This window comes from Tachysurus fulvidraco, chromosome 1, assembly GCF_022655615.1.
Source record: "Tachysurus fulvidraco isolate hzauxx_2018 chromosome 1, HZAU_PFXX_2.0, whole genome shotgun sequence".
NCBI lineage: Eukaryota > Metazoa > Chordata > Actinopteri > Siluriformes > Bagridae > Tachysurus > Tachysurus fulvidraco.
Window position 1 is genome coordinate 14,994,173 of NC_062518.1, and position 142,304 is coordinate 15,136,476.

The window sequence follows — 142,304 nt, forward strand, 5'->3', positions numbered from 1 at the left end:
TTTTCGAGACGGATATAAATCCGATCGCACAAACCCCTTCAGGAGGTGGTCTGGGACGCGTTTCAGATGAAACTGGACAGGTGTAAATGCATGTGGTTGTTCAAGCCACATACGTCAGCGCTATACTCCTCCCAAACGGAAGTACGTCACTCGCAGGTGATCTTTCACCCAGGCGTCTCGTCGGGCCTTAAAAATGCACGAAAATGCAGCAAACAGTAAACGCTGTTTTTTGTAGCGTAAACGTCGTAACAAATTTTTTTGTCTTCTTTTTGATCGCATTCTGAAAACCGGAAATGAGGTAAAATATATTAGCATTTTGGGCGGGAGTAGAAAGATCGGATCGATATCCGATTCGCCGAGACGCGTTTATGTGGCCTAATGTAAATGGAACAGTTTTAACAAATCAGATAGCTATCGGATCAGAGAAAACACACGAAGTGACCAGGTGTAAAAAGGCCCTAATATAAAGGTTTATATTTTCCTTTCTCAGAGTTGCTCTGAGTTTGGTTCTGAATTACTCTTAAGATAAAGATCCTAGGAAATTTTAAGCTAAATTAAGAACTCTCTGAGATCATTCTTAGAATCTTTATGAATACAGGCCCTGGTGTTTTGAAGCAGACACACTACAGAACCACTGTGGCTTGTTTATGGTATGTATTTCGCTCGCATATATGTAACTATAGGTAGAGATCAGATCAGCGGCAGCATCACTCAGTCCGCTAATAAGAAACTTGACATCGTGTTGAGAAGCATAATGTTTCCAGTAAATATATTTTTTCTTAGATCTGATTTTTTTTTTAAATCTGTGTACGTGTATTTAAGTTAAAGAGCAAAAAAAAAAAAACGGCGAGAAAGAGACCACTTCAAGCCGCCGCTTCGTGCCCAAGTCTGTTGACTACCGAACAGCGCAGCAATAAAAGCTCGTGAGAAAGGCACTTGAACTGGTTACTGAACCATATGATGATGTTGGAGGTAATGAAAAAGATTGTGCAAAACGAATCAGGAGCTGGTCGTTCATGGACCGTCGTCTATCCTTATTACATCGGCTCTCACACTGCCTTTGTCGAAGTTACCTGTTGGGAAAAAAACCCTAACAGCAGGAAGGAATGATAAAATCAGCAATGACATACAGTATTAAACCATCTCTACTGTACATTTCCTCAACACTGGATGTGTTTCGTCTGAAGGGGGAATGGGTGGGGGGGGGATTCGAGCGAAGTGATTTGTTTAGGGTGGTCAGTGTCGAGTAAACAACGCCGTCCTCTTGGGGTTTGCAGTCTCAACCTGTCTGTGTGTTTTAAATAGTTTTGTGTATGGGTTTATGAGCAGGATGTTGCACACGTGTTAAAGACTATGTTCCTGCACTCCAGCTTCAGATTGTCATCATTCGTGTTCTCAGTTGCGTGTTGACAATCAATTCCATGTCAACTGTCGCAATCTGACCGATTCGGGTTTAAAATACACACACACTGTATTTGTAATCTTATCTCATGCTCCAAGTAGCGTGTTAACTCAGGAGTTTCTTCCTGCTGGGAAAGGTGATTTGCATGAAGCACACTCATGTTTGATTAAAGCATTTGGTTTGTGCATGAGCTGTTGTTGTTATTAAATAATGGAATAATGGATTGTACTTTAATCCCAGTGAGGATTAAGATACATGTCTGAAGGACTGTTATTATACTTACAGTGAGGGGAAAAGAAATACTGAATGTTTCTTACGGTTTCTGCCCAGAATACAGCGTTGTATTAGAATATGCTTCGAAAACTCAAAGCGCGTCAAGTAATAAGATTTAAGACCTTTTTTTTTTAAAGAAGCTAAAATAGTAGGAATCATTGGTGGATTTGGGTTGTACCGTTTTTTGCTTTGTTTTTTTTTTTTTGTTTTGTTTTGTTTTTTACATGTCACGTGACACATGACGATCTAGCTGACCACAGCCTGCTTGAGCATCATCATACCAGGTGGGACGAACACCCAGGACAAAGTGCTGCGTCCTTCTTCGACCTCCCTGTTATCGTGATCCTCATCATCACGGTGCTGCTCCTTCAAGACCCTTTGCTTAGTCTCCAGCCCAAAAGATGGAAGCATGAAAGGGTCGAATCGAGGCGTCTTGCCTAGCCCTGGAGCCACGTTGTTATGGCGGAGCATAGCTTCCGCCCCCATGTGCCCTGCAGACATGGAGAGATCGAGTGGAGAAGCTCCTAGAGCCATGAGAGGCCCGGAGAAGGCATGCAGCAGAGCCAGCGCAGCCCCAGGCAGCACCAAATGAGCTCTGGACGAAGTGGGCAATGTTGAAGTGTCGTTGCTGGCAACTGCGGTCTCTGTACCTGTGGAGACGGAGTGGCCGTGGGCCTTGATGTGTTTACGGAGTGAACTGGGGTCCGTGTAGCGCTTGGGGCAGCCGGCCATCTTGCAGCAGTAGGGTCTGTCCTCGTAGTGTGTTCGCGTGTGCTTAAAGCGGTCGCTGGAATTGGAGTAACGCTTTCCACATCCCTCGTATGGACACGCGTATGGTTTCTCTCCTGAAGCAAAAAAAAAAAAAGTGAGAAGATGATCGATCGGCGGTGGAAGAAAGTAAGTGTTATATAAACATTATGATGATTATTTTATCAATGTTATGGATGTTTTGACCTGAAAAAGGAAATACAGGTTTTGCCATTAATAATCGCCATTGTTCTGGGTGGAATTCGTTCATTCTGTCCATTCTGGCTACAAATCAGAGGAAGAAACACGGAGGCCATCTAACAATGATAATGTTGATCTTATATCATGTGCTGAAGTCAGGGTTCAGGAAACCATCTAAACTTTTACTTCATCTCGGTCTAAATCATGTCCCTGACTTGCTTCATGTCATCTTTAACTTGTTGCCGCGTGTCAGAGCGTATGTACCAACACGACACTGCAACTTGCCAGGATGTACTGTAGTAATTGTGGTGAATGTAGTCTGTGAGTGTGTTTGACTCACCTGTGTGTGATCGGGTGTGTATTTTAAGGTTCTCCAGGCGGGAAAAGCTTTTGCTACAGATGGGACACTGGTGTGGTTTCTCGTTGGTGTGCGTGCGGATATGGATCAGCATCTTGTACCTAACCAACAGACATGTGGCGTTATCACCTTGCATATGCAAAACAAACACATACAATAGTCATTATGACCACTAACAAGTGAAATGAATAACACAAAGAACATTTTGTTCAAAGATGACGTGTTAAAAGCAGGATAAATGTGCAAGCATAAGGATTGGCATGAGTTTGACATTTTGATGGCTAGATGACTGAGTCAGAGCATCTCCAAAACTGCCGGCCTTGTGAGGTGTTCCCAGTCTGCAGTGGTCAGTACCTATCAATAGTGGTCCAAGGAATGAACAGTGTTAAACCGGTGACCGGGTCATGGGCGATCAAGGCTCATTGGTCCGATCCTACAGACGAGTTACTTTAGCTCAGATTGCCAAAGAAGTTCATGCTGGTTCACACAGTGCATCGCAGTTTGTTGCGTATGGGGCTTCATAGCCGTGGATCAGTCGTGGTGCCCATGTTGACCCCTGTCCACTGTTGAAAGCGCCAACAATGGGCATGTGAGCATCAGAACTGGACCACGAAGCAATGGAAGAAGGTGGCCAGGTCTGATGTATCACGTTTTATTTTACTTCACGTGGATGGCTCTCACCTGGGGAACAAAAGGCACTATGGGAAAAAGGCATGTTGGTGGAGGTGGTGTGATGTTTTGGGTGATTTTCTGCTGGGAAACTTTGGGTCCTAAGATCCATGTGGAATTTACCTTGACTTGTACCACCTACTTTTCATAGAAACAGTATATTCCCTGATTGCTGTGGCCATTTACACGAGGATAATGCAAAAAAAGGTTCAGGAATGATTTGAGGAGCACAACAACGAGTTTGAGGTGTTGGCTTGTCCTCCAAATTCCCCAGATCTCAGTCCAATCGAGCATCTGTGGGATGTGCTGAACAAACAAGTCCGATCCATAGAGGCACCAACTCGCAACTTGCAAGACATAAAGGATCTGCTGCTAACATCTTGGTGCCAGATACAGTACCACAGCACACCTTCAGGAGTCTAGAGGAGACCATGCTTCGATGGGTCAGGGCTGTTATGGCAGCAAAAGGGAGACCAACTTTTTTGAGTAGTGTTTGTAGTCATGTAGTCATGTGTCAGATCATCATAAACTCCATGTTTGAGTCGTACACAGCTCAGTGGTTCGGTTCCTGTTAAAAATCATGCTGTACTAAAATTTCTGGTACACGTTGAACAAATTCTCAGGACAGATCAAGCTGCATTGCTTATGAGAAGTTATTAAATCCTGCTCTAAGGTAATTAATCATTTTACCTTTAATTAATGATCAAATAAAAAGCAGAAAGTGTTGTGTAACGGTGCAGATTGCCGATTAATTCTGGTGTCATTGAAAAAATAATCAATTCCAGGGTGGGACCGCACCGCGTCATTATCAGGTGTTTTATTGCTTGCTTAGTCACTACATATTAAGCAGCGAGTAGTAGGGGATATGAATCTGTCAGCCTTTGATAGCTTACTCATTTGCACTTGTAATTTTGCTGAGTAGACACAAAACATTGAGGTGAGGAGACAATTTTTTATTTTCATGGATCAGAGTAAATTTTCATGTTGGTGTTGTTTTTGTGTTGAGAGCTTGTAGGATATTAGTCATTTAAAAACAAAACACTCATTAAAAAGCCAGAAGTAGTAGCTTTATTTTGAGTCATATTTTAGCTATCAAGTAAAAGCCATGTGGCAGCTAGCTTAGCATGTTTTTCAAGAAGTCAGTTGGGGATGGTTGTCTCATAGCTCGCGGGGTTGGTTGTCACATGTGACAACCAACCCCTCAAGTATTAGAATTTGTTTTTTTTTTCAACTGAGAATGTGCAGACAGTGATATATTGTGTCTTTGTGTGTAAGTCCAGGGAAGTATGGCTCAGATGTGTTCGCTGCCAAATGTGGGCACACAAAGATTGTACCCCTGGCAATCCAGGGGCATACATTTGTCACAACTGTGATCCTTGTGACTCTCAATGAAGCACAGCCTATGCTTTGCAGTGTTTCCTACTTTAGTTCAGTAGATTGTTAAAAATATTGTACATGTAGACCTTTTAAAGGGATAGTTCACCCAAAAATGAAAATTCTGTCATTATTTACTCACCCTCTTGTTGTTAGGAACCTGTATAAATTTTGTTGCTCTAATGAACACAAAGGAAGATATTTTGAGAAATGTTTGTAACCAAACCGTTCGTGGACCCCATTCACTTCTATAGTAGGAAAAAAGAATACTATAGAAGTGAATGGGGTCCACGAACGGTTTGGTTACAAACATTTCTTAAAATATCTTCCTTTGTGTTCATTAGAACAAAGAAATGTATACGGGTTTGTAACAACATGAGTGAGTGAATGATGACAGAATTTTCATTTTTGGGTGAATTATCCCTTTAAGACTGTTGTTCTGTTTGTTTTTGTTTGCTGTTGTTTGCAGGGGAGTACATTTGTCACAACTGTGATTCTTGTGACTCTGAATGAGGCACAGCCAGTGCTGTGCAGGGTTTCCTACTTTAGTTCAAATTGTTAAGAGTATTGGACATGTGGACCTTTTAAGACTGTTGGTCTGTTTGGTTTTGTTTGCTGTTAGGCAATAATGAATTGATAATAAAGAGGTTTTAGCACTAAAAATTATTTCATTTTACCTCTCAACACAGTAGACAATTCAAGTAACTGATTACCCACTTTAATCCCATTGTTTAAACATAAGAGGCATTGATGACAACTATCATAGGGGTGGTATTCATATTAAAACTTATTTGCAATTTCTAGCTTAAAAAACTAAAAGGTTACACATTATCTTTTTAGATCCCAATTTATCACTGAAATCCTATTGAACCTCTATAGGGACAACCAACCCCATACCTCATGACAACCAACCCCGTAATGGGGTTGGTTGTCACATTGTGTCAGAGTGTCTTTGATGGTTAATTACTTCATGTTACAATACATTCTAAAAGTAAGTATACACATTTAAAGCCAAGACCCCAAGTTTTCATTTCCTGTAGGAATTACTGCTGAAAGATTTTTTGAAGATGAGCAATTCATGCATGAGTAAAAATTGTGACAACCAACCCTGGTCTCCACCTAAACATTTTAGATAAACTTTAGAGTATAAACTACAGCTGCTACTTCTGTATGGTACTTTCTTTTAAAGTTTGAATCACGTGATGAAGGGATTTGTATTTTGTTTCGGTTCAGATTAATGACGAGGTAGTGATTTAAACGGCAGTCATATTTATATTCCAAAATCAGTTGAACAACAGCATTAAAACCACCATTGAAGATGAGCACACCAGTTATTAATTCCAAAGCAAACTGCACCCTTTATTTGCCCTCAGGGTGCAACTTTTAATCTTTACTCTTCCTCCTCCTTCTTTTACCTTTTAAAATAAGTAAATAAGTCTTTTAGATCTCCGGCTCCACGTCCTATACACGTAAACCATGTTACACGTGACTAAAGAGGCACGACATGATGTTCACAAATAACTTAAATGGTGTACTAATTTCACTACACACAGTGTGTGTGTGTGTGTGTGTGTGTGTGTGTGAGAGAGAGAGATGCTGACTGTTGTCAGTCATTGTAAACGTAGATGGAGTATCATGTTATCAATATCATTTGTTTTTTTATCTTTTAGTCACTATTATGCATCATATATATAGTGATGAAGTCAATACTGAAATGAAACCGTACAGACAGAGCAAGTAAAACTTCCCGGTGTTGTGCCATGTCTGAATCAAGGTGCATAACATCCTCTTCCACCTAATATTTAAATGTTGTGTAGCTGAGGGTTTTTTTTTTCATTATCGGAGTTATTATTAATTCTAAAGACACCAGAAGACGTGCTTGTAATCCTGGTCACCTGGCATTGAAGCCGCGGCCCTTGCGTGCGCAGCCCTCCCAGTGGCAGCAGTAACCCGAACTCCTCTCCGGCTTGACGTGAGACTCCGTCACATGATCCACTAAATCCTGCAGGCACTCAAACAGCAGGTGGCACTGCAGAGCCGTGCAGAGAGAGAAAAAAGTGGATTAAAACGGACACCAGGGGGCAGTGGAACTCTGATTAGGAGGATTTTTAAAGTAACAGGTACTGAAGGACTGAGTTTTGGGGGAAAAAAAACCCTATGATGTTCTGGTAGCTTTTCGTTTCTTTTTTTTTTTTACACTTTAGATGTTTGTGTTTTGTATTTTAAACAGATCTACGAGTCACCAGTTCATTGTTGCCTTGAGAAATCCCTCAAAACATCAAGTGCTTCATTGAGGCTCTGCTGTTCTCGGTTCTCAGCACGGTCGGCTTGCTCACCCGTAGCCATCGGCAGGCGAGCTGTTCCTCCACCGGTTCTGGGGAATCCCGTCTGTCCCGGCGCTGAGCAGTCAGTACAGAGCTGGGGGGAAGGAGGCTGCCCCCTGCCCCGATCGGTAGGAAAAACTGGAAACCTACAGACTCTGAATCCTGTGTGAGAGGCAGGTTGGTGTTGGTTTGTGTGTATAGACAGCGAAAGAAAGAGAGATACGTAGACACAGCACACGAGTTTGAATCTCAGATAACATCTATAAAAATTTCTATCTTGCCCACATCAAGATAACAATCCAAATCTTCACATACTAAATATTAAGAAATAAGAATCGCACCCCACACCCACAATATACATTCATGTCTACAGATCCACCTAGATCATATTGTTTACATGCTGTTACGTTTTTTTTCTATCTTGCCAATTCAATCAATAGCTGTTTTGCACACCACATTTTAGTACCTCGTCTAACTGCTGCAATTACATAAGTGTAAATAGGTTTAAATAGAACCGTATGAGGCACATGGCATGAGTGCCTAGGACTAACTCTGTTTTGTTCTACATATGTAGCACTGTCTTTGTTCTATGTTGCACCGTGGTCCTGGAGAGACGTTTATACCAGACAGTATAAAAAAAACGAGAGGAACCTAAAGCTGCTCGTTGTGTACGATAGAGGTAATGATGAATAGAAAAAGAAGCATGGGGGGTGATAGCACCGGCACCCTGCTGTCTGTGTTTGGAGGAGGATTTCATCAGCAGCTTATCACTGAGGGCGGGATGGACAGAACCGTACTCAGATAAATCCTAGAAGAAAGCCTAAGAGACTCGACTCGGCTGTGGCAGAGTTACGGTATATCTTTTAACCAAACCCTCCAGACTTAATCTGTTCTTTCTATCCAGTCCGACAGAACTGGAGACATTTTGCAAAGAAGAACGGGTAAAACATGACTTTCCCTTGACAAGGAGTGAAGAGGAATTCATATTCCACAGCAGAAAGAACAAAGTATTTATGGTCGAATCCATGGTGATTTAGCTTATCTCCCTAGCTAAATAAAATGTAATGTTTTATATCCATTTTTTTTTCCAAGACATTCATCATTTTATCATTCCTGCTTTGCTAAAATCCCATCTTTTATTCTTCTGTCTTCTTCTATCTTATTGTCTCTGTTGCTGATTTAAAAAGGAAATCGCAACTCACTTAGCCACGAGGAACTGCTCTCTTACTGAATAAGTTCTCTTACTGAAATCGACACTGATGATTCAGTCCCTCAGGCATCCGTGAAACTTGTCTAACAAACTTCCTTTCAGCTGGGTAAGTACGGGGTCTGTCTAAAACATGATGGCGACGGCGATTCAAGAGCAAATTAAACCAATCCTGGAACATAGCCTGAGATGGAGTGTGTTTAATTTCCCTCTGTTCTCTGTATGTGTTTGTGTGTTGAAGCTCACCCTGGCCTGCGGGGGCGACAGAGGACCGCAGCTGGAAGAGGAGTGTTGAGGAGAGGGAGGAGACGAGGGACACACACTGAGGTCTGGCTTTGAGGATGTGGGAGAGTCGGCGATATCTGCAAACACAACCAGCAGGAATCAAACCACAGCTCTGTGTAACGTTTGTGTATTAAAATTACTCAAACTCCTATTTGAATATTCTTTACACATTCAAAGGTGTTTTGCCTGTGACTAAAGGGCTCTGAATAAACATGTTTTTTTTAACCCAGTACAGAATTGTAGAATCCAAACATAAATAAGTTACTACTTCAAGCAAAACCTATTATTTTTTCGGTGGCACAGATGACGTTATCACGCAACATGACCTGAAGTTATTTTTGTGCCGTTCCTGCCATTTTTTTTTCTTACAATAAAGTTGCCCGTTTAAACTGATTTTAAACAACTGGGATAATGATAATGCGGTTACTGAAGAAGGAGAGCGGTTAATATGTCGTTTCCATGGTAACAAGTTTCATGTTAAACTCACTCTACCGCTTACCCGAACTTCTCGGGTCACGGGGAGCCTGCGCCTATCTCAGGCGTCATCGGGCATCGAGGCAGGATACACCCTGGACGGAGTGCCAACCCATCGCAGGGCGCACACACACTCTCATTCACTCACACAATCACACACTACGGACAATTTTCCGGAGATGCCAATCAACCTACCATGTATGTCTTTAGACCGGGGGAGGAAACCAGAGTACCCGGGTACCAACATCTCAGACCTTACTTAGCTCGTTAGAGCTATGGCCTGTTCGTGATCATCATGAAGAAAGGCTAGATGATTTAAATTTCAGCTTTATACAGTAAATACTCTGACTCTTTATACTTTGTCCCAGCGATCGGCAGCCATGGTGATAATGGATGCCCACGGATTAGGAGCAGGCTACAAGAAGATAGCAAAGTGTTTTCAGGTACGGTTTCCTCAGATCTTACCCTTAGCTGCTGTTTTTTTTTAATTACAGAAACAGTGGAGGTCAAACTGAGGTCTGGAGGAACCTTTCAGAAAGAACCACTAGCGAGATTTTGCTAGAAAGGCTAATCAAAGCATCCTGATGGTCTGGAAAATACATGTAGATGGATGGAGTCATCAGAAGAAATCACAAGTTTTCTGGATGAAAAGTTTGCAAATGAATATCGAATCAAATGGAAGTTTACAGGACTTGATTCCAAAAGGGATCAGACTTGTTTGGTGAAATAAAGGGAAAGAACACTTCCATCTCTCCAACTGTTTAAGCATGGGGTGGATCCATCATGCTTTGGGTTTGTGTTGCAGCCAGTAGCACGGGTAGGATTTCGCTGGTCGAGGGAAGAATGGATTCAATTAAATACCAGCAAATTCTGGAAGCAAACTTCACAAAGCCTGTAAAGAGGCTGGAGATGAAGAGGATAGGATAATGAGCTTAAACAATGGACTACCTCAGGAGGCACAAGCTGAAAGTTTTGGCCATACAGTCCCCGACCTAAACATCCTCAAAAATGTGGATAAACCTCAAAAGAACAAAATGGCCTAAGTCTGAGTGAAAGGACAAATGGGTGAAAATCCTCCAAAGAAGAATTAAGACTGGCTACAAAAGGCATTGTGATGCTTTCCAAAGTGGGTGTCACTGCAGGGTGCGCAAACTTTTTCCTCAGGAACCTTTTTTTTTAATACGAAGCTCATCTGCTTGCAATATACAGTAGGGCTTCTGGTATGTTGAGTTACGAACTCGTTCTTATTTAAATCTATTGTCTTCATCCAAATGCTGTCTGACATCCATAATGTGTGTGTGTGTGTGTGTGCTGACCTGTGTCAGAGCTGCGTGTCGGGCGTGGTACCCTGGTCCGGGCAAATCGGAGCGGGGCGCAGATGGATGTCCTGTGTCCCCTCTCCCGGCTTGAGGAAACCTTCAGGTCCAGAGGCTCGTCTAAGGAGAGCATGGCGTGTCTGTGGACATTAAAAAAAAACCTGAAGTAAGTAAAGTAAGTAGGAGAAGATTAGAAATGTTTCTGTAAGAACGTTTCTTTCACACACACACACCCACATACACACGCATGTATGCAAAACGTCCCTCCCTCCCTCCCTCGCTCGCTCGCTCACGGGCCGCACGCACACAGCTGGAAAAAGACGACGTACTAAATTTACTTCAGGCGACTGTAAGTGATTTACATTTCTTACTGCTAGACGAGTACCAGCTACACACACGCACAATTACATCCTCCATCACGCATGCTGACGAGGTACAGTTGTCTCGGCATCTGGCCTATATCCACAGGCAGCGGCCGCGCGTGTGTGCGTGTGTGTGTGTGTGTGTGTGCGCGTGCGCGTGTGTGTGTTAGTAAAACCGGTCACTAAGTGCATTATCCCCACCACACTGTCATACAGTTGTGCTTCGCTGTGTTTTTATACTGTTTTGCTTCCACTCAGTGGCATTGCTAGAAGATTTCGTTCCCAACGGTATCACATGACTCAATCATTAAGCAACACACACACACATACACACATCACTGAGGCCTTTTCCCTCTCCAAGGAAACTCCCTTCAGTTTAGGAACGCAGACTTTCATGGTCTTGCAAGCCACTCCCTGGAAACACACACTCTCACTCCTCTCACATTTTCTCCCCTTTCCTTTCCTTTTCTTTCTTTCTTTCTTTTCTACGCACCAGAAATACATACACACACACACACACACACGCACACACAGTCTCTCTCCTCCCTGCACTTTTCTTCTCCTCCCTCGTCATTCCTGTGTTTTTGCCAGCTACTTTTCCCCTCCTTTACTTTGCCTCCCTGCTTTCTTACACCCGAGCTCTCTCTCACTCTCTCTCTCTTGCGCGCACACACACACACACACACACACACACACACACACACACACACACACACACACACCCTGAAGTAACTGATCCTTCAGTGCTCACTGTTCTCTTACACAGTCTCAGCTCTAAACAATACAACTTTGACTACTGCTGAAAATGTAATAGAATATTAAAATGGTGTGATATGACACCCGACTGAGAAAGAGAAGAAGAAATGAAGTGAGTTCACGAGCACACGGGTCACTGTAACCCTAAAGTATGTCTCTGAATCTTGTCTTCTTCACTACCGAGATGTATTTTATTTATTTATTTATTTATTTAAATCTAACTCAAACCGCTTTATTAAAAGCAGAATCATGTTGTCCTTCTCTTCTCTTCTCTCTTCACTCCTACATCAATTGTCACCACCGTTCTCTTCCTTTCTCCGTCTTCTGTTAGCTATGACTCCGAGTTACACCACTGTTCTCTCTGTCATCCTCTACTCTGCATCTTCCCCCTTCACTACCCCTACAGTACGTTTACCCCTCCACCTTCGCCTTTCTTTTTCTTTCACCCTCTGCCTTTTTCTTTACTCGGCTCAGCCTCTCTTTTCGTTTCTCCGTGCTTCTTGCCATTTTTTTATTTTTTTTTCTTCTCGCTCCGGACTCTTCCAGCGGCTCAGCTCGTCTTTTTCCGCCACCTCGGCTTTTTTCTGTAACTTTCTATAACGATTTCTATAATCACTTTTCTGTTCCCTTTCTCTTACACTGCGGGGTTTTTGTAAATGTTTATCTTTTCTACTTGTGATGTCTCATATTTAACATTCTCCTGTTTTCTCCCTCCCTCCCTCGGTCTCTCTTACCGGCAGTGACTCCTTCCTTCCAAAGCTCTGATGCACTGCCCATATTCAGTCCACACACACACACACACACACACACACACACACACACACACACACACACACACACACACAGTCTGTATGCCACATGCAATCCAAGTGTCTCCTATTATAAAGGAGTGGTTCGCTCACGCAAATATCCACACACACACACACACATTTATGCATAACAGGATGAGGTCTGAGCACAAAGCAGAGCTGACTAATGAGCCGCTGATGAGAGAGACACGACAGCTTCCAAAAAAAGAGATGAAAATTCACCCCTCCTTCTTTGGTTTTTGCTTGTGGTTTTAATTTTCAGTCCAAACTCTGGTGATGTTTCTCTGGAAGAAGGACCAGACATTCCTCCAGTCTAAGTGGTGGCCAGCTTTACTAAAGCAGATTCCACCCTAAATATTGCAGTCTGTTGCATCGCGTCCATCTTTCTGAAGGCATCGCAGGCATTGTTAGCGCGTCGCCTTCAGTATTTACATTTACAGCATTTGGCAGACGCTCTTATCCAGAGCGACTTACTGTACATTATCTCATTTTTGTACAACTGAGCAATTGAGGGTTAAGGGCCTTGCTCAGGGGCCCAACAGTGGCAGCTGGTGGACCTCTTATTGAACTCACAACCTTACGATCGGTTGCCCAACACCTTAACCACTAAGCTACCACATGCTCCCGTATATAGGAGTCGAAATGAAAGATGTATAATGTATTAATAAGTGCTGCTCAGCTGTTATTCCTCCGTCATGTGAAGGCCAAGGAGCTGCCAGTGCAGGTGAAGCGAGCCCTGGTTAGGGTGGAAAATCAAAACAAACCCATCACACTAACATTAGGTACGGCCAAATAAACCATTTGGTTTACTCTTAAAAAAAAAAAAAAAAGAATGCCTTGGTGAGCTCATGAACACGAAAAATCTTCGGTGGATGATGAGAATTCTATCCCTGGTGAAGAAGAACCAGAGAAGACTTGGTACGCCCGGAAATCAGTTTAGTTTAAAAAAAGCTTTGCTTAAACGAATCCTGAACAGGTCTGGAACAATATCCTATGGAGAGATGAGGTGAAGTTTAACTTGAAGCAGATTGAAGGGAGAAGAAGGGTATGGAGAAGGGAAGGAACTGCTCATGATCTAAATCATACCACCTTAGTTGTGTGGGTGTGGAACTGGTTCCTTCTGTTTTTCTGAAGATGTGACTGCTGATGGAAAGCAGCAGGATGAATTCTCAAGCGTACACACGAGACCTGTATTATCTGCTCACGTTCACCCAAACGCTTCAAAACGCATCAGACTACACCCGCAGTCCGACGAGGAACGGAAGCAAACTGCGAGAAACCCTTCCGGTTGTCAGGCAGTCAGTGAGCACCAAAGCTTTAACACAAAAGAATTCATTTATCGCGATGGATCGTCTAATTACTTTTGGTCCCTTAAAGCTGAAAATTAGCACTTAGGTTTATTATGGGATTCAAATTTCAATATAGTGTTGTAGACAGACAGGAAGTCCAAAAAGTTGTGAACCTGATTGTATATCGGATATAAACATGTCCTGTGTGTTTAAAAATAAACTAATAAATAAATAAATAAACAAATAAATAAAAAGAAATAAACAGTACTTGCTTTGACGCGATATTCTGCTTGTCTCGGGTCCTAGGCTACCGATTTGTCCACCACCGTGAGGTTCTCTTGCGAGAGCGAGACAGGGAACGGATTTAAATTGGGAATCGATATGGAAGTGAAGGGAGAGGAATGGAAAGTGAACTGAAAATGAAGGAACCGTACAATATCAGGACCGAGTATAAGCCATGTGGCTCAATTTTGCTTCTTCGGTGTCTGTCTTTTTTTTTCCTTCTTCTTCTTCTTCTTCTTCTTCTTCTTTCCTGTCTGTCCTCCAAATCTGAACACACAGTCTGAACACACACACACACACACACACACACACACACACATACACACATTTATATACATTCCTCAGTGTGCAGCAGATTCACTCAATTTGTTTTCAATGTGCTTTTGTGTGTGGAACAGAAATGCAGGGAAATGCGCCAAGCTCATAAACAATAACAAAAACCAGCTGCTGGCCTGACATGCCGAGAGAAAGTAAGTGTGTGTGTGTGTGTGTGTGTGTGTGTGTGTGTGTGTGTGTGTGTGTGTGTGTGTGTGTGAGAGAGAGAGAGAGAGAGAGATTGGTGCTGCCTTTACTTTGCGAGGTAAAACAATATAGCTTTATGTGACAGAAATCAACTGTCTTCACTTCCTCTCTCTCTCTCTTTCTGTCCTGAGAAGGTCTTCACTAGACTTTTCTCTCTCTCTCTCTCTCTTTCTCTCACTCAGGTTATATTTTCCATCCCCTTTCTTCCCCCCTTACACAGAGGGGGAGAGGAATTCTCAGCGTGTTTGTTTTGGAAATACATCACCCTGCAGGGACCACAACGTGAAAGTGTGTGTGTGTGTGTGTGTGTGTGTGTGTGTGTGTGTGTGTGTGTGTGTGTGTGTGTGTGTGTGTGTGTGTGTGTGTAAAAGAAAGAGAGAGAAACAGAGGCAGACACACACACACACACACACACACACACACACACACACACACACACAGGAGCTGAGTCGGTTTGATGTCTCACAAGAAAAGAATGTCTTTCTATGATGCTTTACCAAACCGCTAAACCTGATGACCTTCCTAACATTACTGACAGAGTTGTCACAAAGACTCACACACGCATACATACACACTCCCACACACTCTTACGGTCATATAGGCATGTCAAACATCTCGCCTTCGTCTCTCTTTCCCCCTTCCCCGGCTGCTGTTTTTGCACACACTAGCTTCGCTCTTACACTGAGTTGCATCATTACCGCTTTGCAGTTTTGGCTTATTTTCAGGCCAAGACATGTTGCTAAGGAACCAGCTCTGTCCTGGCGACTGGAAAAACTAAGCTACATACTATCACATCTCATTCTCCTGTACTAAATACGAAGTCAAACCGCTTCCTACGTTTAGACTAAAAGGTAGATCCCTTTTGCTCAACACTATACTACTGCACATCACCAAGCTCACTGAATACGAACTATAAAGTGTCGAAACGTATCCATACTGTCATACTCCATAACGTAACTTCATACTTCTGCACTAATAAGAGTGTCCTTTACTTACAGATCCCCGTACTAATCTGTAACATCCTAAAGAATATGCTAAAATAGCAAGCTACCTCCTTTAACCTGTATTTAACATATATCACTATGGGATACTACCTCATTGGACGATATGTTACCAAAATAATGCATTAGCATACTGCCTGTGCCTCGGTACAAAGCACGACTGTAATGCCTTTCTTCTAATACTGCCAGAAATAAACAGTATTTAGTATAACAGTAAATATAATACTTTCGTATCGTGAGTGTGCACTAAATACAGTTAGTATGTCAAGCCACCACAGGGGTTGTCAAGTGGTTAAGTATATTAAGAGTTCACCACCTTACCTTGCACTACAATGTGCCTACAAAATGATACAAAGCTAAATAGTACATCGGATCGTCGCATGATACCAAATTAAACGCTATACTCGTTAAATGAGTATGCTATGAGTACGCCACTTCGCCTCACACTACAACGCACACGGCACATCAAAAAAGAAAGCTGCGTCAACAAACCCCTGTTTGTACAACTACATAGTACGTTGCCTTCGATACTCCAGAGAAGGTGTATCATGCAGTCGTACTAATAAAGTCCCCATAACGTAGCTCGGGAGTCGTGATTTGTTAGTATCCTGTCTTGTTGAGTTTCTTGACTCAACAGCCAATTAGCTGTCGCAAGTAGCTTTGTGAACTAGCATGAGAACCAGATCGATTTACCATCTTCACAGTATTACTGTACACGTTTAGACCGAGCGGCGCCGATGGTAACCAAGCGCCGTTTGGTAAATAAAATGACGTTTATTTTAATAACAGAGGCGAAAAACTGGCGGCGTTTAAACCCGAAATCGTGTTCTCGCTAAGTCTGAGGAAGAGTCGTTCAAAGTAACCACCATATTACAACGTTCCACAAGCTTCAAAATGAATTACCTTCAACCATGCAAGGGCTATCTAGTAAAATATATACATAACAAACGTTTGGTGCTCACTTTTAATCAAGACACGCCCCCTGGGGGTGGGACAAAAACCTTTCAGAAAGCATTTCATTGGACGAAGACAAGACTAGTACAGGATGACGCCTATGTATATATTTATATTGTTCTCACTTTTATCATGTCTCTAGACGTGCTGTGGCAATAAACCCCTCTTTAAACACTCTGAAGAGGCTTAAAGTACTATGTGATGTGGGACGTTAGCTTGTAGCCGTTTTTATTGCGCGCCCGCGCGCGCCCACGGTACCGGTGTAAAAACGTTACACTCGAACTGCGTCCGTTCCACCTGTAGATGCATCATGTCACGCGCACAACCCGGTCCACTGTATGTAGGTATTGTGTACGTATGTATGTGTGTATGGTGTATGTATGCATGCATGTATGGTGTATGCATGTATGGTGTGTGTATGTGTGTATGGTGTATGTATGTATGGTGTGTGTGTGTGTGTGTGTGTGTGTGTGTGTGTGTGTGTGTGTGTGTGTGTGTGTGTGTGTGTGTGTGTGTGTGTGTACCAGCAGCCTGAGAGTCCAGTTATACAGCTAGCACAGGGACGTTGGGGCTTTAGCCTCAATGTCAGTCAGCTGGCCAGATGTTTCTGTTAAAAAAACAATAATTCCCAGATGACTAAAATGTTTTGTGCGAGATTGCAGCCTACCTTTTTTGTTGTTGTTGTTGTTTTTTGTTACCTTTGTGGATGGGTTTAGTCGATCAGGTCGCTCCGTTTTTCCTCTAGAGGATTTCGGACACTTGATGATAACGATGAAGATGACGATGATGATGATGATGTTGCGTCTTGATGTTAATTCCTTCTGAAAGGAACAAAAAACCAAAAAAAAAAAAAAAACTCCAGCGATGAAAGAATAAGACGACGAAGAGCCAGAAAAGCGGTTGTGCTCCTCTGTAAATGATTTGTCTTGGACACTTGTAGCCTTCTGGTGAACTTGTCGGATTTGTCTAATCTAGAGTCACAATCAAGTTGCTTATAGAAAAAAGACACAGAATTTTGCTTTGTTTTATAGAATAACAGAGTAGCATCGCTCGTGCACGACGCCTGTCAAGTGTGTGTGTGACCGTGTGTGTGTGTATGGCGCTCTCTCTCTCTCTCTCTCTCTCTCTCTCTCTCTCTCTCTCGCCCGCTCTCTCTCGCGTGCACGCACGCGCGCGGTCGCCGTCTGGCTCTCCTCCCTCCGCGTCCCCGTGTGGCTGCGCGCGCCCTGTGCCAGACTGCGCATACTAAACTGACTACATAGGCTGCTATTTATCGGCCTGTACACTATTAAATTCTACACAATTTAATGCAGTAGTGTATGGCTTTAAGACGTAGCCTCAAAGTGCTCACATAAGTGGTTTAAGTTTTTTTAGAGGATATATGGTTTGTGATAATTGTAAAGTGTTTTTATTAATGTATGCTTTAAAACGTGTTTAATTGTTCCGCGTAAACGCGCGACACCTGGCGGTTAGAGTACGAAACGCGTGATGAAAAATGAGGCGCGTGAAACCAATCGACCAATCAGAGCTGTTCTACGGTGACATCAGGTGGCCACATGTGGTTATGACTTGTACACATGTACGTACAAGTGTTGGGAGTATCAATGGTTACAAAAACTTTTTAAACCATCTGGATGTGAACACAATATTGTTACATCCATAGTAGTAGACCTTAATGCTCATCCTGAAGATCTTTGGTGCTGCTTGATGCTATAATATTTACGGTATACGGTTGTAAATGAGTAATTATTGTCACACGGACTAGGGCAGGTTTCATTTTGAGTCTGGTTCCTCACAAGGCTTCTTCCTCCCGTCGTACCAGGGAGTGTTTCCGCACCGCCATTGCATCTCGCTTGCTTTATGGGTATTAATCTATATCCAGATATATGTTCTAACCTCTTTTATGTTAGCTCTCTGTTCTTTCATAGACTGTCCTGAATCCAGTTCAAGTTTAGTGAGTTAAAGGTCTCTAATGGTTAATTAGATAGGATTTAATAATGTTAATAAAATGATTTTGTTTGTTTATCTGATGGCGGTAGAGTAGATGGGAAAAGGCCAAAGTAAACAAGCATTCTGTACAGTAACACAGATTACAAACCAACCACATAATGCTAGATTTCGTATATGAAACTTTTATATGAAAGTTGATGCAACATTTATTGTCCAGGTTTCTGTCCTGAACTTTTGGCATGTTCTTTTCTCTGGCTTTCGTCCAAGATCTCCAGTTTCCTCTCATCTCCAAAAAACATTCCAGTCGGTGCATCACCTAAATCGCAGTGTGAACATGCGTGCACTGATGGTGCATTCCCTCCGTGTTATGTTTTGTTATCATGGCTGGTTCGCAGATCAAGTTCACAGATCATCAGTCTACTGGTCCTCTATGTCCTATCTGCCTTCTTTTTTATTTTTATTCTTAAATCTGTTTGAATTGATCAGAAACAATCTTAAAGCTACAGCATTATCTCAGAAAATTACATGAATGCTGACACTGGAGACTCCTTTCATAAATGCAGTCTCCAGTGTTAGCATTCATGTAATTTTCTGAGGTAATGCTGTAGCTTTAAGATTTCAGCCACTGAAAGGCTTCCATGTCAGATGAGTTTGCACTTTTCAGCCTTTCGGTAACATTCCAAACTTTGAACTTCAAGAGAAAGAAAAAAGTGAGAGACTGATTACTTAGGTATGATGTTGTTCCACTACATTACATAGTGTTGTCCATTCCCAAATTCTGGATAGATTTGTGTAAGATTAAAGATTGTGTACGAAATAACACTGTGTGGTACTACAGTACCATGCTGGAACCTTCTCTAAAATGAATCTCATCTATGCCACATCTACCCAATAAAATATTACCCCCAGACAAGGGAACAATCTAGACCAATGAACTGGCCTGTTGTTGGGATTTGTCGCCTGTGTCAGATTTCCTCTCTGATATATTCCTTTCTCTCTCTTTCACCTTTTTCCCCGGCTTTGTGATTGGCCCAAGCAGCTGCTGCCAATCATGGCAGTTGTCATATTCGTTCCCCCCCCCACCCCACCCCCCGTTCCCTAAATGCCCTCTGCCCTTCGTAGGGGGTATATATAGCTTGCAGGAGAGGTTTGTCACCCCCGGCAGTCGAAAATGAAGCTTGCACTGTCCTGCCTGCTTGCCCTGCTGGCCCTCGCCACCTCCGGTAAGAACAAGTTCCAGTTAAATAGGCAAAAAAGGCATGAACTGGAATCTGTCACTGTGTGACTTCTTCACACTCATTGTGATATGTTATCATATCTTTAGTAACAGCTTGTTCACAGGGACTTTTGTGTGTTTGTGTGTGTATATATATATATATATATATATATATATATATATATAAATATATATATATATATATATATATATATATATATATTTGCTTTCTCCAAGAAAAAGTCTTCAGGACAGACAAGGTTGCACTTTCTGGAGTTTTGTTAACATGACAGGCTTACTGTATGTAGGTGAATGTAAAATTGTAACAGTCGACAAATCGGTGTGATATTAGAGGATTCTGTTTTAAGGAAGTGCTGTTATTGGAGAGAGAGAAAAAAAACTTCAGGGTGAGATGAATAACTACACTTCACTCTAGGAGCTTCTCACAACACAGCGAGGAAATTGTGTGCAAATTGTTAGCTATTCCTTTATTTATTGACATTTATTGATTGACATGTTAAAAATGTACATATAAGATGCAATCCAATTCTACAGCCTAAGTACTGTAGCTACAAAAAAGCATTATGTTCAGAAAGATGAAATATTACTATAAACCACCGAGTATGTCCTGGACAAGGCCACAAGTGATAAAATTCAGGAATAAAAAAATGTTTTTTTTGAAAAGAACATACAAACATAATTATTTATTTAATTTAATATAATTCTCATAAAGGCTCCTAAATGCCCAGGGAATCTTCCATAGAACGTGAATATGAAGTGTTGAATGTTGTATTCTTCAGGATCAAGCGCAGCTCATTAGTGAGTGTTGTGTTGAGTGCAGGTGAATGTCAGATGGCTCATGTTCACCAGACTTTTCCCCTCCTATCTGCCAAAATACACACATGTACATTTGCATCAGTGGCACACTTTAGTATTTTATGTAATAAGAACACTAATTTCATTTCCTCTCTATCTTTATATTCACTTTATTTTATTTTAATTTTTTTTTACCGTCAACTGACAGACTCACTTGTGTAATTTTCAGTCAGACACCTACAGTTATTTTGGTTAGCTAGCTTGTTTTCGTCTCGGCATCCAACAACACCGGACTGTGTTTCATGAACTGTAAATAATTATCTCATGCTAGCAGATGCTAATATTTGGCTAGGTATTCGAGGTGTCTGTAAAGCTCCAGATCATTTTTTTTACCTGGTTTATATTCCATGATTTAACAGTAAAATTGCTAGTTAGCCAAGCTATAATAGTGTCATCTGTGTTAGCTAAATTGGTTAGCTGACTAACTATGGGACTGTCCTATCACACACAAAACAAAAGTATTAGGTTTTATTTATATCTGCACTTTAAAGTAAGGTGTATACTTATAGTCAGCTGCTTTGAATTGTAACACGAGTTGATAGTCTGAACACACACAACACACAAGTGTAGTGTTTTAGTAAGTTTGTAATGATATATAATGATCTAACTTGATCACTTCTAATATACAAAACTGGCTTGAGATGTAAACATAAATAGCTCAGATCTTTTTACTATAGATATAGTTTCCAGAAAATTGAAACCGTTTGACATATTTTGTGTCCAGTCAGTCACATCTTGTTACTTTGGCTAGTTTGTCTTTATCTCAGTAGCTTGCACTTGTTTTTAGAAAGTATGTTAATCCTGTGAGGTTCATTACACCAGTTGTTAGTTAATGGTAAGTTATATATTATTATAACAACAAAGGGAGCATGTCTGAACATACTTGTACATACATGTATGCATTTAAGCGATGACTGATGCTGATTGGCTAAGATTTTTTAACACTGCAGTACACCAAATTTCAGCTGAATCGGACTTGCACTTCCTGAGAAACAAGTATTTTAATTTAACCCCATCCCTTATGACAAAATACTATATAATAGTGTCCATGTTTATTAATATGGAATTACATTTTAAAGCAAGACTAACATTGTATTTTACCTTAGGATCTGAACATTTTAGGAAACCAATTCCAGGTTTTATGCCAAATCCAAATCTAAAGTTGGAGCTGCAAATATCTTTAACTATGATAACCATTTTAGACTGTTAAATTGGAGTTATAAATTGGAGTATAGCATATTTTATATATAGTATAGTATATTCCCCATGTTGCTCCAGGTATGGGTGATCGACATGAAATTAGAGTTAGCTTTAGGATCACTAGGTCACTCCGAAATGTTAGCATTCTCATTAGTATTGATGCACATTTTGATCTATTTATGACCTCTGACCTCTCAGGATGGGATTGTTTTTGCCAGGGTTAAAATCTGTCCTTGGGCTTGTGCATGTGGTGAAACAATGTTTTGGGAGAAAAGATGACGTAAGGTGGCCATCCCTTTAACATTCTCACACACGTGTCAGACATTTACAATCTTGAACCAACCTCCACCTGACACACACACACACACTGTGCACCGTCTGTGCAGCTGCCATCACTTCAGCACTGTTTATTTCCATCTGACTGACCTTGTAGGGACATACTTTACAGGAACAGTGGAGCTAGCGCTGCTACAGTAGGAGCCTGTTTTAGCACTCCGGGTTTTCCCAATACACACACACTCACTCCCGGTTACAGATTTGCTTCAGAAATTGGATTGTCACCAGCCCAGGGTTTCTTAGTTTTGGTAAATTGCACCATTTCATCTCAACAGCTAAAAGCCCCAGCTTACATCAAAAGCATTAGCTATTGATGCATGAGTTATTGCTTTCTGTTTCTGCTTGCAGTGTTAATAGCAAATATAATGTTTAAATATCTATAAATATAAACATAACTCACTACTGAGGTGATTCTGAATTTAAACAGACACCAGCATGCACAAGGTTACAAAAGACTGATATAACCTCAATGAGCATGCTAAACCATTCAGTTTAGGGACAGAGAAGAATTCTAGAATTTGTGGCTAGCTTCCTCTAGACAGACACATGAGAGAAGACGACCACCGCCTACATACGAATTTAACACTTTCCACACAGAACATTTTTAAAAAATGTATCAAAAACATGCTTTAATTTTATTCATTTTTAAATTTTATTTAATTGCATTCAGCAATGATTAACTTGTCTGATTGTGTACAATTAGTTAAAGCTAGGATAATGTAGCTAACAATGATGAAAGATAGCATCATGCAGATGTAATTTCCAGCGCTTTCTCACACTGTCCCTGTTCTCTATGAAAAAACACAACAGTGGTGTCAAAGAGCTTTCAGCCTACACATCTTTGGAAGCAAGTGTGACGGATTCTGTTACATTAGTGTCATACTGTAGCTACAAAATACAAAAACAATATGTCTTTTTTTTATACAAAAAGAGAGAGACAAACTTCATAGACAACACACATCTCAGACAGGGGAAGTCAGGCATTCTACAGGTCGTCTCAAATTAATCACTGCATTTTTATGTAGTTATGTTTTGACTGGCTCGATACACGTACATCAGTTTAACATGTAAACATGGACGTATTCTGTCTCGCTTTCTCACATAAACATACAGTAAACTGCAGCTCACACACATGCAGCTTACACACTGCACTAGCTACTCACTCACTCTCTACAGAAAAACTACAACAGTAGTATAGAAATTATTGTTCTGATACTTTGTTCAAAAAATACAGCTAGCCCAAGGCTATCAGTGAAAAGTCTTTCCCAATTTTATAATTTTCTAAAAGGATCATTTATTCATCTTAAAATACTTTGCTAATGAGTTTGCAGCCATTATGAACATATCTTTAAAGTTTAATCTCGAAAAAACTGAAGTGAAAAAACTTTATGAATAAGAGTGGTGAGAACACCCATGTTTATGTTTGTTTGTTTGTTTGTTTGTTGTGATCAGGGACTAATTTTCCCGAAGGGTTCTGCCTCAAAGAACTGAATTAGCATTTCATGCTAAAATGACACACAACACACACTGCTACAGAACGCCTCCATCTCCACATGTCCTCACATCCTCTCTAAGTCAAGCTAAACCTTTGGGTTATGTGGAAGCTACCTCCATAAATCTCTCTGAGGATTCCCTCGTTCCCTAACCACATTAACTGTAATTTAATTTTTCATCACATGCTGTCTCTGGTGATTCTGTGAAGGTTAACCTGCGCTACTTCACAGTTCCTGCAGGGAACACGGTCCCCAAATCCCAAGAGCCTCCTCACTTCGCTAGCAAATAATTATTAAAAAGGAAGGATGAATATTTGCACAGAACTTTCTCACTCTTAGCTCTCATTAGCCTAATGCTTGCTAGCTATTGGTTTTAATTACATGATAGCCTACGATTAGCTAGCATCTGATCAAGTATGGCTAATTATTTTATTTACTCTATATTTTAGCCTAATCTTTTGAATCTTGGTGAATTGGCTAGTTAGCTAACTAGCTTAGTCTTGTGATTTACTGTAAATTGAAATGTTATATTTGAATTGAGATCACACACTGACATTTTATTTATTCCATCTTTAACCCAGAAAGATGAGTAGCACTTGGTAATATGAACATATCTACTGCTATCAAGCTCTCTCCAGAATCTAGCTAGCATACATTTAGCTAAAACTATTTCATGAAAAATATATATATCGATGCATTGTAATTTTTTTTGTTTATTTTTTTAATTGCTAATATTTTAAGTAACAGTGCTCTGTTCCTTCAACACTTTCGAAACTGTGAGTGAGCGTATGTGAAAAATAATGTCGATCTACTCCAACCTAGCTTGTAGAAGATTAACCGATGCCCACTGATGGATAAAAAAATCCCCACATTTCTTGGGGAGCATTAGCATAGATTAGCTGTATCCATCTTTCAAATTCCCCTGCACATATGCTAATCAGACTGGAAGAAGTTATCAGACAAGATATTTTGCACTGAGGCTATGAGGCTAAATTTGATAAGTAAAGGAAGTCTGATTGCTAACAGTCTAAAAAGTACAACCTATGTTTAAAGCTACTTAAAAAAATATTTAAAATAATAATTATTTAAATTAAATATTTTTTAACGTATTTATAGATGTACAATAAAATCCTAGAAGCAACACTAAATAATAATAATAACAATTAAAAAAACTGTTTTTACCTCACGTATGCTACATTACACAGCAAAGGGTCATTTTGTGCAGTTCTTTCATTCAGTAACAACTAATTAAATCAAAATTTTAACAAATCAAGTTTGGGTTTATGCAGTTCACAATTTGAGGGGGCATTATGTTAGCATTGTAGCTTCAGTGAAAAAGGAATGCCTTTGCTGATTATGTTTAGGTTTAGATTCTTACTTCTACAAGTCCATGTTTCAGGGTAGTAGATTAACTGACTGTGTGGCGACAGTGTTAGTGTTTTGTAAAGCCATTGTGGGCAGGATCTGATTCTCTATGCTAATCATTGTTCGCAAGGAAACTATTAAAGCATTAGTGTAACTATGTACGCCTGTAAGACTGGTATCAACATGTTGCATGTGTGTGTAATGATGGGGCTAAACCTTGCTCTGGTTACGCGAACACACAAACAGTACCCGCTGTCCTTGCGCTGCTATTTTGGGAGCTGATTCATACCAAGGTCAATTTGGTGCCCATGACAGAGCTCATCATTAGAGCTGAATCACCGAGGCAGGCCAGCACCTCGTATAGAAGCATTTAAAATCAAAGCTGCTCTGCCTATAAAGGGCGCACCGCTTTTCTTTTGCAGGGCCGCTGCTAAGACGGGAAGCAAAACGAAAACAATTTTACAGTCTGCCTCCAGTCAACAACTTTGATCTTGCGGCATGTCCGGAGAAGAAATTAAATATTCTACCGCTGACAATAATGGGTCAATCTTGTGTCAACCCAGGATACCATATGTGTAAGAAATAAATCCCTTCAGGGTATGCTGTTAGAGGAAAATAATCAATAACATGATGTAGACTTAACGGTAAAACCCTGCAGTTGTATATTTTCTCTTAAATTACACATGCAGTCTTGAACTATGTTATCTTTTTATAATATAATAGTAGCTAATATAATAGTATATAATATTTTGTCAACAAATACATTTTTGAAAAGAATTCACTTTATATGTTTCTGCTTGTTGCTATGTGTCAAATTGTGGACCTTTAACAAAACTAAAAAAATAAGGTAGTTCCTCTGATTACTGTCTAACAATAAACATTCATTCCTCCGACTATTAAAAAAAAAAGTTTTTCACGTTACTAAGGAGAAACTGCAAAGCACAAACTCCTCTCTACTCATAATAGAACGTTACAGCATCAGACTGTTACAAAGCACTGACACTGGAGACTCCTTCCACAAATGCTAATAAACATTACATGGCAGAAAGTGTTATCATACGAATGATTGCACACATCTTTAAAATCCATTTTAGAAATACTCTTTTGTCAGCAGTGCGTTGGCAATGGAATCTCCAAAATACATTCTATATAGAACTAGTCTGCTAGCATCTCCACGTTTGGCTGTGAAGTTACTCACACAGAGAGAATCAGACTGTCGCTATGCAGTGTTGTCCTTTTTATAACACTGGGGTGAAACTCTAGACGGTCACACAAGAGAGATCAAGGTCTGTGATCCGGGCATAGCTTGAACGCACACACAGTGCATCATTCCCTGCTGTCTATCAGAGAGTCTTGGGGTCAATACATGGTTCCCTGCAGGGTTGTTGTATGTCATGGCATTTAGGAACTGTACTGTATCGTTTTACTGTGTTTGTGTACTGTAAAGCATTGCTTAAAGACTAGCACCTTAAAATGTTTCCAAAGTAGCAATTGGATTTATCTTGGTTGAACTATGGTCTATTGCCTTTGACCAGTATCAATATCTGGTGCTTTGATTACCCAAGTTAATTTGACAGATCATATTTTGCAATCCTGGTACTGTGATGCCAAATGACTTATCGCCCCAGACCTGTGGAATGATTTGGTACGTTCTTTTTCATACTGTGAGGAAAATCACATTCTGGCCTGCACACATCCCATCTGTTTTGATACAGTCAGATACAAAGACGTCATTGACACAAATGCCAGTAGTCAGGTGATGGATCATACTCAAGGGATTTGACATTGGCACATTTAAGCTCGTCTTTCAGCTAGCGTGAACGCGCAGACAGACATTCAAAAGTCAGGGAACTGTTCTTAATATCATTTACAGCATGGTAACTGAAAATAATTCGCTTTCTTTCTTGATTTTATTCGATGGTCACATTGTTCTCGTTGGTAACCCAAACAAAACTTCCATATTTATTTATATTCTGTAACTATCCTGTTCATATAGATATCCATCACATACACATTTACACCAAAGGGGAATTTTGGTTTGCCAATCTGTGTAGCAGCTTGTTTATAGGAGTTTGGAGGAAAGCTGTGCAAAACAGCTGTAGCTATTTCCTGTGAGATAGCTGTGTGATACCAACACCTACCAGTTAGAGAAAGCAAAACCAAGACGTAACGCTAACATCTGCTCCGTCAAGTTAATGCAATAGAACAGCTTTGTATGCTTAATAAAGAGTGCTCCAATGCCAATGTATCTGACCGGTTAACAGAGAGGTTCAATTACCTTGGTTAAGGACCCTGCTGTTGCAGCTTGATAGAGCTGGGGCATGTACCCAGTCCTTCTGGTCACTAACTTGGAGCCACTGATCCACCACTGCCCAATGGCTAGAGTAGATTCTTTAGGCTCCAGTAGCATTAATACGGCATTAATAATATCCCATTTGTTTTTCAAGATACTGGGTTGATATGAGGGATCACATTCTCATTCTCCTACCTCCTTTGTGAGTTGTCATTTTAGGCTTGTTTCCAGACTATATTAGTTTGTGGAATACAGATTTAGCAGTCTCTTATCCCTAGAGTCAGTTACTTGAGGTGAGGAATCAGTACTCCTTGACCTTAATTGATTTCAAGGTTTTCAGGATTCCCTGTATTAAAATTTCAATAGATTTTTTAATTTTAATGCAAATCCAGCATGTTCCTGTCTGTAGGCTTGTATCTCTTCATATATCTTTAGGTACCAAGCCATTGATCTCATTCTTTTATAGATTCGGTGAGTGAGGTGCCTGAAGATGAGGCTCTGATGCGTCTGCAGCTGCAGCCGGAAGGTGACCTGTTCCCTTGCTGCGATGGCACTGAGGAGATCAGCCAGAGTTCCTCAAATGACACACCTGCACCTGAGCGAACCGTTTGCCAGCCCTGCAGCACTGGTTCTCAGTTGGTCCCCCCCAATAGAGGCAATGTAGCCAGGGAGGAGCGGCCAAGTGAAGAAGAGTCAGAGCAGGAGGAAGAAAGCCAGGAGGAGGAGTTGGAAGATGAGGAGCAGGTGGAGAACAAGGAACAGGAGGGAGCAGATGAAGTGGACGTGGCTGTGGAGGAGGAGGATGAAGAAGATCCCACAGTTAATCCTACTGGGGTGGGGGAAGAGGTGACCAAGGGAGAACCTTTGAAGGAGAAAGCTTTGGGAAGTGACACCATCTCTGCAACATTTATGGCAGATGCGGCACCTGTAGAAAAATCCAAAGTTGACACTGCACAGACTAAGAAGTCTGTAGAAGTGAAGAAGGATGTAGCAGAGATTGTACAAGAATCAGGAGAGGAAGCATCAACTGATCCTCCTACTGAGGCTGTCAAGGAGTCTGTGTTAAAGGAGGCAGCACGCAAAAGCTCAGGCAAAGGTACACAAGGTTGATTATCAGAAGGCTCAGAAATTTTTGTTGCACACAGATTTTAGTGCATTAATGTTTAGGGTCGCAGAAAAAGTACATATTTTTTGGAGCAAGGTGTATAAACTAATGCAGTTAGCTAATTGCAATTAGCCCAGTTTTAGTGTTGGAATTAGCTTTTGCACTAAATTTCACCATAGATTTCAAATGTTTCCCTGTTCCATGTACAAAACCTTCTATTTTCTGCTATTGATTTGGCATAAGGATTTGGTTTAAGTTATAGTGGGTAATAGAGCACATCAACTACACAGGTTTTTGAAAAGATTTGTTTTCCACAAGGGTGAGACCGGTAGTGAGACAAGTAATGCTAAAATGTTTGTAGTCTGTGTCTCACCGAAGTAATATAACAAAACGACTCCACAATACTTCTGTGCTGACTTTGCTGTATAGTTTTACCACAGAGTCTGAAAGTGTTAACGATGCTATAAAAGGGAGAAGCCTTGCCCTTTCTGTTCTCCATGCTCTCGAACCTGACACCACAGAGCTCAGGAATAACCCCGCTAACATAAATAGCTCTATGGACTCGATCTATAACACCATGTTCCGGCGCCAGCTGCTGCTGGGGAATGGCTTAACGTTCTTGCAGTCATGGTTTTAAAATGTGGGCATGAGGAAATGTAGTGAAATTGGAACTTCAGTTCAGATTCAAAGGACTGGCAGATTTTAAGGGAGGATAAACCCCTGCAGGGGGTGCTGTTAAATTAAATCCATCAGTGGCATGGTCGAGAATTGACTTTCTGGGTTTTCAATAAAGGTTTTTTAAGTTTTCAAGTCATTATTACAATAGAGCCACTGATGACACTGTGGTCACTTTCCTCTTTGCTTGGCACTAGGGAAGACCTCTCTGGGAGGCTCTGAGATGAGGGACAGGTCTCACATTGACAACACGCTACGTCTGGCTATGACTGACCCTGCTCAGCGCTTTTCAGGTTGGGCGAACACACACGCACACACACACTCATACAATTCAGGCCTTCTTTGTAATTTTGTGCAGTTATATCCATTGCTGAAACTATATCTCCATAAGTGTGAATGATATTAATGCTTTATTAAAAGAGGTGAGTAATAAATTAGCCACATAATTTAATTGCAAAATCTTAATCTTAATCTTAATTCACCAAAATACACAATCAGATGCTTGATTTATTTCTCTTCAGCCTTTTTATCTTTGCGCTATTTTTCACTCTTGCTTGTTTTTTGTCTCTGGTTTTCGCTAGCCATCGTCAAGAAGCTGCAACACATTTACCACACAGCCATCAAGCCTTTGGAGGAGGCATACAAGTACAAGGAGCTCAGACAGCATGAGGTCTCAGGTGAACATCTCCTGGCCCCATTTTTGCAATTATAACAAAAGTGTCCACATAAAGTAATTAGGGATGGGGATAGGAATTTTGTATTCATTAAGAAACACACACACACACACACACACACACACACACACACACACACACACACACATATATATATATATATATATATATATATATATATATATATATATATATATATATATATATATATATTATTATTTATTTGTTTATTTATTTTAGTTTTATAGATAACATGGCCAAGAACCAGAAGCCATTTGAATGACATTGCAGCTGTCCAACTACAGACTGCTGCTTTTGCATGTCATGTAGGTGTGGAACTTGCTTAAGGCTAGATAAATGTGTTGGTTTTTGACCAATGTACAAAACTACAGTGGGTCTCGCATGTAAAGATTGAGAGGTTGGCTATAATAAACCAGGTTTTTGTGTTTTTACAGCAATAAGGATCCAACATGATCAGGGAATGTTAAAATGCAGTACTGGTTAATAACACTAAGTTGGTAGAAATGTTCTTACTTCCAACTAAGATACTTTCTAAAATGGAAGTTAGAACTGTCGCCCTCTTCTGGTGAACGGTTTTCTTTGCTGTTACTGTTTCTCTCTGGGTTCTAGATGCCGAGATCGCCTCCAAACCCATGGTGCTGTTTCTGGGCCCCTGGAGCGTCGGCAAGTCCACCATGATAAACTACCTCCTGGATCTGCACAACAAACCACAGGAGCTTTACACAGGTAATCCCGGGAATAATCAATGTTGTTTTATTTCTCTACAATCCACCAGCTTTTGCATTTGCAAATTAGAAAAGCTAAACACCAGAAATTCTAATTATTCTAAAACGGTTCAAATATCGGTGGATCACTGGCACTCGTATACCAAAAGTGGTGTTTAATTTATTACGTGGTTTCCATGATGTCCCCCCCTTCAGGTGCGGAGCCCACTACATCTGAGTACACTGTAATTATGCACGGCGAGAAAGTACGCACCATTGAGGGCATTGTCATGGCGACTGATACCGCCCGCTCATTCTCAACCTTGGAGAAATTTGGCCAGGGTTTCCTGGAGAGGCTGGTGGGCATTGAGATGCCACACAAACTGCTGGAGAGAGTCACGCTGGTAGATACACCAGGGATCATCGAGAACCGCAAGCAGCAAGAGAGAGGTAGCTTATTACACTAGAGATTCCTTCCAAAATCTTAATTAAATTTCTGTTTAAAGAAATGCCAACAGTTGTACTTTTATCTTTGTTATATACTGTTTTAACTAGCCACAGTTTATTGGAGAATCCAAGTCCCTGTGTAAGTTGTTACTTAGGTTATATTGTCAGAGCTGCTGCTTCTGAGCAATCAGATTGAAGAATTCATCAGTGCTGGGATTTACATTATGTTATATGACATATGGTTGCTGATTTTAACCAAATACTGCAATTTGCATTTCTGCATCATAATTATGCACATGCAGCTTAAAATAATCCTTACAGTGGTTCTAAATGTTCTTCCATTTTACACTGAGTGTATTTCTTCCTGTAGGATATCCCTATAATGAAGTGTGCCAGTGGTTCATCGATCGTGCAGATCTGATCTTCCTGGTTTTCGATCCGACTAAGTTGGATGTGGGCCTGGAGCTGGAGACGCTTTTCAGACAAATGAAAGGGCGCGAGTCGCAAATCCGCATCATCCTGAACAAAGCTGACAGCCTGGTACCTCAGGAGCTGATGCGTGTGTATGGTGCTCTCTTTTGGAGCCTGGCACCACTGATCAACGTGACGGAGCCGCCACGTGTCTATGTCGGCTCATTCAGGCCTCAGGACTTCACACTCGATGCTGCCCAAAAACTCTTCATTCATGAAGAGGTCTCTCTCATGGAGGACTTAAAACAGGCCATTGAGAACCAGCTGGAGAACAAGATCGCCTTTCTGCGGCGCCATGCCATCCGTGTTCGCGTTCATGCTCTCCTTGTTGACCGTTACCTCCAAACCTACCACGAGAAGCTTGGCTGGTTTGGCGACTCACATGAGGTGATGAAGGAGATCGTGGCTGATCCTGACCGGTTCTACATCTACAAATCAGTGCTGGCCAAAACCAACGTGAGTAAGTTCGATCTACCAGGACCAGAGTTGTACCAGGACTTTTTCAATGTGAATGCACTGGGAGAATTCAAACTGTTGCAGAAGCACTGTGGCTGGAGGGGTGGGTGCTTGTTGGAGAAGATTGAGAGTGCCATCACACAGGAGCTGCCTACTTTGCTGGCCAGCCTTGGGAAAACTGAGGAAGCACCAAAGGTGGAGAAGCCCAAGGAAGTGGAGAAGCCCAAGGTAGTGGAGAAGCCCAAGGTAGTGGAGAGGCCAAAGGCTGAGGAAAAGCCCAAGGTAGAGGAGAAACCCAAAAACCCCTGGAGAAGGCAGTGAAGAAGGTTCTTTGAAAGGACAGGGTGGGGCTTAATATTTTTGGGTTGCACAACAGCATTCATACATACTGGACTCAGGGCAGCGAACATATCAATGTGTCGATACATGAAAAAAGCAGTAAATAAAGGCTTTAATTGTGAAATGGAAATTGAATAAAGGAATGAATAATCAATGAATGGATGAATAAATGGATGAGTGGATGAATGGATGATCAGTGGATGTATGGATGACTAAATGGATGTTGGGCTAAAAAAGCCACGATCAGTCAATTGAAAATTAAAGGCTTCATTTTCAGATTTTAGTGGACAGAAATATACCAAAAGATCATGTTCCCTGTACACAACATAGGGCGTCCAATACATAAGTCTCCATTCATAGGGAAAATTAACACCCCTCTCTACCAAATGTTACTTTATTTAAAAAATATCCTTTTAAAAAATACATTCTTAAAAATAACTGGAAAAAAATTTAATATAAACAAAGTATAAAAAAAAAAAAAATTTAGACACTGTGTTAAAAATTCATTTCCCGTATGTATGGAGACTTTTGGGACGTGCATGTGTACACTTTTGTTTTCTTTTCGATTTTACTTCTTACGCCTCACACAATTTCTGTTGTTGTTGCCGTTTTTTTTTAGTGTCAGTTAATATATTCTGAGAACATCTCAGTTTTCTAACTTCACAATACGTTTGCCTCCTGAATATTTCTGAGTAATTCATTTTGATGAATGTATGTAGCGCTGCATGTGAAATGTAATTTCCGATTAAAGCTTTCCTATTTTACAGTGTGCCTTAATTCCGCAGTACACAATTATTGTGTATGGGTGATAAAAATAATGGTATATTTACATATTTTATTGGTGAAATTGGCAGATTTCCCAGTTATGATTAACATTCCAAAGATGCTATGGCACGGAATGTACACTAGGGGAAGCCATGTAGCACTTAAAGTAATTGGTGGTGTTCTTTTTGGCTTCTACCTGTCTGGGGTCACCAAAGCGACTCATCTTTGATTTTACACGTTTTGCACCGGATGCCCTCCCTGATGAAACACTCACATTTTTATCTGGGCTTGGGACCAGCACTGAGAGTTAACGCTTCAGGGGCTGGATTTGCTCCTTACCCGGGATTTGAGGACAGGCAATAGCAATGAGAGCACCAGGGGACACTTAAAGTAATTGGTGTAATCGGGGGAAAAATAAAACGTACATATTTGTAGCCTGTACACACACACACACACACACACACACACACACACCATTTTGGGAGGCTGTGCTACATTTAAATTTAAACCTAACATCAATCTCAAGTTACAAATAAGATTAAAAAAAGACTATTTCTTTTTGGGGAGAGCAAAATGTCTCCACAGGATTAAAATATCAAATATTCCTATTTTGTTTGGTCACTGACACTTTGACACCATTCTTAGGAAGACCATCCTAAGACATCAGAGTCCTCGATTTGCTCTCAGAACAGACTCCAGGTCTTCATAGCCAGGATTCCTCTAGGTCCATCTAGGCTGCATCACATAATTGCTGCAGATTTGTCAGATGTTCCTAAAGGCCCTCTAATGGATTCAGAACTATTGACAGAGAGTACCCTGAACTCATGATCAGCAACAGTACTCGGAAAGGCTGTGGGATTAAAACAATGTTTGATTAGAAGTAAAGAGGCCACCGTGAGCCAGGAAAAAGTCACCACATTACACCAACTCCAACAGCTTGAATATATGATGCAAGGCTGGTCATGGATTTATCATAAATGAGTCATTTCTGCCTCAAAAACTGCTTTTTACTGTATGTTGGGTTTTCCCCCCACACAATTCTGAGTAACCTCTACAGACTGAAGTGTGAAAATCCTTTGAGATCAGCAATTTTTTAAATATTACAAACGTGATGTTTGATACAAACATTAACTGAAGCATTTTGACTTCAGCATGGAAATGGCACGGCAGTACAAAACAAAATCGAATGAACGAACAATCAAAAAGATCAAGTGTCCTGCCTTAAATACATTTAAGATAAATTAAGTATTTTTGTCAGTTTAATTTGTTCTCAAATTCTAGGACCCAGGACAAATCTGGGGGAAAAAACTAAAGCTAAATATATATTTTTATTTTTCAGTGGTGTAGCAGAAAGCCTTGTTTGCTGCCTTACTTTTTTAGGCCAGTGGTGTCCTATCTTATTAGGAAAGGGCCGGTGTGGGTGCAGGTTTTCATTCCAACCAAGCAGAAACCATACCTGATTCCACCTGTTTAATCGGTTGTTCTTGGCTTTTAGTAGACTGTGGTGTGGCTTCTTCTTGGTTGAAATGAAAACCTGCACCCACACCGGCCCTTTGTGGATAAGATTGGACACTGCTGGTTTAGGCCTTGGGTCTGCATGTGTTTCCTCCTACATGACAGAAGACTTGATGGGTTACTTTCAGTTGTAGCTGCGTATGTGCATGTGTGATACCTTATGACAAACTGGGTCCCATCTAAGGTGGGTTCCCAGGTTCTGGATCCATCACAATGATAATGTAAACTGTAAACTAACAGTGGCCTGGAAGAACTATTTTGGATCCTTAAAGCATGCTTGAAAAAGACTGGAAGATTTATAAACATTATTTTGGAGACGTGTCCCTAAAGAACCTTTTAGTGCATTTTTATGTAATCACGTTTCTGGTTGTGGAAATTAGCATTCCTCTGCTTGCCGCCATTTGATGTCTGACGTGACGTGAAGTGACGTGACGTAACAGGACGTGAGCGCCCCCTGATGGAAGTTTTTGCATGACGTCTCTGCTTGCTTTAATGTAGTCTAGTCTGAGCTAGTAAGTGATTTTTTTTTGTTGTTGTTGCTGTTGCTTTCGTTTTTTTTTTAAATGACAACAACAAAAAAAAACTTTATTTGATTACATCCCTACTACAGCGGGAGTGACCAGGGGGATTGGTTTGTCAGTTGAATCTGGCAACCCGACAAATACATACATTATATATATATATATATATATATATATATATATATATATATATATATATATATATATATATATATACACACATACACACACACTGAAACTCACACTCACTCCGCCCTCCTCCTCTAAAATAAGTCGTGCACTCAACTTCCACACCATGTCTATTATAGACACCTATTTTCAGTTATTACAATTTTCTTTTCTCTCGCGTTCAAACTATTAGGACGGACTCTGAAAACGACGTCGTGTTCGTTTCTTACGTAGTCAATGGACGAGAAGACACCACAAACGCCGACGCCGTGTAAGACTCCCTCAACAGGGAGGAAGAAACCCCTGAGCGAGCAGAAGAGGAGTCCCTGGTTGCCAGATTGTCAAATTCCCCGAGATCCCCGAGTTATTCGAGCTAATTTGAACACGCAAGAGGGAATTACTACACCAGCTCTCATTATGAAACCATATACTGTTATCGCTGGAACGTATTTTTAGTTAAAATTATGGAACGAAGGAGCTGAAAGAGAGTTTAGAGAGTTGCTTAGTATCTGGCAACCCTGATGAAGACGAAGTAGCAGCTCTGTGTTGTCTGGCATTCATGAGCATGCCAACGAAAAAAACCCCGGACTTGCCCAGCAGCTGAAGGAGCATATGAGGGTTTACAAACAGAGCCTTATATGCACGAATATGTCACGTATCTTGATGGCATTCTGCAAAGGAAGAAACGCGGTTATGAAGAACCATACTGGTTTGATTTTGTGCTTTTTTTGGTGCCGCGTTGAAGTGAAACTACGGGCCTGAGGAAAACTTTCCATCCTACAGCGCGGACACGTTATTATTGAACATGGCTTTGACGTCTGGCTCCGTCATGTTTTTTCTTGACTCAAAAAAAGTCTAACGGGCATAAATTCGAGCGAGGCTCGTTAACCGAGAAGAGCAGAGGGCGGAAAGACAACGCTGTAGCATTAGTTAGGAGCGTAAAAATAAGTTTGTCGGTGTGTTTGGGTCGGTGTCGTGTAGGCTAACGCGCTTCAGTTTACCTCAGTATTTTTGTCGCGTGCCAGATGTGCGCGAGACCGCGATTAGCCTACATGCTAAACCAACTGTCGTTTTTTTCTCTTTAAACCGTCGTCTGACTTATTATTATTATTATTATTATTATTATTATTATTATTTATACACGTCGGTTTTGTTTATTTTTTTATATTCTTTGTCTTCCAGTCCAGTTTAAGAGAGGGTCTTGAGGATTCTTGTTTTTTTTTTTTTTTTTTAATTTATTTATTTGTTTTTGTTTTTTTAGAAAGCGGGAATATTAACGGCTGATACACGGAGTGTGAGTTCAGGAAAGGACGCGGCTCCTGGGTGGGAAACAAGGCCCCTCTGCCTTCAACCCCAGCAGCTATGGCTAAAACAGTCTCAGCCTTGGATACCAGAGAAACAGGCAGTCAGAAATGCCTCCATGTTCAGCTTGTGCTCGGCTTTTTACTGCGCTGTTCTGTTTAAAACCCCGCCGTCACCACGGAGACGTGATACGTGATCAGGTCGGCTAACGTTTCTTCAATAAACTTAAAGGGAAAAAAAAACATTTATACGATTCTACTTAGATATTCTCTCCAAAATCCGTTTTTCTTCCAGCAATGCAACAAATTACAACCTATTTTACATCCAAACTGAGATAAACGTTAAATATGAGAAAGGACATGAATTTTACGGCGTTTCACACGGAAAGTGGAACGTGAAATTCCGATATACGTTGACCGGAATACACTGACAACCGGATCAAATAAGAAAGGACAGATTAAAAAGGGGTTTTTTTTGACATTTTGATCGTATGGATTTAACACTCGGACGATGTGTTTTGATGCGAAGGCCAGAGTGGATTCACGGCGCTCGAGCTTTGCGGAGGAAAAGTGCACGCGAAGTGTCTCAGCGCCACCGAGCCTGATGGGATCCGAGTGCTGACGTCATCCACGCTTGGATAATGGACTGCTCAAGAGTCTGAGACGGTCCATCTCACACACACACACACACACACACGAGAGAGAGAGAGAACGAGCACGGAAAGACGTCTGCTCTTTGGCTAAATTTGCTCAGATAATTTTGGATCTGTTTTCCTTTTCATCGTCATTAGAGCCCTTTTCCCACCCACCTTCTCTTTCGTTTTTTCTTTTTTTTTTGGATTATGTGACAGCTTTGTCAGCGAGCACTTGTTGTCATGGCATCCCCACAACAGCAGCATCAGCAGCAGCGGTCAGTGAAAAATACAGAGGTTAGTTGTGACAGCGGAGGAGGAGGTGTGAATGTCCACATTAGCAACGCTCACTTGCAGAAGCGGGTTTCCGTGGAACAAGAGCCTTCGAGCTGGGGCGAAAGCATTAGCGAGCAGGGCCCGACAGGAAGTGCCAAGCCCTCCAAATACAGCATCTCATCCAGCTGCAGCTCGGGCGAGTCCGGGATACCCAGGACGGTGATGAGCAGCCTGCGTGGACACCGGATGGTTCCGCAGCTCTTTGAGAGGTCAGCGGCGCAGTGCTGGGACCCCAAGTTTGACTCCGCCACACTAGAGGAGGCTTGCAGGGAGCGGTGCTTCCCACAAACGCAGCGGCGTTTCCGATATGTGCTTTTTTACTTGGCCATAGTCGCACTGCTCTGGGGCTTGTACTTTGGAGTCAACGGTTCCAGATGCGAGGCTGCTAGCTTCTTGCTTCCAACAGCAATCTTTTTCATCCTGTGTCTCCTCCTCCTCCTGTTCACCTTCTCACGGCCCTACATGTGGCTTTATAACCAGGCCTCCCTGCTTCTCATTGTCATCACCATTTGTATCACTCTGGCACCGCAAATGCAGGCTTCTGGTTTCGCTCACTTTGAGTGGCAGAGAGGAGACAATCGGACGCTACTTGAGCATTCTCGGGTAGCTCCATGTATCTCTCCTGTAGGGACATTTTCTCTGTGCATGGAAGTGCTGCTGTTGCTCTACAGCATGCTCCATCTGCGCCTTTATGCCTCAGTGCTACTAGGGCTCCTGTACTCTGTACTTTTTGAGACGCTTGGGTGGCTACACCTGGCCCAGGTGGATAGTCAAGACATGGGAAAGTGGTCTGACGGTGAAGCTCAGAGGTCGAGCAAAGAAGCGTCTTTGCTGTGGTTAGCACCTGGAAAAGTACTTCTTCACCTGTGTGCTCATGCAATTGGCATACATCTATTCATCATGTCAGAGGTGCGTTCACGGAGCACCTTCCTGAAAGTGGGACAGGCTATCATGCATGGGAAGGAGCTGGAGGTGGAGAAGGCACTGAAGGAGCGCATGATCCACTCTGTCATGCCAAGCCGGGTGGCCGATGAGCTGCTGAAGCAGGGTGATGAGGAGAGTGAGAGCTCCGGCAAGCGATACAGTGCCGGGACTTGCTCGGCTTCGGTGTCTGGTGCCGGTGCCTCGTCCTCCAGCCCCAAGAGCAACAAGCGCAAGAAGACTTCAATCCCGCGTGGCCAGATCATCTTCCGGCCCTTCAACATGAAGCGTATGGAGCCTGTTAGTATCCTTTTCGCTGACATTGTAGGCTTCACGAAGATGAGTGCAAACAAATCTGCGCCTGCCCTGGTGGGTCTGCTGAACGATCTGTTTGGTCGTTTTGACCGGCTTTGTGAGCTGACTTGCTGCGAGAAGATCAGCACGCTGGGAGACTGCTATTACTGTGTGGCAGGATGTCCTGAGCCACGCGAGGACCATGCCTACTGCTGTGTGGAGATGGGACTCGGTATGATCCAGGCCATTGAACAATTTTGCCAGGAGACGACAGAGACGGTGGACATGCGTGTAGGGGTGCACACGGGCACTGTTCTCTGTGGCATCCTGGGAATGGAGCGCTTTAAATTTGATGTCTGGTCCAATGATGTTAACCTGGCTAACCTCATGGAGCAGCTCGGTGTGGCTGGAAAGGTTCACCTGTCCGAGGTTACGGCAAGCTTTCTCGACGACCGCTACGAGAGAGAGGATGGCAGAGTGACGGAACGTGCCGGACAGAGCGTCACCGATCAAATGAAAGGTAATGCGTGCTTGTAGATTTATTAAGCTTGTTGAAATGAAGGGGTGTGTTTTTGTTTAATTAAATTTCAGCTTGCTTTGCTTATCAACTATTTAATCAGATATTGTAAACACATACTTTGCAAAAACATTTTTAGTGATTAAACATCTGAGTTTTCTTAACGTGTAGGTCTCGGGTGACAAAAGGTTGGACATTATCTTTCATGTTTGTTAGGGCTTGCCCTTTTTTGTGAATGATCAACAAACCTGGACAGCTTTGGCAGCTCACCTTGCATCCGTGCCCTCTATGTTTGCATAGTTTGTTACGATTAGGCTGAGCATATTTGTACGTGATAGCAGCTGATAAAAAGGGAACCTAGACTCACTTTCACCTGGGAGTTTACATTGCTGAAGCTCGCCCCATCCAGGGTTGGTTTTAAGGCCACGTTGAGCTAAATTTGGCTCTGGCTAAGCTAGGACTACGATGAATAGGTTTAATGATGTGTGTAAACAGCTCTATTGTTAGTTGTGATCGCATCGTGCAGTGTGTCAGTCTGTACTCCCGGTTGGCTTTCTTAGTATCATCAGCTGCTATATAAAGAGCAGAGGACATTTCGGTTTGATTTAAAGTCAAAGAAACTAACTTAAATAGCATGAGAATGCAGATAAACTAGAACTATACCTTTTTTTTTGTTATTGCTTGCTCACTTACCATGAACTAACTTTACAGATCTGTCTTTCTCATGTTACTCAGGTCAGCACAGTGGATTATGCAATAAGAATTTATGGCGGTGATCAACCAGCAGTTTTCACAGCACGATTTTCAAACCTTAACTCCTGTCCTTTGGTTCAATGCATGCTCAGATTACACCAGGGCGACTGGAGCGATTCGTTGAGAATCAGGCAGTGTGTGTTTGTGTGTGGCATGAGGCGATCAGTACTTTGCCCGGCTGTTTCCCCTCAGTGATGACTCACCACTCCATCTCCCAGCACGATGGCTTGAAGCTGTTCCCTCTTAGGGACGAACAGAACTTTGGGACGCCATTTAAGGGGAAATTTTGGACACTGTTCGCACCAGTACTTTATTTTTCCGATAAATTGTTTAGTTATATATTAAACTCCAAATAATATTTATTTGCAATAGAGTGACTTAATGCACTGCAATATTAGTGACGTTCCATTGATTTAAGAAAGTGGCACAGTTTTCACCCTCTATGTTTAAAGTGATGTAAACACAAAGCCCCGGATTTACTAAAGATTTGCATGTGCAAAGCATGTGCAAAACGTAATCACGTGGACATCAGGATTTCTTCCTGTTTTCTTTTAGAAGACATCCTGGAAATGTTTATCTTGCAGATGAATACTCCTTTGTCTATTGTTGTTTTCACTTAATTTGCATTTTACATCAAATATACCTGCAGTGCTCGTAGTTTCTTATTACAGATGCAAATTAGTGCTTGTTATTTCAGATCTCCGTAAATCAGCACTGAAGCGAAGGCTCTACTAGTGTTTATTCCATAAAATTGGGTAATGAATGAATTTGACATCCAAATATGTTAAATTGTAAATGCTGTACTGTATTTAAAGTTGTCCCAATCGTGCATCTTTAAGGTACATTATGTAATCATCAAATGCAATGGTTCATTTAGCACAGATCTGGTTTATTATCAGTTTCCTAATACCTGCATGTTGTGCTTTTAAAGGTGCTGAACTGACCATGTTAAAGGTGTAAAAAGCTGTTTATAGGAATAAACAGTTTTTCTGATGTTCCACAACCACTAAACCCTAATAAAACTTAGGATGTGTTTCAATAAATAACTAAATAAAACACTGCCTTTGCCTTCCACCTGACCCTGAGCTTCAGGAAAATTACATGCATGCTGTTTTTAATTGTCAATCGAAAAAAGACACCACTGTATGGGATAGACAGTAGAATTTGGATGCTTTTTAATGCTGGTTTTGTCAGAACATTTACAGGCTGAAAGGTTGACAACCTCAGTCAGATTCTGACCCAGAGTGTATTTTGTGTTGTGTGTGTGTGTGTGCGGGGGGGAGACACCACTTTCCTACAAATGGCCTTCAGCATGCTGCCAACCCGCTCTATTCACACAACTATCTCACTCTGGAGGGTGTGAACGGTGGACATTATACACACACAGTGTGGCTGCTTGTAACCCAGTTGTGAGGTGGATTATGTCACCGTCTGCCTCTCTGCTGCGAGGCTATTTCTGGCATTTTCCTCGGACACTACTTAAAAAGAATGTGTGGAGGGAACGACAGCTGTGCATGTGTGTGTGGTGTAGTTGATCAGTAGGCCACCTGTAGGAACAGCAATATGTAACTTGCTTAGAACATAAAAGTGAGGTATTCAGATTTCCTTGGCCAGTCGTCTTTACAATATTCAAACAGCTATAGCTACGTTTATGTTTTCTTGTTTGGTTTTCTAAACATTTTGATATAAGCATGCCAAACATTCAAGTGCGTTGGAACATTGTTTTCTCTGCATCACACAGAGCTTGTGAATTACTCGGATTTGCAGTTAGGAACTAATCTCATCAGCGCTTGTTTCCTTCCTGCCTGTTTTGCTGTAACTCGCCTCTGCTGCTGCGTTAATATTCTGTCTGCTCCCAAGTGCGTCTCGCCATCACAGATGAGTACGCACTGAGACTTACTGCATATACACATACAGACAAGCATACACACAGGGCAGTGAACAATCATTTATCAAAAACAGTGTTTTTATGACAAAGCCATGATGAAGCCAGCAGCAGTGGGAACTGCAGTATAAGCGTTCAAAACGATGATTATGAATAAATATGCATGCTGCTTTTGTGTAAAGGGTGGAAATAATTAACTAAATTATTGCAGAAATAATGATGATATAAATGAACAGTAAGGAGGAGTGAAGGAGGTTTGGCCTCTGTATCCGCCATTTCCTCCAAAGGAGGTGTGGTTTCTGTAGATGTCAGTGAATGGGGCGTGGCCTCTCTCAAACATTAAATGTGTTTTTCATCCGTTAGGTCACATGTTTTCTTCGCTAAAACGGAACCCATGTCCAGTATATTTCAATGTTTTTCTTTCACACACACATGCAAACAAAACTGCTGTTATTTATCTGATTATTTGACTCACCCCTGAATGGGTACATAGATATGACAAAACACAGAGAAACTCCTTTTACAGTGTCAGTAAAGTAAGTGGTGGACATCTTGATTTTTTTTCTAAAAATATCATTTTTCTAGTATTTTTATAAAGTATTTTTCTAAAGTAAATATCTGAGTGTGCTTTCTGCAGAAGGATATGCACGCAATTTCTCTCCATCTCAGTTACAGTGCACATAATCACTCCAGGGTGTTTCTGCAGATAAGGAGCTACCCTTCCCTAGACACACACACACACACACAGACACACAAATGACAGACAGCAGCTTCTCAATTCGCAGTCAGCTCACTAATTTGCAATTTGTGTCCTTGCAAAATAGATATGACCCATCCTATTGATGGAAATGATGCCTCAGAAAGTGAAGGACAAGGAATATGATAGTGAAAAAAGTCTTGATTCTTCTTAATCACAGAAATTCCCCTGCAAAAATGGTTATTATTCTCTGATGCATTCTCCTCACTGACTGACTACACAGTACATGTTTGTGTAATTATATTCAGATCAGATAGTACAGTATAAAACCTCATGCTTGTGTGCTTCTAAAATTAGCCTTCATTGTGAATGGTGTGCAGTGTAGCGTGAAAGAGCTCTCCAGAGGTCAGCGCAGTTCCAAAGTGCCATGAGTTTGTGTTTCAAAGTTCATCAGGGTTTGAAATTTTTTCAAATCAATGGAGGTCGCGATGGAGGAAAAAACATTGATTGTTGCAAATTCCACTAAAATGATTACTTTTTTTCTCCACATTTGTAGTATGGTACATAGTCCTCAGTAAACACATGCAGAAAGTTGTGTTGGAAGTATTTTTAATGAATGCACAGTGTTTAAATATATGGAAATTCTTAGACAATTTGTTTCTGTTCTATGAGCTATTCTAGTAATCATGACTGACATGAAGTGCAAGAACTCCTTCACATGCTTGGGAATCCACCTGATGGCAGGTGTGTGTGGAGGGCAGGTGGGGGTGTAAACAGGAGATAGATTTGGGGGACTGGGGATTTTTATTTCTATTTAAGATTTTTATTTAAACCGAGATGTAACAACATACAAGTTAGCGCTATTATCTTTAATCTGGCTCATGATTAGAGAGCACGACACTGCATTGGACTGGTTTGTTTGGTAAAAGAGTGTGTGTGCATGTTTGCACACATCATTCTGCTATTTTAGTCTGTCTTGTCATAACCAATAACTAGCAGAGCCAGGGCAGGGCTAAATTAAGCACCATAAAGGTGTGCGATGTGTTGTGTAAATACCGAAGTCCACTGGTGTGGAACATGACCTCCGATACACCCGTACACACACGTGTGCACTAATAGTTCTCCATAGTTGCCGCCCTCTAGTGCATTGTAATCCACACATACAACCATGTATACTATATCACTTCTTGTACACTGGGTTCAAGAGTCCACCGCTGACTTATGGAATGGTCAGCAGGGTTTAATTTAATTCACCGATTCCAACCTTCTATCGTTTCTTTAGTTACAGCTAACTTTTAAGTTTCTGTGTAGAACAGCTTTATTAACATATGTTGTGTCATTTAAAAAAAAATTATGTAAATGATGTGCTTTTTTCTGCGCAAACAATACACAATTGGCCATCAGGGCATTTTTACGTTACTGAAGAGAAAGCACACACAGAAGACATGATCGTTATTAAGTTATAATAGTAATTCCCTCTGTTTAGTTTCCTCCTTTCTCGAGTATGAGAGCACAGCTCCATTTTTTATTTTCTATCCGTCATATCTGATGCGTTCAAGTTCACCGCGATTAACCTTTCTTTTTTACCTGTTTAGACTTGATTACCTCTAGCTCTGTTGCAAGCAAATTTAATAGCCGGTGTGCTTCGAGATGAATCAGCCGAAGTTCAAGGATGACTTACTTTTACTTGCAGAATCCTGAGGTATGAAGAAGTGACAGCAACGTTAAACACCGTGTTAGTGTTTTGTTACATTCTCCACTGAAGTTCTGCAGGTTTTGGGGCTGTGATCTCAAGGGCTAGAAGTTATCACTAGAAGTTATCTCTGACCGATCGACAGTCATTTTTAAAATAAATTCACACTTCCTACTTGTGAAAACCTTCATAACACACACAGAGGAAAATGACTGTTAAGTGAGAGTAAACGTAGCAGTAAACGTTCATTTTTACACAGCATTTATAACTTGGTACCTTTTACGAGTTATTAATATTTCTGACATTTTTCCGCATTAGTAGGATTGACACAATGGAGGCCTGTATCGCACAGGAATCACCAACTGTGCATAAACACCATTAAACAGGCAATTGTTGATGTAACAAAACAAGTTTAATGGTGTGTATTGGTAGTCTGTGTGTTAGACACAAAACATTTAAGAAAAAAATAACAGTATTATAACTATCTTAATTTATTACATAGCTGAAACATTATTTAAAAAGCGCTAAATTTATTAAAAAGCGTCAGATTAAACATTGTGGAACTGAAAGGCAAAAACGCATGAACAGATCGCATCTTGTCTATTTTGTGCGTGCTTGTGGCCTGTGTTCACAATGATTAATAAAGTTGTTAATGTTATCTGTGAGTGAATGCTCAGGTATTTGGCCTCTTCCTTGTGTGAATCTCTCTTCGACGTCCTTGGACACTGTACAGACTTTGGCCACGTTTCTTTCAACACACACACTCGCACAGTGACCTTCATTCTTATGGCTTACCAGGAGTATTGTCATGCATGTTGATGAAACACAAAAAGCAACAATATGAGGTGGAATTTTCTGATCTCTCTCTCTCCCTCCCTCTCTCTCTCTCTCTCTCTCTCTCTCTCTCTCTCTCTCTCTCTCTCTTTCTGTGTTTGTGTATACATGTAAGTGGGCACACCAAGAAATCCTTTATACTCAGCATTCATATTTGTACTGACACATACACAGGAAATTGGTTTTGATGGTAATATTTCAGGGCTGTTGAATTCTCAAAACTGATCCGAGGTACTGAATTTACAAAACTGATCCTTTTTTCCCCACTTCATCTCACCACCACGTTGTTGATTACTTTTTTAGAGCAGCATGCTAAGTGTTATTTTGTTTGTGGTTTATTATGCGGGTTGCAGCTATGCTTTCCTGTTGCTACCCACATGCAATGTAAAACCACCTGACGAACAGTACATCGTGTTTGTAATTTTCTTTCATTTGTGTAAACGTTCTATGCAGAGGGTTACTTTTCTAACAGTGTTTATTACCCAGGGTTTGTCTTGCTTCTCTCCTGACTGTCCGTTCATGGTTCATTTTAATCCTGAACACAGCACTATCAGATGGTACGAGCAAAATATCAGAGAAGGAATGACGGACAGAGAGCAGCAGAAGGACAGAATGGGAGGACAAACAGTTCAGAAGGAGGGGAGAACTTTCTCTGGCTCATCGTCGTCTCCTTCGGCTCATCACCGTGCCCTAATATGGAGGCGTCAGGAAAATCCAGGGAGGGCTAGCAGCATAGGCGGAAAGGAAGCCGGAGAAGAGAGTGAGAGAGAAAGATTAAATGAAACCAGGGAGGAAGTTCAAAAGGGCAAAAGAAATCATGCATGAGTGCTGAGTGTTTGATTAGCATCTTATCAGATTAGCACCTTATCTGGTTCTTTTCTTTCTTTTTAACCCCACCTCATCCTTTCTCTTTTTTGGATTGTGTCTCTTCGACTCTCTCTCTGTTTCTTACAGCCTTTATCTTTTTCCAGTTGTGCCTTTCTCACTCTCTGTCTTTCTCTCGTGCCCACACACACATGCACACATGAGCACACACACACACACACACACACACACACACACACACACACACACACACTCTTAAACACACTGTCAACCTCATGTGAGGTACATTTTCTCTCTTACTCCCTCTCTCTCTTTCACTGAAGTCTCTGTCCCAGTAGCCCCCAAACCACCCCCTCCCCCTTTTAGTGAGTTGGCAGACTAAATGGAAACACGATGATTAGTTGGGAGAAGAGCAGAACTAAAAGATACAGTAGCCCATTGCTGTTTATACACACATATGTGGTAATCGAGGCATCATGTGCACAAACCATTAATCCTTTCCAGAGAAGTGAAAAGCTGCAACATGCTAACCACAAGACAAAGCTACTACAGGTCAAGGGGTCATGTGACAGGAAATGGTGCTTGCTCAGTCAAGAGGGGCTAGATGTATATGTTTAAGCAGTAGTCAAATTCTTTGACAGCCAATGGAGGCCTGATTTGCTACTTTTTAGGGTTCCTGGGGAATTCATGGGAAAGAAGCTGTGTGTGAGTGATGCTCAGCTACGGATAAGTATGGTGTAACGAGCAGATTGACACACACATGCCAGTCACTCAACGTGATTGAGGAAATCACACACACACATAGCCGTCCAGCGGGTGTGTAGGACACAAATATATCCCTCTTTGGGTGTGTTCACCTTGTTATGGTGTTCATAAAGACAATCTCACCATGGATGGGGGTGTGGTATGTGTATGTAAAATGTTTGCCAGGTTCGTTTGGATGTCTTTGTGATGACAAAGGTAGGAACATTAGGATGAGTAAATAGCTTTGTATCTCAGAATAGATGAAATTCATGAGTCATATGACCACGGTTTGCTCATTGACTAAACAACAAATGAAAAAAAAATGTACAAAACGCAACAATATATTAAGCTATGTTAAAAGATGTTGTCTGTGCGTGTTTGCATGCAGGCTTAAAGACATATCTAATCTCTGGGAAGAAGATGGGTTCACAATGCGGCTGTTCTCAGAACAGTCTGGGACGAGACTACACTGAAACACCAAGACCCTCCCCCCACACACATACTTCTGAACTCTCACACACTGCTATGGCTGACCACACTAAGGTAGGTCTTAATCGGATACATGCAAAATCGCACACACCCGTGTCTACTCTGATCCACACCCACACACATCTCCATGTCACATGTATGAATAGCCATTTACAGGCCTCTAATTCTCTATTTCTCTTATGATCTCTCCATTTAGACTCCCTTCGTGTCATGTACTGTAGTAGTGGAGAGCCCTGGGAATTTACTGGCTGATGAGACAACTCAAAATGGCTGCCAGGATGAATACAAAGCCAACAGCAGCAAGGTGAACACCTCAACATAAAGCTATAAACTAAACCTCCATCTAACCATTTAGTCATGAAGCCTTCATGTCCCCTCAAGCCCCCAGTCCACACTTTTTTTTTGTTGCCTCAATAGACAGCATTTCCTAGACTGAATTAATTGAATATTCTACTCAGTCCAAACATAATCTGAATTGACAGTCTAGAAAAATCAACTCGAGCACCTGCATAACTGTGAATATGAGAGCATGTGTAAATATTGACTTATCGTTTGATGCGTGTGTTTTTCTGTTGTTCTTTTGATGATGTCACCCGGAATAATCCACACAACAGTGGCTGATGAAAACACACAATGCTGAATTTCCAGTTCTTTTGATGCTCTCGATATTTACAGAATCTTTGAATGAAAGTGTCTATATGGTGCTGCAGCTCACTAACAATCAGATCAAGTGCTTTGATATAAACAGGAAATTAACTTGTGACCTTATTGACAGATTTGCTGGCTGCTGTGCTGTTTTCAAACCAAACACCTGGTGTTCAGTGTATATTAGCGAAGAGCCATGATTTCAGCTCATTTTAGTCCAGTCTGAGATGTTTATTTTATATATATATATATATATATATATATATATATATATATATATATATATTATAATAAAACACACACATTCTGATCACCCAAAGATGCAACAGACAGGTGCATAACTACATGCATTAAATACAATGGCCCAACTAGAGTTTTTTTTTCTCCCAAATGCTTTATGTAATGCGATTTTTCATACTGTTCTGCCATTTACACACACACACACACACATTTACATTGGTTGCTATAGTAACAAAGCTGGTGTGTGGACCCTGAATAGCGTATAGCAGCTGAAATTAATATTACAACAGTGATTGTGACCCGCAACGTTACAGTACTATGACAGCATACACAAAATGACACGAGGCATTTAACCAAAACATTTAATTAATCCTCTGTCCTGTTCAGTTCCCAAAAGCAGTAAACGGACTTCTCAGCCCGCTGTGCGAGGAGGCTGTCCGAGCGAGCCAGGCATCCCTGTGCGAGATGCTCCAGAAGGAGAGGAGTCTTGGGACGGGGTCAACAGGAGGAGCTGGGACCGGAGGGGGTGGAGCCATGGACCACTCTGCTTTAATTCCGCTCCGCAGCAAAGGGTTCAGAGAGAAGAGCGACGTGCACTTTGTGGAAGTCATTAAGGAGGACAGGTGAGAAGAGGGACATATGGGAAGTCAAACTCCATTCAGACATGGAGCGATTTTAGCACTGACATTCACTTTACTGTTAAGTCGGCAGGAGACATTCCTTCTATTGGTTGCCATAGCAAAAATCTTTTATCAGTGGGTGTCACAATTAGCCTTCCACGTTTTGCAACGTCATTTTTCTTTTTGTTAAAAGGAAACATTCTGAAGGGAGAGCAATACAATATCAAAATAAAATTCAGCAGTATATATATATATATATGTGTGTGTGTGTGTGTGTGTGTGTGTGTGTGTGTGTGTGTATATACACACACACACACACACACACACACACACACACACACACACACACACACACACACACACACATATATATATATATATATATATATATATATATATATATATATATATATATATATATATATATATATGCATAATAATATGAGAGAGGGAGTATTACAGTCTCCACACTCTCCAGTCTCCACACCCACTGGAAATCAACGTACAAAGTCATTTCATATTTGCAGAAAGTTCAACTTTCCTCAGCTTTGTCGTGAAGTCTCTCCTTGAAATTTAATGGTCTCTGGTTGTTTTGATGCCGAGATTCGCTGCATGTGGGTTTTTTTTGTGTAACTTGTTTCTTTTCCTTCTTCTCTGCTCTTTCTTCCTCTCTCAGCTTGATGAAGGATTATTTCTTTAAGCCGCCAATCAACAAACTGAGTCTGAACTTCCTAGAGAAATCCTTGGAGTCTGCTTATCGTAAAAACTACCAGCAGGAGGTACACACACACACACACACACAAACACACACAAACACACACACACACACACACACACACACAGAGTTACATTTGCTTTTCTTTGGTGTATGCCTTGTTGTTTGCAATGGTTCATCATTATGCAACAATACACCCTATTGAAATGCACAACAGTTTGTAGTGTATAATTGCTCAGGTGATGCACATTAATACACTAAGATCCAAAACGGTCAGTGGCGGACTTAGAATCCCACCTTCTGTATGGAATAAAAACACTGTGTTTACACACACAACGCATGTTTTCACAACACCTCTTTTTCACACACGAAAACGGTCTGCGAAACAACTGTCAAAAATACGTCATCACGTTCACAGGCATTACTATCCGAGGGAAGATGAATCGATTCCACGAAGTGCGCATGCGCTCCGCCCTCTTCTAAACCACTGGCGCCGAAATGGCGGATCAGCAGCCAAGCGCTCACTCATCATCTCAGGTAAGTTGGTTTTTCCTTCCAAATTCGGACATGTTTAAGGGTTAGTTATCACTAATAACAGAGAGGAGTAATATTACAGAGATAGGTTAACTATAGTAAGTTATATACAGCTAAAAGTTATAATACAGCTGTTTAGGAGGTCATCACTGCAGTCTGTAGCGTGATGAGATAGGCCTACATAAAAGACACACACACCTCACTCCTAGCCATTTCCTGCTGCACTGACTGCCCATTTGACTTGGACCTTCTTTCTTGTGCTTACTGTCCACTGATATTGGACTGGTTCCCCATTTTCTGTTGTCCAACACTTAAGGTGTTGGTCAACATCGACACCAGATTCTTGGCTGAGTGCAAGATGTCACCTAATGGAACCTGATAAACAATAGAATTTGACTTTAACACTTAAGCGGTGAACACATATTGCATGACCTGTGTATTCCAGTGCATGTACACAGCTGTTAGTAAGTTAACATTTAAAATTGCTAATTCTTTTATATTCTTTTATATCTCATCGTGCTACAGACTGCAGTGATGACCTCCTAAACAGCTGTATTCTTTAAGCACCTAATGTAACCTTACTCTGAGAGCTAATCTATCTCACTATAGTTAACCTATCTCTGTAATATTATTCCTCTCTGTTATTAGTGATAACTAACCCTTAAACATGTTCGAATTTGGAAGGAAAAACCAACTTACCTGAGACGATGAGCTGTGTTGTAATGTAACGGAGTAAAAATACTTTGTTACTGTACTTAAGTAGAAATGTCACGTATCTGTACTATACTTCGCTATTTAAGTTTATGTCAACTTTCACTTTTACTCCACTACATTTCCTAGATAAAATGTAAACTTTTACTCCGTTATATTTCCACTAAGCATCTTCGTTACTCGTTACTACAAAATAAAATCAGAAGAAATGTGTGACTGCAATAAGGGAGGTTTGGTGAATCACTGCTCCTAGATTGCATTACGCTCCGCACGCTGTACGGAGAAGCACAGGTACGTGCAGCGTGCACGCGTAGTCAGAGCTGGAGGCGTTAATGTATAACGTTAATCGGAAAGCTGCAAATACAGCAACGAAAAGCAGTGAAATTTCACTATTCTTATTACCAGAGTTGTAGCACAAACAAAATATCAATGCAAACAAACCATTCAATACTAAATAAAAATAACATTTATTGATTTGGTCTTTGTGAATATTAGTTTATTAATGACTGCATTCATTGGACACACTGTTTGTAGAGAATACACACATACATGAACTGATTTGAATTAAGACTGGCATCATTACATCATGCATAAAATTTTGGTGTCCACTTTTGCCATTTAATAATACCATAACTTTTGGCTTACTATGTAGTTATATAATATAAAATATTCTTGTTTTAAATTCTCACTGAGGTCTAAAACCAATAAAGATGAAACCCTAGAACCGTCCCTGATCTTATGCCTACCGAAAATCACTGAAATTTTACTTTTTACTTTTACTTCAAATACTTAAGTACATTAAATATCAGAAAATGACTTTTGATACTTAAGTACAGTATACTGTATATCAGATACTTTAAAACTTTTACTTGAGTAATATTCTAAAAGGTGACTTTCACTTCTACCAAAGTCTTTTTCTAGTATGATACTTGTACTTCTACTCAAGTATTGCTTTCTAATACTTCCTACAACACTGACGATGAGTGAGCGCTTGGCTGCTGATCCGCCATTTCGGCGCCAGTGGTTTAAAAGAGGGCGGGGCGCATGCACACTTCATGGAATCGATTCATCTTCCCTCAGATAGTAATGCCTGTGAACGTGATGACGTATTTTTGACAGTTGTTTCGCAGACCGTTTTCGTGTGTGAAAAAGAGGTGTTGTGAAAACATGCGTTTTGTGTGTAATCTGTCATAGTCGTCACATTTTGGAGTTGTATTTGAACAAACACACAAATTCTCGTATCTGTAAACTGTCGTGGCCGTAAATTTTGGGATCCAACTCCGCACAAAATTAAAATTTACACACAAATGCTTTGAATTACGTACGATTATTATTGACAGTGTTTTTATTCCATACTTCTGCAGCACACCGGCACTGTAGGTGTGTCTAAACCCACAGCCTATTTCCTGTATAGGTGACTTAAGGATCAACAGAAATGCTTCCCTACCCATTATTCCAATGTAGATGTGTACCAAACCAGACACTTTACTATACAGGCTATAAACCCATTCATAAATTCCCTTTTGTGACTGTATGCCCTTATGTGGCTGTGTCCTCATGGATTGTGAAGTATTCATTTCCCATAACAATTTCTGTAGACCCATTCACACACACTGTGCTTTATGTGATGTGCAAGTCAACTGGCAGTATGTAGAGTCAGTCTCTCTCTTTCTCAGGTGATAAGCCACACCCCTGTACAGACGTTTGCCAGTCCAGTGTTTAGCTCTCTGCTGGACGTGTTACTGTCATGTGCTGTCTTCTTCGCCCTCACTCTCGCCTGCTTCCTGTACTCGATGGTTACCAGGGAGATGCCTCTTGCCACCACGATTGGCCTGGCGGTGACCGCCGCTGTGCTTGAGCTTGTTTCTCTCATTTTGTCCATTCGGTGAGTCAACAACAGAGCAGCGAGTTAAAATTCACAAAATATACATCAACTCTAAATATTTTCATTGTCTATCAGTTATTGCAAACGACATTCTTTGTATGTAATTTTTACCTTTCTGACAATCTGAGGCTTTTGTTATTTTTCTGCCTAATGCAGATTTTTTTCATTGACGTCTTTGATGAAAGCTACTTTTATCGTATTATCTGAAAAAGCAACGATAAATTCTTAGATTTTTTTTCCAAATCTAGTTTGGTAACTTGCAAATGCTTATGTGCAAGTAGCATGTGCTGTGATTTAAATTGTAAATAAGAGTAGGTGTACCTAACAAGTTTCTAGACCAATATTGAGTATTTTACATGTGAGTCTGAATGAAAGCAACATTAGGAGTCTGACTCCTAACCCTACGGTTGGGGGTTCGAATCTCGGGCCGGCCACGACTGAGGTACGCTTGAGCAAAGCACCGAACCCCCCCAAACTGCTCCCTGGGCACAGCAGCATAAATGGCTGCCCACTGCTCCGACTGCTCCCCGGGCACAGCAGCATAAATGGCTGCCCACTGCTCTGGGTGTGTGCTCACAGAGTGTGTGTGTTCACTGCTTTGTGTATGTGCACTGGATGGGTTAAACGCAGAGAACAAATTCTGAGTATGGGTCACCATACTTAGCCGTATGTCACGTCACTTTCACTTTGGGTTATGTATGCAGCTCTACATGCATTAATGATAGTGGTATACAGCTCTACTTCATGGAAGAGATGCCTCTTGTATTGGGCCTGAAAATATGTATGCAATGCATTCAGTTGTTCTTATTAGTACAGAGGTCATGTCTCCTTTAATCAGACTGACCATAACAGAAGCTTGTAGCCTCTCTGAAAGTTTAAGACTTTAAAAACGGAGCACTGTGCCAAGGGAAATCATTATCAAACACCAGTGCGCCAATGTGATATAGTGTATTTTTCACACCACTAATTAAGCCTCACTTTCATCTCCACAGTATGACCTTTTACCTGGACAATGTTTTAAGCTGTACTCAGTCACTCCTGAAGCTTGTGTCAGGCTGGGTGCCCCGTCATGTGGTCGGTGCTGTACTGGTGTCACTTCCTGCCATCTCAGTTTTCTCACACCTGGCCTGTAGCCTCCACCTGCCCATTCAGGTAAGAGAAAATGAGAGGCAATGAGGTATTAATAATAGTATTTTTTTTAAATTGTAGTTTAATTCATCTTATAGTTAAAGTGTATAATTACTAGTTATTAAACACTGTGGTATTCTTTAAGGAGACCTTTTTATAGTATTTTTGAAAGTTTCCCAGTACTTTCTAACAGTCCGAGATAAACTGTAAGCTTTTTGACACCAAAAAGTCTCAGGAGTGCTCTATTTACACCCTCTTTCTATTTTTCTTTTAAATTTAACACGATTGACTTTAATGTAACACTGACTGATGATCTGAATTTTAAAGCAAATTCTAAGTTCAAAGTTCAGCTGTTTGTGGCACAGACTGATAAACAATAATTTAAAAATAGTTTTTGATGAAAATCATCACAGTACAGTAATGCAAAGTAGTAATTTCTATTGAATGTGATATTTTCTGATGGATAGAAATGAACAGGACTTTGTAGGCTTGCTCTATGAAGGTCTCATACATTAATTGACTATTTACTTTTCTTGTGTCTTTCTCTTGTTGTGGTAGGTAACGATGTTCCTGTGCAGTGCCATCATCATTTCTATTATCCAGTACTGTAATTTCTGCCAGCTGAGTTTCTGGATGCGCTCAGTTCTGGCCACGGCCACTGGAGTGTCTCTGCTAGCTGTACTTTACAGTGCTCTCAACAGGCCAAGGTATGAAACGACACAACTTTTAGTTTTTTTCTGGTCCATGCCAGAGGTAAACTTTAGCTCAGGTTTAAACCAACCCCATGCTTAACAATGGCATTAGATTAGTGATTTCAAGCGGGGTTAAAGTTTACTATGTGCATGTATTCTCAAGGTTGAGCTTAGATGAAATAGCAATATGCTAGTCCTGCATTTACTGATGGTAACTCCTTGTCTTCCAGCACCAGCATTGGCTTTCCAGTTACAGGGTAAGTGTTATACTCTTTCTACAAGATACTAGTGTCTCTGATGTAGTGTACACCAATTTTGGCTCTATTTGGAAGATAGCCTTCAATTATGCATGCTAATTAGCGTCACATACCAAAATATGAACTTGGGCTGATGGTTTTCATTCTTAAAGTAGTATGATTTAGATATTCTGCAATCATATATAAGAATTAAGCAAAACAGCTAGCAATACAGTTTTTGTAACTGTGTTTGGCATTTTGTCAACTAAGTCTGAGTCCCCTTGCTTGTTTTCCAACCACCCATACAGGAACTTGAGTAACAACAGTTTTGACACGACTTGGCCAAGTAAATTGAATCCTACAGCTCTAGACCTCTTGGTTCCAGAGGCGCTCTTGTCGTTCTTCCTCCTGCTTCTCCTTGTGTGGTTCCTCAATCGTGAGTTTGAAGTCAGTTACCGTCTGCACTACCATGGCAACGTTGAGGCTGACAAGCACCGCATAAAGATCCAGAACATGCGCGACCAGGCCGACTGGCTGCTGCGCAACATCATCCCCATCCACGTGGCCGAACAGCTGAAAGTAACACAGAGCTACTCCAAGGACCACGATAACGTTGGCGTGATCTTTGCCAGCATTGTGAATTTCAGTGAGTTCTACGAGGAGAGCTTTGAGGGTGGTAAAGAGTGTTACCGTGTGCTGAACGAGCTCATCGGTGACTTTGATGAGTTGCTGCGTAAACAGGCATTCTCCAGCGTGGAGAAGATCAAGACCATCGGTGCAACCTACATGGCAGCGTCCGGGCTTAATGGTCGGCAGTGCCGCAATCAGATGCACCCACACGCTCACCTACGTGCCCTTTTTGAATTTGCGTTGGAGATGATGCGCGTAGTGGATGACTTCAACAAAAACATGCTCGGCTTCCAGTTCAAGCTGCGCATTGGCTTTAATCATGGAGCTTTGACTGCCGGCGTCATTGGCACCACCAAGCTGCTATACGACATCTGGGGCGATACAGTGAACATTGCCAGCCGAATGGACAGTACTGGTGTTGAGTGCCGAATTCAGGTGAGTGAAGAGAGCCATGTTGTGCTTAGTGCAATGGAGTACAACTTTGATTACCGTGGCACAGTTAATGTCAAAGGGAAGGGGCAGATGAGGACCTATCTTTACCCCAAACTTAACGAGAACGGGTCCAAACAATCCTCAGAGCCCATGAGCAAGGAAGAGAATACCAACAAATTGCCCAACAAGGCACTCACCATTGCACCCAATTCAACACCCACATCATCATCATCTGTGGCCAATCACAGTTGTTCCTCTTCTATCCTTGGTGCCTGTCAAAACAGCTGCGGGGTGTCACAGGGACCTAGTGTAGACCCGTCTAAATTGTCTGAAGAATGGCACAAAGACACTTTCAGAGACCCTTTGCTCACAGGCAAGTCTTCGGAGAGTTCTCCTCCTGCACCAACATTTGGTGGCACACAGCCACCGTCAATAGCACATATTAGCACTCCGCTAGCCAGACGAGATACACCTTTACAAGTTGCGGAAGAGGTGGAGGAAGAAGAAGAGGCAAATGAATGCTCAAGGCTCAGAGTGGGAGAGAGGCTTTAATCTGCCCCTGACGCTGCTGATCTTCACTGTCTATCTGCCTCATTTCTTTGTTTTTTGGGGCATGAGGGTATATATATTTCACCGAGGTTCACCTCCTGAGGTGCCTTAATAATCAACATTAGATGTAAGAGACCAAGCTGTTTGGGCTTCTGCTTAAAGAACTCTATAACATAAAGGTTATAGTGAGGAAGGTTTTTTAGAGGGGGCGATTCTGTGTGGATCACAGTCTGGCACAAAATGAAAGACAAGAAAAAGTTTAGCGGCGGGTTTTTACGTTTCCAAGGTTCTTATTCTTTCAGTGGCGTGCTTTTTTTTGTTTGTTTGTTTGTTTGTTAAAGTGCCTTTGGTAAAGATAAATACGCGCACATGATCAGATGCCGTGAACAAATCGGAGATGATGGAACAATGCTAGCATGCCGTTTTTAAAGACTTTATATGACAACGGACAATTCTGTGGTTTTTCGATTTATTTTCCTAATACAGTTTTGTTAATATATTTCATTTATTTTTTGCTGTACTTGTTTCTTAATTTCAGAATATTGACATGTGAGCTTAAGGATAAAAAAGTGCCAGTGGCCAGAAAATAAGCAAAAGTATTGAATCATAGATCAGGGGAATTTAATTTTATTAGGTTAGATTGTTGCTCTTTCTTTTACAAAAAGTTGTATGGAGTGTAAAATTTCAAACTCTTATTTTTTGTTGCTAGGAGCAAGTCAGCACAGCTGTTGAACCAAGTTTGCAGAATGCACATGAAACAAATTTGAGGTGTTGAGGTTACTGTCTGCTGTCTAACAATAATCATAGAGATCCCAATGGATAGAGTTTGTGGGTTACAGCTCTGTTCATAGGGCCTGTGCTAGTGTTGAGATAATTGCTAGTAAGGGAATATAAGTATCGCACAATGCAACAGTACCTGAAATACAGCCAAACGTTTTCTAAATGGTATGTGCTGATGAAAATTTAAATATTCCTATCACACTTTGCAATAATATTTCCATACTGTTTTTCAGTTCACTACAAAAAAACAGGAGCACCAGTTCCTTTTTTTTTTTAAACGTTAAAAAATCTAATTTTGTCACATATACCGATCAGAGAATATACATTAATTAAGCAGTAAGTATATTAAGTCAAGTAAATCCGGAGTGGTCCAGCTGTTTCACATTGATATGAAGAGATTTCAATTAAAATATTTCAATTACAATTGGTCAAGTTTTCAAAAGATGTTAGGAAAATCACTGGGCCTCATTTGTCTTTTTTTTTGTGTGTGTAAACTTGTTTGTAAATATTTTTCTAGGCCAAACCGAACAAAATGAACGTTGAAAAGGCAAAAAAAAAGGGTGAAAGTATGCATCTTAAATACGGCGGTGCACTGACTACCATAGACTACACATTAACACTCCCCCTCCTTTTATATATATAAATACATGGTGCCATTACTTTTGCCCTAATTGCGTACATTTTTGTTGGGTACAAAATGTTTTCGAACATTGTGTGATCCCGCAAATGATCTACAAATTAATTCGTTTGTTTTCAGTTTTATAAGCGAGGGATGTAATGGTGCGATTTCTTTTTTTAATTTTATTTATTTATTTTTTGCCTACATGAAACCGTATTTTAGCACCTGCATACCTTTTTGTATCTCATTCACACAATGGAGTGCAGACATATTTTTGTTATTACCCTTTCAGTGACTTCTCCACGTTTCGGCGGAGTTTCCCATAGCCTTACACTTTACACTGTGCAGTGCTTTGCAGCAATACAGTAAAAACCTCGAATTCATGACCTTTCAGCCCAACAGCACAAAATATCATTTAAGAGAATACAGTTAAGGAATCATAAGGGATATTTTTTTTAAACAGTGAAGCATTTAGCCCAGTTATTACTGTGAATGATTTGTATTTGTTCTCAGAAGAATTTTCTATCCATTGTTTTTGTTAATCTTTCTGAAGTAGGTCAAAAGTATTCTCTGAAACACTTCAGATGATGACAAAACGCTTTGTCAGATATAGGACGTGTGCTGTACAATATGAATGGGATTGATTTCTTGGATTGTGCCAGTAGCTTTTGGTGTCCGCACTCTCCCGTGGCCTTGGGTGGAACCTTTCTGCTGTATCTGTGTGTTTCCAGTCGTGCCATGTTATTAAACGTTGCTCTCTTTGGTGGAGTTAATTTTTTTTTTTTTTTTGTAGTGCCTTTTGTTTTTCTTTTCCTTTTTTTTCCCCCCTCAGAGTGTGAGAAAGCAATGCTATTCTCTTCAAGTCTCTCTCTTTTTTTTTTCCAAACAGATCTTGCTGTAGTCTTTCGGCCTCCCAAACATCCCCGCGATCTACGAGGGAATTTTAATGGCATTACATTTCAATGATGTAGCAGATTTAAGAGCCGAGGAAGTCATGTATCTGTGCCGATTGTTCGTTCTTTATCACAGCTTCTTACTGGTGAACAAGAATCCTGTCCAAGCTTGAGATGTTGAAAGTCGAAGGACTTGCTCAAGGGCTAATTGTGAGGGTTAGGGTAAGAAGGGTTCTGCTATAAATCCGCTAGTCTGGAAACAGGAACGTACGAATTTGATTGCTGCCGAGAACCCAGTCGCTAACCATGATTTGAAAATTGTGAAAAATGTGACAAATGCACAGGGACACAGAAGATTATTTGTAAATTATTCATTTAAATTACGAATAAAAAACAATGCGTATCTGTGAGGCGAGTTACAATTTAGTTCCCGTTCACACTTGTTAGAGTAGCTGTAAACACGTTCCATCACTTTCTCGTGTGAAAAGAAACGCTTTCATAAATGTCTCCTTACAGAACACCACTTCGCTATACCAGTAATTATATATTTTTACACCTTTGTTAAGTGAAAGCAGTGTCTAAACCTCTAGCAATCTCGCTTCACGTCTCCAATCAGTGGTCCTTATGGAGTTGAGGGTGTTCCTCGGTCCAGCAGCAGATCCATGTTGGGGGAAAAAGTGATGCTTGTTAACTTTAGCTCTCTGGCAGTCCTGGGCTTTGAACCCATAGCCTTTTGGTGACGAGCACTGCATTATGACAGTAAACTCACTATATTTGCTGCTCACTTGATGCAAAAGGTCCTGAGAATTTCCCGTTTTTTTTTTCTTCTTCAGAAAAACAATCCAGTGCCTTTTTTCTTTTTTCCTCTAGCACTTTCTTATAAATGAAACAAATCATCTCCTGTATCACAAGACCTTTTATTTCATGTTTATATTCCAGCTACATGGAAAAGAAAAAAAAACCATCAACACTGTGTAACTCGATATGGAAATAATTCGGGATGGATAAGGGATTGTTTTTTTTTTTTTTTTTTTTGATTTGTTGTATGGTGCACTGCTTTTTGATCACGCCACACTCAAGTCTGAGTCACTGCAGATGTTATGTATCACACCATCAGCAAGGAAATGTATAAAAAAATTAAAAAAGGGGGAAAAAAATGCAAGCTGACAGTATTTAAACTTAATTACTTACTCATGCCTAGCTATGTGTGTTAGATTTTTATTTATATATTTTTTTGAAGTACCAAAATATGATTTTTTTTTTTTTATGTTGAATTGAGATGAGTGAGACACTTTAGAATGTTTGGGGTGCCTTTTTTTTTTTTACTCCAGTTCTCCACTACCCATGAGGACTTGCTACAGATCCAATAGCCTGTTGAGAGTAAAGGGAATAGACTTGAGGTTGTGTCTCAATACTGGTTTTATCACACTGCAGGAATCCACTCTTTTTAGATTTTGAAAAGCAGTCACTCAGAGTACAGGTTATAAACAAACATGCCTACGATTGCAACTTCAAATGCTAGGCTACTTCCTCTGTCTGAGTTCGATGCTAATGTGGAGAGACGACATATGTGTTAAAGAGCTTTATTGTTTTTGGTTCTGTGACTTGACGTCTATTTCTTTTAAAAGATAAGTGAAATTATATAAGAAATTATGTTTTTCTGTCATTTTGAGGCCCAAGGGCTTTTATTCCAGCTCGATTCTTAATGACGAGACGGTCAATTTTACATGCTAACAAAAATATGCTGTCACACTTTATTTGAATGAACACCGTGGCTTTTTCTTATTGGCACACTACGGTCAGCTATGAAAGTTGAGCTTTGTAGAAAACTGCATTACCGTGTGGTAATTATGACATCATAATTGCTTTTTTAACTAGATAAAGACAAATTCAGAAACTGTATTGGAGCACAGCATTCGTATAAAATTGTAATTGTAACTTTTAAGATGAGATAAAGCTAGTATGCTAGCCAGGAAACCAGCTAGCAAACCAAGTTAGAAAATATTTCTATAAACTAACGAGTTCTGCAAGTTTTTTGATGGTTGTTGAAGCCCTGAGGCACAAATTCAACATGAATTTTTTTACTTTGTTTAATCCGGAGAGGAGAGATGTGTAGAAAAGTCGTGCCTTTATGCTGGGAGCTGATTAAATATCTTAAATGATGAATTTATGTGCAAAAAAAATATGAATTTGGTTTTTGTGGGGTACCAAAGGTGAAATAAATGTGCCATCAAATCTACCTTTTTAAATGAGTATTATATATTTGCCATATGGGAGGAGGTTTTTATGTGAACCAAAGAGATCTGAAATTTATTTTGCCTTTTTTTGTGTGTGTGTAGTATGTCACATGCTTGACTATGATTTTATTATTATTTTTCTGTGCACATTATACATTTAATCCCTACATGAGCATAATCTGTATACATTTGCACAATTCACTTTGTATGTACATATCCATATGTATTTTTTTTTATTTCAAGATTGAAAGTATATGTGCATGTGCCAGATTTGGAGAGCAGGAAAAAAAAACAATGAAAAAAAAAGGCTATTGTCACTGGTGTATTGGTGTGTGGTTGTAATTTCTTTGAACGTGTGAGATGATGTTAGCTGTTAGAAAAAATATATATGGAAAAGGGTGTATTTCTTTTTTTTTTTTTTTTTAGCTTGTTTTATTACTTAAAAATTAGCTTGACGTTTTCTCACTGTCCTGCTGTTGTATATCACTGCTTTTTATTCTGTTACGCAAAGACTAACGATGGCAATATAACTCACAAGGCGTATTTAAATATATTGAATACATTCATAGAGCAGTAAATCTTGTACATTTAGATTTTTACTGCAGTTCAGAAATGCTTGAAGATATCATGCATTCACTACATTCATCTGTTTGAGAATCTTTTAGTATTTCAGGCTTAGTAATTGCTAATCTGCAGGAAAATAATTAGGGGGCCAAGCATCAAAGGTGCTTAGACTCAAAGTTGGGGCTGTATATTTTTTTATATTAAAAATAATGATCCTTTAGACACAGAAGGAGAAATGTGGCGTGACAGCCTGGGTTTATAATGTAGGAATTTGAATTCTCATGCTTTTATTTTAATTTGTAAAAGGTGTTGTTACATTTTAGAAATGAAACTCCGTTTTATAATTATCAGGTGGACCAGTTTCAAATTCAAATAGTCGGTGGAACAAAGATATTTAAAATTATGTTCGAAGAAAGCAAATGAGCAGTGATTCGAGAAAAGGGATGTGGTAGCCTAGTGGTTAAGGTATGTTGGGCTACCAATCAGAAGGTTTTGAGTTCGATCCCAGGTCCACCAAGCTGCCACTGCTGGGCCCCTGAGCAAGGCCCTTAACCCTCAATTGCTCGGTTGTATGAAAATAAGATAAAATGTAAGTCGCTCTGGATAAGGAGCGTCTGCTATATGCTGTAAATGTAAAAGCTGAATTGCTAACGTCCAAAAAAAATTTCATATTCTGACACAAATTCAAGCAACACGTTGTGATTTGATGCAATTCAACTAAAATGATTAAGAATTACCAGCGATAATTAATTACAATTTACGCATTTCTATGTGGCCGGGCCCTGATTTAATGATGAACCAAATTTCAATGATTTTAAACTGAGATACTTATTTGATTTCTTCTGTGATGAGAAGAAAGGGGAAAGATACAGAAAATCCAGGAAATAAAATTTTATTTAAAAAAATCAGTGCATTACAGAAAGTGTCTGCAAGCTGCCCTGAAAAATTAAATGTACAGTTTGTTCATAGAGTGTCGTCTAAAAATATTACCTTTTTTATTTTGTTTATCATTTTAATTAAATTTATTAGCAAATAAGGAGATTCCTAACCAGGTGCACTAACTCATTGTTTTACTTTTAACAGCGTTTTAAAAACAAAACAAAACGGGGCGTTATTTTACACCCGAAGTGTATTTGTGATGTTTGGTCTCCCCCTGTCGGTCGAGACGTGCACACGCACGCAAGCACGCGAACGCTTTTGCGTGACGCCGGCCTCATTACGTAAGCACGTTCATTCGCGTTCGAGCCCCTCCCCCTTCTAGCTGGAAAAAAAAAGTTTTTTTTTTGTATCGAAGGAATCAACAGCCGCCATCTTGTCGCGGCTTGGAAATCAGGATTTCGATACGGCGCTATTTTTTAATTTCGATACAGCGCGTCAGAGTCGACGTTTAACGACAACTTTTGTCCCAATACACCGCTGTTGAATCGCGACGAAGCTTATTTTGGCGAAAAATACTGGATTTCATCGGCATTTCGACGGCCACGAAGCCCCCTTTTCGCCTTATTACCTTTGATTTCCCCGTTCGGTCCGTGTCGTTTAAACCGAGAGAGGGGGAGCCGTCGGACGGCAGACAGCACCGAACGGACGTTTGCACAAAATAACAAGTAACATTACGATGCATTTGTGCATTTTTAAATCGGTTTCGGATGTTTTTTTGCACGTATTTTTTGACGTCAGAGGAGAGGTTTTGATGAGGATGCACATTTAAGAACGTCGTGACGAAGGAGATTCCCTCTGGAATATAAACATTTACACACACAACACAACACAAAAAAAAACATTTAAACCCTATTTTTCTTGAAAGGATCTATTTTTTTTTCTCCGAAGCTAATTTAACGACGATAATGTGGGTGTTGGGTGTTGGATTATCATGGGGTAAATGGCGGTGGCGCTGTTGGTACTTTTTTGAGAATTCCTCCTCCTCCTCCTCCTCGCTGCTAGCTTAGCTAATTAGCAACAGCCTGAAACGTATAAACAAAGTGAATTACGTGGTGCGTTCCTATTATTCGCGCCTCGAAAGGATTCCCAGAGTGATTATTTTGCTACGTTTAATCTGTAAGAAATGGCTGAAAACCTCCTTGATACCGGACCTCCGAACGCGAAGAGGCCGAAGATGACAGCACCTGCCTCAGACGGGCCAGGTAAGGCTTTAGCTTAAAGTAACTTGAACGTCAAAGAAAGAAAAGAAAAAAGTTTTCTGTCTGTGTTTTCTTTTCTCTCACGCACACGGATACACTGTAAACCTCACGACCGAGCTGCGTGTTTTTTGAGTGTTTTATTGCAGTTAAACAGACGTGTTTACCTTTGTACTGACACTAAGGCTAGCTTCATACTCCGCTAGCTAGCGGCTAACAACGCAGCGTAGTTTATCCTCAGATCAGAGACACGCCGATGTGTCTGTTTATGCACGTATTGGATAGGAAAGAAGGTTTTAGGGTTTTATTTAGGGTTCATAAAGTCATTTATGTCTTAAACGTGCAGAAAAAGATGCCGTTTGACGTCCAGGAATGAAAGAAAACGCCTTAAACCTTCTAGCGCACTTAATAGTATATGTGAAAACCCAACAACAGTCATGCAGAGACACTCAGTAGGAGGCGAGTGTGAAGAAAAATCTTAGCAAACTCAACATCTGCGGGTCGGACAAGGTGAGAGAATTAACTAACGAGTTCATTGATTAAGTCTTTAATATGAATTAAATGCTGCTACTCGTTTGTTTTCTCGGTCTTTACATCATACATTTTTTTAAACGCAGCTTAAAATGTGATGACTTCAAAATTTGTTTTTTTTTTCCCCCAAATAAATATTTAGTGTTTATTCAACTACTTTATTCAAAGGCAAGCTTCAGGAAATTTTGAGGAAACTTTTAGATTTAAAAAAAAAGGAGGAAAAAAGGAAACGTTTAGCAAAATACTGAATTTACAGACTAATAAAACAATCTTCGGGTGTTGCTGCAATGGGAAAATACTCAACAGAGGTGACTGTGAGATGACATGAAGCAGAAGCAGGCTGTATATTTCCATTATATTTACCATAAAGTGTTTTATTCCTCGCACACCGTTTAAAATTTACTGACGAACTTGACACTGTACTTTTGTATCTCGTTACATCAATCTTTTTAACCACAAAACAAGTTTGATCTTATCTTTCACGTTATTGCAGCTACAAACGTACATTCCGTCACCTATAGTCCATACAGAAGATTTTACTTGCTGCCAGACACGAAGCTCTGACACTGGAGACTCCTTCCGTTAACACAGAATAATCAGTCATGAATATTAGTCATCAGGCTGGCAGTTATGTGTTTCTTTAACAAGGCTACTTTATAAACCTGATGAATATCGGCATAACATTAATATCCGAGCTGTTACTAAGGAAACGATAGCGTATTAGATTTTAAGGCAGAGCTGTTGTGCTAGAAAGGTAATCAGCTCCTCGCTTCCTGACTGTTCAAGTACACGAGCAGAGAAATGTCAGGGGGAATAATGTCAGGTGTTTAAACTGCAATTGAATCAGCCAAACCCGCTTATCTCCACGAGCAGAGCTGATATTGGTGCTTAACGCTAGCGACAGAGACGTAACGGGGAGATTGCGTCATTTTTCTCACAGCACGTTTCATCGCACAGTACATGCGGACTTTGTGTTTCTAAACTAACCCCAGCTTTCACATATAAACCTTTTATTTTTAGATGCAGCCAAATTAATCCCAAAATAAGAGTAATGTCTACGGAAATATTTTTCAATCTCTGGAAAATACTTTATTTATGGAAGTCGAAGATACGTCGATGGTCAAGAACGATCAGGGTGACGGTTTTAACGTCCACTATTTGCAGTTATCTTGTAATTGTCATTTTTTTACTATATATATTTAAATTCTGTGATATCAGCAAAGCACAACGTGAGTTAACATCGACATTATAGCGGATTTAGACGGTTTCGGATTTATCTAAGTTTCACACGTCTCGATTATTCCATCAATTAAGCAGATAAGAAGTACCTTTTCTTTATTAAAGAGAAATACTAAATATGCAAGAGAAAACAAGATGGGTCTCTTAAAATTAACAATTAATTTGTTTACTTTTTAGAAAAATGGACATTTTTATTGCTGCAATTTCACACATTAATAACCGTGAAAACTAAACCCACTTAGTGCATTTAATTGGCATTAGTTACATTCTCTGGTGGAATGTTGGATTTGGCAATAACGTCTTTAAGCCACGTCTTTATGCAATATTTGCAGCTGTGTCTCTTTTCAAGGGGCATCGTGGTTAGATCGTGTGTGTGAATGAGTGGGAGTGAGACCTATGAACATGAATGACACTTAGGCTTTCACAAACTTAGCTAATTTAGGGACATCATAACTAACCACCATGTTGATTTACGGTCTTACATAGTCACTACATATAGCCACAATCAACAAACATTTTACAGGCTTTGATATCAACTAGCAATCATAAAGATTTTGGCTAAATGCGAACGCTAAAGTTACCTTGTGTCGACTTTTCTCAGTGGACTTTATTTGAGGACTGTGTGTTTTTTTATGAGATTTTGAAGCATTGAACTTCTGTTGTTCCGCCAGTTCAGTCTTACAAAAAACACACTTCGAGACTTAGTTTAGGAGACTTAGTTTGAAATTAGTGCAAACTTTGGTAACTTTCTGCTGTTTTCTTTCACCTGAATTTTCTCCTTGTCAATTTCTCGCCATTCCTCTTTTTTATTTTGCAGCGTGGACTAAATGAAGCTTTGAGGCAAATTATGTTTTTGATGATATTTTTCTTTTTGTATTCGAGTTTCATAGTTTCAGACCTACAAGTGTCCATGTATACACATTAAAAGAATAAAATAACTTGTGTACATGTTACGTGGAATCAGTTTTTACATACACACGTTAATCCAATTCTAAACATTCATGTGTATGCATCATTAGGAATAAAAAATTAGAAAGCACAATGTAACCCAAATTAATACGTTCAATTAGACAAATCCAATCAAAATGAAAGCTCTGATGTTTACGTGTACATCTCAAGTCAGATTAAAGACGTGTACGTGTACATCTCAAATCAGATTAAAAATGTTTGTGTGTACATCTCAAGTCAGATTAAAAACGTTTGCGTGTACATCTCAAGTCAGATTAAAAACATGTACGTGTACATCTCAAGTCAGATTAAATACGCTTACGTGTACATCTCAAGTCAGATTAAAAACGTTTGCGTGTACATCTCAAGTCAGATTAAAAACGTTTGTGTGTACATCTCAAGTCAGATTAAAAACGTTTGTGTACATCTTGGTCGGATCTAAAAACGTGTGTGCCTCGGTCCGATTAAAACCGTGCACGTGTGCGCCTCGGTCAGATTAAAAATGTGTAAGTGTGCGCCTCGGTCTGATCTAAAAACGTGTGTGCCTCGGTCCGATTAAAACCGTGCACGTGTGCACCTCGGTCAGATTAAAAATGTGTAAGTGTGCGCCTCGGTCTGATTTGAAAACGTGTACATGTGCACCTCGGTCCAATTTAAAAACGTGTGCGCCTCGGTCCGATTTAAAAACGTGTACGTGTGCGCCTCGGTCTGATTTGAAAACGTGTACGGCTCGGTCCGATTTAAAAACGTGTGCGCCTCGGTCGGATTGAAAACGTGTCCGCCTCGGGCCGATAAAAAACGTGTACGTGCGCGCCTCGGTCTGATTAAAAACGTGTATGTGTGCGCCTTGGTCCGATTTAAAAACGTCTACGTGTGCGCCTCGGTCCGATTTAAAAACGTGTACGTGCGCACCTCGGTCTGATTAAAAACGTGTACGTGCGCGCCTCGGTCTGATTAAAAACGTGTACGTTTGCGCCTTGGTACGATTTGAAAACGTGTACGTGTGCGCCTCGGTCCAATTTAAAAACGTGTGCGCCTCGGTCCGATTTAAAAACGTGTACGTGTATGCCTCAGTCCAATTTAAAAACGTGTGCACCTCGGTTGGATTGAAAACGTGTCCGCCTCGGGCCGATAAAAACCGTGTACGTGCACGCCTCGGTCTGATTAAAAACGTGTACGTGCGCGCCTTGGTCCGATTTAAAAGCGTGTGCCTCAGTCCGATTAAAACCGTGCACGTGTGCGCCTCGGTCAGATTAAAAATGTGTAAGTGTGCACCTCGGTCTGATTTGAAAACGTGTACGTGTGCGCCTCGGTCCAATTTAAAAACGTGTGCGCCTCGGTCCGATTTAAAAACGTGTACGTGTATGCCTCGGTCCAATTTAAAAACGTGTGCACCTCGGTTGGATTGAAAACGTGTCCGCCTCGGGCCGATAAAAACCGTGTACGTGCACGCCTCGGTCTGATTAAAAACGTGTACGTGCGCGCCTTGGTCCGATTTAAAAACGTGTGCGCCTCGGTCCGATTTAAAAACGCGTGTGCCTCGGTCCGATTAAAACCGTGCACGTGTGCGCCTCGGTCAGATTAAAAATGTGTAAGTGTGCACCTCGGTCTGATTTGAAAACGTGTACGTGTGCGCCTCGGTCCAATTTAAAAACGTGTGCACCTCGGTCCGATTTAAAAACGTGTACGTGTACGCCTCGGTCCAATTTTAAAAACGTGTGCACCTTGGTTGGATTGAAAACGTGTCCGCCTCGGGCCGATAAAAACCGTGTACGTGCACGCCTCGGTCTGATTAAAAACGTGTACGTGAGCGTCTCGGTCCGATTTAAAAACGTGTACGTGTGCGCCTCAGTACGATTTAAAAACGTGTACGTGTGTGCCTCAGTACGATTTAAAAACGTGTACGTGTGCGCCTCAGTACGATTTAAAACCGTGTACGTGTGCGCCTCAGTACGATTTAAAAACGTGTACGTGTGCGCCTCGGTCCAATTTAAAAACTTGTCTGCCTCAGTCTGATTTAAAACGTGTACGTGTGCGCCTCGGTCCAATTTAAAAACGTGTGCGCCTCGGTCCGATTTAAAAATGGGTACGTGCGCGCCTCGGTCCGGTTTAAAAACGCGTGCACCTCGGTCCGATTTTAATAACGTGTACGTGTGCGCCTCGGTCCGATTAAAACGGTGCATGTGTTCCTCAGTCAGATTAAAAACGTGTAGGTGTGCGTCTCGGTCCGATTTAAAAACGTGTACGTGCGCGCCTCGGTCCGATTATGTAAAGCTGGGCTCTCACTGTGCGATTTTGGCCACAACTTGGTCATCTGACACGAATCTTGAGAATCCTAAATGTTTTCAAGTTTCACAGGGTAACATCTGTAGTCATTGGTGTAGACATCAACAACGAGCGTCATGCCAGGAAAAATAGGAGTGCAGAACTGGATGAGGCACTTTAACTTAAACCACCTCAGGGAAGATGATGGTCTAAACGAGTCCGGTGGACAGTACAGCATGAAGAAAAACCTGGCATTTTAGCAAGAGAATGCGGGACTGAACCTGTCGTGTGTTTAGACTTTAATTAGAATTAAAACACTTGCATAGACGACTTCATCAGAGGGAAAATATTTACATACAAAACTGGAATGAAAACATTCAGGTTAAAGGCCTTTGTGTGTATTTCATCAGAACGTATGTGTAGAAATGTTAATTAGGATTTAAGAATTAGATTATTTAGAGCCTTAAAAGAAAAGCATTCCCACGTCTGCCTCGTCACATAAACAGATTAAATCATTATTAAATGATCATCGGAATTCAAAAAAGAGTTCCTGTATACGCCTTAATCAGAATCAAATGCTTCACATGTACAACACTTTAATCAGAATAAAATACCTGATTAATCTTTAAGGTCAGTCTAAGGGTTTGTTTATATAAAATTAAACAAGTTTACATTCTTTAAACAATCTAATGTGTGTGTGTTTTGATTGTGTACATTAACCTGGAGAAATGTTTAACTCGTTTGAAAACAAAAGGAGCATCTGGAGGTGGAGCGTTGTACACATGCGCAGGAACTTGAGCACTTTTCTCCTCATTCTATGGTGTATTATTCTTTATCTCATTAAACCTAATCCTGTTTTATGCATCTTTTACATGCATCTATACTCTACACTCTATACTGTACACATGTACCGTGTCTAGGCTTATGAAGTCTTATGGCTTATGAAGACGTTGGACCTAAAGCTCATTGGCTCTTGCTAACCAGAAACACCAATTTTTCAATCTGATCTCCAGACCATCGTCTCTATACGGACTCATTGGTGTGGACAAGGTGTGGGGTTTATTGCATCTAACTTGCCCTTGGGGTGGATTTAATGCTGGAGCATCACCCAGATGTGTCATAATAAATTAGGAAGAGAATATTTTTCTTGCCCTGTTCCCAACCTACCAGTCAAATCTCCAGTCATGTTATCTATCTTTCCATAAAGCCTCATTTTTTTAATAAACTGCTGCTTTCGATGATGTCCAGAGCAGATCAGCACACATTTAGAAAGTTCTGCCTCCTTCTATATACATCAGCTCAATCTGATCTGCACTCGATCAGTGTTAGTGTGATCGACAGAGCAGAGAGTTCCTTCCCAAACAGGCTGTGTGGCATCATTTCTATTTGGTGTATGGTGTAGACGTCTGCATTGCTCATAAACACTAGTGCTGAATGCTGGTCAAGCCCAAGAACAAGCGTGTGTAGCTTGCTAGTAAAGGTTGTATTTGAGCTGAGATTTTACATCAAAGGAAACAAAAAACACCACATTTATTTGCCCATGACTTTACGCTTCACTATGCAGCTAGTTTGAAGGCAGCGCCACTTGATTGCACTTGCAGACTGCAATACCACGTTGATACGACGTGAAAAAGGCCCCGGTGTCATTAACAGCCATTTGGCAACTGGATCGTTTCAAGTCTAGCTCGTTTTCCCCCTCAGTCTTGCTCTCTCTCTCTCTCGCTCCCTCTCTCGCTCTCTCTCTTGCTCTCTCTCTCTCTCTCTCTGTCTCTCTCTGAAACTTCATCAGTGTGTGGCTTGTTTTTATGTGGCTCAGTTTAACATTAACATGGAGCTCACAACAACAGCATCTCAAACCTCCAGCATGAAGCTGTGTATTGTAATGTTGAACCTTATAGACTTGTGTTATTGTGTCCAGCTTTACATTTCCAATGTACGTACCTCTGTCCATCACAAACGAGGGACTGAGAAACAATCAGCAAGTACAGTGTTTTCCGCACTATATGGCGCCCTGGATTATAAGGCGCAGTCTCAATTACGGGGTCTAATATGCACCGTATTATAAGGCACATGCTAAAACATACGGTCTACAAAAAAAAAGGTAACGGAAGCAAAACAGTGTTGAACTTCATTCTACTATTTAACAATACACACACACTATTTTTTTAATCTTTACATTTTTTAATCTTCTCCCTCAAATCCATCAAAGTCCTCATCTACTGTGTCTGAATTGAACAGCTGGGCAATTTCGCCATCAAACATGCCGGGGTCGGAGTCAGTCTAGTTGCCAGGTCGCTGTTTAGCAATGATGCCGGCTTTTTGCGAAAGCTCGGACAACAGTTAAAGCAGATGCCTTAGTCCAGGCATCCACAATCCCTTCACATATGGTGGCGTAACTCCCTATTTTCCTCTTCACTGGTGCCATTTTCGGGGGTCCTTGACAAACAAATGGTGTTTTGCAGGTAAGCGTACGTACTGTACGCATTACGTGATGTTCTCTGATTGGTTTATTGCTGCCAGCGTACGTAGTATACGTATTACGTCCCTGTGTCAGCGGGAAATGGTCCGACAGTCAATCAAGCGAAGCGCTTACCAAAGTCTCACAACAACATTTTTACAGGTTTTTGGAACTCAGTGCACACACAAGGCGCACTGGATTATCAGGCGCACGGCCGATTTTTGAGAAAATTTAAGGCTTTTAGGTGCGCCTTATAGTGTAGAAAATATGGTAACACTTCTGCTCTGTATCCTCTCAGTGCTGCTCCCAAATGCATTCAGTTCTGTGTCGGTTATTTAAAAAAACATATTATATTGTGATAAAGCAAGTTATTTGGTGTCTGACGTGAACACAGCTCACAGTCAGAGGGTGACAATGAGAGGCAAAGGATGTGAAATGAACCTGAATGAGAGAGCGGACCATGAAGGAAAGAGGGAGAGGAAAGGGAAAACAAGAGAGTGGGGAACCAAGAGCAAGAAAGGAAAGGGGAAACGGAGAAATAAAGGAAAAGCGAGAAACGAAACGAGAAGCGGGGGGGTGAACGATGTGTGACTGCTGTTCAGGCAGGTCCCTGTGTGTGCACTGCTCTGCTCTGTATGGCGATTAGTACAGCTCTGTGCTTATGTCTGGCTTGTGTTTAATGTGATGAAGGTGGAGGTTTGCAGTGAGTCTTCATCCGTCGCCCGAACGAACGCTCTGAAAAAGGAACATTCCTCCAAATGCCATTCGAACCTGTAATCTGAAGTTCAGGGTCAGGTGGAGTGACTCTGACCTGCAGCTGGCTCTCAATGTCATGTTAAGTCACGCGTGTGGTGCTGTTGTAAGACTTTACCTGCTCCTATTCTGTTTAGGTCTAGACCATTAAAATGCTGTCCTGTTTGTTTGTTTTGTTTGTAAGTGTTTGTTTCTTCAAACATGACCAAGGAACTGCTCATACACCTCCTCTCTGATTGGTCTTCTGGATGTGGATGATAAATGTCTCAGACCCTGATGTCAGATGCAGCGAAATCTAGGAAATGTCTAGTGTGTAACTGCGATTATCAACACAAACACATGCATGTGTAAAGAGACATCACACAGTTAAAACAACACCGGCACTGAAGTGAATATAAAAGCCTGTTCGATCTCAGACAAAGTCGCAGCATCTTAAGCCAGTGTTCAGTTTCTCTTCGGCCACCAACGCCGTTTCCTAAAAGCGTCGTGCTATCGTAGTCACAGACGCGGCTGCTCTTTTTATTTCCACAAAATGCCTGAGAGTCATGCCAGTAATGGAAGCAGACCCATGTTCTCTTGACAACTCGTCGTCACGGCAACAGCCCTTCCTTGGTGGCAGAGAGCTTGTGGATGAAAAAGCTATGTGATGGTACCAGCAGGTCCCCTCGACATGCGTTTCCACATTTCCTAGCAAGCAAAACCCCTGGCATGCTGCACCTGTTGCAGCCCAGACAGCCAACCATCACGTCGGCCCACCGACCGACCGACAGCTGCAGCTGCCCGGCGTGTTTATTTTTAGTCGGGGGGATCTGAATGAGAAGGAAAAAGGGAAGGAGAGTCTGGTTAAGAGAGGGGTGCAATACTTGAAGCAGAGTGAGAGAGGGGGGCATCAATGTCAGGCTTTGTATAGAAGTGTTGGTTACTAGCTTTGAACAGCTGGCAGAGGAAAGCTGTGATTTGCAAATGATTATTGAGCCTCATTCATCCTATTATTATTCAAGAAAAAAAAGGCCATTTAAAATTTACTACCAGATTCACAAAGATTTTGTCAATTTTCATTCAAACATAGATCATCCTTAACGTCCCAAGAAGGTTTGTGTCACAGCTCATTTGAATATCGACACCCACAAAACTCCATAAACGGTCAAGTGCACAGGCAGCTGTAAGCATGAAAGCTTAAAAAACAAGTCGTATGTCGGAAATAATAGAAATATAATCATAACATTGCTGCTACTAATCACAAGTGAGAACAAAGAATTTATTTAAATCTCATGTGCTCAGAACTATTTCATTTCATATTTCAGTTGTAGTTTTTAAACACATCAGTTGTCAAGATGCCTCGGAAGAGCCTGTGACATAAACGTATGTAGTAAGGGAGAGGTGGTGATGGAGGAGTAGAGAAAGAGCTGTGTCTAAAACACCTCCCTTCCCCCAGATCCCTCCCTCCCCTTCACCATGCCGAGACTCTGGGCTTCACATGGCTTCAGAAACCAAAACAATGCTGTGCTTCACTCGTGTGTGTGTGTGTGTGTGTGTGTGTGTGTGTGTGTGTGTGTGTGTGTGTGTGTGTGTCTGCATGCACTTCAAGTCCTCACTGCTCTGTAAAGGAGTGATTCAGCACAGAGATGGGGAGATAAGGGTGGCATGAATAAGGGAGCGGGGGGGGGGCTGTCTGCTGGCAAGCGTGTGCGCGCGCGTGTGCGTGTGTGTGTGTGTGTAAAAGGGCGATAAAAGCGGAAGAGATGATCTCCTCTCAAGTTGTTCTTGTGTCGAGCACCTGCTGACGTGTGTGTGTGTTTACTCTGGGAGGCGGGCAGATAGAGTGCCCTTATTTGCCGCCAGATGCTTCACGCTACACACACTGCATCTAAATTGCACAACCAGGAAAGCACACAGCATGTTTAAAGAGACATTGCAGACCATAGACTGAGGAAATAATTTAGCCCTGAATGTGCACTTTTGCAATGAGGAATAAATCAAACAGGTTAATAGTCTACATTTATAGTTGGCTAAAGAAGTTTGAATCCCTTGTCCTAATCTCAGATTTGTACCTAACTCCAGTGTAGAAAAGGACAGTGATTGTGGTGAACCTCAGGGCTCTGCTTTAAGACCACCGACACAGTTGTTCACTTTGGTTATAATACCTCGTGTGTAGAATTGCAAGAAAGTCGTGCTTTCGATAGTTACTGAATTTTGGCGTCCTGTTTAGATTTTTTTTTAACTCTTCAACTAACCAATAAAACAATTTCATTTCAGAACACAAGTAAAGATATATCTTTGATGTCTTTGCCACCATTTTTTTTTACTTAATATGACTATGCTATTTTATGTATTAGATTTATATATTTTTTTGTACCTTGAGATAGAAATGAAAATAACTCCTTTGTCTCTCTTTCTTTCTCTCAGAGTTGAGCTCACTGTCATGGGACGACCTGGAGAGCAACCTTCCGGATGAGTTGATTCCAAGTGGCCCAAATGGAGACCTCAGTCTGATGCCCATGCCCTCGAACGGTGGCAGTGCGGGCACGGCGGGGCTGGCAGATGCTGCTGCTAAACACAAGCAGCTCTCTGAGCTCCTGCGAGCAGGAAGCGGCGCCAGCCTCAATTCGGCAGCTCTGAACTCGTCTAGCCCGGGACCCGGGGGAGGCATGGGGCCTCAGCTGGGTGCACTGGGTAAGAGTCCGCTGGGCCAAGGATCTCCCTCGCACGCCTCCCCAACGCCAAAATCAGCAGGAACCGCACCAGGCACACCGGGGAATGGCGGCATGGGCCTGAACGCTGGCTTCAACCAAGCCATGTTGAACAATGGCATGATGGCACAGAGCACAGCCGCTCAGCAGCAAGGCCAGGTGATGAACGGAACGTTGGGGCCGGGCGGGCGTGGCAGGGGTGCACCAGGCATGCAGTACCAGGGGCCGGGGTCTGTAGGGCAGCAGGTGGCGGCAGCAGCAGGGGCAGCACCAGGAGGAGCAGGCAGCATGCTGGCAGAGACACTGACGCAGGGGGCACAGCAGATGGGCATGAGCGCTCAACAAGCGGGCAACATGAACAAGGTGAGAGACTTTCTTTCCATCACTTATCTTAGGGCTGTGTTTTGACGCTTTGTCTTTGGAACGTTGCACTTCATTGGTGTAGCATGCATTATATAATCATGTTTTGAGCGTTGTTGTGAGCAGGCACATTTGTTTATTAAAGACCTTCATTTTATTTGAAGATAAATCTGTGGCGTATAAAAACAAGTCCGTTTTTCTGTCAGTTTCTGTGTGCTGTAGAAAGCCATGCTGCGCATTCTAATAATGACTTTAATGTAGTTATCAGTCTTATATAATGACATGTGGCACATGCTTTCTTATCAGTGCCTGGTCTCCTTTCATGTCTATTAGACTAGTGTGATAACAAATGAGCCAATAAAAACAAACATCCGTTTTTCAAGAAAGGCTTTTCCTCCCGCGTGTAATATGGAAATAACATTCATGTGCACGGGAGCTTATCTGGCTCGCCGCTCTGCATTTCATGTTTTAATTGGTTAATTAGGGTGAAGAGCGACATTCCGCACTCCACACCGCGACCGAGCTGCTTTGTTTAAAAACCGGCAATATAAATGTGACCTCGGTGGGTGTCAGGCAAATTAGAGACCTCAAAAGAGAGAACCGCTGCAAGCGTTTGTGTAGTATGCAAATAGCACCAAGTGATGTTAAATAAACACTGGCCTGTGAACAAAAAAACATGCACTAGTTTATTTGTGCGCACATCCTGGAGAGAATTTGTCTGGTTCTTGTCTTAAGACACATGCAGGGATTCCGTATATTTTTCAATCCAGACTGACTATAAGCTTGTTACAGGGTTTGTGGCTGTATGTGTGTGATCAGCAGCAGGTCACATGACTAGCGCTAAGTTGTTCTGACTAGTCTTTTTTTGTTGTGCATATCTTATTGCTTCAGGATGCTCTCATGCATGCCTGTTAATCCAGATTCCCGCGAAAAATCTGATCCGTTTCATTTCTTATTTCTGCTCATTTTCTTGCTGCACATAAAACCGCTGTCAGGCCTCCATTTTGTATGTACGTTTTTCCACACTGCACTGCAGGAAGGCACTTCTGTTTACATATAGCGTCGCTCTGTTCACCCGGAGGATGCTGGGGATTGTGTTTGTATTTGTTTTTTAACGAAACTGGATAATTATGGCTCATTTAAACCGGTGAAATTACAGGAGTGTTTTCCTTTAGGCAGCGAAATCACAGAGGCATTGTGTCGGGGTTGCAGGTACGAGATCGACCCTGTACCATGTGGGCATCAGATTTACCCCACTGGCTCTGCGTCTTCAGCAGCGGCGTGTTGTAACGTCCTTATGGCGCATCTCGTGAATGCGCTCATCGCAGCCGTTTAAAAACACATCACAGTGTGGTGAAGCGCAACGAAATGCGGTGTTTACTTTTCGCCGGACGCCGCTGTGGTTTCAGAGGAAGCTCATAGGAAGCCGTCGGCCAGCTCTTACACATTTTACACTCCTACTCGCTACTTCTACCACATCAGAGCACTGCTGCACTTTCTCTAATCTGTGTAACAGTACATCGTTTGGGGAGCCCCCTCTTCTTGATACAAGTCTGCCACTTGAATAAAAAAAATTTGCGGTTTTATACGTAGGAGTGTAAAACTTTCCCCAGTACAGAATGAGGAGATGCATCACAATGCAGTTACTAGAGAACTGGCTTATTTTTCCTGTAGTGGAATGTAAACTCCACTGCATTGGTTGTCTGAAAATTATTCAGCAATAGGAATCAAAAATCCAATACAACCTATAGTGTATGTGTTGGTCAAGTGGGTGTGTCTATGGACGTGTGTGTTTATGGAGGATGCGTATGTTGGTGAGGGGATGCGTGTTAAGGCAGTGAATGGAGTGGCAGCTACGGCTCTCGAGGGATGAGAGCGAGTCGAGCTGAAGAGTGCCACAAATCTGTATGCGAATGAGTAAGCACAGCGGGTGGAGGGTCGGGATAAAGCTGTGTGTGTGGAGGAGGAGGAAAGAGTGCAGGGCTGGCAGCGTGTGCGGCACTCAGCTGGCCTCTTTTATCTGGTCTGCTGGAGCGATGTCAACAGAGGAGAGCAAGCGGCCGGCATGTTGCCGGCGGGAGCGAGGGAGGAGGGGAGGTGTTGAAGTGGATGAAAGTAGAAGGAGGGGGAGTGCACTTCAGAGCAGCCTTCTGTCTGACCGAGAGGAAGAGGTTTCTCTGGCCCTGTGCTTGAGGCACGTCTGGGTAAAGTCTTACACACTTTTTTTCTTTTCTTTCCCTTTTCTAAATATTCCACCAAACTAAATTCAGCCTCTAAAATTAGCTGGTTAGTTTAATTAGATGATTTAGGAAAAGTGAAGAACACCAAACTGTTTTAAGTAATACGGATCTGTGCTGTAGGAAAGTGCGTATACTTCTCACCGCTATGCCACGTCGGGGTGTTTATATTTTGTCATTTTATGTATGCTGTGCACACACATTTATGAAATAAAGAACATTTATTATTCTCAGCAGTGATGGGTTCCCATAGATTTTGCTAAGTGACTTAGGTTAGGTTTCACTTTCAACGGTTGCTGGATTACATCACGTTTGCATCACATGAGCGAACGGCTCCCCTTGATAAGCTTATGAGAGAGAAATGTTTCCAAAATTTATATATATAATTACTTTCTTCCTCTTTGTCTGTAGATGGGCATGGCTGGCAGCGGTAGTCCCTTTAGTCAGTACCAGGCAGGCGGGCAGCAGTTAGCAGCGGCAGGTGTAAACGCCCAGCTGCAGAACAAAGCATCGCTGGCAAACAGCCTGCCAGCTTTCAGCGCCGATCTGAAGGGAGCTGTCGTTCCGAACATGGTGAGTCCGTGGTGGACACTACAGTTCCTCCTTTGTTTTTGCAAAATACATTTCATAGTAGCAGGATGTTGACGTTTATTTAGAATTTGTACCTAAAGTCACAAAAAGCTTTTCTGCTTAGTTTTAACGATTGAGAACGAACGTCAAAACACAAGACGCTACAAGCTTGATTGAGATGGTTTCAGGCTTTCCAAAGCTGAACCCAAATTCTCACACTGTTTTGAATACACGCTATATATCACTTAGTGTTAATGAGACAGAGTGGCTTAGCATCCTTTCCTGGTTAATGTTCTGGGGTTTTTTTTGGACATTTCAATATTTATGACTTGGTCCCAGTTAATTGTATTGAAATACTTTTGACTGTGTTCAACAAGTGCACTAACATGTCGTCGCCTGCCTCTCTGTGTAGCCTCAGGCACAGCAGCAGGTGGCAGTGGGAATGGTTGGGTGTCAGGGTGTTCCTGCAGGTCCCACGGCTGACCCGGAGAAGCGCAAGCTGATCCAGCAGCAGCTGGTCCTGCTGCTCCATGCACACAAGTGCCAGCGGCGTGAGCAAGCCAACGGTGAGGTACGGGCCTGCGCCCTACCCCACTGCAGGACCATGAAGAACGTCCTCAACCATATGACCCACTGCCAGGCCGGCAAGTCCTGTCAGGGTAAGTAGCTTGGGCCCGTTCACTCGTGCTCATGCGCACACGCGCGCACACACTTTCTCTCTTCCTCTTTTTCAGCAGCTACAAGACAAATATTTCTTTCTCTTCTAGTGTCTCTAACACTCAGTGTCTTGTATCTCTCGCTCTCTCTCTCTCTCTCTGTCTCTCTGTCCGCAGTGGCTCACTGTGCATCCTCGAGGCAAATTATTTCTCACTGGAAGAACTGCACACGGCACGACTGCCCCGTCTGCCTCCCGCTGAAGAATGCCAGTGACAAGCGTAACCAGCAGCGTGAGTCTCAGAACGTCTACTCCCTTTTAAAACATCCTCATGCACTTTTTTTGTGTCTCATAACGCCCTTGTGTTTCCAGTCGCCGTACTCTGGTTATTTTATTCCATTATGCATTTTTAAAAAAAAATATATATATATATATATATATATATATAAAACCAAATCCAGAGAACTGAATAATCAAGCTACTCCCATTTTTTTTTATCTACCAAGGTTTTATGCCAACGTTAGTCCTCCATTTTTAATTTCTATTGCATAACCGATTACCATCCAAAGAACGTTGACTGTCAATATTGCAGCTGAATGAAACGTCTTGGTTTTTATTCGTTTTTGTATGAACTTAGTTATATTAGCAGCGTTCTGAGATCAAGATTTTGATGACAAATTCAGCTGCCACATCAGTTCTCTAAACATCTCCCTTTCTGCTTTTACCATTCACACTTATCTTTTGGTTTTGTAGCTATGATGACGTCTCCGAATGCGGGCCTGCAGACGGCAATAGGTCCGGTGGGCTCTGGTCAGAACACAGCTCCGGCCCTTAATGCCCCGGCTCCTATAGACCCAAGCTCCATGAAGCGAGCATATGCTGCTCTTGGCCTCCCTTACAGCAACCAGAGCCCTGCACAGACACAAGCGCCTACTGCTCAGCCCACGCAGACGCAACACCAGCACCTGAGGCCGCTGAATGCGCTCGGTAACACCACACGCATGTTTCCTTATAGAATAGACACTTTCTGTCATCATGCGGGATGTAAACTGTCATTTCTGGGGCATGATGTACTGATTAGTTTCGGTGTCATTACAGTGTATGATGTGTCTGGTACTGATTTTGTATCTAACTTTCTTTGCAGGTACTAACCAGATGAGCATTAGCGGCGGGGCGATGGGCGTGCCCACATCAGATCAAGCTAAACTGCATCCCGATGGCAACATGCCATCCACTCTCAACGCCAAGTATTTAACTTATCTATGCTCCTGCTACTGTATGTGATTCGGATCTTATACTTTGCTAAGTAGATGCTTTAACATGGGCTCTCTCTCTCTCTCTCTTTTTTCTTTCTTTCTTACACTTTCTCTACTTCAGTCAGCTGATGTCAGACAGCTCGTCAGTAGGAGCTCTGGGTAACGTGCCCACGGCGGCACCACTGTCGGCCAGCGGCGTGAGAAAAGCCTGGCATGAACATGTCACTCAGGACCTCCGCAACCACCTCGTCCATAAATTGTGAGTATCTTTGATTATCCTTCTTGTCTGTTTATTTTCTACCTCCGTCGTTGTGGTTCCGCAGTAACAGTGTCCTTTATTTGCACGCGTATGTGTGTCTTATACAGAGTGCAGGCTATCTTTCCTACACCGGACCCCGCGGCTCTGAAAGATCGGCGCATGGAGAACCTGGTGGCGTATGCGCGGAAGGTGGAAGGAGACATGTACGAGTCGGCCAATAGCAGAGTAAGGAGATTTTAAGCAACTCTCACAGTTGGTTAGTATAATGAAGTCAGCCAACTGCCTTGGGTTTAAACGTAGTCCCCATGCTCTGTCTCAGGGCAGTGCAACAGTGGCAAACAGTGATAAATGCCCCTTCTACATAAATACAGTACTGAGCAGACTGATGGTGTCACGTGGTGTAGACCTTCACTTTTTACTGTGCTGTTGCATGTAGGATGAGTACTACCACTTCCTAGCAGAGAAGATTTACAAGATCCAGAAGGAGCTGGAGGAGAAGAGGCGTTCCCGACTCCAGAAGCAAATCATTACACAGGCACCGATGACTGCACCAGGGGCACAGCAGCCTGCTCTGAACCAACCCAACTCTCTGGGACCCAGGCCTCAGAGTGAGTGTCTCCGACAGCCTCTCACACACACACACACACACACACACACACACGATTCAATGACACAAGCCCGAAACCCCCTCACATTCATATCTGTGTATTTGTTAAGATGGACCCGTGCCTATGCCCAGTGTTCCAAATCAGATGATTAACCGCATGCAGGTCCCCCAAGGTACTGCCAATTTATCCTTTTTATTATAGTCTGCATGTGCATACATGTCTGTGTATGTCATAAGGTTGACTAATGGATGTGTTTTCATGCTTTAGGGATGAGCCAGTATCCACTGTCCATGCAGAATGTTCAGATGTCTCAGGCTCCACTGGCCACTCGGGCAGCTTCCCCGATGAGTCACGCACAACAAATTAACATGAGCTCTGTTCCTCAGGTTGGTGTTTTTTCTCTCTGACACACACACGGTATTTACTTTTTTATTTATTTACTTATTATCTATATATTGTTTTTGATTCTTTTAGATCGGCATGTCACCCACACGGATGGCTCCAGCGCAGGGCATGATGGGACCTCACGGTGGGAACATGGTGCCACAAGCAGCAAATCAGCAGCAGTTTATCCCGCAGTTTTCCGCCAATGCTAACGCTATGAATGTCAACATGGGCCAGCCCAACACGCAGGCAGCTGTCCCTCAGGTTGGACAAAACACACACACATGTGGATACAAATGTTGTTCAGTGTGAATTACTGTGTAATTAATGTGTACTGTATAATTGTATCTGTGAAGTATTGTATTCTAAGTTCTCTTTTGTTGTCTCCACCACCAAGTCATGTTCCTTGTATCTCTCCCCCAGCAGACACAGAACCTCCCTCTGAATGCACTCAGCTCTTTAGGCTCTCAGATGAACTGCCCCGCACCTCCCCAGGCCCCTCTTGGTACCACTCCACCCCCTAGTGCAGGAGCCCCTAGCACTAACCTGCCACCACTGCAGGCTAACCAGGCCGGCACGCCCAACCCCGGCCCGGCACAGAGCACGCCTCCACACACACAGTCTCAGACAGAGCTGCCTGCTCTCCCACAGCCCCATCCAGGCACACCGGTGGGTACACGGGCCTCTGATTTTCTCCGTAGCTTTATATATCCATACTTGCAATTTTTGGGTTATGATGACAATCCCTGTCTGATGACATTAGTCATGGGTCTAGTCATCAGCTCTATGAAAATATTGCAGATCAGAGTTGTGACTGATGTAATATCCTGTATAATGTGCAGAGTATACAGTATTCGGACTTATAGTTATTCATTCTCTCTCTCTCTCTCTCTCTCTCTCTCTCTCTCTCTCTCACACGCGTTCAGAGCGCTGATAACCGAGTCCCCACTCCGGCATCGGCGACAAGTGCTGACCTACACACACAACATGCCGTGCCCGAGCTGCCTGCTGCGGTCGAGCCCAAAGCAGAGCCCAAACAAGAAGAGCAGGACTTTGAGTCCAGCGCTGGTCAAAATGAACCCAAGATGGAGGTGGGTTTCTGTTAGTACCTGTTGCCTGAGACATGCTTTATCCCTACACCTAAATCTAAAGGTTTCTTGGATAAGAACTTGTCAACCCAAGAATAAGCTTTAATGCCCAGAAAAAAAATTAGTTTGTGGAGTTTTTGTGACATGATCTAAATGCGCTAGTCTGTGCACAATCTTATTGTTTTTCCAAAAGAGCAAATGATTTAATAGAAAATACCTGAATAAAATATAGATGGGAATGCTTCACTATTTTGGAAGCTGCACCAGAGAAGAAAAATACAATAATAGTCAATATTTAATGCTTACATATGTTAAAGAATCTTAACCATCCCTTTAACCTTTAAATATCCCTTACTTTAATCATCAGCACATTATGTCGAACGATGCATGTTTATTCGACATCTCTGACGCAATTTCCTTAGGAAAGTCATCTTAAGGCTTCAGTGTGGACAGGAAGCACTAAATGCCCATTTAAGCTGTCTAAGCGTAAAATCATTCCAGTAATCAGGAAGCTCTTGAATGCACCACAGACACTTAACCAGCAAGTTTAATTAAAAGCATTTCTATTCATTTCTAGTATAACTTAATTTGCTTTTGAACTTTTACTCCAATATCGATATTATAAAGCATCAAGTAACAGCTGTCATGTTACCCTGTCTCAGGTGGAAGACAATACTGGCCCTCCGATCAAGAAGGAGGAGCCAGAGAGCTTAGAGGTCAAGCCGGAGCCGATGGAAACGGAAGATAAAAAGACGGACGTTAAGGCGGAGACCAAAGAGGAGGACGAAAACAGTGCGACTGGCACTGCATCGTCCTCACCATCGCAGTCTCGCCGGAAAAGTGAGTGCCGAATCTTCACTGGAAAATGCCTGTTGTTTTTGTTTGGTTTAATAAACTAGATTTATTATATGGGGTGTATATATAGAAAATATGTACAGAAATAAAACATCCTGTCTGTAGTAGAAAAGCTGTTTTTCTCTTTCTAGTCTTTAAACCGGAAGAGCTGAGGCAGGCACTAATGCCTACACTGGAGTCTTTATACAGACAGGACCCTGAGTCTCTGCCCTTCCGCCAGCCTGTGGATCCCATACTGCTGGGTATCCCGGTTAGTGTGTACAACACACACACACGCACAGTTTTTTGCTGTATACTTCAGTTGTGAAAAACAATGTCTGGTCTCTTCTTTATGTCTGCAGGATTACTTTGACATTGTAAAGAATCCCATCGACCTGTCCACCATAAAGCGCAAGCTAGACACGGGGCAGTACCAGGAGCCGTGGCAGTATGTGGAAGACGTGTGGCTCATGTTCAACAACGCCTGGTTGTACAACAGAAAGACGTCACGCGTCTACAAGTACTGCTCCAAGTTGGCTGAGGTATTCGAGCAGGAGATTGACCCGGTCATGCAGGGCCTTGGATACTGCTGCGGCCGGAAGGTAAGCCTGCACGTGGCTTTTTATTATTATTTTTATTTCCACACTTGCAGTTTGGACTGTATGGAAAAGTGGAAGCAGTGATTATTGACATCTGGTCATGCCACCCCTCTGTAGACACTTTTGTGTATGTATGTTTCTTTGCAGCAGAAATGTGACAATTTCTACTCCACAAATTTCCAAAAACAGATTTTTCTCATTTTTAGTGAGTTCTAGTGAAAACGGACAAAATCACATTTAAGTTAAAACATTGTGGACAATTTTGACAGTTGACATCTGATTACAAACTGAGTTAATGTACATTTCTTTTATGATGCGCAGCTATTCAACCCTATGATGACATCGTCATGTTCACAAACACTGCACACTTACCTAATGAGAGTTTAGACATTTTTATTTAGTTCTATATAATAATTTATATATAACTATTTATTTATATATCGTGTGTGTGTGTGGTAGTCACACTGTCATGCTCTCCTGATGGCAAAAAAAAAGGTTTTCTGTTTAAATGTGGCGGGATTGTTGAGCTACACACACAAGGGCTCTTGCAACGTGCCATTGCTGCTGAGGTTGGACGCAGTAAGATTAGGTTATAGGACAAAAAATTAAAGTGGTAAACCCCAAAAACTTCACCTGCACTGAGCCGGAGGATCCGATGGGCTGTCCATGAAGACACGGGCCGAACCTCGACCTCATTACCGATACTGACTGCAACCCAATTACCATAAATCGGCATGATAGAAGGACTTAAAGAACAAAAAAGGTGTTCAAAAGCCATGTCTCCTTCCACACCACCAACCTGCCCGATTCGAATTTGCAAGGGAGCAAAAAACATGGGGCACTGAAAGGTGGAAGAATGTTTTTTTTTTTTTTTTTGGACAAGTAGAGTTTTACCTGTATGATCCTAATGGCTTCCAGTGATACAGGCATAACCAGATGATCCCACTGGAGATGTTTTCTACCTGGCACAGTGGAGGCGGCTCCATCATGATCTGGGGTGCTTTGTCCTGGAGCTTCAGGTTGTGAGGGGCGTCAAACGGCAGCTGGCTATGTGGACATGTTGGTGCATTCATCCCTCTTGACCGAGGGCCCTCGTCTGTTGGTAATGACGCTGCAATTCACAACGCCCGCCTGACCAAGGACTGCTTCCAGGACAATAACGTTGCTCTTCTGGACCATCCTGCATGTTCCCTTGATCTAAATCCCCTTGAGGTTGTTTGGGGATGGATTGCAAGGGAAGTTTCATACTGTGGATGCCCTTCATGAATCCATTTTCACCACATGGAGCAACGTTCTCAGCAGCCTCGAAACAGTGGCACCAAGCAAGCAGGAAACAAGAACAGTGGTGGTTCTCACTACTGAGTCCTTTTTTGTCACTTTTAGTTCTGTTGTGGGTTTTTTGGGCTATGGTCTTAAACTTTTGATCAACTGATGAACAGCCAGTTTGAGTTTAAATGCAGTTTTCAATAAATTGCTAATCTGTGTTTTTTGATTTGTTGTTGTTGTGTTTTTTTTTAGCTAATCTTTCTTAGTTTTCGACATTTTGATGCAGTCTTTACAACTTGGTTATTATCCACCAGCTCGAAACGCAAATACTTAGAATGTTTTCTTGAAGTTATTAATATTATTATTAATTGCATTTTTATTGCTGGCTCCGTGTGTTCCAAATTGTTTACATCCCTGATTTCTACATACCGTCTTGGATGATTAAACGTACACCTACTCGTATGGCTCACTTAATAATCCGCTGTATTAAATCCAACCAAAAGAGCAATGTAAATCACACTCGCAGTCAGACTCCATGTAATGCCACTAAATAAACCTTCTTCTCTTATTCTTACTTAAAACTTGCGTTTTCTTTTCCCTCGCAGTACGAATTTTCCCCTCAAACCCTGTGCTGCTATGGCAAGCAGCTCTGCACCATTCCCCGCGATGGCACCTACTACAGCTACCAAAACAGGTGAGTCTTCCAGTCAAAGCTCAGAATGTGTGGATGTGTGTTTTGAGTAGGACGGCAAAAGGACACGTGAAGGGATTTGCATAGGAAAGGAAAGTGACTGAAACAAAGCTCATGCCAGCTTCTTAAACCAACCATGAACAATGCTGCTTTAACTCTGTTTACATGCTACATCCTAATCATTAAGATGGTTATCTGGGTAATCATTTTAACGATAGAATAACTAATAATAAAGGGAAGAAAAAGGATATACATGCAATCTTGTCTATTCATCCATCTTAACTTGGTACAAGAAGATTGTTTTGTATTGATGCATCAATGCCTTGTTTCTCTTTACTGACATCTCCATAGATAGATGCGGTTTCTATCTCGTGTGTGTAACTGATTGACAGTTGTAAAACATGCTGGCTGCCGTCACATACTTTTGTCCCCACTCCACTAATTTAACACCTGATTAGTCAAAGCAGACTCCCTTGCACCCCCTGCAGGATGAACACTGCATTAGCGGACGGTGCTCCAACACAGCTGCAGGGAACCAGAGATGTGTGTGTGAGAGCGAGTGATGCTTGAACTGACTTCTGCTATGCTGTCTCTGTGTGCACCTGTGCAGGTATCACTTTTGTGAGAAGTGCTTCAACGAGATTCAGGGAGACAGCGTGACGCTGGGCGACGATCCCGCACAGCCTCAAACGTAAGCGCTTGTAAACCTCTACGTATCAAATCACTATCACTTAGTAATAAATAAAAGATCAAAAAAGATGACGCTTAGCAACAAAAAAAAAATCGTTTTCAGCTGAGCATTTTCAGTTCAAAGCTCAAAACTTTCTGCCTCTCTTTCTTCTTGGTGTCATTATCCATGTCTCTTTTTTTTCCATCTTCCTTCAAATCTCATTCTCTCAATTTCTTTCTCTCTCCTTACTCTCGCCCCCTCTCTTTGTTTCTTTCTTCCCTTTTCCTCACTCTGTCTGTCCCTCCCGACCCCCTCTCTCTTACATGTGCTGCCTCGTTCTTTCTCTGTCTCCTCTGTCATTGCCTTTCATTTCTGTATTTTCTCTCTGCGTGCAGGATGATTTCCAAGGATCAGTTTGAAAGAAAGAAGAACGATACACTAGACCCCGAGCCGTAAGTAGTCGCACAAACACGGTGTGTGTATAAAACCACACGTCTTCTTGCTCCATGCGGCAGACTTCACTTTGTTACTGCAGTCTAAAATGGTAGCGTGCACTCTATCGACAGTGAAGTCCATCCAGCAGTGTGCATTTTGTTGGATGGCGCCCCCTGCTGTGTGACTTGGGGTGACGCTCCCTTTCTGGTGAATCTTAGAGCAAATTAGTAATAAATATCAGTTATAACATAGCGCGTGCTATTTTAATCGCAACATTTTATAATGATCTATTAGTCCTCCGACAAAGGCGCACTCGCATTGGTTTGCTTGCAAATGCGTAAGAACTGGAGGTAGAGAGAATGAACGATGGTTTTTGCTTGGCTGTATGTGTCTGCAGTTAGCACATCAGCGTTCACACACGTCAAAGCCCAATAAAGTGATTTCAGTCTGTTAACAAATAAATCAATTCTTCTATCCTTAGATTTGTTGAATGTAAAGATTGTGGACGCAAGATGCATCAGATATGCGTCCTTCATTATGAAGTCATCTGGCCCTCGGGGTGAGTGCGTTTGTGCACGTGTAAAATCTTCCGTTTTTGCCTGTGCTCATAGTCATGCCTAATAACGGCTTTGCCTTCACAGCTTTATTTGTGATAACTGTTTGAAGAAGAGTGGGAAGACGCGGAAGGAAAATAAGTTCTCAGCAAAAAGTAAGTGCACTATTCTTGTCTTGCGAACGTATTGCTCAGTTCCCTACAGCCGTCTTATATCAGTTTGATATTTTATCAGCTTGAGTGAAAGATTGTCAGATGAGCAATTAGAAGGCTCAAGAATCGAGATACGAGTAACCAAAGACGTGTGGAGCAGAAGCAACTTGGTAGACATGAGTGTGTTACATTACATCTCCAGAAATATGGAACTGTGCTTTTTGGACACATCCCACTTTCATGGAAATTTTAATACTAGTATTTTTTTTTTTAAACTAATATGTTAGCTAGCCAAATGACAATCAAATATAATGTTATAAAAGTCAATACAAATCAAGTGAAACTTCTTAGGGTTATTTTATCAATTATGTGGTTGATTTGAATGGCGGTGTTCTTTCCCCCACTGGATGGATTTTGCATGACTGATGACAACTTGCTTCTCTTTGTTAGCTTAAAGACTGTAAGCTATTACAGTATAGTTTTGACACGAAATATCAGTGTTTGTGCAGACGCTAAAGAGTGACCTTTCATTTATTAGATATAAAGCCAGCTTATCTATCTTTTTAATGAACTGTGTGTGTGTGTGTGTCAGGACTGCAAGTGACACGGTTAGGCACATATATAGAGGACCGAGTGAATAAGTACTTGAAGAGACAGAACCACCCAGAAGCTGGCGAGGTGTTCGTGCGAGTGGTGGCCAGTTCAGACAAAACGGTGGAAGTCAAACCCGGCATGAAGGCCAGGTGAATACACACATAATGCTGAAGTAACGTAAGACTGCTTTAAATCATAGCAGGAGCTTTAGACATTAATGGCTTTCTCTACCACACAGGTTTGTAGACAATAACGAGATGTCTGAGAGCTTCCCCTACAGAACCAAAGCACTTTTTGCCTTCGAGGAGATCGACGGTGTCGATGTATGTTTCTTTGGCATGCACGTGCAGGAGTACGGCTCAGAGTGTCTTTTCCCCAACACCAGGTATACGCACATGAGCACAGTATACGGTGTTTTGTACATTGCTTGGTAGAAGAGCCCCAATCTAACAGTGCTGTTTCTCTTCACAGACGGGTATACATATCATACCTTGACAGTATTCACTTCTTTAAACCTCGTGTGCTTCGGACGGCAGTTTATCACGAGATCCTCATCGGTTATCTGGAATACGTCAAGAAATTAGGGTATATCTGTTTAATGTAGTTATCGACTCAAAGGCACTGATATCGAAGTTTTGTACCTTTCCTTTCTGCGTATAGACATTTCAAACTTTGTCTAGCACTAAACCTAGATTTTTAATTCCCCTTGACAGGTATGTGACGGCACATATTTGGGCATGTCCTCCGAGCGAAGGTGATGACTACATCTTTCACTGTCACCCTGCCGACCAGAAGATCCCCAAACCTAAGCGTCTGCAGGAATGGTACCGAAAAATGTTGGACAAGGCCTTTGCAGAGAGGATACTCCATGATTACAAGGTACGTTTGCAATTTCTCCTCTTACTTCTGGATGCTGGGGGGAGGGGGCACCTGATGCGTCCTGATGCAGACAACTCCAAAACTGATCATTTTCCAAGATCTGAATGCTTGCATCAGCGTTGGTGATGAAATTAATCTCAAATACGGATGTGTCTTACAGGACATCTTCAAACAAGCAACGGAGGACCGTTTGACGAGTGCAAATGAGCTGCCTTACTTTGAGGGTGATTTCTGGCCTAATGTTTTGGAGGAGAGCATTAAGGAGCTGGAGCAGGAGGAGGAGGAGAGGAAGAAAGAGGAGAACACTGCGGCATGTGAAACTCCAGAGGTGAGACGTCACTTTTTGCAGCATTCATTAAGGGTTCTGTGGCTTGAATTCATTTCCAGAGCTGTGCATGCTCTTATACGGTAATCTGTGCGATTATCTGTGTGCAGGGAACGCCAGGGGACAGTAAAAATGCCAAGAAAAAGAACAATAAGAAAACCAACAAGAATAAGAGCAGCGTGAGTCGAGCCAATAAGAAGAAACCTGGGATGCCGAATGTAGCCAATGACCTATCCCAGAAACTCTACGCCACCATGGAGAAACACAAAGAGGTGTGGCATATCAACAATATATCATTTGGTGGCTTTATATCATTTATCAATATATCATTTGTTTATTTAGTGTTTGGCATCATAGTTATGTTTATATACTGATGCTCTTTTCTCCAGGTTTTCTTTGTAATTCACTTGCACTCTGGGCCAATGATGAACACTTTGCCGCCCATAATGGACCCTGACCCGCTGCTCTCCTGCGACCTGATGGACGGGCGAGACGCGTTCCTGACGCTGGCGCGGGATAAGCACTGGGAGTTCAGCTCACTTCGTCGGTGCAAGTGGAGCACCATGTGTATGCTGGTAGAGCTACACAACCAGGGCCAGGACCGCTTCGTCTACACCTGCAATGAATGCAAGCACCACGTGGAGACTCGCTGGCACTGCACCATCTGCGAGGTCAGAGACAGTGAAAGTTATAGTTTCAGAAACATGGGTTGGAGACAGTTTGTGGGAAGGGGATGTTTGTTAGTGATTGGTTGGATGTTTTCTTGTGAAAATGATCTCCATTATGTTTTTTTTTGTTTGTTTCTTTGTTTTTTAAATCTTTTTAGGACTTTGACTTGTGTATCAACTGCTATAACACTAAGGGACATGAACATCAGATGGTCAAGTGGGGTCTCGGTCTGGATGACGACAGCAACAGCCAGAGTGGTGAGGCCTCCAAGAGCCCACAGGAGAGCCGGCGTCTGAGCATCCAACGCTGCATACAGTCTTTGGTGCATGCCTGCCAGTGTCGCAATGCCAACTGCTCTCTTCCATCCTGCCAGAAGATGAAGCGTGTGGTGCAGCATACTAAGGGCTGTAAGCGTAAGACCAACGGTGGCTGCCCTGTCTGCAAACAACTTATCGCGCTTTGCTGTTACCATGCCAAGCACTGCCAGGAGAATAAGTGCCCTGTGCCCTTCTGCCTCAACATCAAGCACAAGTTGCGACAGCAACAGCTTCAGCATCGCCTTCAGCAGGCCCAGATGATGCGACGGCGCATGGCCACCATGCAAGGCCGTGCCGTACCCCAAAGCCTGCCATCCCCTCCACCTTCTGCAGCTCCAGGCACGCCCACAGCACACCAGCAGCCGCAGCAACAGCCAAACACGCCCCAAACACCACAGCCTCTCCTTTCCAGCCAGCCGACCACACCCAATGCTGGCGTCATGTCTCCGACTTATCCTACCGCTCCCCGCAATGGCCAACAAGTGTCCCAAGGTAAACCGGGTGCCCAGGCTTCACCTCTGCACCAGCAGCCATCTCCACTCCCTCAGCCCCAACCACAGCAGCAGCATCCGCAACCACAGCAACAACCGCCACAGCAGCCGCAACAGCATCCGCCACCTGGCGCTGTCCAAATGGCACGGAAGATTGAGATGATGGCACAGGCCCAACAGAACCAGAACTATCGCATGGCTGTAAATGGTTTGGCCATAAACCACCAGCAACAGCAGCAGCGTATGCCTGGTGCCATGCAGCCTCCTATGCAGATTGTGGGACCTCGGGGGCAGCAGGTCATGCAAGGTATGCCACCAGGCCAGTGGCCACAAGCAGGAATGCAACCTGGAATGCAAACAGGAATGCAGCAAGCAGCTCAACCGCAGCAGCAGCAGCAGGCACCGCAAGGTCCACAGCATGTCGTGCCAATGCAGAGGCCCATGATGCCTCAGCAGCCTCCGCAACGCATGATGGTGCCTGCGCAGGGCCAACGGCCACCTCAAGCACCCCAGAGACCTCCAGCCATCGCACCAAATGCCCTGCAAGACCTCCTTCGTACACTCAAGTCTCCCAGCTCGCCACAACAACAGCAGCAAGTGCTTAACATCCTCAAGTCCAACCCCCAACTCATGGCAGCCTTCATCAAGCAGAGGACGGCGAAGTACGCCAGCCAGCCGCAACAACAACAGCAGCAGCAGCAGCAACAACAAGGCATGCAACCTACAATGCAAGCCATGGCAGCCATGCAGGGTGTCCAAAGGCCTGGCATGCAACCCCAACAACCTCAACAGCCAAACACACAAGGCATGGCAGCTCTCGGACCAGGGCAGGGACAACTCATGAACCCTGCGCATGCTGAGATGTACCGTCGCCAGATATTGCGGCAGCAGCAGCAGCAGGGCGTGATGCCTCAAGCACATGGCCAGTTCCCTCAAGGGCAGGGTGCTGCACCCAGCTACTCGCAACTCCGCATGCAACACCAGCAACTTACGGCGATGCAAGGCGCTGGCGGACCAATGAGCCAACTTCCGCCAATGCCACAAATGGGGCAGCCAGGTTTGGGAATGGATGGCACGCAGAACTTACTCCACCAACGCATACTCCAACAACAACAGCAGCAGCAGCAGCAACAGCAGCAGGCCGTCCTCAAGCCCCAGATAGGCTCACCGGCACCACCAAATCCTATGAGCCCTCAAGGTCACCTGCTACCTGGACAGCCCATGCCAGGCAACACACTGGGTAGCCAGGTTCGCTCTCCAGCACCAGTGCAGTCACCACGTCCTTCGTCACAGCAGCACTCCAGCCCCTCACCGCAGGTCCAGCCTCAGCCCTCGCCCCACTCCGCCTCGCCTCACCCTGGCCTGGGCACACCCATGCCTGCGGGCAACACCCTGGAGCAGCAGGGGCACCTGGGCACCCCGGAGCAGAGCACTATGCTCTCGCAGCTTAACGCTCCTGGCCGTGGTGGCCTACCGACCGACCTAGGCATGGTTGGAGATGCCACAGGAGACACGTTGGAGAAATTTGTGGAGGGGTTGTAGCATTTATCAACCCCCAAAAATGCTCCCACCCTTTTCTTATTTTTGCCTCCTCCTTTGTTTTCCCCTCACATGTCCCTCTATAAATATTTTTTTTTGTACTGACATGTAAAAAGTTCCTGAAATGTAATAAGAAGAAAAAAATAATAAAATCAGCAAATGCTAGGAATGTTGTTTCCTAAAGACTGAGATTTCTTCCTTTGAGTTGAGGGATTAGAAAATGTGTTGTTTAAAATGATTTAAATTGCAAAGAATATATTTTTTTGGTTCGGACCATATGTGGTCTTTTTTTTCTTTCTTTTATTTTTTGGTGTTTTTGTTTTCAGGGTTTTTTTGGGGTATGGTTTCATGCCTGCTTTTTTAAAAAAAAAAAATTTACAAAGGTTCATTATATTATTCATGCATTTTTATTTTGTACCCTGTCTAACTTCAAGAACATTTGTGTTTAAAGACTGTAAAATAATTTGTCTGGGAATTTGGGCAACGCTTTTTCTGCTCTCATCTTTCCTGGCGATCGTATTCTAGTGTTGTACTGTTTGTTTTTTCTTTTTTCTTTTGTCCCCCCCATTCTTTCCGATCTACGTTTTGGAGGAAATACTCTTATTCCTCGTTGTGAAGTCTTTTTGAGGAGAAAAATATTTGTTTGTGCTGATGGGTATCACTTGGCATACATAAATACAAATACACGCATACAACACAGCGCATCTCAAACACAGTACGGCAACATACCCGAATGGATTTGCAAAACCAGATGACATCTCACTGGCCTGGACCCAGAGTTTCTGTCTTGCAGATGTAGAAAATTGTTGCTTTTTGTCCTAATTTTGTGATACAGATCTATAAGTATAAAGTGAGCGAGAAGGGAGGCCCCTGAGCTGAGTGGGTTTGGAATGAGTGATCACTGGTTGACTGCTTTTTGGAACACTGAGAGGTCTGCTATCGACCCTCATTCCTCTCACACACAAACTTGAACTGGGGCTCCACTTTTCCCTCTTAATGTAAATCATGCAAGTTATTAAGCAAAATACTATAAATATAAGGAAGAGAGAATGGAATCACTGTATAAACTGGTTAAAAACTTATTTCTTACTTATATACCATATTGTTTAATAAACTGTGTGCAACAGATCAAATCCTTGCTATTTTTATTTATTTATTTATTTTACATTTCCAAGAAAAAATGTATCTATATTAAAATGTTAGATATTTATGTACATGTTCTGGGTAACAAACAAGTAATTAAAACAAGTGTGTTGTAGGAAAATAGTTAATAATGTGGTTTAACAAAACTCGACTTCACTATTACCAGCCTGAGTTATTTTTCTGTAACGGTGCATCCCAAAGCATTATTTGGGATGCATTTCTCTCGCATGCTTTTTTTCCCTCTCTCTTCTTTCATGATGGTAAGAAAGCAAGAAACACAGCTGGTTATCACCAACAAACTGGCAAGTATAAATTCTTCTGTAAGGCTGACTGTTACAAAGCACGGACACTGGAGATTCTTTTCCATTCCATGTTTCTCCTATGACAGAAAACATCAGTCATTAGATAATTTTCATTCTTAAATGACACCTTTTTTTTGATACCATTTTACCTGCCAGTTGCTACTACAGAAACCGCAATATACCGAACAAGTGCATTCATATCATTCTGATTTGCTGTGCAGCCAGAACTACTTTTCAGCTCTGCTGTTTTAGGTCAACCAACTCCTCACCAATCTCCAATCAGTGCCTCTGTGCATATAGATGTTTCAGAAAGTCTGCTTCTCAACATGACATTTTATTTTTTTGTTGTTAGATCTTGTATTGTTCACCTCTCGTGACTTCTCTGCATTACCAGGCGCATGGATGTGTAGGTTTAGATGTGCAGGTATGGAGGTGGAGGTGTAGATGTGTAAGTATGGATGTGCAGGTGTGGATGTGTAAGTATGGATGTTCAGGTTGGATGCAGGAACACAACCTTTAGTAAGACTAATGATTCTAAAAAAAAAAAGTAATTTCTCATAATTACTTTTTTTTAATATCCTTGTATCTTATATTGTTTCTGAGTGTAATTTAGCACCATCTCTACAGTGTAGACTGCTAAAATAATGCTGTAATGTACTGGTGTACGTTATACACACACATCACCGTCACAAAGTAATGTGTCGTTTGTCAGGGAGTCGATTCTAAGGAGTCAAGAGTAAAAATATTAGTGTTAATTGTTCATTTTTAATTACACGTCAGCTTCAGGGCCTTTATATCGTGCGTTTTGCCCTTTTGCCCTCTTCTCAGCTATGTAGAAGATTCCATATTTGTTCAACTGAAACGTCGCAATGTTTTGTATTTTGCAAAGTGACGTTTTAAGATTGCGACGGAAGTCACGTCACCGGAAGTTTGGAGAGGCGGTTGCGAGGAAGCGGTTTGAAAAAAAAAACCCCAAAAAAAAAACAAACAAAAAACGACGCGTTGAATAATATCGATATATTTATCTTTAATTGAACGCATTTTAAAGGTAAAATGGCGGCTTTCACGAACTGTAATTAAAAGTAAAATGGCGGCGTCCAAAAAAGACGTTTAAAGGTAAAATGGCGGCTCTGAGAAAATATGTTTAAAAGTAAAATGGCGGCTTTAGTTTTAATTGTTTGTGTGTAAACAAACAAGCGCGTGCTGGTTAATTAGGTGTTTAGTTGGTTAGATGGATTAATTTGTTGGATACGCAGAATTTGTGCGGGATTCAGTAGGACGTGTTCCAGCTGTGACAGTCTGTTTGTGTTCACTGGAGCTTCAGGATAAACATTATTATGACACTAGTGTCATCAGATGTCTGATTTCCCTCATGGACGACTCAGACCTGGACTTGTCCTTCCTCTGCTCACGTCTACTGAAGAGAGTGCGACGGAAATGTGCAGAGTCTGGAGATGAGAAGAAAAGAGTGGTGAAGGATGAAGGAGAAAACCAAGACTCGGGGTCTGAGATCCAAAGCAGGAGCAAAGCGCCATGGAAAAGGAAAAGGGAGAAGAAGGAAGGACCTGAGAGTAGAACTACAGACAGGTGCCGTAGTGAGGGACGTGGACATGAAGGATCGGAGACTGGTGTAGTGAGAGAAGGGGAGCAAAAGGTGATTGTGAGGTTCTTCTCCTTCTGAACACTTGTCATCATTCATGTCAGTATGTTTGTATGTGATGGTTGTTACAGGGTCCAGGGTTTGAGCCCGAGTTACTGTTTGTTCTCACAAAAACATGTCCCAATAAGTGGATTGATGGCGAGACTTTAAGTACCGTCATAAAGCCCCACATAAAGCTCTGAAGTAGTTACAGAAGATGAATGTTCTATGATCACTTATTTTTCCCCATATCCCCTGTTCTGTCACGTACATGATGCTGCTCATCTATTACACTTTTCCCAATGAATACAGAAATGACCGATTTTGCACTGATTCGCAGGGGCAGAAGTTGCGGGCGAAGGAACAGGTGCTCGGCAGGATGCAGCGTTTTAAGAGAGTGACCCCACCTTGCCTTGTGCACACAAAGGAAGAGTCGAGTGCGGAATCTGCTGTACAGCCCTCTGAGAAACCATCGCCTCCAGTGCAAGGTAAGATCAGAAGTAGAATTGTTAAGAGGATTGACACAGCAACCAATAAACATTCAGCAGTGGTACACTGGCATGTAGTTAGTTATACTTTGAGTTGTTGTGTGTGTGTGTTTTAGAGCCTGTTGAGAAACAAGAGAGTGATAATGCATTGGCTCAGAGATTACAGCAGCAGTTAGACCGTGAGGTTGAGAACCAGGCTGTAGTGGATGTGGAGGACGGATGCCTGTTCTTCTGTCAGCTCTGCTACAAAGACCTTTCAGCTATGAGCCATCAGCTGCGCACACAGCACATCAACCGGTAACAAAGTTCATCATCAATGACCAGCTGAAATGTGTGTGAAATGTTATGATGATAATACAGAATGTTCTCTCCCTTCTCCTTGTATTGAGGTGTCTTGATGAACGTGAGAGCAGCACCTCACGTGTTCCAGCTCCTGCTTCTCGTCCGGCTCCTCGTTCACGCATACCCGAATGTCCTATATGCGGGAAGTGCTTTAAGTCTGAAAAGACCCGCTCCACACATTTAAAGCGTTGCTCGGCGAGCATGGGCGTGTCTCCGGCCGAGTTGCTGAAGGCCCTGCAGAGACAGGCGGCCGAACGAGAGAACGGGTAAGTAGTTTAGAACAAAACAGCAGGAACATCTCCAGATCAGTCGATTTCATGCATATGTCTTTCACTTGCTTGTGTCCAGGCAGCAAGCAGTAGGCAGCAGTGACAATTCAGATTCCAGCATGCCTGTGAAGAAGAAAGCCAGAAAAAAAGCACCGGGCATGGATGAAGACACCATGATGGCCCTGGCCCTGTCTCGCTCTCTGCTGGAGCAGGAGAAGGAGCGAGACAGAGACCGAGAGGAGGAGAGACGCATCCAGGCACAGCTGGAGAGCACTAAGCCAGGCGCAGCTCCTGAGGTGGTACAGGGGAGGTCCGGGGCAGGTGAGCTGTGCATAAAGCTTGTGTATACTGCAATTTAAGGTCAAACTGCATGCCTGGATTTTTTTTTTGATCCAAGATTGAACTTTTCATCAGGTTTTGGCTGTTTTTTCCAGTTACTGATTAAAAAGACATTCTTGCTCAGGTAAGAGTCGAGTAAAGAGAAGGAAAGGAGACCCAGCTGCTCCTCCTCCCCTTCTCCTGGTCCAGGACCCACAGGCTGCTCAGAAGCGAATCCAGGAGAGAGTCTCCTCGCTGCTCCTTTTAACCAGACCTCCTACTCCTCCCACCCCCACCCTGTTGCCCTCCGCGCTCTCCACACACACCTTCCTCTGGCTCAAGAGTGCGCTGCCTGGAGGAGGATCGGCTTCATTTTCTGACTTTTACACTGCAGAGCTCGAAGCGTTTATACAGCCTGATATTGGCGTGGAGGTGAGACACGTACCTACACATATTAAGTCAATTAATGGTGGGGTCTCCGTTGTTAGAGAAATGCTTCAGAAAACTGCGTTGGGCCGCCAAACAAAACAAACATGTAGCCAATGAGCAGAAAGGGGCGTGAAAGTGTTCAGTGCGCATGTGTGACATTAGCAGAAAGCGGTTTTAACATTGACATGGAAGATAAAAACTAAGAAAGAAAGCGAAGAAAGGCTTACGATAAGGCAAGAAGTAGGACGTGTTAATATAGGATCAGCTTTCCAGCCCTGGAGAGAACTGAAGGAGCAGGGATGCCTGCGATGGGACGCCGAGGTTGCTTTTTCCTTTTCGATTGGTGATTAACGTTGGTTTTGCTTTGTTTCACAGAACTAATATATCCCATCCTTTGTGTGATTATGCTTGTGTCATTTTTGCTTCTGAGCTGCCTGTGTTATGTATGCATGTGTGGGTGGAGCTATCAATACATGGGTGGGACAAATTTGCGTTAGGGGTGTGTTTGTTTTGGTGATTTCAAATGCTAACATTTGTTTTCAAACAACGGAGACCCCACCTTTAAGTCTTCCACAGGATCCATCACTCCTCAGATTGTCTGGTGTGTTCACTAAACATCTTGAAGAATCCACCTTCCAGTCTCATATCACTGATAGTTTGTGTTTTTTCCACAGAAGAACACATCTCTCTTGTCAGAGGCAACACCAGCAAAACAGAGTCCTGCAGCAGCCTCGGACTTTACTATGGTTCCGGAACAGCTTCTAGATGAATCCGCTGGCCATCGTCCCTCCACCCCGAGCCTGGGCACGCCCGGGACACAGGCCCTGACAGACCTGGTGGATCTGGCTGAGGAAGGCATGACACTCACACAGTACAAATCCACCGGTGAGAATTTATACACATCAAGAGCTCATAAAATTATATGATCCTTTGTGCTGATCTTTCTCTCTCTGCTGTACAGATGCAGAACCTCATCTCAGCGGATTTGGTCCAGAATCTACCGAGACCCCGAGACCTGCCATAAACTCTGTAAGACTTTATCTAGAGTCTTCTTTATCTAATGGTAGACATCCACTGAACAGAATCGCACCACTCGCTAGGATAAACGTTGTGTCTTTGTTTATTGTTCATGTGACTCAGACGAGTGTATCGAGGCTGTGTTCTGATCTGGGCAGCATGGTGAACAACCCTCAGCTCAGTGATGTGCAGCTGCAGGTGGACAGCGGCGACATCTACTATGCTCACTCCTTTATGCTCTACACACGCTGCCCTCTGCTGGCCAGCATGGTAAATGCACTGTTAAGTATAATCTTTACCATCCTCATTCGATCTATTTGGTGTTAATATAAATCACTGTTCTTATTTTTTTTATTATTAAATTTATTTTATTATTAATTTTATTATTAATTATATAATACTTATTTAATGATTAGATTTGCCTAACATGTTTTTAACGTGTTCAGGTCCACGATGCAGGATTTGGAGTGCAGGAGGAAGGCTTTCCACAGGCTCAGAGAGTCTTGTTGAATGATGTGTCCGGTAAAGCAGTGTACATTCTGTTGCAGTTCCTCTACACTGCTGTTTGCCACCTGACACACATCCTGCTGCCAGATGTACTCCAGCTAGCCAGAAGGCCAGTCAACATCATTTGCTTTATTGTGGTCTGTGTTGTCTTTAGACGGACAAAAACTGAGGGAGGCAGAAATAATGTCTAGTCTTCGAAACACGTCTGATCCAGTATAAAGGCAGTTGATGACTTTATCACTTAGCTTGTTTGAACGTGTCTGATCCTTTTTGTGTTCACTGCTTCAGTATAGGGCTGGGCGATAAAATGATAACGATATGTATCACGATAGACACGTGATCGATATCAATAAAAAATGTGTTCGATATTTTTTATTCTTCATCGGAAGAAAACAGAGGTTGCAAAGCGTTTGGTTGCATTAACAAAGGCACTCACTCTCTGGTAACCTAGCAACATATAGGGAGTGACATGCTAACAGCCAATCATGTAACAGTATCATGTTTGGTTGCGCTATATCGTTGTCTCGTGCTGGTCTGCTGGATTCCTCTTCAGTAACCGGCGACTGATGAGCAGAAACTGAGCCGCAGCGAGCGAGGAAATTGTAAATAAAAGAGGAAGTGTCAGTTCGCCAGTATGGCAGTTTTTTGGATATTAAGTCCGACCGTAGTCACACCAATGTCATCTGCAAATTATGCAAGACTAAATTCTCAGGTTTCTCTATGTTTATATTTAACACTTTACACTATTTTATTACACTTTATTAAGCATTTCTTACATTTTCTTTCATTTTGCATCTTAAATGTTAAGAGATAATAGTTAAGTGTTCATTGTGACTTTAGACTTATGTTTACAATATAATTATTTGAGTTTTCCTGGTTGTTGACATTTCTGTCTTAATAACTGAGGGGATTTTGATCAGAGGAAGGTTAAGTTTAAAATAAAAATGTTTAAATATATATTTTTCTCATGGTCCTTATTCTAAATAGGTCATAAAAAATATAAATAATTATCGATATCGACCGATATGAAACACTGATATCGTGATACAGTTTTCAGCCATATCGCCCAGCCCTAGTTCAGTATGTTGTTGTTTTGTGTGTTAGGTTTGGTCTGTCTGAGCTGCAGCAGCAGTGTGAACAGTACACTGGAAATCTAACGGAGGACCCAAGAGAACAGGAAAGGGACACTTCCCTGGGTCATGAGTCCACAGGTGAACCCCAGCAGAGCCTGGTCGATACACCGTTCCTGGATCTTCTGCGCTCTATGTGGGAACATGAGGACGGTGACGAAAAGGCAATCATGGAAGCCTCGAGAGGGACACAGGGTGAGGACCAAGATGGCAGCGGAGACGGAGAGATGGAAGACGATCGAGTCGACGAGGACGAGTTGAATGAGATTTACGAGTTTGCAGCCACTCAAAGGAAACTGGGGGCTGAGCGAGTGGTGACTACTGAGCGTGATGACGAAGAGGAAGGGGCTAATGAGAGAATGAAGGACAACTGCTCTGATGCAGAACAGAGGCAAGAAGGAAAGAAAGATTTCGAAATGGAAGACGTGCACCATAATGGTGAAGTTGATTTGAAACCTGACTCTAACAGAAATGTACACCAAAGCAGAGGTCCGGAAGGCAGCTTAGACCGGAGCTACAACCACCTGTTCTCTGAATCATGGGGAGAATACATAGAGCCGTCTCAGACACAAACTCAACATTTAGACCTGCAGAAAACACCCACTTCACGGCCCACATCTTCAGTCAGCGAAGTGATTGACCTGTCCGTTAGTCCCCCACTGGATTCTGGGGAACCAGCCAGGTTGCTATTTCCTGTGACTGGTGTGTCTCCAGGAGAGTCTCCAGACCTGATTGAAGCAGTTAAACAGACTTCAGTGAGTCCAAAAGCTCACTGCATCTCACAGCTCACATCAGAACTCGGGTCTAAACACCCCTCAGCTCCATCTCTTAGACAAACCCAGCTTGAGGTAACCACTTTACTACACAGTAGCACCAAACCCAAACTCTCCTCTCCCACGCCCAATCGCAGCCAGCCTGAGCTCATTGTCCTTTCCGACTCCAGCGATGACATGGAACCTGACGAAGTTCCTTCACGCTGTGATGCTCCCAGACCACCAATTTTATCTCCATCACGACTCAGTCTACGCTACTCTCAGATTAAATCTAAAGAGGCCACACAGGCCGAACTCTCTCCCAAAAGATCACTCGAGCCTTTCAGTTCTGTGCATCCAGAACCTTCCCTATTGGATCAGGTAGGCAATGAGAATGTACTGGACGGCTCTGCTGAGGTTTCGTGGTTAATTCCAGCCACTCCAGAACGTTCAACCCGCACTAGAACCACGCAGACCTCTAGCAGCATGCGCCGCACTCAGCTCTTCCCCAGATCTCACTCTTCATCCTCCTCTTCCATTTCTGACAGCTCCAAAACTACATCATGCTCAAACTCTTTCAAACCTCACAGAGAACATTCTCAACCGTCTCCAGCTTTCCAGAATCCCACATCCCATTCCAGATTGTCCAAGACTTCACAGAGCAACTCTGTCGATCGAAAGTATCCTAATTCCGCGTCCGCACCCTGCAGCAGCACTCCTCTCCACTCAGACCCTCGTCTACAGCATCTTGACGCTCTTGAATCTCCTTTACTGAGAGACAGTGAGCTGATAACTCACAAAACAGTGAGTCAAGAACGCAGACTTGGATCCTGCCATCTTAGTCCATTGGAGAACTCGCTTTCACCACAACGAAGTTCAAATTCAGAAATGGAATCAAGCAAAAGTCCTGCCAAATCCCAGCACTCTGATAACCCTGGAGATAGCGAAGATCCAGTGACGAGCACTGACGAAAAAGAGCGGGTGGAAACAAGGAAAAGCAAAACAAATAAAGAAGAAGTGATGGAGGAAGAGTTCTCTTTTGTCTTTGATGAGCCGCCCATTGCGTTCAATGACTCATGGGGTTTGGGGGGAGCGGTTGCAGAGCGGGGGCTACACTTTAGTCTGAGGCTGGAGAGTAGCGGAGCCCAAACTAGTTCTCCAGAAGAAAACGGACAGGGTGAGACCGCTTCCCCGCACACATTTTCTCCCCCTGCGCATGGAGCTCAGGAGCACCTGCCAGATTCTGGATCTCCACTTGACCACAGATTGCCAGATGCAGCCATGTGGGACAGCTGGAAAGAGGATGAGGAGGAAGTGGAAGCTCTTCCTCTCTCTCAGAGAGTGGGTTCAATGGCTCTCGCTAAGAGAGTGTCTCAGTTAAGAACGCCAGGTAACAGTCTCGTGTGGCCTGTGATGATGCATTCGTTTAGGCACCCACATTATGACCAATGTTATGTTACCGATAGGGTGGAATATAATTGAATGTATTTCTTTTTTTTTTTATTCAGTCGCTTGCAAGAAGAAGAATCATCATGTTCCACTGGTGCCCATCACGCCCATGCCAAGCTTCTCAGATATGGACACACCCGAGCTTAAGAACAAACTCAACAGGTGAATTTGTTTACACTTTTCTGCCAATCACAATCTTTTCCCCAAGAGTTTATTTTCTGTTTTGTTCAGATAGAAGTATAAGTGGACTTTGACTCTTATTAAGCTTATCACATCTGTCAACATTACAGGAAGTCAAACTCCTGCCTACTTTCTATAACATACAAAATTGTTCACTACCAGCTCTGTGACCTGTATGTCAGCATTCAGTAAATAGAAAAACAAGCAAATGACAATAATGAATATCCTAAAAGTAATAAACAGACAACACATTTTTTACGGCATTGCTATTACACAACCATTTATTTTATTGAGATGGGTAGTTAGACCAGTAACTGTTCTGTATTACACCTTTGTGTGTGCGTTAAGGACGGTTGCCACATTTTCATTACATTTGCCCTACACCAGGTACGGCGTGCGGCCTCTTCCTAAGAAGCAAATGGTGCTGAAGTTGAAGGAAATCCACCAGTACACCCACCAGCTGATGAGTTCCGGCTCTGATGAGGAGACTTCTCCAAGAGCCACACCAGCTGCTTTCAAACAGCCCACAGCGCCCCCTCCTGTCTCTCCCAGGAAACTGCAATTTGGACAAGAGGAGGAGGAGCAGGATGCATTACCTGCATCTCAGGAGTCCAACACCTCCTCCACAGCCGAGTCAGAAAGGTGGAACACACACACACACACACTCACTGACTTACTTACTCGAACACATGAAAACAGCGTGTTCAGATGTGATCATTTGTGTTTAATAGGTATAGTATGACATCTGAGCAACGTGTTTAAATCTATATTAACACTTGCACTACTCAAGATATAACATAAAGGGCCACTTTGCAAGTGACTGCTACCTCAATAAAGAGAATTTGTACTTCATGGACTTATTGCTAGAAGACTTATTGCTTATTTTTATTGACTGCCCCTTTCAACCAAATAAGTCATATTTGACACTGTATTTAAACAGCAGCATGCTTTTCCTTTACTGCAGTAAGATGTTTGTGTGCATCAATTTCTCCAGATCCAACCCGGAGTTGTGTGACTCTGATGACGACAGATCCGACAGCGATGACATCACAGCTTCTCAGGCGGCTGTACGTGAGAAAGACAAACTCCAGGCTGTTCGTTCTTTCATCCTGTCTGACCCGGTGCTGTACAAGCGTGTGCTGCAGTACCAGCCGCTTGCTCTGTGTGAGCTGAAGGCAGGCCTCCGGACAGCAGGTGTCAGGCTGGGCACTGCCAAACTGCTGGACTTCCTGGACTCTCAGTGTATCACTTTTACAACAGCAAAGCAAGGCCATCCGGCACCTTCGCGCAGGAGAGCTCGTGGAGCAGGTAGAGGTAGGAAACGACTAGCGATGGCAGCCGAGTGAGCTGCATGAGAAGAACTACTGGAGGGCCTTCTGGACGAGCTGCATGAGAGGAACTACTGGACAAGTTCCCTAATAAAAACTCTCAGGATTTTTATCAGTGTTACTTTTATGTTTAAATATTTGTTATAAAATTAAAAAGGAAAATATGTCTTAAGATCTCTGAAAATTGTCCGTTGTGTGTGTGCCCTGCGATGGGTTGGCACTCCGTCCAGGGTGTATCCTGACTTGATGCCCGATGATGCCTGAGACTCCCCGTGACCCGAGGTAGTTCGGATAAGCGGTAGAAAATGAATGAATATGTCTTAAGATTTTATCCTTGAATGTATATTTCGTCCTGTTTTCCCCATGAAAATTACTTTAAAATTTAGAAACATTGCAATCTGCACCTTTAAGATACTGGCTATTATGGCCTTTGCCCGTTTCTTGATTTCAGCTGCTTCTCTTTCCAGCCAGCTTCTGAATATTAAACTGCTCCTTTTATATATATTTTTTTTATTACGTCCACTGGTTTGCCCTTCGATCTCAAAGAACGATTCACACAAAGTCTTGAAATACAATTTACTCTTTTTTTTGTTTTCTTTTTTATGCAAAGATCAAAAAGATGTCACATTTTAGCCCACTGTAGCGTTACTTGTGTTACAACTCTGACAATTACAGCAGCAGAATGAAAATCTCATCTCTTTGTTTATTGTTTGTAGTGCAGTCTGGCCTCATGGATGCTGAAAACACCCCCTGGGCTCACCTAGAGTGTCACTCTGGACCCTCACACTCTCCCCTATAACCCACTCCAGTTCCCACAATCCCCCGCTGTACACCCGTCACGATGGGTTTGCAATGGTGGCCAGGAAGCGCTGCGCCCACCACTCCTCCAGATCGATAGGCACAAAGTCTGCAGAGACACACGGAGAGAAACGAGGGGAACAAATCAGGTCATAATCCAAGATACACTAGTGTAATTTCAAATTACAGCAGTTTATACTGTAATCAGAGTTGAACACCAGACAGGAATACACAGAAAAAGAAAAGGTGTAAAGTACAAGCCCGATTTTAGTTAATTTATAATCTACTCGCATTCAAAATCTGGTTTTAAAACTAGATCTCTGAAGCTGGTTTGGGCACTGGAGATGACTGAGGGAGAAATGAAGCAGATGGAAGGAGACCATTATTATCGATACCTTCAGGTTACAGAGATGGTAGATGTTACAAAAGCACAATCTGACAGTCTTTTAAATACTGGTTGCATTTTGGATTACAGGGGAGTCAATGTGTGGTTTAACCATAGCATTTATATACATTTATGACCCCTGTGACGGCGATTATGGGACTCTGTCCAAAAAAAAAAGCTGTGGTTACGTTGGCATAGTGGAGATATTATGTAGGTGAACTTTGACCTGTTGCAGTCTCAAGTCTTGGCCTCTGGACAGTTGGCATGAAGCCGTCTCTTTCCTCTGGGTTTGTGGTAATATTTATGAATTGTCTTGCTAACAGTCAGGTTAACAGCAGGAAAACCAGTGAGCTTGTAGAGATTTAGGAATAAAAGGTTTGTGATTTTTAAAGACATGTTTAGTTTAAACACATTTAGTTTAGGAGATAACTAACTGCTCCTAAAGACTCTGACGTTCAGGCGTTGTGTTAAAGGGTTTTTTTAAGAGTACAACAAAGGGGGCATAAACTTTTTCACTCAACAATAACACGACAATTTTTCAGGTATGTATCAGGTGCATGGTGGCATGGTTTAAATGCTGATCATACACAGCATTCTATTATGTTAGAAGGCTGTATGAACAACAACTTTGTGACATACTCTTCATGCTTGGGTTTGGATTCCTCTCAGCATACTGCACTGGGCCTTCTCCGTTCTCAGGCGGAGCTCCTTCAAGTTTCTGCTCTACCTCTTGCCATGCTGTACGTACAAACACACACACAGCACATATTAAAGTAGGCAATCAAAACGCAAACATTTTAACAGGGGCAGATTACGAAATGCTTACTTTTTATTCCCTCATAAATTACTCGGGGACAAGCAGTTATCAGAAAGCAATCAACAACTGGGTTGTGTATTGCAGCTCGTTGCAAAGCGTAGTTACTAACCGCAACGAAGTCGATCATTTCTTAAACTTTCCGAAGCAATTTCCCAAAACTATATTTAGAAACATCACACACGAATTGTCTCTCACACACTGACCGAGCCGATACTATAGAATATGGCAATGAGTGCATTAACGTAAACCCCGTGATTTGCATTCAAGCTGATTCATCGATTCATTTCCGAAGAGCAACAGCCTCTGACCTCCCAGAATCGATAATTCATAATTATGTACTTCCAGTCGAGTTTAATTATTCAGAGGAACAATAATATCTCAGAGGTGAAAACAGGAGGTGTGGCAGGTAGTTAGAAAAACTCACTTTAATACATGCCTCAGTGTTTCTAAACGTTTAGGTAGGTCTTGTGAAACTGAGCTTAATTATAAATTCCAGGACAGGAACTTTGTACAGTGTTAAACTTAAGGCTTCTACCAACTTATTACCTCGAGTCAAGGTGATGGTTTTGAAATGTCAAGCTTATTAAACTGAAAACAGAGCAGGGATATGGGCAGTGATCTGACAGGTTTTGCTGAGAGTTGCATCAGCCGTTTGGTGGGTCTGTGCCATAGAGATAAGAGATTTGTTAGACTGCTATACTAAGAGGAGACACCAACTCCATGTGGTCTTTGATGACAATCTCCTCATCAATACAACATTTATCAGACTGTGTATTTATAATCACACCCTCCAGTGTCACCAATATGAGGATGAGGTTCCCCTTTGTGTCTGGTTCCTCTCAAGGTTCCTTTACCATCTAAGGGAGTTTTCCTTACCTGGGTCAACTCAGACTTGCTCATTGGGGATAAATACAAACATTTAAATATATCTAATATTAATCTTGAGTTTCTTATTATATTAATCTTTATATTAACCTTTTTTTCAATGTTTATGTTCTGTAAAGCTGCTTTGAGATGACGTCTGGATTGGTTTCAGTTCAATGCACTAAACTAAACCAAGGACTCCTAGTATATGAGCTTCAATCAGTATCGTTTAATTAGAAAGCTTGAGAGTAAACAGACCCTGGTCTAACTTCCATCACCGTCTGACTCTGGCCTCGTTCCCAAATACACAGAAAAATTGTGCAGCCAAAAAGCTTGTCCTCTTACCTTCGTAGACGAACCGCACGTTCTCCTCGTGTGCTGGTGTGAATCCATCAGCCACATCTTCATCCTTTGGCGAGGAAGATCTGAGAAAGCGCTTGGTGTTCAGGCGCTGAAAGACAATTTTAGGGGCAGGCGAGCTACAAAAAGACAAGAGACACAAGAAACCCACGTTTTCTTAATGAACATTTTCTTAACATTTCTTAATGAAATCCACTGTAAGAAGTTTCCATGATTAAATTATATTTTATCCCGAATCTTTAAACAGATTAATAATTTTTTTTGGCCATGACTCCTACCTGAGGAAAGACAAACTGTGTTTAAATAAATAAGTCCCAGAGACCATATACACATGTAACCCTGAATAACTGAAAGGACACAAGGACATCACTCTGTACCAGAAGTCAGGTTTCCCAAGGAGTTTTCTCAGCCTCAGTACTTTTATTATGGGTCAAGGCTTAAATAAACTTTATCATCATGTTCTATCATTTTGAGGTTGTTTTTACTCATAAGAAATGGCACTTTGAAACAGGTTTATGGCTCTGTAAAGTCCACAAACACTAACACATGCTGAGGTACAAGGTCAAACTGGTTCAGTTGAGCATGACACTGTAACTAAGTGAACATAGTTACAGTTGTACAGACGTCTGTGTGTGTGTGCGTGTATGTGTGTATGTATATGTGTGTGTTGTGTGTATGCATGTATGTGTGTGTTGTGTGTATGCATGTATGTGTGTGTTGTGTGTATATATGTGTGTGTATGTATGTGTGTGTGTTGTGTGTATGCATGTATGTGTGTGTATGTATATATATGTGTGTGTATGTATATGTGTGTGTGTGTGTGTGTGTGAGGTTTCTAACTCACTCGGACTCGAGCCAGTGGCTCCGTACAGGCTTCAAGTCAGTGGCTTTACTGTCGATCTGCTGCTGTGTTGGACCTGAAAGAAATAATGAAAGTTAAATAAACAATACAACCGGAAACACGTGGCATTTAAAAAGCACAAGAGACTCGTGTTCATTTCTCACCCGTTCTACGTTGTGTCACTAGTTTGCTCGGGCCTCTGGTAATTGTGTACATCATGCGAGACCTGAGATCCTCTGAAGCACCGCCACACACACGCGCGGTCAGTCTCTCTCTCGCGCGCACAGACGGCAAGGTTGCCCACGAGGTCTGTGCAAGTAATTAGATACCCGGTTTGCGCACGAGCTGAAGATCAGTCGGTTAGGTGTCAGCAGGTATAAAGTAAACGCACGGCGCGGTCGGTCACGCGGCTCAAGGTGAGAGGACAGTGAAGTGCGCGCGCTGCTCGGTGTCCTTGGGCGCCAGTGTTAGAGGTCCCGTGTGATTCCGGTGAACTTCCCTCTCGCAGCAAGGACACTGTTATGAAGTGACACCACACTGTGAATGGGGGTTTACTTACACACACACACACACACACACACACACACAGAGAAGGTCACCTGTGCCTCCACGCTGTCACGTGAGCACACGCCCCCTCTGTAAGGAGGAGCCTCGTGACACGTCACGGGCACGTAACAAATCATCGATTAAAGGATCATACACGTGTTTAATGTTTCTCTGTGGGCGAGACTTACACGGAGCTCCCAGATAAAGTTTTATACTCCACTCTGTAGTGCACTTGTTTAAGGGGACTGAGGGATTGTAGAACCACCCTCAAGATCGGCGTTGCCAGTGTGGTCGTTTTTACCCCTAATAACAGAAGTTACGTTGGTTAGGACGTTTTTGTGTTTTTTTTTTTCTACACTTTTGTATTTTGAGTGTGTGCTTGATTTCATGCGAGTCGTCAGCTCTTTTTGCATCGGATTACACAACACGTTGAATTACACATGTTGAAAAACACGTTTTTTCATAAAAAGGGGCGTTTTTTCTATTTAATAAGGCAGAAGTACCTGTTTCCTGATTTTGTTTGAATTGTAAGACTATTCAAGACATAATCCCATCCCGAGTTTGTTTGTTTTTGTTTGTTTGTTGGCGCTATCGCAAATATCTGGCAAGCCATCACTGCACGCGTAGGTCAGTAGGTGAAAGGTCTCGAAGCTTTATTAGGACAATTACTGCCGCATCTGTAAAACTTCTAGTAGAATATTGCGTGCATTTTTTTTAAACCCCATGTAAGCAACCGTCATTGACGTGAACCCCTCTAGAGTACTGCGTAAATCCTGCGCAGACATGAGCAGCTCCAACGCTCGTTGATTACACAAGCAGTCTCAAACACAAGATCAACTCTTTAACCAGTTTATTGATCATTTACAGTAAACAACATGCTCTGAATCATTCATGTTACACTCGTTTTTTAAATATGTCATTAATATGAAGATGCAATTAAGTACTGAACTGTTACCCCGTGTGTTCATCAACAATCTGTGTGTACATCAACAATCTGTGTGTACATCAACAATCTCAGTGTACATCAACAATCTGTGTGTTCTTCAACAATCTCTGTGTACATCAACAATCTGTGTGTACATCAACAATCTGTGTGTTCTTCAACAATCTCTGTGTACATCAACAATCTGTGTGTTCTTCAACAATCTCTGTGTACATCAACAATCTGTGTGTTCTTCAACAATCTCTGTGTACATCAACAATCTGTGTGTACATCAACAATCTGTGTTCTTCAACAATCTCTGTGTTCTTCAACAATCTCTGTGTACATCAACAATCTCTGTGTACATCAACAATCTGTGTTCATCAACAATCTGTGTGTTCTTCAACAATCTCTGTGTACATCAACAATCTGTGTGTTCAATCATCAACAGTGTGTTAAATCAACAATCAACAACTCTTCTTCATTTATTCTTTGAATTCATCAAAGATCATCATAGATCAAGCACAAATGCCAAATGGTTTATAAAGTAAACATGCACCGATTTACCCGTTTCTGTGAAATCTTTAAATTGGCTCTTTTGGAAATTAAAAAAAGTGTAGTGTCAAGGTTTTATCTAGCTAATGACAAATTAGTGTTTAGTGATAGTTTGTTGCTTTAGTTTGCTCCCTAGTTGGACTTCTGAATTAAATGACTACACAGATTCTAATGAACCTTTTAGTCAGGTTCAACAATTGAACTGAGCTTCTGTGTCGTAAATGTTTGACCCTTCTTTAACTAATAGCGCCTCAGAGTCATTTTGTTTGATTTTTGGTTTGTAAGACTTTGCGTTTCAGGACTCAGAGACTTCTTAACTCCCAGTAGCTGCTGACACATTATTATCAGACAATTGTATATTGTGGGATCAGTGCTACTGATGAAAGTAGTCAGATAGTGAGAATTGACTTATTTTTAGTTAAAATTGCTTAATACTCGTAATGAAGACCAAACACACTGCACACATAGTCTGTAAGAGGGAAGACTGGATTCTGGGGGTGAGCATGTTATCTTTCACAGACACTCAGATACTTTTACTGTTATCTACAAACGGCCTGATCTAATCTTCTAGTGAAAACAATAACAACTTTCATTTCTGTGGACGGATTTTTACCTAGCATGAATTTTACAAATATAATACGCTGATGCAATAAGACCCTAAATCGTGAGCCAAAAACCTAAACTTTGTCATTTATTTTTATATCTATCATATATAATCACCTGAGTAATGTACATTGAAACAGAGCAAAATTTTCCGTCTTAGAAAGTAATTGTGTGTTAATTACAGGGTGTCTATCATACCATCGTTCAGAAATGACAACAGATACAGTACGTTCAGTGCCTTAAACACACTATGGCATAGTTTAAAGGATTAACTGAGGTTTTGTGTGTGTGTGTGTGTGTGTGTGTGTATGTGTGTGTGGGTGTGGGTGGGTGTGAGCGTAATCTTTTCCTCACAGAGAAAACCAACAAGTGTGTAACACAGCAGGTGACTTGCTGTCATAGGAAACAACAACCAATTTGCATATAATGGCACACCCAGTGTCAGTGTTTTTTAAGCCTCTTAAACAAGTTAGATACAAGTCAACTCCTGTTCTCCCCTTACGTGAAAGCAGCTGTAAACAGACACTTCTTCACCAGCTTCTGTTTTTACTTCACTTGAAAATCACAGCAGCATGTCACGGGAAACGTAAAGACTCCTGTCCTGACTGTAAGAAAACAAAAACCCGCATTCCATCTATTATTACACATTTAGGCTTAGATTACTTGCAGCCTTCACTGTGCTAAGGAGCTGTTACTATAGCGACAATGAGTTGTCAGGACAAACGTGTTAATATGAACCTATACACACACATACTTAACATTTGCTGGTTCTTTAGAATAGAATTCCCAGCACCTACTAGAAGAAAACAAACCTATATTCTGGAAAATGTGGTATTCCGAAAAATGACCAACTTGTAAATCACAACAATTTATTCATTTATTCAACTAATGAACATGGTGTTAAGAAGAACTAATAATAATTTAAGGCCAAATGCTCTGTGCATTTGCTTTGGAAGTGTGTGTGTGTGTGTGTGTGTGTGTGTGTGTGTGTGTGTGTGTGTGTGCGTGCATTAGTGAGTGTGTGTGTGTGTGTGTGTATGAGTGTGAGTGTGTGTGTGAGAGTGTGTGTGTGTGTGTGTGTGTGAGAGAGAGTGTGTGTGTGAGAGAGAGTGTGTGTGTGAGTGAGAGAGTGTGTGCGTGCATTAATGAGTGTGTGTGTGAGAGAGAGAGAGAGAGAGTGTGTGTGTGTGTGTGAGAGAGAGTGTGTGTGAGAGAGAGAGTGTGTGTGTGTGTGTGTGTGTGAGAGAGAGAGTGTGTGCGTTTGTGAGAGTGTGTGTGTGTGTGAGAGAGAGAGAGTGTGTGTGTGTGAGAGAGAGTTTGTGTGTGTGTGTGTGTGTGTGTGTGTGTGTGTGAGAGAGAGAGAGTGTGTGTGCACGTTAGTGTCAGTAATGTGGCTCACAGTCTTCTGTCAGACTGTCTGTGATGTAGTTGATGTTCAGTTGTTGCTGGTAGAAGTTCTTCTCCACGGCCGTGTTCACTGTCCAGGCCACGACATCAACGCCACGCTCGGCCCAGTACTGCACCGTGTCCCTAACACACAAACACACATAGAAAACATGACATACAATCGGTCTATTAATACTGCACCTTTACATGGCACATCAGTAACTAACCCTGAGCTGAGAGGAGGGGAGACTAGTGGTGGTGGGCACGATCTGGCAAAATTTATTTTACAATTAAAGTCCTCCTAAACAAGTGACAGCAACTGAAGTGTGGAAAAAAAAAAGAAAACCAAAACTTTTTGTGAATCTGTGAAATTAGAGGTGCAAAGATACATGATAAAGTATTAATACTGAACATCAACCATTTCACTGCACAGCCCACTAGGAAGGGTGTACGCTATATTCATTCATTCATTCATTTTCTACCACGTATCCGAACTTCTCGGGTCACGGGTAGCCTCAGGTGTCATTGGGCATCGAGGCAGGATACACCCTGGACGGAGTGCCAACCCATCACAGGGCACACACACACACACACACTCATTCACTCACACACTCAAACACTACGGACAATTTTCCAGAGATGCCAATCAATCTACCATGCATGTCTTTGGACCAGGGGAGGAAACCGGAGTACCCTGAGGAAAACCCCGAGGCACGGGGAGAACATGCAAACTCCACACACACAAGGCGGAGACGTTAATCGTCCCCCAACCCTGGAGGTGTGAGGCGAACGTGCTAACCACTAAGCCACCGTGCCCCCCTGTGTACGCTATATTGCCAACATATTATACCCTTCGAAAATAGGAAAGAAAGTTTAAAGAAAGCTGTTTGAGATTGTGCCTGACCTTAAAAAACTGTGAATGTTACTGTAAAATTGTTACAAGAAAAAAAATCTCAAACATAATCATGTTATATAACCAGGTAAAAAAATTGCCCCATTTTTCTGCACTCACATGGAGATGTAGTTCTTCTGCAGCAGGAAAGCAGACACGCCACAGAGTTTACACAGCAGGTGATGATGCGCCCAGTCCAGTAACACATCCAGTACCTGCATCCAGCGCTGCTTCCAAGCCGATGAGAATCGCGGTGAACCGTCACCGAAGTGACTCAGGCTCCACGGCCGGTGCGTCAGAGCGGTCACGACATCTGGATCGGCCTGCCTCATCTAGAGAAGGACAAACACACACACATGCTGTACTGTACGCCATGGAAGACGCTCGGATTGTTCTAATCTTGTGAGTTACTGTGAGAGTGTGGCTTATCCAGATGTTTCTACCTGGAAGCCAGGCTCCTATACATCACCACAAAGGCACAGAGGGTAAAAATCAGCAGTTACATAGAGCTGTTTGGTAGAAAAGTTACCCTGTAGATGACTTTAGGCTCGAATGAACACACCATGCTGGAGTTATAGAGCACCGGGTGTTTTACATAGAGCTGCTTCAAGGCTGCTGCGGCCTGCGGGGAGAAAAGAAGACAAGCCAGTTTTCAGTCACTACTGCTTGTAATACATCTCAATTACTTTCCAAGTTCTAATCAGCTACATAACTTGGTGGATCTTGCTAGTTTCTTAACATGAATATAATTAAGAGGTTAATCGTAAGGCTTGAGGATTTCTCTTGACTGCTGGGATGATGATGATGTGTAGAGAAGATTCATATGAAGCAAAATAACACACTCGCCGTGTCCGGCTTTTTAATCAGTCAGAGTCTCTCCTATGGCCCTACCTCGTCTGGGTGACCTTTGACATCGAAGTAGATGATCAGCTGGTGTTTAATGCATTCCTCCACCGCTTCCTGCAGAGTCGGAACCTTCTCGCCACGGAAACGGTCGCTGCAGGAAGTATGGAAAAAAAATAAACATGCAGATGGTTATGTTTGTCTGAGGTTAGTCAACAGTCTTAGGTCCTGGGTCAGCGCACAAAAGTATTATTAACTCCACGTTTTAGTAGCAACGCTGAAAAGCATATATTTGGACAGCGGTTGCTTTTCAGTGTTGCAGGACTTCAACACAGTGATGAAATGCAGTGTAGCAGAGAATTACATCCTGTTCTAATATGAAATCAGTAATAAAAGCAATCCCCTGATGATAAGTATCTAACTCTTCTCTCTGTCCCCTACCTGAGTCTGTGTTTGGCAGCGGCGTCCAATTTGACAATGTCTGAGAAGCGCAGCTTGCTCAGTGGTCCTGATCCATTGGTGGTCCGGTCCACGGTATCATCATGCATCAGGATGGCAACACCATCTGCTGTGAATTCCAAATCCAGCTCCACTCCTGTCGCTCCGTTCGCACTGGCCTGGGCAGAAACATCAGGGAAGGCACAGGACTTCCATATGGTTTTTCTTTTTTTTCCCCCACTACTAATTCTGTAAAAACAATTGTGATTTAAAAACCAGGAAAATGGGAAATCCACCATAGCCTTGTTTTTTTGAAAAATTAATGTTGAACTCAGCGGTCTAAACATAACACAGTTCCAATTTGTGACCGAACACAACAATGTGTGTAAGGATCCGATGCCACCCTGACCAGGAAAAAGCACTTCCTGAAGATGAATGAATAAAATTCTCTGTGCAGGAAACTGTGTTCAGTCGCTTTGTGCTCATGTTTTATGTGTTCATGGCGCTCGCTTTGTACTCAGGTGCATTGTTATGCTACAACATACTGTACAAAGACATCAAAGACATGCGAAAAGCGACATATGGGTGTGAAAGTCAGTGCTTTTAGTAAATGGGCGTTAAATGACGATATATGGGCGTTCTTAAATGACACATTCATACATTCATACATAAAATGCTAAAAAGAAAAAAGTGTATGTAGATGAAAAGCAAAGGCGGTGCAAGAGAACAGAGGTCCTGAGGACACATCAGTTTATTTATAGGGGAAGCTGAGCCATTATGCAAACCTAGGTTTTTTTTTTAATATTATGAAATTAAAGAAGCACTCAGATTACAAAATAATAATTCTGCATAGATATTAACTGAACTAATGACACCTAGAGCACTGGGGTTATAATTATCAGATGCTACCTAATAGTTACCAGTTACTGTTTTGTGTCTCAAACCACCGGGACAGTGCAACTTAAATGTTTATCATTTTATGAAATTAAAGAAGCAGTCAAAAAACTAAATAAAACAATCTTCTATCGATTCTGCATATATACATAAAGTTACCTATAGCACTGAGTAGTTACCATAAAACACCAGGTAATATTAGAAGTCTCAGATCAGGACAATGATTTATCAGTGATGCGTTCAGCATCCAGGGCCTTTTTATGTACTAATAGATCTGTTTATATTCTAATTTTCACAAGAAGCAAAATCTGAATTTGAATTATTAATAAGGTCGTTGATTTGGCACCAGAAACCGATCCATTGTTAAAAATGACATGTGATGATATCACGCCTATGTCACGTGATTAATTAGAAGCCTTTATAGTCTTTATAGTGTCGCTTTAATAAAAAGGTGTTTGGGATGCTATGGAATGCTTTGTTCTGTCTTTGAAACACATGCGTGCGCCTCCTGGTGCCGCCTATGACGCAAAGGAAGTTTTCCTTCTTGTATAAAATCACATAGAGGACTGATGTCCACATGTTGAAAATGATTAGCGGTTATATTAAACTCACCGCCCTTATTGCTGCTATGGTGTTCTCAGGTGCGTCGTGCGCACCGGCCCGGTGAGCGACCACAGACACCGCGCCGTGCGCGAGCCTCCCGGGACGCAGCACCTGTCGGGATCGGCTCGAGGGGACTTGTGGGAAACGGAACACCAACAGAAAGAGGTAGAGAATAGCGGTGAGGCCGATGGAGCACACTGTGCTCCTGGTGACGAGCAACACGAGCACAAACAGAGCCGAAAAGCAGGTCGCACCGTCTCCTAACTGCAGCATCTTCTACACATTCGAGGCAGAAACATAAAAAACTCTCCGAGGTCAAATATATACCTTCAGGACCAAGGTCTGACTTTATTCTGGCTTTGATGCCGTTTGTTGAACGGAAACTGCACATGAAGCCATTTTCACCTCCTTTTGTGGTGCTGTCAAAACCAGCCTACGGAAGCTGTCTGGCTGAGCAGTGCGCATGCACACGCGTGCGCGCACACACACACACACACACACACACACACACACACACACACACACACACACACACACACACACACACACACACACACACACACACACACACACAAATGGTTCCTCGCTCCCCAGAAGTGCTCACTTCAAGGACACACCTACACACTATGTAGTGCACTGTACTGGTCCATGCCAACTGTGAAACTGAATAAATATCCTATATTTTACTATTAATAATGCAGGGGTCATAAAAGGGCAGTGCATTGTTATATTTTTATATTACTATATTTCGAGATAACGAGAAAATTAGACAAAACAAGAAAGAAAACAGAATCAGAATTAGAATCAGGTATATTGGCCAAGGAATTTGGTTCCAGCTGTTTGTGACTCTCAAAAGTACAGACATAAATAACCTCTTAGGACTTCCATATGATGATGATTATGATAATCATGATGATGATGATGATAATAAAATATCATATGTTCAATCTGTGTGTGTTTTACAATTATTTTTTTTCTTCAGAAGGATTATTTATTAATAACATTAAATCAATCTTATTTGCTAAATATATGTATTTAGAGTGCATAAATACATTTTTTTTTTTGCGAACACACTTTTATTTTGAAATTAAATTTAGGAGCTTTTATTTTGAAGACGGCGTCACGCAGTGTTTCACCTTGCTGCAGAAATGGTGAGTGATTAGCAAGCAGTTTATTTCATGTAAAATCTAAAACTGCTGAAAATCAAACCTTTAGGTGATTCCCAAACGTGCCGAGAGCTTTTGTTAAACTATTAGCGCTGAAATAAACCCCTACAGATAGATACAGGGTAAAAACTACAGTACAGCTTTAGGTCATGAGCAGAAGGCTGTGTGTCGTGCTGTTATAGATAAATAATCAGCAGCAGGGTGACGTGTGTGTATTCTTAGCCGAATCTTTAGCCAAAGTGTTTTATTTCTTTAATAGAAAAGATATAATAGAAACTCTCTCTCTCGCTCACTCTCTCTTTCTCTGTCTCTCTCGCTCACTCTGTCTGTCTGTCTGTCTGTCTGTCTCTCTCACTCTCTTTCTGTCTCTCTCACAGACATACATGTTACCTCCATTTGATCATTTTATTAATAATTTTTTATTAACAATATATATATATATATATATAATATTATAATATTATAATGACATGAAATGATAAAACACTAAACAAGGTTATTATATTTGGTAGCCCAGTTTTGGTTTTGAAACCTTACCTGCTGATAGTCTCACTATTATTTACTGTCTTTTCAAGCTGAGGTCACCATGTCTTATCCGTGTGACCCTGTCTCTGGTGGCACCTGGTATCCGATGCCGCCGTCCATCTTTGAGCGTCCAGAAGCTCTTCTTCCGTTCTTACACACAGACGTGGACAAAAGTACGGAATCCGTGGACGTGTTCTCCAGCAAAATGGCCGTGGCTTCATTCATTGCAGCACCGAGCTGCAATTCCCTGCTCAGACCTGGCGTCACAAAAGTACACTTTAATTTATGCTTTCCCAGCCATCCGAGTATTGCGTGCGCTCTCCAGGCTCAAACTTGCTCAAACCGGCATCACTGGCATCCTTTTACCAGCAGTTTATTATTTCTACCTTCAGGGTCAGGTGTCCTTCAGTCTTCTAAGCTACACCTCAGGCATTGCTGCCTTCGCCGCCATCATGCTCTACATCATAAGCCATTACATCCAGCGAGTGGTCGGCATGATGTACCTGGACCACACACACACCACGTTAAAAGTGGCCCGTCTGTCTTTCTGGGGCCACCGGAGGGACATGTATGTGCCCGTGTCAGACGTAATGACTCTGGGAGACACAGGAGACTCACCAGGTGAAGCTATATTAAGGCTGAAGCGCTACAGCTGCTCGGACACACTGTATTTCTCCACCAGGATGGGGCGCGTGATGGATAAAAACGCGTTTGAGAAAGTGTTTGGGACTTTGTCTTGATAGACTGTCGTGTGATTTAATGATGTTTGAAATCATCATGCGTCCAGACTTACAATAAAGTTTTATTCACAGCCACACTGATATGTACAAAGTTCTTTTGTGCTCCTAAACGGTGCATTACTTCTCTTTGTAACTGTCTTTACCTGACAGCTCTGAAGTGTCTCACCAACATCCCCCAGTTTATTCCCCTCATATGAATAGTCTGTTTTCTTCAAACTTCATATGAGCTTACTAAGGTCACTGAGCTAAAGACAAATTAAACGGCAGAATGATTTTATTGGTTGTTGGTACCAGATAAATATGACAGAAACTGCTGATCTTTTTAGTTTACACAGAATGGTGCATTATTTAGTTTGTTCAGAGATTATTTTTTACTCACCAGGGTTGTAAAAGAGTGATTGTGTTATTCTAGTCTTCCACACATAGTGAATATAACTGGCCTTTTCATTAACCTTACCATGCCTTTCTCATTAGCAAGGCATTTTGCTGCCATTTTTTAGTACAGTGCTGTACAAACACTAGCGAGCCGTTGTGTGTGAAATTCCTGGAAGATCTGCACTTTCTAAAATGCTTAAACCAGCCCATCTGCCACTAACATCCATGCCACGATCAAGCCACAAATATCAGGCACAGCTTTTTACATTCTGATGGTTGACGTGAACATTATCTGAATGTCTCCTAAACAATTTGAAGATACACCTCTCTCTCTCTCTCTCTCTCTCTCTCTCTCTCTCTCTGACATACCTGTTACCTCCGTTTGAAGTGTATGAGTTTTAAAATGTATTAGGTTTTTACAAGAGAAATATTTAAACATTTTAATCATATAAATAGGTTTGTGTTTATTTAAGTGAAGATGTCTTTCAACGCAGTTGGTTCTGTTTAACATGAGAAATAAAACAAAAAGCTGTGTTTTGTTTCACACTTTTAGTCTAGAAACTTGAATTTTAATAAGCAGTTTAATAAAATACCATATTTACTGAACAGAAATAAAACCCCTGAATCAGCTGCTGTGTGTTCAGGATCAGTGTTTGATAGAGATGTAGATGGACTCTGAATGAGGAGAGTAAAATCCACACTCACACACTGGAGGAGAGAGGAGACTGTCATGGCCTTCAACAGCACAGCTGTAACTGACCACACCACCGACTGCAGCTACAGAGCAGGAGGCAGATTTACACTCAGACACACGCTGTCCGTTCTTGTACCAGATGTAAGTGGGTTTGTTAGACAGAGTGCAGGTGGTGATGCAACTCAGATCGATTTGTCCTCTACCCGAGTCTGATATAACCATCAGATCTGCAAACAATAAACTGGGTTTGTGGTCAATCTTATCAAGGAAATGTACTGCTAAGATATTCCTGTAGGTCACTAGCATATTTCACTTTAGTTGCTTTATGTACCAGGTGGCTGTTGTGACAAGTTGGTTGATAAGGTATGTATTCCAGGGTTTTGCTAGTATGTTGCTTGTTGGTCAATATGATATTTCAGGTGCTTTCTATTGTGGTGCTACAGATATTTCAGATAGTTCCTTAATTTTGATCTTTTCCAAAAACACTTTGACTACTCATATACTCCTGTATCTCAAATGAATAAGAGTATGGTGTGTCTGAGGAGTCTGAGTAAGAAAGTTCCATTCATCACACCTGTATGTTTGTTCTAAAGTTTAAAAAAATGTAGATTTCATTGCAACATAAGTCAAATAAGTGAAATTTTTAAAATGTGTACAATAAACTGTCAGTAGAGCCTGAAACACATTGAGGATAAATCCATTCAGTATAAAAGAACAATATTAAAGTTACTCATCACCATTTTCACACAATATCATCTCACAATTATATTACTCTTCAAATTAATTTTATTTGTCACATACACAACCAAACACAGTAAGATGTTGTGAAATGCTTTTCCGTGTCAGCGATACGGGGATAAAAACAGACCCAGGATAGCGACACGTTTAATATACACATGACAATTAACGCGTGTTGAATAGGTGTGCAGAGGCGGGGAGGAGGAGACAAGGGCGGGGCAGGTGCGGGGAGGAGGAGACAAGGGCGGGGTGGAGGCGGGGAGGAGGAGACAAGGGCGGGGCAGGTGCGGGGAGGAGGAGACAAGGGCGGAGCAGACACGTGACACAGAACATAAACAAACGCACATGGCCAAAAGTCCGGGCTAGATCCTGACATTCCGTATGTAAAACTAGAAAAAAAAGTTACCTGTACAAGAAAAGGGAATGTATATAACACTATAAATAAATAAATGTGAATATTGATCTGTGATGTGTGTAACTGTGTGTGATATTCGTAATTATGTGCTGTTCCGAAAATCTGGCTGAGACATTCGGTGTTTTCCAGAAAAGACCAAGATCTCGTCTTATGTGTTGTCACGGCTGAAGGCCCGACTGGTCTGATGGAAGAAGCTCCTCCTCAGGATCTCTGTATTGGTCTTTATTTAGAGGAAGCACTTCACTGACCACAACAGAGTAATTAGTTCATCTTCCTGCAGGGAGACGCTGAATATCTCCGTCAACACTGGTGATAGCTGGTCAGTGCCATCTGCTGCTATTGCCTTCCAGATGTTTACTTTAATGAAAGACTTTTTCGTGTCGTGTTTCCAAATGACGAAGCGTTTCTCACTCCTGCTCTCTCTGTACTCCTGCTTCCGTTAACACCTTTAGCGCTATTAGATAAAGTCTTGAAGTAAGCGTAAAATGTCTGCGTGTATTTTCCGTTCGTGTTCTCATTCCCTAAATCCTGTTGGAACTGTGACTGTGTGACTTTAGTTTCCTTCAGTATCTCTGCTGCGATTGCTTCACAGCTCAGAGCACGGTGTAGGACGCAGGACGCGAGGCTCACGTTGTAGCCCGAGGCCATAAATTTTATTGCAAACTATTGCACAGGCCCCATCACTCAAAATATTTTCTAATGTCTAATGTAATATACTATGCATTACAGAAATATAATAATAAACACCATCATTGATGAAATAATTTAGCCTCATCTCAAATGAGGCTTTAGGCCAGGGGCGCTTCTATGTAGTGCCAGTTGATGGAGCCTGTTTTGACCCGTTGTTCCCCTGAGCCAGGTGTGGAGGCGACGTAATGCACTGAATGACCGTTCACAGCTATATAAAATACCTTCTATAACTGTCTTTGCGGCTTTCCGCCCATTAACGTTATAGATAAACGTCTCCAGCTCTGACTGACTCTGTGCTTCTCCGGTCTAATAAAGCTGACTGCTGATGACGCACTTTTGAAAGACTACAACGCAACGCACGCGTAAAAGCAAAGTAAAAAAAAATCGCTCTTAGATCAAACTGATAAATAATTTCCGTTCCTATCGACGACATGTCCTGCATTTTAACGTAATTTTGATTCTTTTATTTTTGAAAGTAAAAATTATACTTATAGTTTTAGGGTGGCTGAGATCACAGACAGGGGGCCTGGAGCCACCCTAAAGAAGGTCTAGAACCGCCCCTGCTGTGATGTCAGTTGAAAGAGATGTCTTTAATTCCATAGATCAGGACAAACCTATTGACCGTTTTTCCTCCATGAAATATAGGAAATACAGCTTAATAATACCATCTAAAAATTACCGCAAAGTAATTCACAAATCCAGGGAATTTGGTACTCATGAGGTTGTACATTTTTATGCTATTTGTGATCAAATTGTTTGCAAGGTTGTGTTTTGTGTCTGTTACTCCCACAAAAGCATGTTTTTCAAATGAAAACATATTTCTATAAGCCCACCATAGTAGTATTCATTATTTAATTGGAGACATTTCTTTTAAAATGTAAGTATTGTGGGAATGTATTTTATATCATCCCACAAGTAAAAGTTTGTTGGAGGAGGTACAGTTATAAAAAGTTGTACTACTACTGCATGTTTCTGCTATAGTAGTGAACATAATGTACAGAGATTTGTGTGTGGCTATAGTATATATACACAGTACTGTGTTGACATTTTAAAAAAAATCAGTTATACCAATACCAGTGAAATGTCACTATTCTTATTACCAGAGTTAATAGGCTTACTGTTGTAAAAAATGACATTATTTACAGTTAATTTATTTCCTGTCCAGTGTCACCCAATTGAGGATGGGTTCCCTTCCAAGTCTGGTTACTCTCAAGGTTTTTTCCTCATATCATCTAAGGGAGGTTTTTTGCTTGCCACAGTCGTTTCTGGCTTACTCATTAGGGATAGATATGAGATATATTGTATTTTAAATGTATTTGTATGTATTCATGACATAATGCACGTCTCAACTTCTGCGTCTTTATTTCTGGAGTCGTGAAGAAGCTCATAACTTCTTACGAGTGCAGTACGAGTGAAGGAGGAACAGGCTGATTAAGACTGATTAATATTCACTAAAAGAGTAAGATTTATTTTATATTTATAAGGATAATTTTGGTGTGAATTCTACACGTGGTGGATCTTCGAGTGTCGTCTGTCTGAAGGCTGATGTCACCATGTTTTATAGAATGTCGAGAAATATTATAGTAACAACAATCCTCTTGTTACTGACAGGTAAACTTCAAATATTTCCGCTCTACTGTTTTACTGTGATGTTGTGTCTCTACTGCAACAGTTCAGAAAAAGCTCTCCACATTTGGAAGTGTTTTATAAATCTGACACGTTTTGGGTGCAGACAAGACAATTTGTAGGATGTTGGAGATTAAAACACAAGAGTTATGGAGTAAGAAAGTAAATGTTTATTATTACAAATGGTTTTAAACCATAAATATCTAAAATAATTATTATTTTTTAAATATTACATTGTTATTCATCTGATAAATTATTTATATATTAATGTCCTGCACCTTTCTTTTTCTAAAAATTCTAAAGTAAATTCTGAAAACCAGAATGAAGTTCATGGGCTTTTCCGCACCAATGTTTATTTTTATTGTTGTTTCCACACGTCCTCATTTCACAGTGTGTGACTTAGAACAGCAACAGCAGCAGTTAACACTGTGCTTACTGTCTTGCTGGTCAGTGCAAGAGTTATTACTTTATGTTCTTAAATCAATTTACTTTGTGCTTCTGGTGTCTGTGTGTCTGTATGTGTCTGTGTTTGTGTCTCTGTGTCTGTCTGTGTCTGTGTATGTGTTTGTATGTGTGTGTGTGTGTGTGTGTGTGTGTGTGTGTGTGTGTGTGTGTATTCCAGGAGTTCAGGCTCAGCACAGTGTAACTCCTTGCTCTCAGAGTCTCTGTGCTGTTATTGGGTCTACAGTAAATATCCCCAGTACATTTACACCTCATCACTCCAGAATCGCAGAGAGACAGTGGTATCGAGTCAAGAGCCCTGAAGGAGAACCACAAGACCTGAGAAAAGATCCAGAATATTCAGGACGTGTTTATGTAAACACAGAGGATTCTGACTATCTACTGACAGTGAGGAATTTGAGAGTGAGTGACTCTGGAGTTTATATCTTTAGTTTTAAAAAATGGGACAGTGACTGGATATCAGATTCATCTGGAGTTCAACTGAATGTTACAGGTAACACACACACACACACACACACACACACACACACACACACACACACACACACACACACACACACACATGCACACACACACTTTATTGTGTAATATGTAGTATGTATTTACAGTGATTTGGTCCATAATTGTGTGTAGACTTGCAGGTGAAGGTGGATCCTAACACTGTAGGACAGAGAGAAGTGAAAGTGACCTGTAGCTCCACCTGCAAACTCAACACACGCCGTTTCTACTGGTACTGGAATGGCCATAATCTCAGATTATTCACAGATGACGCCTCCATTGTTCTTGACTCCACCAGTCGGTCTGATGAAGGCAGCTACTCCTGTAAGGTTTATGAGAGTGAACACCAGTCTCCTCCAGTGTGTAAGTGTCAGAGTAAATCTGTCCTTCAGCATCCAACTGAAACCAGTAGCTCATATTACTGTCATTAAAACATCATCATTTGTTCATAGCATTGTTTCTGATAAAGGGGACTTAATTTTATTATTTTTTAATGTTTAATAATTAGTGATGTGATTGTGTGTATCATTTAGGACTTTAATTAATGAGTTACAAATAATTAAATAATATTACAGTTGATAATGATGGGGAACTTGCAATTTAGACTGAACTGCCCTCATTCCCCACCAGTACGTGTAATGGGAAACTGTCTGATCGGCTCAGAGCGAGAAATATTACAAAGTTAATACTTCCACAGCTGATTCACTATTCATACAGGGTTAAGATGAATGTAGTTTATTTATTAAATCTGCATGTGATGTTGCCTCCGTGGTCACCGGTGATAAAATCCTACATGTAGTGAAAACACTGTGTTAATAGTACAGTAACAGGATCGACAGCTTAACACAGTAAATTCATGAAACACAAGACACTTTCATTTAAACACTGATGAGACTTTATTACACTATTCTAATACACAGAACTAAACTAACACATAAACACACACAAAGGTCAACACAGAAGGATTTAGAACAGAGATGGGAATGAAATTAATGTTAGAAATGAATTCACGTTTCTAGTAACGTATGGTAGATCTCACACCATGAACTGAACAAACCATCATATCAGTTTAAGCTTCTTTTAGTTCTTGAGTAGGGCTTTAAACCTTGTGTTTAAGAGCACTAGTTCACAGAGAATCTAGAGGTCCTGTACTTGTGTTTGTGTGGTGTGTTTGGACGAGGAAATCCTTCATTAATTCCTTTGACTTGTCGGTGGTTGGCTTTTCAGTAGCGTTTCAGGAGACCACTGAGGATGGTGAATGACGTGAAAGTGCTTGAAGAATGATGATGTGGTTCATGGCAGTGCAAAAGCCTGGAGTCTGAGTCTTTGTGTGAACTTGTGTTGATGTGGAGTCTTGATTTCAGATTCTATGTGATCTTCTTTCTGATCTTTTTTCTACATTCAAATGAGTAAATCAGAGAGTCATATCACACTCATTTAACTAATTTAACTGAGACATAAATGCACTTGAAGGGCTGAACAAATGACCTTGCAGCCTGCAAATTGAACATCTGTACTTTATACTGTTCTGATGTGTTTGTTTAAAGAGGAGTTTTGTGGATTGTATGAATAGTGGTGAGAGCATGGGTAACTTTGTGTTCCCATAAGAATGAACAAAGGGTGAGGAGTCTTGGGTTCTATCTCTTGGGTTCTGTCTGTTCTTGACCAGTGACATGAATCAGTAGGTTTGGTAAAGATTTCCTTGTGCCGAGAGGGTCTTCCCTTGGTCAGAGTTGCTCTCACACTCTCCCAGATGTTCACAGGACAGATGAAGTTAGATTGCTATCAGTACAATCTATCAGTAATTACATTTACATTTACAGAATTTGGCAGACGCCCTTATCGTACCTTCATTCATTCATTTTCTACCACTTATCCGAACTTCTCGGGTCACGGGGAGCCTGTGCCTCAGGTGTCTCAGGTGTCATCGGGCATCAAGGCAGGATACACCCTGGACGGAGTGCCAACCCATCGCAGGGCAAACACTCACTCTCATTCACTCACACACTCACACACTACGGACAATTTTTCCAGAGATGCCAATCAACCTACCATGCATGTCTTTGGAACGGGGGAGGAAACCCGAGTAGCGACGTACATGAGTGCTTAAATCTCCACCATTGGATACATTAATGCTGGCTCACTAGGATACATACTTAAGATACCATGAGTTTAAAACATTGTGCAAGTTACAAAGTGTCAAAAGTGTAGTTTTTAAAAAAAAATAAATGCAAAAGATAGGGAAAGAAGTGCTAGTTGAAGTGTTTCCTGAATAAGTAGGTCTTCAATCGCTGTTTGAAAATAGCCAGTGACTCAGCTGTCCCGACCTCTAGGGCAAGTTCGTTCCACCACCTTGGGGCCAGAACAGAGAAGAGTCTTGTAGAATACTTGCCTCTTACCCTGTGAGATGGTGGAACCCATCAAGCAGTGCTGGTAGATCGGAGGTTGCGAGGTGCAGTGCGAGGAGTGATGAGGGCTTTGAGGTAAGAGGGAGCTGGTCCATTTTTGGCTTTGTAGGCCAGCATCAGTGTTTTGAATCGGATGCATGCAGCTACCGGAAGCCAGTGGAGGGATCGCAGCAGGGGGGTGGTATGCGAGAACTTTGGCAGGTTGAAAACAAGCCGGGCAGCTGCATTTTGGATCATTTGCAGAGGACGGCTTGCGTTCATAGGTAGACCTGCCGGCAGTGCATTGCAGTAATCCAGTCTAGAATTGACAAGAGACTGAACAAGTACCCGAGCAGTCTGTGTGGACAAAAATGGCCGAATCTTTCTAATGTTGTAGAGAAGAAACCGACATGAGCGAGTCACATTAGCAACATGAGAGGAAAAGGACAGTTGATTGTCCATGGTTACCCCAATGTTGCGAGCTGTGGCTGAAGGGGAGATCAGATCGTTGTGCAAAGATATAGCAAGATCATGACCTGGGGATGAATCACCTGGGATGAACAGCAGTTCAGTTTTGCTAGGATTGAGCTTTAACTGATGAGCAATCATCCATGATGATATGTCTGCCAGACATGCTGAGATCCGATCAGAAGCTGTGGTATCTAAAGGTGGGAAATAGAATATAAGTGTGTATCATCAGCATAGCAGTGGTAAGAGAACCCATGTGAGGAAATAACTTCACAAAGAGAGTGAACAGGGAGAAAAGGAGTGGACCAAGTACTGAGTCCTGTGGTACGCAAGTGGTGAGTCTGCGTGGAGCAGATGTCGCTCCCCTCCATGTTACCTGATATGAGTGTCCTTCCAGGTAGGAAGCAAACCATTCCCAAACCGACCAACAAATCCCAATACTCTTGAGGGTGGACAAGAGAGTCTTGTGGTTGACCGTATCAAATGATAAGGATGGATGACAGTTTGGCTGATCTAGCAGCATGTAATTTCTCAGTGACATCCAAAAGGGCTGTCTCTGTGGAATGAGCTGCTTTAAAGCCAGACTGGTTGGGATCTTAGAGGTTGTTCTGTGAGAGATAGACAGACAGTTGATTATAGACAATGCGTTCAAGAATTTTCGAAAGAAACGAGAGAAGTTCTTTTGTCTGTTGGATCCAGAGCAGGTTTCTTTAGGATGGGAATAACCCTCTCTTGAAAGTACCTGACTGAATGGCAGAAGGTCTTGCGAGATGGTCTTGAGCATAGTGGAAGGGATGGATCCAATGGGCAGGTGGTAGGATTGCAGGACTGGATGAGTTATAAATCTCTCGCTTCTGCTGCTACAGTTGAGAAATGCAACAACGAGGGAGTGCGGGAATCCATACTGGGTGATGTAAGTGCAGTCGGGGCTGAAGTGAAGGTCCGGCAGATTTCCTCAATCTTCTCCTGGTAGAAAGAAGCAAAGTCTTCTGCAGTCAGGGAGGATGAAGGAGGTGGAGCCGGGGGGTTGAGTAGAGAAGAGATGATGTTGTGGAGCTTCCGAGGGTCATGTGAGGAAGCTTAAAGCTTTTCCTTGTAGAAGGAAGTCTTGGCAAAAGTCACATCTGTGGAGAATTTGGCCAGGAGTGTTTGGTAAGAATCAAAATCTGCATCAAGTTGTGATTTCTTTCACTTTCTCTCTGATGGTCTTAGCTCTCTTCGATTGTTGCGCAGCACATCTGAAAGCCAAGGAGCAGAACAAGAAGTTTTCTTGGGTTTAGTGAACATAGGGCAGAGAAAGTCCATAGTTGAGGAAAGAGATGAGAGGAAAGTATCTGTGGCTGAGTCCAAGGGTAGTGAGGAAAGAGACTCAGGATCAGGAAGAGAAGAAAGAGTCCCAGAAGCTACAGATGAAGGGGAAGCAGAGTGAAGGTTGCGGCAAGTAAGAGCGAGAAGGTGAGAGGTAGTTTTAGGTAGGTTAGGGAGAGTGATGGTGAAGGATACCAGGTGATGATCGGAGATATGTTGTGGGGTAGCAGTCATGTCTGTAGCTGGAGAAGGACGGGTGAAAACCAGGTCTAGGACATTGCCTCCTTTGTGTGTGGGGGTGTAGCTGTTGAGTGTCAGGGCGAATGAGTCGAGAAGAGTCAGGAGTGAAGAAGATTGAAGCTTGTCAGAGGGGAGGTTGAAATCACCAAGCACTGTCAGAGGGGAGCTATCGGTAAAGCACTAAGCAATGTGTTCATTTCTTCCAGGAAGTCTCCTAGGGGACCGGGAGGGCGGTAGACAACAATGATAACCAGGTTGATTGGAGATGTGACTGGAATGGCATGGAATTCAAAAGAGGAGATAGTTAAATGAGACAAGAGGAGAGGTGTAAAGCACCCTCTCTTTGACAACAATAAACCTGTACCACCACCCCTGCCTGTTTCTCGTGGTGAGTGAGAGAAAGCATAGGCAGAGGATAAAGCAGCTGGTGTAGCAGTGTTTTGTAGTGATATCCAGGTTTACAACAGAAGAGGGTAATTAACTGGTTCCACAGTTTCAGTGGTTGATGGTCCGTGGTTTTATGGCTCCTATGACCATATAATCAGAATTCCCGATTCTTTGTCCCTGGAACAGCGTTCTTTATTCCGATGGTGCTCTCAGAATCCTACAATAAATTGTTGGTGCTGTTCAACTGTAATCTAAACACATCGCTTCATTTCACAATTCTGTCTCACAGTATTTACATCATTTTCATTGACACACAGAATAAACTAAATGTTCATAAAGATATAAAATTTGCAGTTCTGACTTCTTCCTTCCTGTGTGTGTCTCTGTGTGTTTCAGGTGTACTGGGTACAGAGTGTTGGGGTGTGACTTACACTGCTGAACATGTGTGTGCTCTGAAAAACACATCAGTTGATCTTTCCTGCTCTTATAAATATCCTGCAGGTCACACAGTGATAAAATCAGTGTGGTTCATTAAACAGCAGGTTAATGTTGGGCCTGAGGATGTGAGAGAGGATGAGGAGTATCAGGGCCGAGTGCAGTACACACAGAGCTCCCAGAATGACTGTAGTCTGAGAATCACTAACCTGAGAGAGAGAGACGCTCAAACATACAAGTTCAGATTATACACTGATGATTCTACAGAACAATACACCGGAGAACCTGGAGTCTCTCTGTCTGTCACAGGTAATGTCACACTATTATACATTTATTTATCTACAGTTTTACAGATAAAAATAATTACAATCTAATTTAATATTTGCAGATCTGAAAGTTACAGTATCAGACTTGGACAACTGGAAGAAGCTGAGCTGCATCACCACCTGCACTCTGTCTAACAACCCCACTTACATCTGGTACAAGTACGGACAGCGTGTTACTGACCAGGACAGAAGTGAACTGGATGTCAGCAGTGACGATGCAGGCAGCTTCTCCTGTGCTGTAAGAGGACATGAGGTACTTCGCTCTCCTGCTGTCTGTAAGAACTCATTTTAAACTTCACTCACTCTCTAATTGTCTCACTGGCAGCTCCTGTTAGATTACAATAAAATCACATGTAGTGATACATAACTGAGTGCTGCTTTAGTTATAGATTTTTTTCTTCTAACTAATTTTGTGTTTCAGGTGTTTTTGATGAGAAGAGCTGCTGGAGTGTGACTTACTCCACACAGACTATCTGTGGTCTAATTAGCTCATCAGTGGACATACACAGTTATTTTACCTTCCCTAATAAATACAAGGTCATGAAAATGTTATGGTTTGTTAAAGAGCAGGTTATTGTTGAGCCTGAGGATGTGAGAGGGGATGAGGAGTATCAGGGCCGAGTGCAGTACACACAGAGCTCCCAGAATGACTGTAGTCTGAGAATCACTAACCTGAGAGAGAGAGACGCTCAAACATACAGGTTCAGATTCTACACTGATGATCCTACAGGAAAACACACTGGAGAACCTGGAGTCTCTCTGTCTGTCACAGGTAATGCTGCATGAGAAACATTTGTTCTTATAGGTAATAAGTTACATATGTTGTGAATTTGGAAAATAACACCAAACCATTTAATTGTTTGCAGATCTGAAGGTTACAGTATCAGACCCGGGTAACGGACAAATCGATCTGAGTTGCATCACCACCTGCACCCTGTCTAACAAACCCACTTACATCTGGTACAAGAACGGACAGCGTGTGTCTGAGTGTAAATCTGCCTCCTGCTCTGTAGCTGCAGTCGGTGGTGCGGTCAGTTACAGCTGTGCTGTTGAAGGCCATGACAGTCTCCTCTCTCCTCCAGTGTGTGAGTGTGGATTTTACTCTCCTCATTCAGAGTCCATCTACATCTCTATCAAACACTGATCCTGAACACACAGCAGCTGATTCAGGTGTTTTATTTCTGTTCAGATTCTCCTAAAAACACCACAGCAGTGGTTCTTTCCTCTGGAGACACAGTGGAGGGGGATTCAGTGACTCTGAGCTGTAGCAGTGATGCAAACCCTCCTGTTCTCACCTACTCCTGGTTTAAACAGAGTTCAGCTGCAGACACACTGCTGATAACAGGCCAGAATTACAGCATCAGTAACATCAGCTCCCAGCACAGAGGACTGTACTACTGTACTGCTCACAACCAGCTGGGACACCACAACTCTACACCAACACACCTGGATGTGCTCAGTAAGTGTTTATATTAATGCACTCGCACCACCCTGTCGCTGATGTTACCATCCTAAAGTTGATTATTTTTATACAACAGCATTTATCCTGAGTGTTTTCTAAGTGAATAGAACTTCAGTGCTGGTGTTTACTGATGTACTGTGTATAAGGACTAAACCGATTAGCAGAAAGACCTTAATACTGGATGAAATATAAGCACAAACTTCAATGACCAAAGAGTTTTTTAACCTTTATTAGGATTTGATTCATTCAGTTCATGGTTGTATAAAAATAGTTTATTTTCCACAGTAAATAGTTTTGTCCTCTGTATGTGAGCTGAAAGCTTTTCTTTATCTCAGCTGAGGTGTGGAAGCTGCATGCTGTATGGGGAGCTGCTGCTGCACTCGTTCCTGCTCTGCTTCTCTCCCTTCTTACCGCCGTCCTGTGTGTTACGTGAGTGACTGAATTCTTTATATCTTCCTTAAATTGCTGTGATCGTAATCCGGTGTTAAACATTAGTGGAATAAGGCAGGGACAGATTGAACAGCCTGGTTTTTATGTCCTTTGTGTGAACAGGAGGCAGAAAAGAGCGGACAGAGACATTCAGGTACTCAGAGAAGTTTTCAATTCATGTCTTTATCTAGATGGTACACCTTATTAAACTATAACTGGACTGTTTCCTCCTAAGCAGTAATAATGTGCACTAAACAGCACAGACATTTCATTTAATTTTACCTTCCAGATTGTCTCGTCAGCCCTGTCGATTAGATTGATCCAGATGTTTAGGATTTGTCACAGTTTGTGTTTATTACAGTGTGTAATGAGATGTTTTTATTTCAGAATGTGGCTTCAGCAAAGAGAAGAACTGCAGAACTAAAGACTGATCACTAACAGCTGAGTTTATTTAGTGACTTTACATTCAGCATCATGATGTTTAGCATTAGATTTAAATCCAATGAACTCATTTCTGTCTTAATTAATCATAATTCATTTGTTCATCAGTTATCTTTTTGTACATTTAATATTTTATACACACATACATATATAACGTGTAGCCGCCTGCAGAAATCCTGCACATTTTCTACTATATCCTGATTTTTCTCATCGTCTCTTCACTCGCTTGATCTGTTAAAGCAAAGAATTCCGACCAAAGTCAATATGGATTTTAATATGTCAGGTCTATTACTGTAAAATCTTTAAAATGTTTCTATTTACGAGAATAAAATTGAGCTCATGAGCATTTATGTTGTCCTTTTATTTTTGCAAAATCTTTTTATTGCAATCAAAATCAAATAAAAATACAGAATCCCATTTTGGTTTTACATGCAAAAGGAGTAAAGTAAAAGAATTACAAGAATAACGATAATAAAAAGGAAGTAAAAAAGGAAAATCAGACAACCCACAAAACCAGGTGAAAACAAACCACCCACCACCCGCCCACCCCGGGTCCTGGCCCTTTCGAATACCAATAATTTTACAAATGAAAAGAAAACATAATCCTGCAAAAACGGAAGGCCTATGAAATATGAGATAAACGGTTGCCATTTATGAAAGAACCTGGAGGTATTACCTCTTATCGTATATTTAATTTTCTCAAGCCCAATAAAAAACTCTGTATCCTTTAGCCATTGTGAGTGAGATGGTGGGTGACGTCTGGCCAACAATGATGTAAAGCTAATAACCTCTTTTTGCATAGAGTTTAACTGAGATGCTTCATCTGGAAGTCCAAATATAGCAATCAACGGGCAGGGTTGCAAATGTACTCCCAGAAGAGTGGACATCGTACTGAAATAATGCAACCAATAATTATATAGTCGTGGCATTGGGCGCTAGAGCATCTGTCACATTTGTCCTCGACATCTGGGTAAATTTGAGACAATCTTTATTTAGAAAAATGCACCCTATAAATGACCTTAAACTGGATAAGTGCAAGCCGAGCACATGAGACATTACCAAAGCCATTAACAACACTATCCCACCACCCATCCCCAAGTCCCAGTGCGCCCTCCCTAAGACTTTGTTTTGGAGGTAGATTGGTCACAGAAATCCAGAATATGTTTAAAGATCTCAGAAACAGCTATCTTTTTAGAGGTTTTTCAAACAGCAGTACAAACTTCTTTACATAATCTAGAGAACAATCCTGGTTATTCAAAAAAATGTGAACAGAACAGAATTAAGTAGAAATACAAAATAAAACACATAATTTATATCCACGAAAGCATAAACAGTTTGTTCCATCTTTAATCACAACATAAGTAAGAATTTTAACATGTATACAGTAAACTGTATCAGTAGAGACTGAAACCCATTGAGTAGAAATCGATTCAATATAAAACAAGTATATTCAAGTTACACATCACCAGTAGCACAATATCATCTCATGTTTATATTACACTTCAAATCTTATGTCACATACACAAGCATACACGGTATGACCTAATGAAATGTTCTCCACAATCTGTCATAAAAGTAAGAAAATAATAGAATAAAATATTTACAGTAAAAACAATAATAGAATTACCTGTACAGGAAAAGGGTTTAGTTATATTTATTGCTTGCTTGATCAGCCTCCGCCGGATGTGCTCGTCCTTAGCCAGCTTAGCTTCGCGAGCCGCCCACACTCGCACCCCCCTTTTTTTTTCGTAGGCTGCCCGCCTGCTCTTTTGCCTTTTTTTTTCCTCCTTATGGCGCTCTCCAAAGCGGCTCCGACTACTCTGGTGGACAACCTATCGCGAGCCTGCCCGGCCATGTGCGGTTCCCATCCCTTCTGCGTTGTCTGCATGAGTCTCAATCATGCGCAAGAGGCTATTGATCTGCTGGAGAACTGTAGCCATTGCCTGGCGCTCCCGAGAAAGCTCCTGCGTCGCAGGCTCAAGACGGCCACTTCCCAGTGTGTCGACTTCGAGCTGTCCGACTCGGAGGGGGAAAAAGGCGTTGCTGTCGCGTTCCCGGGGGCCTCCCGCGGCGCGGCTTCCTCTGACTGGGCCGACATGTGTCCTTCCTCGTTTGAGGATTTACTACCGGCCGACAACCGCTCCCCCGAAGGACCGGCAGGTTCCGGGGATGAGTCCGAGGCGGGCCTTCTCAAGGGCTCGGATGACAAGGAAGCCATCCCGTCTTCCTCGGCCCCTCAGGCTCCCCTGCCCCACCTCAATCGGTGCTGTTGGAATGCCTGGCTCTCCTGAATGCTTCAGATCAGGAGAGGGATGTGTATGACGGTAAGCTTCTAGGGCCTCCTGCCGGCCCGAGGAAGCAGCTCCTGCCCGTCCTCCCTGCATGTGCAAACCCCCGTGATTGAGCGTTCCATCGCCAGACACCTTAACCCATCCCAGGGCGGGCTGCTCGCCCCACCCAAGCCCGTCCTCCCGGGCAAGATGGATCGTTTCTCCGCATCAATTCATCAGGCGTCTTATAAAGCCTCAGCTCTTTCCATTCGAGCTCTCAATGTCTCCTTGCTGTTGTCCGCGTATCAGGCTGAACTCCTGCTTGATTTGGGCCAGCAGCTGGAGAGTGGGTCGCCATCCCCCGATCTCTGGAAGGAGATTGTCACGGTCAATGACCTCGTCCTCCGCAATGCCCGTCAGGCTGTCCAGGCTAGCGGGCGCTCTATGGCTTTGTCGGTGGTCGGAGAACATGCGCTGTGGCTCAATCTATCTGGTCTCCCCGATAGTGAGAAGCATCGCATCGCTGGGGTGCCAGTTGAACCGGGTCAAGCTCTTTTCGGCCCAGCCATTGTGCTGATGCAGCAGCGCTGCGTTGATAAGAAGAAAGAGGATGAGGCCTTCAAACTGTGTCTTCCTAGGAAGCCGGCGCCGCGCCAGACGCCATCTGGGTGGCTGCCTAACGCTCCTGACACGCCACTGAATATCTGTCAAATATCAGACAGTGGAGCGAAATCTCAGAGCGTCGTGGGTGGATTTATTGACCCTCGATTTGTGGTTTTAAAACTTTCTCATGATGTTTTTTAAAAAAAATATATATAAATAACAATATGGTTATATCAGTAAACACGATGACGTCTGAGTGAGTTTTGTAGAGGCGCGGCTTTTAGATACTTAGCGGTAATAGCGCTGAAAGGAAAGCGAGCTTTCTCGAGTTTCTACAGCACAGAACAATAACTTAATATAAAACTATCACTTTAATAAATGTAATTAACAATTAAAGAGTATTAAAGCTAAAGGATTTATAACCATTTACATTTTGCATCTCTACTTCTTATGAAGGCTGAGAAACCCCCCCCACCCCCCACCCCCCCCTGACTATTTTTTACAGAGGTACTATTGAGAGCATCTTGAGCAGCTGCATCACTGTCTGGTTTGTGAACTGCACCATCTTGGATCGCAAGACCCTGCAGCGGATAGTGGGGACAGCTGAGAAGAACATAGGAGTCTCTTTTCCCTCTATCATGGACATTTACACCACACGCTGCGTCCGCAAATTCAAGAGCATTTTGGATGACACCACACACCCCTTACACACACTCTTCACCCTCCTGCCGTCTGGAAAAAGTTACCGAAGCATTCGAGCCCTCACTACCAGACTGTGTAACAGTTTCTTTCCACAAGCCATCAGACTCCTTAATAACTGAACTGAACTGTACTGAGCACAACAAACATGCACATAATAATCAACTGTATGGACTGCACAGACCAACACCAAATACACACACTTCCAATATAAATCCATCAACCTGTTTACATGCTGTTTTTGCTCTTTGCAAATGCTGTGTCACATTTCAATCGTTTGCTATTTTGCACAATCCTTTACAATATCTTTTGTATTGTCTTGTAATTTTTGTCCTGCACTGTCTTGTTTGTCTTTTTTCCCGCACTGTTTGCACCAGGTTTCACAGTTGCACTTTATGTGGCTAGGACTTACTAGTCTTTAGCTCTGTCTTTGTTTTTATGTAGCACCATGATCCTGGAGAACTTCCTCAGTAACTCACCTAAGACTTCCCCTGAAAAGGATATGTGAGGATTTAGTTTCTACCTACATTTAATCACCTCCTGTGTGCTCTAAAGTAAAGTGTACAGTTTGAGTTCTATTCAGTGATGACGCTGATGTACCCACCATTCTCTGCCCCATAACACTCACCATTCACCATTGTGTTATTGTCAACACTAAGAATACTTGGTGTGTATGAAACAATGTGTAGGAGAAATATGGGACAAACTGTCTCCCTTATTGTCTCAACAAGGGAAGGGAAGGATGGAGAAACTATTTGGTTACTAGGTTGCTACGCTAAACAAGGTTGTTGATAGGGTATTCCAGTGGTTTGCTAGCATATTTTATGTATTACATATGGTGTTGATAGGTGGTTGCTATGTTATCCACGTGGTAGCTATGTTAACAGTGGTTTGCTAGCATGTAACTGATTTGTTGCTTTGGTTGCTATGCTAAACTACTTGGTTGCTAGGGTGTTGCTAGTATTTTCCAGGGGTTTGCTAGCAAGTTGCTGGTTGGTCAATATATCATGTACTATCTGTGGCGTTGCAAGCAGGTTGCTATGCTATCCAGGTGTTTGCTGTGGTGTTGCTAGGGGGTTGCTATGGTAATCCCACTGTTTTGCTAGCATGTGGCTGGTGTGTTGCTAAATTTCAAGTGATTTTGATGGAGTTGCTATTTGCTATGCTAACATGGTTAGTTGCTAGGGTGTTGGAAAGTGATTCCCGTGATCTTCCAACTGTAATCCCAATCTTTCCCAAAAGCACAGGTTCACTATTCCTATAATTCCTGAATAGTTTACTCGATCTAAGAAGAAGAACAGTATGTCGTCTCTGTTGAGAAAAAATACTTAAGTTATAGATGTAAGTGCCCGGTAAGGTTTTGATGTCTTTTATTTTGAAATTGCCACTTTTCCTTTGTTACGTCACTTGGTGTCCACAGGTGCATATAATCTGGGAGTTTGCACGTGGATGCAGGTGGAAAGGGGGTGAGTAGCTGGGACACTCACTTTCTGTTGACCGTTTCGTTTCTTTGGATATACATTTCCTTTGAACGTTTCTTTTGATTTACAGTTACTTCCTTTTCTATTTCTTGGAGATTATTTCATCTTGCCATCATTTCTGCTATACATCACAATAAACCACCTGAATGAAACTGAAACGCGTCATCTTTAACTCCCTCTACTCAGCCTCTTAGCAGCTACTGGTTGCTGCTACAATAGAGATGTGTTTTTTTTAGCACAAAATAAAGAGCACCAGTGTAAGAGATGTTCATTACACTTGTTTGTCTGTTCTGGTATACAGTCAAGGAAGAGACTAAGCTAAATTAGGGAGGTGTGATGACAATGCACTTCCAACTTCCGTGTCTTTACTTCTGGAGTCATGAAGAAGCTCATAACTGCTTACGAGTGCAGTACCAGTGAAGGAGGAACAGGCTGATTAAGACTTAATATTCATTAAAAGATTAAGAGATTTATTTTATATTTATAAGGAAAATTTTGGTGTAAATTCTACACATAGTGGATCTTCGAGTGTCGTCTGTCTGAAGGCTGATGTCACTGTGTTTTATAGAATGTCGAGAAATATTACAGTTACAACAATCCTCATGTTACTGGCAGGTAAACTTTTCAAATATTTCAGCTCTACTGTTTTACTATGCTGTTGTGTCTCTACTGCAACAGTTAAGAAAAATCTCTCCACATCTCTGTGTGTTTGGAAGTGTTTTATAAATCTGACATGATTTGGGTGCAGATAAGAAAATTTGTAGGATGTTGGAGAGTAAAAGACAAGAGTTATGGAGCAAGAAAAATTGATTATTGTAAATTATTTTGAAACATAAACATATCAGAATGAAGTTCATGGGCGTTTTCACACAGAGGTTTTTTTTTATTGTAATTTTCACACCTCCTTATCTCGCTGTGTGTGACTGAGAACAGCAACAGCAGTTAACACTGTGGGTACAGTTTTGTTGGTCAGTGCAAGAGTTATTTCTCGATGTTCTTAACTCCGTGTGTCGGTGCGTGTGCATGTTTGTTTGTGTCTGTGCGTGTTTGTCTGTATCTGTGTATATGTGTCTATGCGTGTGCATGTGTGTCTGTGCATGTGCGTGTGTCGGTGCGTTTTTCTGTGTCTGTGCGCACGTGTGTGTGTGCCTGTGGGTGTGTGTCTCTGCTCCTGTGCGTGTTTGTCTGTGCGTGTCTGTGTGTGTGTGTGTGTGTTCCAGGAGTTCAGTCTCAGCACAGTGTAACTCGCATCTCTCAGAGTCTCTGTGTTGTTATTGGATATACATTAAAACTCCACTGTACATTTAAACCTGGTCACTTTGGAGTCACAGATATACAGTGGTATCGAGTCCAGAGCTCTGAAGGAAAACCACAAGACCTGAGCAAAGATCCAGTATATTCAGGACGTTTGTATGTAAACACCTGGGGGTCTGACTGCAGTCTGACAGTGAGTAATGTGAGAGTGAGTGACTCTGGATTTTATTACTGTAGATTTAAAACACAGAGCAGTGACTGGATATCAGCTTCATCTGGAATTCAGCTGACTGTTACAGGTAACACACACACATTTTATTGTGTAATATGTAGTATGTATTTACAGTGATTTGTTCCATAATTGTGTGTAGACTTGCAGGTGAAGGTGGATCCTAACACTGTAGGACAGAGAGAAGTGAAAGTGACCTGTAGCTCCACCTGCAGACTCAACACACACCTTTTCTACTGGTATAGGAATGACCGTTATATCAAATACACAAAGGATGCCTCCACTGTACTTGACTCCACCAGTCGATATGATGAAGGCAGCTACTCCTGTAAGGTGTATGGGAGTGAACACCGCTCTCCTCCAGTGTGTAAGTGTCAGAGTAAATCTGTCCTTCAGCATCCAACTGAAACCAGTAGCTCATATTACTGTCATTAAAACATCTCCATTTGTTCATAGCATTGTTTCTGATAAAGGGGATGTAATTTTATTATGTTTTAATGTTTAATAATCAGTGATGTGATGGTGTGTATCATTTATGCTGAACTGCCTCATTCTCCACCAGTACATGTAATGGGAAACTGTCTGATCGGTTCAGAGAGAGAGATATTACAAACGTAATACTTACACAGCTGATTCACTATTCATACAGCGATAAGATGAATGTAGTTTATTTATTAATTCTGCAGGTGATGTTGCCTCCATGGCCACCTGGAGTCTGAGTCTTTGTGTGAACTTGTGTTGATGTGGAGTCTTGATCTCAGAACCTGCGTGATTTTCTTGTGATGATGACAGAATCGACTCCTCTCAGTTCCCTGGATTGATTCGTTGACTTGACTTAACTCCTACATGTATTAGTGTCATAGGGTTTTGACCCTTTCTGTCTTCTCTCCACAAAATGTTTTCTCCTGTCAGTCATTTTAAAGCAGGGTGTAAGCCACATTCTCCACTTACAACACTAATTAGCAATAACAATAATCTTCCCTTGGTCAGAGTTGCTCTCACACCCTCCCAGTAGTTCACAGGACAGCTGAAGTTAGATGGCCACAAACCAGCAGTAATTAACTGGTTCCACAGTGTCAGTGAGTGACGGTCCGTGGTTTTATGGCTCCTATGACCATATAATCAGAATTCCTGATTCTTTGTCCCTGGAATAGCATTCTTTATTCTGATGGTGCTCTCAGAATCCTACAATAAATTGTTGGTATTGATACTGTAGTCTAAACACATCGCTTCATTTCACAATTCTGTCTCACAGTATTTACGTAAATTTTATTGACACACAGAGTAAACTAAATGTTTATAAAGATATAAAATTAGCAGTGCTGACTTCTTCCTTCCTGTGTGTACGTCTCTGTGTGTTTCAGGTGTACTGGGTATAGAGTGTTGGGGTGTGACTTACACTGCTGAACATGTGTGTGCTCTGAAAAACACATCAGTTGTTCTTTCCTGCTCTTATAAATATCCTGCAGGTCTCACAGTGATAAAATCATTGTGGTTCATTAAAGTGCAGGTTAATGTTGGGCCTGAGGATGTGAGAGAAGATGAGGAGTATCAGGGCCGAGTGCAGTACACACAGAGCTCCCAGAATGACTGTAGTCTGAGAATCACTAACCTGAGAGAGAGAGACGCTCAAACATACAGGTTCAGATTCCACACTGATGATCCTACAGGAAAATACACCGGAGAACCTGGAGTCTCTCTGTCTGTCACAGGTAATGTCCCACTATTATATATTTATTTATCTACATTTTTACAGATAAAAGTAATTACAATCTAATTTAATATTTGCAGATCTGAAGGTTACAGTATCAGACTTGGACAACTGGAATAAGAAGCTGAGCTGCATCACCACCTGCACTCTGTCTAACAACCCCACTTACATCTGGTACAAGAACGGACAGCGTGTTACTGACCAGGACAGAAATGAACTGGATGTCAGTTGTGAGGATGCAGGCAGCTTCTCCTGTGCTGTAAGAGGACATGAGGAATTTCGCTCTCCTGCTGTCTGTAAGAACTCACTTTAAACTTCACTCACTTTCTCATTGTCTCACTGGCAGCTCCTGTTAGATTACAATAAAATCCCATGTAGTGATACATAACTGAGTGATGCTTTAGTCATGGATTTTTTTTCTTCTAACTAATTTTGTGTGTTTCAGATGTTTTTGATCAGACGAGCTGCTGGAGTGTGACTTACTCCACCCAGACTATCTGTGGTCTAATTAGCTCATCATTAGACATACACAGTTATTTTACCTTCCCTAATAAATACAAGGTCATGAAAATGTTATGGTTCATTACACAGCAGGTTAATGTTGAGCCTGAGGATGTGAGAGAGGATGAAGAGTATCAGGGCCGAGTGCAGTACACACAGAGCTCTCAGAATGACTGTAGTCTGAGAATCACTAACCTGAGTGAGAGAGATGCTCAAACATACAGGTTCAGATTCCACACTGATGATCCTAAAGTAAAAGGCACCGGAGAACCTGGAGTCTCTCTGTCTGTCACAGGTAATGTAACACTATTATACATTTATTTATCTACATTTTTAAAGATAAAAGTAATTACAATCTAATTTAATATTTGCAGATCTGAAGGTTACAGTATCAGACTCGGGTAGCGGACAAATCGATCTGAGCTGCATCACCACCTGCACTCTGTCTAACAAACCCACTTACATCTGGTACAAGAACGGACAGCGTGTGTCTGAGTGTAAATCTGCCTCCTGCTCTGTAGCTGCAGTCGGTGGTGCGGTCAGTTACAGCTGTGCTGTTGAAGGCCATGACAGTCTCCTCTCTCCTCCAGTGTGTGAGTGTGGATTTTACTCTCCTCATTCAGAGTCCATCTACATCTCTATCAAACACTGATGCTGAACACACATCAGCTGATTCAGGGGTTTTATTTCTGTTCAGATTCCCCTAAAAACACCAGAGCAGTGGTTCTTTCCTCTGGAGACACAGTGGAGGGGGTTTCAGTGACTCTGAGCTGTAGCAGTGATGCAAACCCTCCTGTTCTCACCTACTCCTGGTTTAAACAGAGTTCAGCTGCAGACGAACTGCTGATAACAGGCCAGAATTACAGCATCAGTGAGATCAGCTCCCAGCACAGAGGACTGTACTACTGTACTGCTCACAACCAGCTGGGAGACCTCAACTCTACACAAATTCACCTGCTCAGTAAGTGCAGCATAAAACAGTTTACATAGCTGTATAAAGTAATAACACAAATAAAGCCTATATATTTATATTTAATAATTTTTTTTATGAAGGCTCCAAGAACGATGTGTTAACGTTCACCGTGTTGGGGCTGTTTGTCTTCTTGGCATTAACACTCATCCCAGGAGCTCTGTGTATGTGGTATGTAAACTGTGAACATACTGAATGTGTTTGAAACATAATTTACAATTAAATAATTATACTGAAAAAAAATTATAAATGCAACACTTTTGTTTTTGCCCCATTTTTTATGAGTTGGACTCAAAGATCTAAGACTTATTCTATGTACACAAAAGGCCTATTTCTCTCAAATATTGTTGACAAGTCTCTCTAAATCATGTTAGTGAGCACTTCTCCTTTACCGAGATAATCCGTCCAACTCGCAGGCGTGGCATATCAAGATGCTGATTAGACAATAAAAGGCCACTCTAAAATGTGTAGTTTTACTGTATTGGAGGTCCGAAAACCAGTCAGTATCTGGTGTGACCACCATTTGCCTCATGCAGTGCAACACCTCTCCTTCACATAGAGTTGATCAGGTTGTCGATTGTGGCCTGTGGAATGTTGGTTCACTCCTCTTCTATGGCTGTGCGAAGTTGCTGGATATTGGCAGGAACTGGAACATGCTGTCGTATACGCCGATCCAGAGCATCCTAAACATGCTCAATGGTTGACATATTTAGTGAGTATGCTGGCCATGCAAGAACTGGGATGTTTTCAGCTTCCTTTGGCACAACAATGGGCCTCCGGATCTCGTCACGGTATCTTTGTGCATTCAAAATGCCATCAATTAAATGCACCTGTGTTCGTTGTCCATAACATACGCCTGCCTATACCACAACTCCACCACCACCATGGGCCACTCGATGCACAATGCTGACATCAGCAAACCACTAATCTACATGATGCCTGTCTGCCTTCTGCACTGTACAGTGAAAACCGGGATTCATCCGTGAAGAGAACACCTCTCCAAAGTGCCAGACGCTATCGAACGTGAGCATTTGCCCACTCAAGTCGGTTACGATGACAAACTGCAGTCAGGTCGAGACCCCGATGAGGACGACGAGCATGCAGATGAGCTTCCCTGAGACGGCTTCTGACAGTTTGCACAGAAAACCGATTGTTGCAGCAGCTGTCCAGGTGGTTGGTCTCAGACGATCTTGGAGGTAAAGATGTTGGATGTGGAGGTCCTGCTGGATGTACTGCTAAATTCTCTGAAACGCCTTTGAAGATGGCTTATGGAAGAGAAATGAACATTCAATTCATGGGCACCAGCTCAGAATTGTGAACAATATTTGAGAGAAATAGGCCTTTTGTGTACATAGAAAAAGTCTTAGATCTTTGAGTTCAGCTCATGAAAAATGTGGCAAAAACAAAAGTTGTGTTCATAATTTTGTTCAGTGTCTGTACATTTGGTTTGAACACATGCTTGTTATTTCTCAGGAGGAGGAAGCGGAGCTCAGCTAATGGCCACAGCAGCACTGATGAAAGTGGACAGGTGAGTGTGGTTGAAAGGAGGAGGGACTGTTTGATCATGTGACATGTACAGAATTAAACTTAATACTGTGTTTGTTTTCAGCCTCAGTCTGCATCAGTGTATGAAAATATCTCAGTCTCAAACTGTAGCAGAAGAGTCTCAGATGAACAGGATGACGTTCACTATGCCAGTGTGGTTATTAAACGCTCCCACACACAGGAAGGGTCTCTGTCCCCGAGATTTCCTGCACACACCACAGAGGAAGAGGATGTTCAGTACGCTAAAGTGAACGTTAGCAGGAGAACTGCTGCCGTCCAGTAAGCAAATCATTATTGTTATAACAACATTAACTGTGCTGCTCAGTCAACATGATTAAGTCCATGAAGTGACTGATTATAAATTTTATACTATACCTTATTTGTAAATGACCTTCTTTTGTTCTACAGGCTTGTGGCAGATGAAGAGGATGATGATGCGTCTCAGATCTACAGCAAGGTCCAGAAAATCCCCAGACAAAGCAAAAGCTGAGAGAGATTTGATCGTTCTGTTC

General features: G+C 42.0%; 9 protein-coding genes and 1 long non-coding RNA gene across 19 annotated transcripts in view; 7 read left to right on the forward strand and 3 right to left on the reverse strand.

The window, feature by feature from the left end:
- The window catches only part of glis2a (GLIS family zinc finger 2a), a 19,266-nt gene extending 1,520 nt beyond the window's left edge, over positions 1-17,746 (reverse strand). Inside the window, exons 1-9 of one of the 4 annotated variants that reach the window (XM_027168591.2) lie at positions 17,304-17,746; positions 17,130-17,212; positions 14,281-14,408; positions 10,631-10,770; positions 8,802-8,917; positions 7,361-7,510; positions 6,920-7,053; positions 2,964-3,082; positions 1-2,520 (exon numbers count right to left, since the gene is read on the reverse strand). The exon at positions 1-2,520 is cut by the window's left edge and continues 1,520 nt beyond it. In XM_027168591.2, coding sequence (XP_027024392.1) covers positions 1,922-2,520; positions 2,964-3,082; positions 6,920-7,053; positions 7,361-7,510; positions 8,802-8,917; positions 10,631-10,763 — 1,251 coding nt within the window. In that variant the 5' untranslated portion in view covers positions 10,764-10,770; positions 14,281-14,408; positions 17,130-17,212; positions 17,304-17,746 and the 3' untranslated portion in view covers positions 1-1,921. Of the gene's footprint in view, positions 2,521-2,963; positions 3,083-6,919; positions 7,054-7,360; positions 7,511-8,801; positions 8,918-10,630; positions 10,771-10,992; positions 12,522-14,280; positions 14,409-17,129; positions 17,213-17,303 lie in introns of those variants that run through there. The other 3 variants (XM_027168590.2, XM_027168594.2, XM_027168592.2) reach the window with 3 other exon arrangements.
- On the forward strand, positions 7,852-10,607 carry LOC125141071. The gene is made up of 3 exons (XR_007140430.1): positions 7,852-8,664; positions 8,797-8,956; positions 9,809-10,607. It is a non-coding gene; the product is annotated as an uncharacterized LOC125141071 (long non-coding RNA).
- Positions 17,747-19,652: 1,906 nt separating the features above from the next.
- LOC113657036 (sarcalumenin-like) lies at positions 19,653-32,990 on the forward strand. Its single transcript, XM_027168565.2, has 7 exons — positions 19,653-19,778; positions 27,801-28,430; positions 29,312-29,407; positions 29,696-29,791; positions 30,419-30,535; positions 30,730-30,963; positions 31,331-32,990. Exons 1-7 carry the CDS (start codon positions 19,727-19,729, stop codon positions 32,206-32,208), a joined length of 2,103 nt encoding a protein of 700 aa, XP_027024366.2. The 5' UTR covers positions 19,653-19,726; the 3' UTR covers positions 32,209-32,990.
- A 2,310-nt stretch (positions 32,991-35,300) lies between these two features.
- adcy9 (adenylate cyclase 9) lies at positions 35,301-60,985 on the forward strand. 2 transcript variants are annotated; one of them, XM_027168517.2, is made up of 11 exons: positions 35,301-36,697; positions 36,792-39,199; positions 47,016-47,170; positions 47,313-47,420; positions 48,389-48,624; positions 49,298-49,400; positions 52,258-52,466; positions 53,459-53,618; positions 54,153-54,301; positions 54,517-54,543; positions 54,831-60,985. In XM_027168517.2, exons 2-11 carry the CDS (start codon positions 37,372-37,374, stop codon positions 56,134-56,136), a joined length of 4,281 nt encoding a protein of 1,426 aa, XP_027024318.2. In that variant the 5' UTR covers positions 35,301-36,697; positions 36,792-37,371; the 3' UTR covers positions 56,137-60,985. The 2 variants fall into 2 exon arrangements, with proteins under 2 accessions (XP_027024318.2, XP_047668237.1); XM_047812281.1 differs by having other exon boundaries at positions 35,301-39,199.
- A 1,519-nt stretch (positions 60,986-62,504) lies between these two features.
- On the forward strand, positions 62,505-92,810 carry crebbpa (CREB binding protein a). Of its 2 annotated transcripts, none has more exons than XM_027168509.2 (31): positions 62,505-63,367; positions 73,962-74,608; positions 77,254-77,415; positions 77,825-78,071; positions 78,246-78,359; positions 78,821-79,054; positions 79,212-79,314; positions 79,445-79,582; positions 79,690-79,807; positions 80,019-80,190; positions 80,300-80,362; positions 80,458-80,576; positions 80,665-80,838; positions 80,998-81,243; positions 81,501-81,665; positions 82,325-82,502; positions 82,649-82,767; positions 82,859-83,098; positions 84,967-85,055; positions 85,663-85,743; positions 86,118-86,174; positions 86,639-86,716; positions 86,799-86,866; positions 87,456-87,606; positions 87,696-87,842; positions 87,929-88,042; positions 88,171-88,336; positions 88,497-88,664; positions 88,772-88,933; positions 89,051-89,332; positions 89,488-92,810. In XM_027168509.2, exons 1-31 carry the CDS (start codon positions 63,289-63,291, stop codon positions 91,678-91,680), a joined length of 7,074 nt encoding a protein of 2,357 aa, XP_027024310.2. In that variant the 5' UTR covers positions 62,505-63,288; the 3' UTR covers positions 91,681-92,810. The 2 variants fall into 2 exon arrangements, with proteins under 2 accessions (XP_027024310.2, XP_047668191.1); XM_047812235.1 differs by having other exon boundaries at positions 81,001-81,243.
- A 1,217-nt stretch (positions 92,811-94,027) lies between these two features.
- On the forward strand, positions 94,028-103,144 carry slx4 (SLX4 structure-specific endonuclease subunit homolog (S. cerevisiae)). Its single transcript, XM_027168515.2, has 14 exons — positions 94,028-94,776; positions 95,102-95,249; positions 95,366-95,546; positions 95,639-95,857; positions 95,940-96,181; positions 96,324-96,610; positions 97,282-97,492; positions 97,569-97,636; positions 97,748-97,894; positions 98,071-98,240; positions 99,236-101,403; positions 101,522-101,624; positions 102,030-102,284; positions 102,637-103,144. The coding sequence occupies exons 1-14, from the start codon at positions 94,495-94,497 to the stop codon at positions 102,986-102,988; spliced, it is 4,833 nt and encodes a 1,610-aa protein (XP_027024316.2). The 5' UTR covers positions 94,028-94,494; the 3' UTR covers positions 102,989-103,144.
- A 388-nt stretch (positions 103,145-103,532) lies between these two features.
- Positions 103,533-107,677, reverse strand: mcrip2 (MAPK regulated corepressor interacting protein 2). Its single transcript, XM_027168619.2, has 5 exons — positions 107,200-107,677; positions 107,039-107,111; positions 106,180-106,313; positions 104,793-104,891; positions 103,533-103,877 (listed from the first exon to the last, which is right to left on the reverse strand). The coding sequence occupies exons 1-5, from the start codon at positions 107,252-107,254 to the stop codon at positions 103,807-103,809; spliced, it is 432 nt and encodes a 143-aa protein (XP_027024420.1). The 5' UTR covers positions 107,255-107,677; the 3' UTR covers positions 103,533-103,806.
- A 739-nt stretch (positions 107,678-108,416) lies between these two features.
- Positions 108,417-115,228, reverse strand: gde1 (glycerophosphodiester phosphodiesterase 1). 2 transcript variants are annotated; one of them, XM_047812571.1, is made up of 7 exons: positions 114,727-115,228; positions 113,224-113,399; positions 112,831-112,936; positions 112,469-112,561; positions 112,060-112,271; positions 111,061-111,191; positions 108,417-110,266 (listed from the first exon to the last, which is right to left on the reverse strand). In XM_047812571.1, exons 1-7 carry the CDS (start codon positions 114,988-114,990, stop codon positions 110,208-110,210), a joined length of 1,041 nt encoding a protein of 346 aa, XP_047668527.1. In that variant the 5' UTR covers positions 114,991-115,228; the 3' UTR covers positions 108,417-110,207. The 2 variants fall into 2 exon arrangements, with proteins under 2 accessions (XP_047668527.1, XP_047668528.1); XM_047812572.1 differs by lacking the exon at positions 108,417-110,266 and having other exon boundaries at positions 110,898-111,191; positions 114,727-115,223.
- A 546-nt stretch (positions 115,229-115,774) lies between these two features.
- Positions 115,775-117,225, forward strand: tmem186 (transmembrane protein 186). Its single transcript, XM_027168616.2, has 2 exons — positions 115,775-115,868; positions 116,459-117,225. Exons 1-2 carry the CDS (start codon positions 115,866-115,868, stop codon positions 117,146-117,148), a joined length of 693 nt encoding a protein of 230 aa, XP_027024417.1. The 5' UTR covers positions 115,775-115,865; the 3' UTR covers positions 117,149-117,225.
- A 17,843-nt stretch (positions 117,226-135,068) lies between these two features.
- The window catches only part of LOC113657023 (sialoadhesin-like), an 8,274-nt gene continuing 1,038 nt past the window's right edge, over positions 135,069-142,304 (forward strand). Inside the window, exons 1-12 of one of the 4 annotated variants that reach the window (XM_047812375.1) lie at positions 135,075-136,197; positions 136,803-137,135; positions 137,208-137,432; positions 138,430-138,777; positions 138,857-139,072; positions 139,222-139,572; positions 139,652-139,870; positions 139,975-140,238; positions 140,331-140,418; positions 141,721-141,775; positions 141,857-142,071; positions 142,201-142,304. The exon at positions 142,201-142,304 is cut by the window's right edge and continues 1,038 nt beyond it. In XM_047812375.1, the coding sequence (XP_047668331.1) occupies positions 136,152-136,197; positions 136,803-137,135; positions 137,208-137,432; positions 138,430-138,777; positions 138,857-139,072; positions 139,222-139,572; positions 139,652-139,870; positions 139,975-140,238; positions 140,331-140,418; positions 141,721-141,775; positions 141,857-142,071; positions 142,201-142,282 (2,442 nt within the window). In that variant the 5' untranslated portion in view covers positions 135,075-136,151 and the 3' untranslated portion in view covers positions 142,283-142,304. Of the gene's footprint in view, positions 137,136-137,207; positions 137,433-138,429; positions 138,778-138,856; positions 139,073-139,221; positions 139,573-139,651; positions 139,871-139,974; positions 140,239-140,330; positions 140,419-141,720; positions 141,776-141,856; positions 142,072-142,200 lie in introns of all 4 variants that reach the window. The other 3 variants (XM_047812356.1, XM_047812367.1, XM_047812374.1) reach the window with 3 other exon arrangements.

Coding starts and splice junctions, on each gene's coding strand:
- LOC113657036 (XM_027168565.2), top strand. CDS start 19,727: ATGAAGCTTGCACTGTCCTGCCTGCTTGCCCTGCTGGCCCTCGCCACC. Junction 28,431..29,311: donor ACGCAAAAGCTCAGGCAAAG/GTACACAAGGTT, acceptor GCTTGGCACTAG/GGAAGACCTCTCTGGGAGGC. Junction 29,792..30,418: donor CAGACAGCATGAGGTCTCAG/GTGAACATCTCC, acceptor TCTGGGTTCTAG/ATGCCGAGATCGCCTCCAAA.
- adcy9 (XM_047812281.1), top strand. CDS start 37,372: ATGGCATCCCCACAACAGCAGCATCAGCAGCAGCGGTCAGTGAAAAAT. Junction 47,171..47,312: donor CTATGGCTGACCACACTAAG/GTAGGTCTTAAT, acceptor CTCTCCATTTAG/ACTCCCTTCGTGTCATGTAC. Junction 48,625..49,297: donor GAAGTCATTAAGGAGGACAG/GTGAGAAGAGGG, acceptor TTCCTCTCTCAG/CTTGATGAAGGATTATTTCT.
- crebbpa (XM_027168509.2), top strand. CDS start 63,289: ATGGCTGAAAACCTCCTTGATACCGGACCTCCGAACGCGAAGAGGCCG. Junction 77,416..77,824: donor GAGCTGTCGTTCCGAACATG/GTGAGTCCGTGG, acceptor CTCTCTGTGTAG/CCTCAGGCACAGCAGCAGGT. Junction 78,072..78,245: donor GGCCGGCAAGTCCTGTCAGG/GTAAGTAGCTTG, acceptor CTCTGTCCGCAG/TGGCTCACTGTGCATCCTCG.
- slx4 (XM_027168515.2), top strand. CDS start 94,495: ATGGACGACTCAGACCTGGACTTGTCCTTCCTCTGCTCACGTCTACTG. Junction 95,547..95,638: donor CGCACACAGCACATCAACCG/GTAACAAAGTTC, acceptor CCTTGTATTGAG/GTGTCTTGATGAACGTGAGA. Junction 96,182..96,323: donor ACAGGGGAGGTCCGGGGCAG/GTGAGCTGTGCA, acceptor ATTCTTGCTCAG/GTAAGAGTCGAGTAAAGAGA.
- mcrip2 (XM_027168619.2), bottom strand. CDS start 107,254: ATGATGTACACAATTACCAGAGGCCCGAGCAAACTAGTGACACAACGT. Junction 104,892..106,179: donor CGTGCGGTTCGTCTACGAAG/GTAAGAGGACAA, acceptor TTGTACGTACAG/CATGGCAAGAGGTAGAGCAG. Junction 103,878..104,792: donor TCCAAACCCAAGCATGAAGA/GTATGTCACAAA, acceptor GTGTCTCTGCAG/ACTTTGTGCCTATCGATCTG.
- gde1 (XM_047812571.1), bottom strand. CDS start 114,990: ATGCTGCAGTTAGGAGACGGTGCGACCTGCTTTTCGGCTCTGTTTGTG. Junction 113,400..114,726: donor CCATAGCAGCAATAAGGGCG/GTGAGTTTAATA, acceptor GTTTCTGCCCAG/GCCAGTGCGAACGGAGCGAC. Junction 111,192..112,059: donor CAGAAGAACTACATCTCCAT/GTGAGTGCAGAA, acceptor TTTGTGTGTTAG/GGACACGGTGCAGTACTGGG.